The 117,812-nt window shown below is 48.0% G+C and overlaps 2 protein-coding genes, 3 non-coding genes and 1 pseudogene across 5 annotated transcripts; 4 read left to right on the forward strand and 2 right to left on the reverse strand.

Moving 5' to 3' along the window:
* Nucleotides 1-35,065: 35,065 nt before the first annotated feature.
* Nucleotides 35,066-61,173, reverse strand: fabp (fatty acid binding protein). The gene is made up of 4 exons (XM_084597935.1): nucleotides 60,985-61,173; nucleotides 45,556-45,728; nucleotides 36,509-36,607; nucleotides 35,066-35,685 (listed from the first exon to the last, which is right to left on the reverse strand). The coding sequence occupies exons 1-4, from the start codon at nucleotides 61,055-61,057 to the stop codon at nucleotides 35,635-35,637; spliced, it is 396 nt and encodes a 131-aa protein (XP_084454061.1). The 5' UTR covers nucleotides 61,058-61,173; the 3' UTR covers nucleotides 35,066-35,634.
* Nucleotides 61,174-62,501: 1,328 nt separating this feature from the next.
* On the forward strand, nucleotides 62,502-107,808 carry LOC146195843 (uncharacterized; the record flags this gene model as incomplete). Its single annotated transcript, XM_084597936.1, has 6 exons — nucleotides 62,502-62,557; nucleotides 63,112-63,184; nucleotides 65,576-65,948; nucleotides 76,489-76,672; nucleotides 89,848-89,968; nucleotides 106,096-107,808. Coding segments are annotated over 6 exons (1,110 nt in total), but the record flags the coding sequence as incomplete, so codon positions are not given.
* Nucleotides 95,876-97,380, reverse strand: LOC146195844 (uncharacterized; annotated as a pseudogene).
* A 1,496-nt stretch (nucleotides 107,809-109,304) lies between the features above and the next one.
* On the forward strand, nucleotides 109,305-109,429 carry LOC146195845 (U5 spliceosomal RNA). Its single transcript, XR_014706239.1, has one exon. It is a non-coding gene; the product is annotated as a U5 spliceosomal RNA (small nuclear RNA).
* A 6,143-nt stretch (nucleotides 109,430-115,572) lies between these two features.
* On the forward strand, nucleotides 115,573-115,698 carry LOC146195846 (U5 spliceosomal RNA). The gene has a single exon (XR_014706293.1). It is a non-coding gene; the product is annotated as a U5 spliceosomal RNA (small nuclear RNA).
* A 1,590-nt stretch (nucleotides 115,699-117,288) lies between these two features.
* On the forward strand, nucleotides 117,289-117,414 carry LOC146195847 (U5 spliceosomal RNA). The gene has a single exon (XR_014706260.1). It is a non-coding gene; the product is annotated as a U5 spliceosomal RNA (small nuclear RNA).
* The last annotated feature ends 398 nt before the right edge of the window (nucleotides 117,415-117,812 follow it).

Consider the following 117,812-nt stretch of genomic DNA (forward strand, 5'->3'; position numbering starts at 1 on the left):
TATGCGAGAGACATGGGGAAAGTCTGGGTAAAGGAGTGAGGTCTTCAGTATTGTCGACTGGACACATACAAGTTTATGCCACAGGACGCATAAACTCGTATGTGTCCAGTCGACAATACTGAAGACCTCACTCCTTTACCCAGACTTTCCACATGTCTCTTCCCGGCCTGACTATAGCCATCGGTCGTCACAGAAGCATCCATTGACCTTGGTTATTGAAACCAGTATTGACTAAAAGAGCTATGATCCAAACAATCCGCAAGCTCCCGCTCTCGGCGGGTTCTATTCTTTCCCGGCAGATGCCGCCGCAAGTCCGTTTTGATGAAAGAGCTCGATCCTCTAAACTCTGATACACTAAAGAAGAGCGGTTTTCAATTTCCATTTCCATTCTCTCCCATAAATCAAGTCCTCTGGAAAGAACTCTTTAACAACAATATTCACGGCAGTTTTTGCAAAGAAAACAAAACACGTTAGTACCTAAAAGTTTAAAATATATCGTGATCTATTTGTGACCCGCTCTTGGGGCAGATAATATACTGCCTGTCGTTATTGTACAATGTTTAAGGAAGTCTTTTAGATATTATTGCAATCTCTTCACATATTTTCCTACAGTTTTGAAGCGCACGTTGAAAACCATTAACTCGGCCTCCAAAACATGTTAACTTTAAATTAAAGTGGCCTCTAACTGCGCAAGGCATGTATGCCGCGGTTTAATTGATTCACGGGAAGGGAAAGGCGCAATATCTGTCACACTTGTCTCTGTGGACACCTGAACCGCGCCATAAGGGGAAGCTGATTGATATGTACGAATGGAAAGACGCAGTAACTGACTCACTTGGAAAGGGTAACTGACTCAAGTGGAAAGGGAGAAACAGGAGCCGTAGTGGAGGGCTGCGGAGTAATTTCGACCACCTGGGGATCTTTAACGTGCGCTGAGATCACACAGCCACGGACGCCTCTTCGTTTCGCCTCCATCGAAACGGAGCCGCCGAGGTCGGGTTCGAACCCGGGTGCTCTGGCACAGTAGTCGGGCGTCTTACCACTGCACCAACCCGGCGGGGCGCGCCGTAAGGGAAGAAAAGAAGGGGGGGGGGGGGGGGTGAAGGTGGAAAGAGAGAAAGAGGAGCCGTAGTTAGAGGGCTACGGAGTAATTTCGACCACCTGGGGATCTTTAACGTGCGCTGACATCGCACAGCACACGGACGCCTCTTCTTTTCACCTCCATCGAAACGCAGCCGCCCAGGTCGGGTTCGAACCCGGGTACTCCGGCACAATAGTCGGGCGTCTTACCACTTCGCCACACAGGCGGGGCCCATCACTCCGTGAACTTGTAGAGGAGGAAGGGAAAGTGGCAACGCCCGCATAACGCAACGTAACACTGAGGGGGCTGAGCGGCCGCATAGAACTGGTTGATTTATAGGAAGGGAAAGGCACGGTAACTGTCTCACTTGTTTCCTGTGGACACCTCAACCACGCCGTAAGGGAAGGGAGGAAGGTGGGAGGGAAAGTGGAAAGAGAAAAAGAGGAGCCGTAGTGAAGGGCTATGGAGAATCTCGACCACCTGGGGACCTTTAACGTGCGCTGACATCGCACAGCACACGGACGCTTCTTCCTTTCGCCTCCATCGAAACGCAACCGCCGAGGTCGGGTTCGAACCCGGGTACTCCGGCACAGTGGTCGGGCGCCTTACGACTGCACCACCCCGGTGGGGCAAATGCACCCAGTGAGAGGGTAAGATAGTGAGAGAGGGGCGCGTCAGTTGCAGACGTGGCGGCCATCACTGGGCAGTGTTTCCCAAGCGTGTATTACTCCGGAGTGAGCAGTAGTGTGCAGCTAGCACGTCGTCAATTTCGGCATCTCTGCCCTCGCGTCAGTCACTCCTCAGCCTTCACGGACTGCAGACGTGCACGCGCGGTGCTCCCTGGACCTCGGCTCCGAGCCGCTCGCCGCATCGTGAAGCTGCGTATGCTTACCTCCGCACCTTAACTGGCGCTCCCCTTCAAGCGCATTTCCCTCTCTCTTCTTTCTTTCTCTCCCCCTATGATCTCACCCCAGACCTTTCGGCCGAATGCAGTGCATTGTAAAGAGGAACATTATGCCTGTTTTCGTTCACTTCTGAATATGGTGTAAGGAAAGCCGAGGACGCGGCTGCGCCGCGCGTTTACTTCAACTCGCAATGGATGAAGCCGGGCAGTCAGGCACTGCAGCGGTGCAGGTTCGCCGTGCTTAGCGTGCTGAAGTACAAGAGTTAAGCAGGGCTACGTACCTACTTCGGATTTGATTAACTATGCAAATGGGCCGTAATTTTGAATATTCACCTTTCATTTTAATTAGTGATAATTTCAAACAAAAATACGGATAATTTGTTGAGAGAATTTTTTTTACAGCTCGACAAACCAGTATGGTTCAAGCGCAAAACACTGCAAGCCCCGTGGTAGTATACGAATGAAATACTTTATTTCAGAACTTTCAAGTGCTGCGAATGGGCCTCAAGTTCACTGGCATATTTATCAACCGCACTTTGTACGACTTCTCTTGCTGTACTTCTCCAAGGGTGGTTCTGATGCGTGACACTAAAATATGTTAGCCAGCTGAGCACCTATAGATTCTGTGTGAGTGATTTTTTTCCCCTACTTGAGCAATAAACATTGCACCAGACCTCTTATATCGCCCAAAGACATGCGCTTAACCTTTACCGTTGCCTTCGCTTTCCGTAGTAGGAAGCCTTGACAGCAACAGCTTAGTATATATAGTCCTGAATGGTAGAGGGGACGCAAGGCGAAACGTAGGTGCTCCAATATCAGTCCTGATAGCAGTGTTCCCTTGAGAGGCATGTGCTCATTATAGGATGCCAGCTCATTGCCAAACTTGCACGCTTTCTGACATTTCGTTTCTTTTTCGTTATCTCTGAATATAAACACGTGCAAACCGATGAGCAGCGTCCACGATTCGCTTCCTCTTCTGTAGCGTCTTGAACAACACTTAGCTCAGGAAGTGGGTCGACACCTTCCTTCCTTGTTCCCTTCGTTCCCACATTCGACACAGTTCAGTTCAGTCGTTCAGTTGTGTCCGACTCTTCGTGACTCTATGGACCATATCACGCCACGCTTTCCGGTCTCTAACTTCATCGGCAGCGCCTCAAGGATGCCATCTAAGCATCGCGTTCGCTGCCTACCCCTTCTTCGGCGACCCTCAACCCTTCCCAACATCAAATCTTTCTCCAGCGACTCCTCTCTTCTCATCAGAGGACCAAAGTAGCTGAGCTTTAACTTTAGAATTTGACCCTCCAATGAACAGTCAGGGTTTATGGTCGACAATATCGACTGATTTGATCTTCTGGCAGATGGAACTCTCAAGAGTCTTCGCCAGCACCACAATTAAAACGCGTCAATTCTTCGGCGGTCAGCCTTTTTCACAGTCCAACTCTCGCATCCATACATCACAACTGGAAAGACCAAAGCACGAGTTATACAGATATTGGTTGGCTGTGTGATGTCTCTGCTCTTTACTAGGCGGTCAAGGCTAGCCATGGCTCTCTTTCCCAGAAGCAGGCGTGGCTCTCTTTCCCAGAAGCAGGCGTCTCCTAATTTCATGGCTTCAGTCCCCTTCCAGGGTAATCTTGGAGCCCAAGAAGAGAAAATCTGTCACAGCTTCCACTTCTTGTCCTTTGATGCTCCAGCACTTGATAGAGCAAGACGCCATGACGTCTTTTTAATGTTCAGTTTAAGCCCAAACTTCTCACTCTCGTCTTTACGCGCATCAGAAGTCTCTTGAGTTCCATTTCACTTTCTTCGACATAGTTGCCGCGAATAATTTGCAGGTCAGAGGAGGACTTGCAAAGACCACATGAGGCTACGGTGAGCAAAAAATAATAGATGTAACATATCCTGCTTCATCGACTATGAAGCGCCGTATTGGATGGCTCTGGAAATCTCTAACACAGGAGTGTGCAGTGCGTGCGCATCTTGCGTTTAACTAATCGATCTCAGGGTAAATTAAGGTGACATTTAAAATGGCCTAGATCCACTTTAAAGCACGTGACTTAAGAGTCGACACAATTTTTTTTTTCTTTTGAGGGAGGGGGAGGGGGGGGCGGGGTGTCGGTTGGTTCTGTCGTTCCTTTTTATTGATTTCTGTTGCCAAAATCTGTCGGCACCTCCCTCGTACAGTTTGTAATGCATACTCCAGTTCTGGTGAAGCGAAGGAGACTTGAGGCACGCGCAAAAACTCCATATTAGAGAAGAATTCCATCTCTTGGAGATGCAATGCTCACTTTCATGGTATGTAAAACTGTCGGCCAGCTAAGAAATTCCGCTACTTAAGCGCTTTCGGCGTTATCGAATACAAAGAATTTCAGGAGAGCTGCGCTCAGGCACGTGTTAAACCACTGGAGAACATCGCAGGCTCGCCTGTACAGTGTCACGTTTATGGAAGAAAGTGCCTGGAGGTTTTCTGGCAGAACTATAATCTCTTCCTTGAATCCAAAGAGAAAAAGATAGGGCAGCCTCCATTTACAAGGTGTGAGCGCAGCATTTTCGAAAGCGTTGCCTTCTAGGCTTAGTCGAGTGTTGTAACGGCCGGAAACATCGTTGATAAGACCCAAGAACGATGAAAGGAACCGCTGCAAGATTGGCTACGTGCGAAGTCCGCGCTTTTGCGTGTCTCATGCACTGTGTAGGTGCTGTGACAGCATTTATATAAGTGCATTATCGTTTGCTGTCTCGTTCGCAACGACAAACGTTAATAGATAATGCCGACACTCGGCAGCCTACCACGTAGACGAGTGGCAAATATATGGAATGCTTGATAACTTCGACAAAGAGCGTTATCGCCTGATGCCAGGAGCCTAGACACGTCAAAAGCATACACTAGTTGCCTTCCATGACCGCATAAAGAAAAAAAGATAAATCCCCTAAATCCTGTGCTATGCTTCAACATTCTTATTACTTTTGCAGCTTGGCTGGACAACGAATTTCAAACTAACATGAACATAACACCTCCGTTCGATGCGGCAGCTGACGTTAATCTGCACTTTGATAGGCGTATGGTCCCTTCTTCGCCTCCTTTCACTCTTTATCTGTCTGCCCTTCTACCCGCACACGGCAGTGACGGTGGCCCTGTCGGTGCCACACAGTGAATTGTGAACCTCTCGCCAGGCAAGCATCCACTGTCTGCTCGAATAAATGTTTCACTTCCATGCACATCATCTCTTCAATGTAACCTCACCTGTAAGCACAGCTGCACAGGTTTGATCAAGCCAGCCAAAATGGTGGCGGAAACCAAGAAACTTTGCACAGCTATGCTGAGAAATTCTTATACACGATTTTACAAAGGGGTGAAGGGTGCTGCCATATTGGGGAGCTGGGTTTGTTATCGTAGCACAGGAAAGTGTTGACGACTTCCCCCCTTAACAGCCCAATCAAACCGGTTTCACCAAGGGTCGTAAAATGGTCTATAGATTTAAGCTCCAAGGACTTTTGCTGTCGTTGAAGGTGCTTGAAATTCGTGACGAAATTATCTCCGGTTCGAGGAGCTTCTGAATCAGGACACGCAAAGAGCAGTGCAGAAAGTTTGACAGCCCTCCTCCGATAGTCCTTAGGAGCAGGATGCCGCATGCGCTCTCTGGGTTAGAGCTCTATAGCTTTATTTGGAGGGCGAGCATGTTCAATAGCACAGTTCCAAGGTTGCTAGTTACTTGCCTCGCGCCAGCCCCGCTCATGTACGGGACAGCGGAGAGAACGCTGAGTCACAAAAACCTAATAGATTTCTCATACCAAGCTCACACAAATCTTATAAAACTTATACACTTCTCATACGTTGATGATATTTGTACGAGATGATATGACATTTGTACGAGTTATATATGAGAAACCCTGTACGAGTTTATTCACATCTCATGGCTTTTTCTATAGAGCAACCATGCTTTTTTTCTGGTTCTCAACTTGCATAGTGCAACGTTCGACATATCTGCGCCCAATAATCAAGGATAATGTCGCACTCCGTGGCGCCAAACTCTAATCGTGGTAGCCTGTTTAAACTAGTGATTAAAACTTGCAAGCAGCAACGACCATTCAAATCAACGTTACGCTAATTAATCATTTTGATGTCTCCATTATCCTAGGCTGATGTAAAGGTTACAGTACCTCAAAAGGCCGTGGTTGGGATCTAAGGCCACAGGCTCCTTTCCCAAGTCTGCAGAAGGACGCTGCTGGGTTATCATCTGTGTGGATTATTTGGCAAGACATGTGGAGACCGCAGCGCTCGTATCCGCCAAGGCCAGTGATGCATCGTAGTTTATGCTGCACTCGATTATTCTCCGTCATGGCGCTCCCCGTGTTATTATCTGTGACCGCGGATGGCAGTCCACTACTCACATAGTACAATTATTTCGGCTGTGCGGCTCCGACTTCCGCCACTCCGCATTTTACCACTTACAGACTAACGGTCTTATTCAGCGCACTAACCGCACCCTCACCAACATGCTGTCCATGCATGTCGCATCGGACCACCGGAACTCGGACACCGTGTTACCATGAAACCACCGGGTATTCTCCGTTCTATTTGCTCTACGTCATCCCGCACTTTTTTAGATACCACGTTCCCCTTCTCGCCTCACGACGACCCTTCTATCAAGTGGTGTCTCGTAATGAGGAAGCTCGTCGCCTAGCCCGCCTGCGCATATTGTCTCACAGCTCCACTTCAAAGAACGCTATGACAAGCGCCACATTGAGGCCACATATGCGTCTGAAGATTTCGTGTGGCTTTTGACACCTTCACGGAAGAGAGGCTTGTACCGGAAGTTTTTGTTTAGGTACACTGGCTCCTTCATCGTGGTCACTAGGTTAAGCGAAGTCAGCTATGTGATCGCCAAAGTTTCCAGCCACAATCGCCGCTCCCCGCCGTACCACACAAGTAGTCCATGTGGCTCATCTTAAGCGCTGTGTCCGTCGTCCAACTTGACTTGCTCGAGGACGAGCATCGTCTGCAAGAGGGAATCGTCACGCGCTGCGCAGCGACTGGTGTGAACGAAGTGGAAGTGATTGTATTTAGAAGAGGAGGCGGACAAAGTGCGAAGAACCTGGCTACCTGCTCTGCCCCAAGTTCATCCCTTCTCAAGTGAACAAACCCATCACATCCGCAACAATATGTTATTTTCTTAGGAATTTTAACTTCAACAACTCGTTTTTTGGGCATTCTGTAACTTAAAAAATGAGTTGCTACGTTTATGTTTTGTCTTATAATCTGCTCAGTCACCTGACCTTCATGGAGAAAAATATTAAAATTGCACTCCTTCACATTCACGTGCGTCCGATTTGGTGGTTACAGCGCGCGGATGAGGAGACGAGAAAACAACCTGTCTCTCATTCACCCAGAGAGCTTAAATCGTGCCAATTAGAAAACTCCGCTGCAAAAAATGACTAGCTCTAATTGCCAGGCATTATGCCTTGTAAATTAACCCTGTAAATTGTTTCCTTTTTTTCTCTTAATTCATTCGGATTATCATATCTTAAAAATTTTTGTTACTACATTGTGTCATATATCTGTTTCAAGGTGGTTGTCTCCGAACTAGCAACTGCCACACAGTTCAGTTCAGTCGTTCAGTCGTGTCCGACTCTTGGTGACCCTATGGACCATATCACGCCACGCTTTCCGGTCTCTCACTATTTTCCTAACATCACATAACTTCATCTGTAGCGCCTCGAGGATGCCATCTAACCATCGCGTTCGCTGCCTACCCCTTTTCCGGCGACCCTCAACCTTTCCCAACATCAAATCTTTCTCCAGCGACTCCGGGGTGGTGCAGTGGTAAGACGCCCGACTACTGTGCCGGAGTTCCCGGGTTCGAACCCGACCGCGGCGGCTGCGTTTCGATGGAGGCGAAACGAAGTTGCGTCCGTGTGCTGTGCGATGTCAGCGCACGTTAAAGATCCCCAGGTGGTCGAAATTACTCCGTAGCCCTCCACTACGGCTCCTCTTTCTCTCTTTCCACTTTCATTCCCACCTTCCTCCCTTCCCTTACGGCGCGGTTCGGGTGTCCACAGAGCAAGTGTGACAGTTACTGCGCCTTTCCCTTCCTGTGAACCAATTTATTATTATTATTATTATTCTCCAGCGACTCCTCTCTTCTCATCAGATGACCAAAGTAGCTGAGCTTTAACTTTAGAATTTGACCCTCCAATGAGCAGTCAGGGTTTATGGTCGACAATATCGACTGATTTGATCTTCTGGTAGTCCAAGGAAATCTCAAGAGTCTCCGCCAGCAAGCGCTAATACCCATGGGCGCCGCGACAGCTTCTGTATCACCGAATATTGGCCCCAGCGGACCACCGTCATTTAATGCATTGACTCTGTTATGGCCTTTATAAGCTCATGAGCGTACGTCCGTCCGTTCGCAGAAAGTGTCACACTCAACCTATCAAATGTACACCAACAATCAAACACCTACCCCTCCACCACCAGCCAAGCGCGTTAACTGACTAAGCCACGCCGGACAAATGAGAAACATATTTTAGTTATTATTTTAGAGAAACATATTTTAGACTGATGCATTGCCAGGGTGGTTGCTATGGAGACCACCGCCGCTGACGTCATGGTGCATCCTAACAACAGCGTGTCGTCGTGGGAGGGGGCGCGGCGCGATGGCTTCGTTGAAGGAGAACAGTGGCATTATGGGAAAAAAACCTAGAAGCTAGTGCGCGTCGTCTTGCCCCGCCGCGGTGGAGCAGTGGTTAACAAGCTCGACTGCTGTGCCGGAGTACTCGGGTTCGATCCCAACCACTGGCGGCTGCATTTCGATGGAGGCGAAACGAAGAGGCGTCTGTGTGCTGTGCAATGTGCAGTGCTGTTGTTATTGTTGTTGTAACTGTATGAAGAAGGAAAAGAAAATGCACGGGGCTGCTACTGGCATTGTAGCTGAGCCACCTCTGCTGCCTCGTGCTGACACAGGAAAAATTAAAAAAAAGAAAGAAAAAGAAGCGGGAGAGAGAATGAATGAATGAAAGGATGGCTCTCGGTCGCTGTTAAGGGAGTTAGGAGGGATGGGAGTGTAGCTTTGTCTTCATGGTTCTTCAAGCTGTTGCTTGTTGTTTGCCGTGCGGCCGATCTTCGCGCTGTAAGTCGACCTCTCTCACACTACTCGAAGCAGGCCGCTCTCACTGCCGTATGTAACATTGGAATGTTGTATTTCGGTGCTTGATAGAATCTGATCTGCTAGGGAGGACAGGTCGTCGTGTAGAATATGCGTAATTTTGTTTCTTCCTCGTAAAAACAATGGACATTGTCATATAAGGTGTTTAGGTCTGATGTGCACTGTTCCTGACAGTGGGTGCAGATGTTGTGTTTAAGTGCTTCGTGTCTTCTGAGAAACCACTTGTCAAGTATGTGTGGTGTGTAAGCTGTGTTTCTAATTATTTTGTTGAGAAATATATCTTGTGGTCGAGTGAGCCCTTTCGTGTTATCAAACACCGGCGTTGGTGTCGCTTCATATAATCTAAGCTTGCTGTCGTGTTTTATTTTGGTGTGTACATAGTACATCATCGATCTGCCAGGGGAGCCTTTAGTGAGCGTAAAGACGCGCGTCACAACAGCCGTCGTCCGCCACCGAAACGGCGGCGGGTGCAATGACGGCTTAAAATAGCTACAACCACAAATGGCAGGCCAGCGCACTTGAGGGCACCCCATTTCCAGCCCCGTAGGGCCAAGAGCAGCCCCCCTCCCCCTATCAGTGCACTTTAATGATCCACAGGTGGTATTGCTCCGGAGCCTTCCACTACGGCACTACTTTCTCTTCTTGCTTTAACTCCCACTTTCCTCCCTTCCCTTACGGCACGGTTCAGGTACCTACAGAACAAGCGTGACAGATAATTATTATTAATTGGTTAACAGGAAGGGAAAGGCGCAGTATCTGTCACACTTGCTCTGTGGACACCTGAACCGCGCCGTAAGGGAAGGAAGGGAGCCGGGAGTGAAAGTGGAGAGAAAGGGGAGCTGTAGTGGAGGGCTACAGAGTAATTTCGACCACCTGGGGATTTTAACGTGCGCTGACATCGCACAGCACACGGAGGCCACTTCGTTTCGCCTCCATCGAAACGCAGCCGCCGAGGTCGGGTTCGAACCCGGGTACTCCGGCACAGTAGTCGGGCGTCTTACCACTGCACCACTCCGGCGGGGAACCGCCGCTTCCTCGTGCGGGCAGAAGAGAAAATAGAGAAGAAAGGAAAAAGAAGAGGGAGAGAAAGACGCGCGCCGCAACAACAGCCGTCGTTCACCACCGAAACAGTGGCGGGTGCAATGACGTCCTACAACAGATAAAATTCGGTAGCTGGCTAGCCCCCGCCGCAAGCGGCGTTGACCTACCGTCCCAGCCCCGTAGGGCCAGGAACTGCCACACTTTACCTCCTCCCCTCCACTCCTCCCCGTGTGCAGTGCCTAGTCTAGAGGGTGTTGTATAAGTCTGATGCTGAGACGCACGGCCTGGAAAACGCATTGGTCACACGGAGCAGCGCACGCTCATGTATACTGCAGACGATAATGGGGCATCTGACGAGGACGACGAAGGGCACCGCATGTGACAGGAAAGACTGGTTCGCGACCAAAACCAAGTGAGCGCCCACGACATGAAGGCTCCCACTGCGTCGACAAAAGCAATCACAAACGGCTACTGAGGTGGAAAAAGCGCAGCAACCGCAGCAGCGCCGACAAGGCAGCTAACGCTACCGCCACATTACCTCCGTTTTGGGTCTCGGTAAACATCGTACTCCTGTAAAGGGGACTTGGTTCCAGTCTCTTGGAGCGCAGTCAGATCGGGGGGTGTAAGCTGTGCGTTTATATGTTGTTTTATGAGGCCCTGCATTTTGCGGTAGCCTCTGCAGTTTCATTGCCAAATTTCTAGTCAGCAAAGCCATCACCGCCATCAGGCACGATACCATCGCCGACACAGACATCGAGCACGCGCTTGTCGAAATCATTCCGGAAATGCGAAAGGGAGGGAGCAGCACATTCGCACTGAACGTGTACAGCCCGCCAACACAAAGAAAAGCCAAATTCTTCGAACTCTTCCACGGAGCGCACAAACTGGCCAAAAAAAGCACTCATTATCGTAGGAGATTTCAACGCCATGGACACGAGTTGGGGATACCGGAAACAAGATATCAAGGGAACAACATTAGCGGAGGCAGCCGAATATTTTGGCTGAAATCTAATCACAGATCCCGCGACCCCCACAAGAATCGGTATTAGTGTGAGCACGGACACTTGATCGTACCTCACGTTCGTAAGGAAGAGCAGGGAGTCACAGTGGGAAAACATGATGGAAAACCTAGGCAGCGATCACTTTATCCTCCGGACGCGAATAGCATCGGACAGGGTAAGACGCCAGATGGGACAAGCAAAACTCACAGACTGGAACGCTTTACGCGGGGCTTGCAAAAAATCTGAATGCGGCATCCAATCACTGGAAGAATGGAGCAGCATATAGACAGAAACGCGAGACAAATGCACAAAAAGTGTAAGGCGAACAACAACAACGCTGAAGTAGACGGGCACCTTCTGCGACTATGGGAAGCCAGACACAATCTCGCCAAAAGATGACGGAAGCAGTAGCACAGACATTTGAGCTAGTTGGTTCATCTTCGATACTTTACCGGCGCTTGTCTTGTCGTCTCCTTGTTCCTCGTCCCCTGCCGCAGCGCCGGTAAAATCAAAACCACAACAGGAAACTAAAACTAAAGATACTAGCAGAAGTTACGGCAAAATCTCAAGAATACGCAGCGCAACTCACGAGACAAAATTGGGAACAATTCAGCGACTCGCTTAAGGGAACCTTGGGCACTGCCAGAACCTGGAATCTCTAAGAGCACTAATCGATTCGATCAAACTCAAATCAGAAAACAATAAAAGGATTCTCAGATTCATCTACTACTTCGAGGGTTCGGACACCGAACTTTTAGAGAAGGCACGAAAAAATGTTTCGGGGATCACAACCCCTCACGATACCAAGGAACCTATCGCGGAGCCGAAAACGAGAGACTCAGCCGCCCGATAACTGTTGCAGAAGTTTACGCAGCCATAAGGAATACGACCAGAAAGACGGCAGCAGAAGCAGACAGAATTGACAACACCCTGATCCGCAACCGAGGGACGACCTCATACAAGACCTTGTAAGCTTTCTAAACAAACACTGGGAGGCGGAGAAGGTTTCCGAAAACTGGAAACACGCCGAAGTAATTATGAATCCTAAACCTGGCAAACAGCTCCAAATTGAGAATCTCAGGCCCATCTCACTCACGTCCTGCCTTGGCAACCTATACGAGCGGGTGGTGATGCTCAGACTGCAAAACTACATGGAAGATAATGACCGTGTACCCCGTACCATGTTCGGCTTCCGAGCAAAACTCTCGACGCAGGACGTGCTCCTACAAATACAAGATGTGCTCCGCAACGTACTCCGAAGAGGTGAAAATCTCATAATGGCCCTCGACATCAAGGGAGCATTCGATAACGTCAGTCACGGTGCGATCCTTACAGACCTAGACGACCTGGACTGCGGATGCAGAATCTACGGGTGCGTCAAAGCCTTCCTGTCAGAATTTCCACCATCGCCATGGGAGACCTTCGATCGAATAAACTTCACGCGCCAAACAAAGAAACACCACAAGGGTCAGTCATCTCACCTATCCTCTTCAATATACCTATGATAGGTCTAGCACGAAAACTAGAGAATTAAGGTCGAAGGCATCAGGCACGTCATGTATGAAGACGTCATAACAATCTGGATGAACACCGGTTCCCTCGGGAAGAAGGAAGAAAAACTACAGGAAGCGGCCTCCTGTGTAGAGAAATATTCGGAGGAATAGGGCTCGCATACTTGACAGAGAAATCGGAACTGCTTCGTGTATGGATAGACAAACAAAACCGGAGAGGACTTGAAACTCAACATCTACCTGGAAGGAATGCCCATCCCGGGAAAGACAATAAGAATATTGGGTATGTGGATTGAATCCAACCAGCGCAGTACTCACACTTTTACCTTGCTCAAAGCAACAACGCTACAAGTAACACGCATGATCACCCGAATCACCAACAGGCGGCATGGCATGCGCGAAGAGGACACACTAGAACTAGTCAGAAACCTGGTAGCGAGCCGGATTATGTACAACCTACCCTACCAGTGCCTCAACAAAAGCGGAATACAACAAGCGGATGCCCTGCTACGCAGAGTGTATAAGACAGTTTTCCTACTACCGCACAACAAGTCGGCATAAAAACTCACGGCTCTTGAGTTGCAAAACACCTTCGAAGAGCTACACGAGGCGCAGCTTGAGTCGCAAAAACTCAGTCTGCTGCAGACAACGACTGGAAGAGCGCTCTTACAGAGACTCGGATACCGCGAGCAGATGCGAGAAATAGCGAGGACGGAAACAATCCCCAACGAACTTCGCAAGTCCCCAACCTCCACCGAGGCAGAAGAGAAGCAAGGGCCGAATTCATTCACAATACACTCCTCAAGACACGACCGTGTATGCAGGTGTGTCTTCGAGAGGAGGACACAACAAAATTGCAGTGGCCACGGTGGTCGATTCGTCTACACGAAGTGCGCCTCTATGCAACACTACACGGCAGCAGAGGCCGAGGAAGTAGCCATTGCTCTAGCGGTGGCGGAGGGCTATAGAAGCGGGCGGTCTCTAACGATACTCACGGACTCTCAAACATCCTGTCAAAATTACATGAATGGTAGGATAGATCGTCACACGCTCCGTATACTCCTCGGAGTGAGCGACAAAATTAAAAATCACGAAGAAAAGAAGACCACACACAAAATTATGTGGCTACCGGGGCACATGGGGGTGGCAGGGAACCAAGAGGTCGACAGCATAGCTCGAGCATACACTACTTTCCGAGCATCCGACGAGTCCACGGAACTTTTGCCAGCACCCAAGGTATACTCGGCCATACTAGAAAACTATAGAGGCCGAAGAATGCGATATCCCCCACCGCACAATTCTCTCAGCAGAGAGGAGGCTGTCATTTGGAGACAATTACAGACAGGTTCATACCCAAGTCTACACATACTAAACAAAATGCACCCTACCATATACGCGGACAGATGTCCATGGTGCGACAAAAAACCCACACTATATCACATCACATGGGCCTGTCAAAACATAGACGTGGTCCCCAAAATTCGAAACCCGAGTGCGGAGCAATGGGAGACTCTGCTGCCCAGCGACTGCTGCAAAGACCAGCAAGATCTGGTACAGCGTGCTCAACGGGCGGCAGTGTGCAGCGGAGCCCTCGACCGAGGGCAGCGGACCATTGGGTAGAAGTGGACGAGGTCGGCAGAGAAGACTCCTGTAGATTCAACAAGGAGACACCTCTCAAGGCACCCCAAAAACCGCCAAAATAATATAGATAGGGCTAAATAAAGTTTTTCCTTCCTTCCTTTCTATCGCCACTTCCAACAGGTGGTCTCAAACAAATTGTGATCACACCCCGACACAGACTGAAGCTGAGAATCTAGACGACTCATCAAGCGTCAAATCGCCCAGTCGTGGGTACCGCTGCACAACTCCAGGCGGAAATCCGACACGAGTTGGCAATCCGCGTAAAGCCTAAACAAAATTTGCTCATCAGCACTGCGAAAGAGCTAGGAGCTAACGGACGGACTGCGCATCGGCTGGATACATCTCGGCCACACGCAATACAAACTCGTCGCGTATTTGGAAATGCCGGGAGTATCGTGCTAGGGGTTCATATCAGGCGTGGACAAAGAAAGTTCTACAGATAATAAAGAAACATTGAGGAACTGCGAGCAAAATCACTACAATCATTCACGCCAGAGTTATGGCACGAATACATCACTACTCATCACTTTTGAGGGCTTCTGTGTCCTTTGTTATGTTAAACAATGTGGCGCCAAGTGCTGATGCCAATCCCTCAAGCTAAGATGTCAGCAGAGTAAAGTAGGCCTTGGCGTGGGACCCAGGGCATATGCAGTTCCCAATCTGCACAAGACCAAATGTGCCAAGTGGGGCCGCGGACCTCAGCTGCCCAATCTGACCGAGCAGACACTTCACCAAGATTTTGGCGACTAAGCACCAACAATAGGAAGATAGAATGAGGGAACCGGGCGAGCCGGCATCATTACAGCTACACCGTCTGCAGCCACACCCGTAGTATGGCAAAGCCGGTGACGACGACGACTATGGCAGCCGGAGGAGGTCCAGGAACCGCAGCCAACACTGTGGACCTCTCCGAACAAAACAATTCCTGGAAGCGGATTCGGGCGCGCAACCACAGCAAATATCGAATCCGCCTGCTTGGAATCAGCAGCCGAGAGCCCTAACTACTGAGTCATTGCGGCCTCTCGATGATAGAATTCTAACAATGGAGGGATAGGGAGCTACCCTGCCTGTCCCTAACCTTGGGAAGCAACAGGCCCTGGTGGCCCGGGTCGGATGACCTCGTTAGCCAACGGGGTCCTGGACTCGCCTAACAAGCTCTCATTATTTGCAGTAGTAAATAATTTCTTTCTCATCCTCAAATTTTACTTGTCTCTAAAGCGGTGTTCCTCAAGCTAGATTTCTCGTGCCACTGTTGATTATTATGAAATATTCATCATTGACAAAGACGCTACATTGATCGCAAACGCTGACGACACAAATATATTGTTACGGGGCGGAAAGCCAGTGAAGAGGCAGAAGATGACTGATGACTATTAGATGAGATTAGTGAATGTCGGCTGACGTGGCGCGAGCGCTCCTGCTAACGCCACTCTTTCTCGTTCTTAACAATATTCGTTCTCGAACCTAAGCCTGAACTCGAACCTAAAACCTAATAATGCACTCTCGCATTTATGAACTAGCTTGAACGATGATATACTCTCTACTCATAAATGAGTGCTAAACACAAGCAGTTATGTATCTTCCTCAAAACAAGCCAATGATCGTGATCTTTTTCTAAGCTGGCACGAGCGTAAAAATGGTATTCCACGTAAAGGACTCGCTGTTCGTTCCCATGCGAATACGTTACGGGACGCTCAAGTAGAGGTGACTGAGTTCGAAATGTCTCTAAGAGTTGGGTGAACACGCCTGCGGTTGCTTTTGCGCGAACCAAAAATTAATTTTCATTGTTTTCGTTTTGTTTTTCAATCCAAGATGCTGCTACAAAATACCGCTGCTGCTAGCAACTCAACTAAAATACAGAAGTCACAAATGAGTGCAGTGCGCATAATTTCTCATATTCGAAATGATGCTCATACCGAGTCAGTTTTCTAGAAAGTGATTCTAAAACCGCTATCTAATCCCAGCAGTCGAATACCTGTCTGATGTAATCAGAACTTGGTGAAAAAAAATGATAGTTATCTCAAAGAACCTGCAGCTTTGAAATTACGTCAAAGAGGCCCACACCACTGCGACACTTAATAATGGCATTACCACACACGTGAACCAAGCATTGTTGTAGATCAAGTTACATCTTACTGACTGCATTCAAGCCTGAAGGTCTTGCACATTCCTAAACTGGGAAAAATGTTTAGATCACCTGACATGATTTTGACATTTACATTATTGCTATTTCTCAATGTTGCACCCTTCTAAATTACATAGAAACCTTCCCTGTAGCCACCATTCTCATATTTTTTCACTTTAATACGTTTTTTGGTATAGCTGCAGGGTTCTCTCTCTCCTTTATTATTTTTTTTTTCTGTGTATGGAGTAAAAACGTACTTACTTATTCTGAATTTTTTTTAAATGTGCATTTTTCTCGTCATTTTGCAACTCGTACACACCTTCACGTGCGGTCGCCGTCTCTCTGCCATCGATACGGTCGGAGTCCTGTTACGGTATATAATCCTTGCCAAACCCTTTTTAGGCATTTTGCTTGTCTTCCCACATCACAGCTGCACAGTGGACACTGGGTGCCGACTAAATGAATTTGACTTTAGCTTCTGTTGTGACACGGTCTTTCTTCCTCTTTCCGGGAGAACAAAGTCTGCAGCCTTCCTGCATATACCTACCTGCTTAGCCGTGCCTGTAGGCTACAAGTGTAACGGCGCACACGGCTTTTAGAGCCGATGAGCTCCTTATGCACCCTCTTAAAATATAAATAGGTGCCTTACCTCTTAATTATTACTAACAAGCGGGAAAATAAAGGTCACCGCGTAACCTCTGAAGCGCACAGACGACGACGGAAATGGAGGTTGCGGAGTGACCTATAGAGGGTATGCATAAATGCTCACGAGGATTAGTCCCGACCACGGAAGCAGCATTTTGATGGAGACTAATGAGAAAATGCCGAGAGCTATGTGATGTCCGTGCAAGTGGAAAATCGCAGGTTGTCGACATTAATCCTGAGGAAGCACACTAAAAGCGAAATAAAGGTCATATAAAAGACAAAGAACAGGCGCACATGTTCATAATCATTCATACCCACTCAAGAGCAGATAAAATGTGCAAGCAGTGCCGATTGAAAGATAGGATATTCAGGTATTGACGCGATATAGTGGAGTAGGTGGTTCTAGTTTTTTGCTGCCATTTATTTATTCATGCAAGTTTTCATTCAGCAAACAATTCCAAAACAACGTTTGCAACTTAACAGCGCCGAAGGGGACAAGGACAAAAGACGAGCGCTTGTCTCGAAAACATGTACAGACAAGGAGAACTCTTGGTTCCTGCTCTTGTCCAATCGTTCTGCCCTCTTAAGTTCTAAATGGATAACCAACACGCCCGAGCTGATATTCTGACCAACGTGCTAACAGCCGATGCTCGCTGCCCGCCTAGATCAGTATCTTATTTATTTTTGGACTCATTCATCTTAAAGGGCCTCGAAATAAAATAAGACGTCCCAAAATGTGCAATATCTTTTTAGTACGATACAAACTGAACACCAGGGCAATACCGACTGGTTTGGGCTATTTCACGCATTGTGAACCACCTCCGCGTCCAAGCTTGCACACGCGTTTTCAATGCTGCGACGACGCCCTGAGCTAGGCGATTGGTTTCAAGACAGGAATCCACGTGCATAGCTTGAAACGTCTACTTTAGGCTGTCAATGTTACATGAGCACCTCTGTTTTTTGGAACAAGTGGAAGAAGTCATGCCAAATCTAGCTAACGCGTAATCCAGCAAAATGTAACCAAGCTTTTTTTTTTAAGCGCTACTGAAACTAAACTGATAGTTGAGGCAGTCGCATGACCTAGTCTGTCTGCGCACTTTAAAGCGCAGCTCTTTGGCGACCTTTCCTGCGTTTCGCGCCGTCGCCGTTGGTGTTGTCCCTCGTAACCAGGTTCGGCACTGCGCATGCGCACGCCGCTGCGGAGGGCTGGCCGAGTAGAGCAGGAAATCGTATGTCTGCCGGCATCACATTCTCCCGGCATAAAAGTGTATTCTGCCAAGAACAGCGGTGAACTTTGATGCGTTCAACAGAACGCTGGTGTTTGTTCCATGCAACGCTCGGTAGCCCGCACCGCCGCCGTTCGCCACTGTGAACCGCCTCCCTATATAAATAGTTCATTATCTGCCATGTGAGCGAGGCGGCCGGTAGAAGTCCTTCATCTGCCGCTGCATGCACACTTACTCCGCCTAGGGCCACCGCCGCCTTTCCTGTTGTAGCGCAGGCCACATATGTTTTTAGATCAAGAACTGTTACTGGAGTGTTTCTTGAAGAAAGAATATGTTTGAAAAATAAAAAGTTGTCTCTAATTGTACATAAATGTCTTCCTCAAATTCTTAACCGCACTCTAACGAAAAGCAGAAAAAGCTGATGAACTGCGCTCAAATTTCGCATTAATAAGTAAAGTAATCGTCGGTATTTATTTTTCATTGGCCAAATTAAAGACTAATAAGCCAACTTTTTTCATTTCTAGTTAGACAACAAGGTGCGAACTAAAACATTTACGTCGTACAATTTATGTACCTTTATTCAATAGCCTTCAAAGAAAATGGCACCGCTGTGACGTGACCGCTTCTTTTTTTTTTTTTTTTTTAGATTACGGATTAGGAGCGTAAAAAAGTTCATCCACGCAAACAGTAGCTTCATGCAAAAGTTTCAGTCAGCGGTTCTTCGAGACGACCTACAACCTCCGCATTTTACATCTTGCTCCTGAAGCCAATAGTTCAAGAGCTGTGTGATTAGTATTAGTTATTAGTGTTATAAGCAGGGAGAGCACACAAAAAATGTACATAGCAGACTGGGACACGCGACTCTCAACAGGTCTCAGTGGCGTTGACCGGACGAGCAGACATCTTGTTTAAAATATTGTTTACATTTAGCTAGGACATACGGTATATATTTTTGTTCTAGATAAATATCGCTGCTTTATGACAAAGACCAGTAATTTGAAAGTGGTCCAGATGGCTCTCACTATACGTGGCCGACTTTCCTGTCTTTCTTTTGAACGGCCACGAAAGCCAGTGAGCTGTACTCTTTCGCTCTCTGTCTTCCACGTAAGGCATCTGTGCTTTTTCCGCCGATTTCGCTAGCCTCGGCAGCATCCGGTGCAGCGGTCATCAATCTTGCTCTAGATGACGTGTCCGTAGCCGCCTTCACAATGAGCTGCGAATGCCTGCTATCTATCGGAGGTTGCGGAGCGTAACAGCATAATGATTGGCCTGTCAGGCCTGAAAAGTTATTGGATAATAATGGCACCATTAAAAACGATGTTATCGAGAACTTCTAAGACTCAAACAGTTTACGATGTAGCTAGGATGTTAAAATTCATCGGTCAACTCTCGAAAGTGCCAGTCCAATCTCAGTAAAAAAAAAAAAAAAAAAAAAAAAAGAAAAGATTTGTCGCTTTTTATTATTTTCTTTGCGACGAAGATTTACGGCCCGTGTGTTCATTCGCATGCTCGAGTTTCGTGAAACAAAAAATGTCAGCGGTCAAATGTGCTCACTTCCTTTATAGACGAATTTTGTGCATATAAGATATAAAATTATTTTTCTGTATTCAGCATTAATAAATTGCACAAAATGCACTAACAGTTACTAAATGGTCCTATCCATCCTCTAACGTAGGCACAGTTAGTACAATTTTGTTCCGAACATCCAATGCAGCATATGCATTCCCGCTGAATGTCACGCTGAGATGCATGTGATCCTCGTCAGTGAGAGAAAGAATATTCATAAAGAACGACCGTAATTGTTATCATCCGGTCATGTCCACAAAGGACGAAGGCGTAGCTCCATTGGCTGCCTTGACCTGTGCTAACCGCTACTAATCCTATCCCAGGAGAATTTATTATCTTATTTCAACAGCTGACCCGTCGTCAGTGTATCTTCAGTATCTGCTGCCTCACCACAGCAAACGACAAGTAATATGGTTCGACAGGGTAAAGCTTTGGGCCAGTTGACCAGGCATACTTGAGGGGGAAAATGAACTCCAAATATACACAAACGTAGGGTATAGAAGGCAAACCACCATGTCAGCCAGGTATGGCCAGAGGCAGACATAAATGTGGACTACGAAACTCTGAGGCTTTTCTTATAAAGGAGAAAAGTGACTGCTCCACCCCTCCTACCACTCTTCGATCTGAGTGCACACTCATAGGCTCACCATTATCATATGACCATGACGAACTGTCCATGCCGCGCGCTTCCTGGCTTACACAGCTGGCACCGACTCGAGCCATGCAGGCCAGTCAATAACGCATTAGGGAGGATGCAGGGGCTCAGTGGACTGCCAGCAAAAAGCCTGTCCAATACGTTACATTAGGCTAGACGCTGGAGGAACACGAGTCGCAGTAAATGAACTGACGACGTTTGCACTCGCTGCTCATGCGCGAAACACAGCGACAGCACTGCGCGTCAGGCGCGAACGATGTTACTTCGTTAATAAACCACTTAATATAACGTCGTCATCGCTTGCTGCGGTTGCCGCTGGGATGGACTCCTTGCGCTTTTGTCGACGTCGTTCGGAAACGTTTGCACCAGCGTCCTGAGTGACTGGTCGTGCGGCGAGGCGGATGTCCATGAACTCTCGCGTCTCTCGCCCACGTGTAGCGTGCTGAGAACGAGCAGTGCATATTGCAGCGTTTGGCCCCTATTTGCCGCATTGGCTCTACGCTGTATACTCTCTCTTGTGTACTTATCATATTTTAGCGCGACAGGGATGAATGCCCTGCACTGCAGAAATTTCGGAGTTGGCTTTTTGAACGAGAAACCAGGGGCATGCCTCAGAAAGGGGGTAGCTGGCAGGTTACATGTTCAGGCACATATTAGTTGTCGGGTTGTGTGACGTCACCGGAGCACGTGACATGGTCGCTATAGCAGGAGCTGCCAACTTGGACAGCTCCCTTGAATGGGAGGAGGAGATGAAAATCAAGCCCTCCGGGTTCCTTAAATCCTGAGTTAGATAAGCTACTCAAATGCCATATCTCAAAAATTAAACAACGCACCCTTAAGACACGGACAGAGGAAGACTGGGCATTCCTTCTCGACGTACTAGCCGGAGAAAAACTGGATTTCAGCTGATTTTTCTAGAACTACTACATAATATGTAAGGAAGCGTGCGCGGGGAGTGCAAGGGGAACAGCTGCTCAGTTTGCATGTGACAGTAAGATAACGATGGTAAAAAAATACACGAGATAGCAATGCTCGAGCCTGCGCAAAAACAAAAATGCGAGGGCGAAGCAAAAATGTGGAAACGATACGCAGTACAATTAAGACAGCAAATGAAACAGGAGAACAAATAACACTATGCGATGAGAACAAGAAAACAAGGAGCGACAAAAAAAAAAAAAAAAAAAAGAGGCGTTAAGAAGATGAGGGGTGAAAAAAGAAACAAGGCTAAAAGGGGCGAATGAAAGCTTAAAACAGAATTCAAGATTCCGAAACATTAAAGCTTGAAAAGTAGAGCACCAGGACCAAATTACTGTAACTGCAACTGAATCAAAAAGTCTATTTCGTGTTTTGTAAGAAATATCGATCGAGGGCGTGTTTACACACTCTTCTATCAGGGAGCTTCTATGATTTAACGAATGATCTGATCCGCGTCTCTCCTGAGGACAGTGCATTCATGAAGGACGGGCTCGCAAGCACGGGAGAGGAACTTCAAGAAATGCGATCCCAGGTTGTCTTTACAGTGTCGTAAACATTATTGGAATGCTACCTAATACACTCACTGAGGCAACGCCTGGTTTGCGCCTAGGCCTTCATACAGCTCAAAGGAATTTTACAAATCACAACCAATTCGCATGGCACGAAAGGTACGTGGCACTTAACTGTGCAGGATGACTAAAGCGCTGCTTTGGCGTTCACTCTGTGACTTACAGAAAGGTTAGCTTTCAGGCATTTTTAAGCACAGCATCAGCTGAGCCGTACAGCCATATTTACAAAAACTATGGACTTGAGCATTCTATAGCTTACGTTCGTGAAGCTGCATTAAGAATTGAACTGTGCTCCAGATTACCTTAAACTCAGATGGATTGCTTAATTTGTGTCTAAAGCTTTGTAAGGAAACGGTTTTGCATTTCGATTGCATAACACTGAGCGTTCGCAGCGACTGACTACTTCACCACAGCACTTCGCCCGACCGCAACGTGCTATATGAACTCATCCACTATCCTAAATAAGCGTGCTACTCAGGGGCCAGGGCCGACTTCACACGTGCATTTGTACGACCTCGCAGGCGTGGGTTGGTGAACTTTATCTTGCGAACCGGACTTCTCGACGATAAAGTGGCCGCTGCGTTCTAGAGCCTCTGCATGTGCAAGAAATGATCCGGGGATGAAAACTATCGACACTCTTTTTTCGAGAAGACAATGGTGTCAGGAGCTACGCCCGCAACTCTTATTCCGCTCACCTCTGCACTTTCTTTTACCAGTTATCGAGAAGTTTATGCAGAGAGCGGCGTTAGCTCAAGTTCTTCGGATTCTTCAGATAGACGTCAAGATATTCGGACAAACGCGTATACTTTACCCTTGCTTGAGTACCTCCGTATCAAAGGTCAAGTGCACTTGTTCCAGGTGAAGAACAGTGGCTAAATCGCAGCCATAAAACACCCTTTTTTTATCACTTAGCAACCCTTCGCTCAGCGCTGGATAGAGCATAACAGGATATCTCTTCACCAAGTGCCTCCCCTTGGCTCCACAATTGTACAAAAGCGCATGCATTTCGGCGTTCACTTCATATTCGCATAAATATCGCTGAAAAGGGCGGCAGCTAGAAAAATTACCCTAACCTTTATCACGCGTCATTCACAAGCTATTCTCTCATAGCTACTGAGAATTTTCCACAGTGTACTCCCCCTCAAAAAGCCATATATTCATTTTTGTTATCTTTTTTCTTATATGAAAGAACAATGGAGACAAGCCTGATAAAATGTCGCAACTGTCGGGCCGCAGTATGATACCCGATCACAATGGTTGCGCCAATTGACTAAATAGTTGTCCTCTCACTAGTCGCGGCGCTGGGTGCCGTCTCAGAAAATCTTGCCGTAACTTCGTTCGATTAGAAAACGGCTCACAAGCCATCAAACTTTCAATGTATCACAAGTTCGGTGGAAATGTTCCTGATAAGACTGCTCAACTTTTTTTTGCGATACGACCGCAAAGCTGCCCCTTACAAAAATGCATGTAGGGTTTCTATAGAAATTCGAAAGCGTTGTGTCAATACACGCTGTTGAAAGTCTGTCGATAATCGGCAACATCTTGGATGATGCAGTGTTGACCTCTTGTTGAGCGCTTATGAAATAGTGGCCCATGTGTTTCTTAAGAGCGCTTTTGGAATTCGCGCAACTGAAATTCTGTTGATTTCAGGCTCAAATGCTTCAGAAACTCTGCAAGTGACGCTTTTTGATTTTCTGCTACCTTTCCACTCCTGAACAACAGAAAATAGTACACGACCATCGGTTTGCCAGGAGCAGACACGGGGTGATTTTCATTAATGCAAAAGTAGTACAGTACATCTCCTAGCTGCGATAAGTCACCACATTCTATGTTCTGCCCGACCAATCAACAATCCTGTCTGATCAGTGCTGGTTAATGATAAGCATAGTGAGGCATAAAAGAACAAAACAGATCTTGATCTTTTAAGCCCCATTATACTTACTCACTCATTAACCTACACAAAACTGACTAAATTGTTGATTGGTCGAGCAGAACATAGAATTTGTTGACTGACCGCAGCAAGGATATGTGCTGTGCTACTTTTGCATTAATGTAAACCACCTCGTGCCTGCTCCTGGCTAATCCGTTGATCACGCAGCATTTTCTGTTAATCCGCAGAGGAAAGGGAACACAGAATAAAAAATGCGCGTTAATGAGAAAGAAAAAATATGCATCTTTGGTGAACCCATAACATGAGCTGGGTTGTTTATTTGCTTTATTTCAATTCATGTGCAAGGTATGACGCCAGGCTGTTCTTTGCGTAAAACGCTGATACGTCCGGGAACTCCTCGCATGTGATGCTGAAATAAAAAATATAAATCATAATTAAGCTGCGGTATATACTAACCTAAAAATAGAGCAAAGGCATTTGTGCGCTGCTCCACGTCATACCTCAAGAAATTTCTTGTCTAAAATGAGTTGTCACTGTCTTTCACTGCTTAGACGGCATCGACCGCCACCTCCACAGCTCGGCAGCACTACCACATCGTTCATTTCTCCCTGATAAACAATATATGCTGCCGTCAAAGATCCCATTGTGAATATAAATAGCAAAGCGCAGGTCACAAGCATTACTACTCAGAAAACTTGAAGCAAAATTACCAACTATAGGCACTAAAATGAGTGGAAACAAAAACAAACACTGAAAAAATGGCGGAGCTGCACAGATTCAATAATCCACAATGTGTGACAGAGGCATATTATGATCTCGATAATGTGTCCGTCTCAGCGCGAGTAGCGTATCGAAAGAGTACAGCACTGTGCCGAACAATCCGTCAAAAACGGTCACCGGTTAAAAAAAAGAAAGAAAATGTCGCCACCCCAACTGGCGTTCCGTCGGCCCCAGCGTCCGCATAGAGACAAGCCTCGTTCTCTCTCTCTCTCTCCCCATCCTTTTTTTTCCGACGAGGCTGGTTTGCCTGCTAGAAATATTTACATGCGTGCTTCACCTTGTAGCACACACTGTACAAGACTGGCACAAACCCGAATAGGAAAATGTAAAACACTCACCAAAGTGCAGACGCTCCATCCGCCCGCGCCGGCTTTTCGCCTAGAATCCAAAACGCCTGCGAGTGTTGAACTTCTTAAACATGTCCTCCTTGCGCAGAAGCTGCCGCCCAAGAGCGGATTCCTCCGAAGACTTAAATTTGAACAAAACGATCTTCGTGATCATCACCAGCGAAAAACCTACATACGGTGCTTCGCTCACAGTGCAAGATGCGACCACGGTGGCGGGAAAACGCCAACTCAACTGGCACATCGCCGCACTCAGCGTACCCGCGTCTGCGTGCAAAGAAAACGGGGCGCAGAAGAACAGCTTCGGTGAAAAGGGGGAGCCGCCGCCCCCGCTGCGCGACTCCAGCTATGCTGCAGCCAAGGTCATCTCCGTGAAGACAAACCACGGAGAAGGCAGAGAGCACAGACCCAGCGGGAGCAACCCCTCCCCCCGCCCTTTTTTTCCCCCCAGCCGACAGGAAGTAAACCTCGACCCCTCCGGACATGCTGGCGCCGTTCGCGGGCACAGGGGGAGCAAGGCAGTGGCCGAATGCTTCTTTGAAAAGAAGAGTCGCCGATAGAAGACGCGTGCAATCCTGTTTTTTTTTTTCTTTTTATTTCATACGCGAATGTTTTTGCTATGCGTGTTAACTCTATAGTATGCGTGGGATCAATCCGTGATTATTAGAACCCCTCAATGTTTAAAGTGACTTCATTTTAGCATGGTGTCCACTTTAAGAAAGGAAGGAAAAGAAAAAAATAACAGTAAAATTCTCCAAAGACATACAGCGGTGGAGGATTCCAATACAGACTGCACCTCCTTTTGCGGCAAAAGCTACGGGCAAAAATACCTAGGCTTGGGCAGAATGTCAGTCCCTGAAGCATATATATAGTGAACTTTGCAACTGGTTTAAAAAGCTCTGTCCTGCCCTACATGGTAGGTTCAATCTAGGATCCTGTTTGTTAGTAATGATGACTCACTGAACTTGTTTTATGATAAATATAAAATATGTCCTACCACTAAAGTTACCTTCTGCGACATACAGAAGCTGATCCATTACGGATTCTGATTGACATTCAACGATGCATTTGCATTATTAGTGGAGGCTTTGCCATCATGAAGTTTTTAGGGCATATTTTCACTGTGTTGCGAAGCTTGAGCTAAGTGTGCACCGTTAATATGTACTTTTATATAACATGAACGAGCACGCAACTGTATGCTGCTCTTATATTTCCCTTTGCAGAATGGGGCCAATAGTTGATTACAAGTGAGACCAAAAATTCATAACGAAATTGTCACATCATGTTCTTATCATTGGTGCCTAAAACTACTTAAAAACATGGGTCAGCATGAACAGTACACGCTAATTGTTCGTGAACATTGAAAACTGACAACAAAAAGCACATAGAAAAAATTGCACAAAAAGTCTATGGGTAGAACACAATGAAAATTCTGTTGGCCCTATAAAGATTGCACTCAGCTGGGGTTGAATGTCTATCGAAATTCAATAAATTCAAAAGGTGGTCAATAGTCCAACAATAGAGTTTCAAAACTCATTTTTGTAAGGGGCGCTGTCTTATTAACACCTGATAAAGACGTGTATGCACTTGCCTAAGCCCCTGGGGCTGTGCATATTGTCAATTATTCTTTAATTTATTTTTTAATTCAGCGTCGTATCTGTCTCACTAAGTTATCCGCTTGGAGCTTTTTTTTTTCGGCATCTGCAACGAGAAAGACCACATGCCGACTGCGTTAAAACGCTTGCTTCATAAAAGGTGCCCTATGTTTTGAGCAGAGCAAGCAGAACAATTACATGCAAAAGTTTAACTCGTGTGTCATCTGTTCCTCGTCCGTCCTCGTCCAGGTGCACGCTTCCCTTTTTTTTCATGTCATGTGGTACCAAAAAGCGCAAACTTTCCTACTAAAGAAATTAAAAGCTTCTTGGGAAGAAAGGATGCAACGATTACTGTGCGCTCTTCCGATTTCTCGGGGCATGCTGCGAACAGCAGCCAGCAAGTAATTAACCGAAGGTGTCAAGTGGTCCACGGGCTTAAATGCGCAGCGCAAGCAGGAACCAGCAGGAGTTTAATGACGAAACGTGCCTCATCAACAAATAGCAAAACCGGACCATGAAAAAAAAATCTAGACACCAGCTGTCGCGAACGAGAACGCGACGACTGCAAATTGCCGCCACTGGTCGGGCCGGCCTGCTGGGCAAGTCGGCATGCAGCAGAAGCAACAAGTCCCACGGTGTGTGAGAACCACCGCAGCAGAGCGTTTTCCAGAGCGGTCAGCGCATCAGCTGCCTATTATATAGTATTACTCAATGTCAGTAACGGCGCAGAAGCGGGACATCCAAACGTGCCAGTAGGTTTCGTTCCTCCACTTAAACTGAGGTGTACTTTTTTTATCACTTTCGTGATTTTGTTATGAAACAGGCACATAATGGAGATCTTATTGACTAAGTTAAATGGATAAGGGAGCAGATAAAGACGCGCGTTCAGAAGCAATGCGAAAGGAAGCTTGAAAGCTTGCGGGAAAACGAGCCACGACCCACCACAGGCAAAACGAAGGCTGCCGCGACAAGAATAATGTGCAGCCGTGAACACTTAACTTTTCCTGTAACCCTGAACACATATTTTGCAGATGATGTAGGGAAGTAATCTGGGCCTAACAAAGGGATTTCGTTGCTGAATCTGCTAATTTATAAATATCTCATCATTTTACTTGCACATATATGTCGGAAAAATGTGAGGACAAAGCAGCATTCAAAACAGAGTGACTGATTTTGTTTGCATCGCTCCGATTCTGGCTGGTTTGGTTATGCCACAAAAAGATTAGAAAGTATTTCTCGGTTCATAAAAACACTGCGTAGATGGTTATTTTGAACATGTATACGTTCAGTTTCTAAGCATCACCTGTTGTTACAGCAGTGAGCGCGTATGAGCTGGCAGCGTAGAACAAGCAATTCTTTTTGCTGCAGCCAATTTCTCTGCTCTGGAGGCTCAAGAATACGACCGTTGTCATTTCTTTCTTCAGAAATGTCATTCGGGAATTGCGCAAGACTCAGGACAGCATTGATGAGCAAGTGAGCAAAAAACAGGTATGTGAATACCCGGTCAACTGCCATCAGCGTGTGAACGCGAACAGAGCCTGCGGAGAAAATATCTGCAACAAACTTTATTTATCTCGCGCCTTGGAATCCTGCCACCGTCATGTTAAATAACGGCTGCGAATACACTTACCTCTTTTAAGGTTAGGAAAGTCTCAGTTAATGACGTAACCATCGATATGCCAACTATGGGCTACCAAAGGTGGTGACTCCACGATTGGGCTGTCGCAGCTGAGCGCCGTCTGCAATGTTTATCGGTGATTTAGTCGATGGCTGATCAACGGTACAGACAGTCGCTTCCCTCTCGGTTGGGACATGCCCGTCGAACGCCCTGCGCCGTCAAGGTTTCGCAACGTGTCTCCAGAGGCCATTACCCCGGCGCCTAAGCTTGCGGCGGCGGCACGCGCCCAGCTCGCGCACCGTTCCAGTGTGACGTGACGCCAGGCCGTGTCAAGGCTCACCGATACTTATGAAACGACCGTTAGTTCCACTCAGGCATGGCGTAGACAGCGACGCAAAAGCGATGTCCTACCCCTTCACCACACTTGACAGTGTCAAACAGACATTTTCACTGACCGCGCTTATGCGACACCTTGACGATGAGAGACTGCATCAGTGGTGCCCAAGGAGATGCGCAAAAACACAGTAGTGGAAGCTCAAGACAACACGGCGGGAGACTGCGTCCTAGCGTGTACCTTTTAAAAGTTGGATACCGAGACGCTTGGCGATTTTTTTTTGTGTGTGTGTTTTTGTTTTTTTTTTCTCCTAAACTACACATCCTTTCGAGCCCCTCGCTTGCCGCACTAGGATTTATTTGGAAAACGTCTAGGGTTATGGCGGAGACATCTATGAGTGTGCAGAGAGCGTTCTGTTCATCGCGTTGAAAAATGCACGTATTGGTAGATCGGCTAGGCCAGTTGTAACAATTTTTCACGCTCGGCCAAGATGGGCTCCATGACAGGTTTTTCTTGTGGACCCTAACCATTACGGCCACAGCGAGAACGATAGAGATCACTGCGGTATCCGCATTGGAGAAATGCGTAAGCTCCTCAGGTTTGATTTTGTGGTGTCTCTAGATCGAATGTAAACATGTCGTCATACTCTGTAGTGTACAGTGCTTCATGCCTCTCATCGTACTTTGAACTCAGACGTCAACGTTCTTCTCCTTCTTCGGTTACTACTGTCGCTAGCCGCTTTGTCAGGCTGCGCCATGATGACACTACTGATATTGTGATAGCAGCTGCGTTGCTGACGACATTGTGCAGCAAGCTAGGCATGTTCTTATATCTTATTTTTATTTTTCTTCGATGCTTTACGCGTTTTGCGTTAATTTTACTCATTTTATTTCTAGCGTTTTTCTCAAACGCACAACCTCCGGTAACGTGACACACAAGCAGACGTTACACTTACTGTCATATGACACTTGCCATACGTCACGTGGCCCTACAACACATCACGTGACCGGAAGTGTAACGTCCCATCCCGAGGTCGCCATTACTCTGCCTAGCTGTTTCGACGTCTGATTGACTTTTTTTGGCTATAATTACTCGGTTTTACCCATGCGATTTCCCAGACGAGATTTTTTTCATCATCTGGAACAGTTATTCGTTTTTTGGTAACTCGTTCGGTTACGACGGAACATTGTACACATCTTTTGGGGACGCCAAAGCTCAACGTAGACAATTAATGCTTACACATTAAACAGGATCATGACCGGCGCCTTGCTCTATTAATCTGTACTGAGATGACTGCAATGCATGTAGCACATTTTGCACAGTATGTTTTTGGGGTTTAACGTCCCAAAGCAACTCAGACTATTAGAGGCGTAGTAGAGGAGGTCTCCGGAAATTTTTGACCACCCGGGTTTCTTTCACTTGCACTGACATAGCACAGCACACGGACGCCTTGCTTTTCGCCTGCATCAAAAACCGGCCGCCGCGGCCGGGATTCGATCCCGCATCCTTGGGAACAGTAGTCGAGCGCCCTAACCAACGCGGCGGGGCATTCTTTTTTTGCCAAAGTATAGGCGAGTTCCTCGCTTGGATGCGCATGCGATTTTGGATAGAGCGTGGGTAGCATATCTGCGCTTGTAGTCAGCTCACTGACTTAAAATCTGTTTTCAGTAGTGTATTTCTGAGTTTCCGCAAGCCCCGACAAACTGTTTTTTTTTTTTCCCCTCTTTACCAGTGCCCTTTCTTTGTACCGTACAAGTTCTGTCTCACTACTTTCCATCCGTAATATATTTCTATTTGTGATTTACTTCGAACAGGATTTCTATTAGGTAGACCCACGCTTATGCAGTGTGGAGTGGGGTGGTAGTCAAGTCGTCACTAAGCCAGACGTGCCCAAACATGTTGCGAGAGTGCGTCTGAGACGCCTTGGAGTTTGTGTTCAAAGCGTGGAAAACGTTGCTATAGTTTAATGTTCCTACATGAAATTAAACGTCTGAAACAACTGTACGAAGCAGTTCCTGCATGCTTCGTCGTATATAAAAATGGTGACGACAGTGAAATCCAGCCTTCGGGCGCATTCATAACGACCAGCCGCAGCAGGATGTCGACGACGAGACAACAATGAGCGCACGGGTATAGTGCTCTAGAAGATTAGCCATCGGCAAGCCATGGGGACGCTTGGCGAACATTCTAACGCGATGTGGAAGTGATTAGTACAGGGCTAACCTGCTGGAAGGAAACTGCTCTAACGGTTGTTGATTTTTTTTTTTTTCGCAAGAACGCTGCAGGGAATCGCTTAGCTATCTGAATAATTTCTCACCCTGCCTGCGCTTTCGTATTTGTTGCTGGTTAAGAGACTAACTAGTCAAACTAGGAAAACATTATTGGGTCGTTTCGCTGCAGCAAACTCTATTACCTTGAAACCACGCTGTAACGGATGTGTATTTTCCGCCGCTGCAAAGACAATGCAGGGACTGGCGGTAGTGACCAAAGACATGGCTGGCAGTCCTAAGCTATAGTTTTAAACGGCGGTGCCGCTGAATGATGGCCTCAAGTTGCAAGTGCTATACACAAACCTGCGCTCATTATTGGTTTTGTTGCATTTGTCTGTTTATCTCGAGTGTTGTGGCCCTATAGGGTCGTCTAATAGGCTAAGCAAACAAGAGTAAATATCTTGTACACCAGGTCTCCGGCCACAGCTTTACACGCGTGGCTTTCAAATTAACCAGGGATGCTATGCTTTCGACAGCATGGGGGCGCTCTGGCAATGCTTACCCTGCTATTATTCGTATACATATCAAGCATGTCCACACAATTTATCGTGATAGACAGGCGCAAAAGTCCTGACGTCCCACGATTGTTTAAGGATCCCCACAGTTGTAACGGACACCGAAAATGGAGAAGACACTCCATGTATGTAGTACAATGCACGATCAATTTAGATCGAATTCATCGCACACATGCAGCATACGGATTCCTGCCTTCAAAAGCGTGCGCCAAGTCTACCCACTGCCGTTCCAGCACGCAGCTATAGCTGACAGCCAAATGACGTTACTTAATTGTTGTTTGGCCTCGTACGATTCAAGAATCACTGTGTACAGCACGACGAATCATTGCTCCCAAAAAAATGAAAACGCCATGCTTGTTTCAGCGAGGCACTTATCAACACTTTACCATTTCCTAACCTCCCCTTCCCCCCCCCCCCCCTCCACACACACACAAGGAATTTTCGTTCTGGCGTCCGTTGCTCCTGTCGGACGGAGGCCGTGCACGCTCCACAGCTAAAAATGAATTAATTAGGGAGATTTGAAGTTCAAAATATCGTGGACCAGTATTGTGTCACCGAGTGAAAATTGGACTATACTTAAGAAAAAAAGAAGAGAGAACATAGCTATAAGAGACATTCCATCGGCAGATCAGAGGTGACTAAATAAGAGCACAAGAGGTCAAGAACATATTCTAATGTAAAGGCCGTTCCAAACGGCACGCCTCAAGCGTGTGGTACGAAGATTTCAGCTGCTCAAACATACGCCAAACTAGCAGTTTCCCAAGTGTCTTTGAAACTCGGGTGGGCAGCAGCGCTACCTGGCGGTTTGAGTGTCGCCGCACGATGGTACGCAGATGCTTCCTGCCCGCTTCTCAAGATCGTGCATAGGGATACGTGTTTTGAGGATACAGTACGCAAAGTAGCCAGAAAGAAACAATATGAGAAAACAGCTCAGGTAAGCGCTCCTAAAGATTGAGGAAATCAGCATTCATGACGAGTGCGAGCCACGCCCTAACACATTACGTACATACCTTTCTCCCATTGTTTCGTCGACGACATAGAACTGCGTACTACGCGGCCACTTTCGTCTAGAACGGTTTCATTGCACGTGCTATGCTCTGTGTCGGCGTCACGTTCCGGCTACGGCGAAGACAGCATGTGTAGGCTCGCGAGTTGAGGCTTTGATTTAGAGAAAAACTTTGTTCAGAATGAGTGCAAGCTGTTTTCTTTGATGAGACCCTTGGTCCAGAGATTCACGGGCTTTTGCGATTTCCTCCGGGGAGAAACAGTGGAGTCGAGAGCAAGGCTGTGAAGTATGGTCATTCACGCGAGTCGCATATGGTGGGCTTGGCGTAGCACGAGGTACCCAACCTTCGCTTAGTTTCATAAATAAAAGCCTGTTTTCCCTGTGAACTCTAGCCGATGCGAGCCTCCCACGCCAAGGATTGCATTCACCCAACCAAAGGCGCTTCATTCCTCCAAACAGACGTGGCTAACACTTTCAAGGCTGGACGTCGCAGCCGTAGCCACCAACCGGGAGCATCCCATAGGCGGGTAGCGCACTGAAGACACATTATTCGACACTGCACTCGGGTCCCGCCAGCACCTTGCCAACATGCCTGTTGTGATGTCAGGTGTATACAGTCATGAATAAAAGTGTGCTGGATGCCGGCTTCAACGGACTCCATGATTCTGTATTGACGTGCAAAGAAGTTAAAGTGCGTGGCTTGGACCACAACAGGGCATCACACCTTGATCGTCTCTGAGTATGCTAAAGACAGCCCTCAGAGTAGCGCAAGCGGCTGTGAAGTTCACCAGTGACTATCGCTACTGCATAGGTTTTCGGCTTCAGAAAATGCAACATGGTCGCTAAACGTCAGCTGGGCGAGCTATCCATCTTCGAAAAAGGTCCGAGTACCGGACTTGCTGGGTACTCAACATTCGAAATGACCTGGTTTTAAAGTTTCGACGACAGAGCGAATAGTAAACGCGCCTGAGTCATTTGAAGGGCAACTTGCATTCACCATTCCTAACGTTCGCGCTAAGAGGGGAACTTGCTTAGCTGCAAAGCAGACATTCGCTCTCGAGCATGTTAAGGATATGACATCAGTGTTCGCCGACCGTTCCGCGAGCAAGGTCAGCAAAGTTAGCGCAGCAGCATGCATACCTTTAAATAGTCTTGTCTGAACTTATTAATCGAGTCGTGGCCTCCACGAAAGCCAGAAGGGTTGCAATTGAGCAGACATTACAGATGCTCAACTATATTAAGGCTCAACCTTTTGTCACTGACTCCTCATCTATTCTTAGAAGGTGGTTTTCGATGTTCAAGACAGAGCCTGTCTCGTAATATTTATCAAACGAACCGCATGGGCTTCTCTACATTTCCTGTGGGCAAGTTCGAACCTGTGCTCTTTCCTTGGGGCACGAGATGGCACACAGCCTCGCCCATGAAGTAGCGTCTGTTGACTCAAGAAATATTTTGAGATGCCAAAAAGTTGGTCTTAGAAACAATTCTCAGCCATTTCAGACAACTGCGACATCCACCCGACGCGACGAACAGTGCGTGACCAAAAAATTCAACGCTTACAAGAGCGCGGCAACACCGATAAACAGAGTAAACACAAAACAGGCACTCTTGTCTCTTCTGTTTGGCCATGTTCCTGCGCTCTTCAATTCCTGCCCACTTGTTCAAAAGACGAGATACCTCTTGCCACTGCCCTGTAGACCGCTTTCTCCCTGGTTCTGCTCACGATCAAACTGATTCCTAGAGTGGTGTGGCACAGTCACCTTTGCGCATGGGGGCGGATTTGCAAGGGAGAAGGGCAGAGGGGCTTTAATCTCACTAGCGAAATATTTTAAATTGAAAAATCATGTGGGACCTTGCTTTTTCGGTTAAGCAGACGCCAAGGAAATGCATTCTTGAAAGGGAAGCGAAACGCGAAGCTCCAGCATATAGTGCAGTGCCAGCCCACGTCAAAAAATTCTGGGTGGTCGAAATTATCCACAGCCCCTCACCACGGCACCTCTTACAACCCGAGTCGCTTTGGAGAGTAGTCTCAACCTAAACCCAAAACACATTCCCCCAGACTGAAGCTGCCCTACAAGGTTTGCAAGCTGCTCGTTGTAGCAGATGGTATTATTAGGTTAGCAATAAAAAAAATTAGTCACAATAATACGAAACTCATCCATCATCCACTACCCACCCTAGTAGGTACGCGACAATTCTGCAACACCTGATCGCTGATCAGTCGTTACTTGAAACTCGGCTGCTGTAGTTGACGCTAAAGCGAACTTTCCCTAAATACATGTTGCTCAAAACGTTCAGGAAGCCTTGCTCATATGAACATAAATTCGAAAGAAATCCCCAATGATTTGACATGACGGCAACAGATTTCCTCACATCTTGCTGTCCCTTAATTGAGTTTTCAAACCACACATAAAACCTACGTACCCCTGGCTACTTCTATGAGAGTGCACCAAAAGGCAAACAGTGCGTTCGTCAGTTACAAGCATTTACCAATCAGTTAACTCGCTAACTTAACCGTTCACCCGATTTCAATAACTGCGTGGAAAGAGTCAATTCAAATTTACACTTGCTAGCTGATGCACTCTCGCAAAGAAATAAAAAATGCCACGAACGTCAAAAAAGACACTTTATTTGATCTTGGTAAAAATACCGTACACAAATCTCTTCGGGTACAAAAGGAGGAATGAATGGCAACGTGACCAACAAGATGTCTGTAGGCCAACGACAGAACAATCCAAACGGTGGAAAACAAATTCCCGAGAGACTAAACAAGAAATCTCCACTGAAATTCTAAATATTTAAATCGCATGCCGCATTTTATTTTTGGGCCTTCGTAATGAGATTGTCAAAGACGAAGCGACAAAAACGCAACCCCTCTGCAACCTCAGTTCAAGGATATTAAACTGTGGAACAGAAAAAAATACACACGGCGGGAAGCACACACGGACAGTCTTTGGGCACAGAAAAAAAAAAAAAAAAAGAAATCGGAGCTTGCGAGAGAGAGCGTGCCGGGAAACCACAGGACTCGAAGAGACTTCGGCCGTGGGCCCAACTGGAATCCTCGCCGGTGGAAGCACACCGCGGAGCGCACGGGAGTCTGAGAAACGGTGCGTAGTCTAGGAACAGTGGCCCAGACCTCCGCGTCCCGGACCCGCGGCTCAAAGATCGAGGTCCATGCTTACTCCTTCAGGTACTTGCGGAGGGCGGTGACTCCTTCCAGGGAGCATGTCTAAACACACGGGTGAGGAAGGAAGGAAAGAAAAGCCATGAGCAGGGAGGCAAAATGAGTGCGCTGAAAGAGTGCATGTTAGGGCGCTGGGCTGCTCCAGTAGCACAGGAGTTGAAAACTCTTAACAGCCCATGTGAAACCGGTTTCTGCGAGAGTCGTGAAATGTTCTGTAGTCTTTGAATTGTCTCAATTGATGGACAAAATTTCCAGCTAATCATCAGCCGGACTAGACCCACTGCAGGGCGAAGGCCTCTCTCACATATTGTCCAATTAACCCGGTACTGTGCTAGCTGCATCCACTTGACTCCTGTGAACTTCCTAACCTTATCCTCCGACCTAGTTTTTTTTTGCCGGCCCCTTCTAAGCTTTCCTTTCCTTGGAATCTGATAGTACCCAGCAAATAGTGTGGTGAAACTTGCGCGAATCTTACTTTAGAACGACCACATCAGTAAGCTCAGTAACTGATTACAACATCGCAAGTTCCCAGCGAAACACACACACTATACACACGTTATTACGTTATGTGAGGAGTGCACACACACACACACACGCACACGCACAGTAATCGAAACATACCCGTTGGTTTCTTTCGGTTTTGCCCACCTGCGTTTACTTTGGTACGATAGTTTTGCCTGGCAATTTGCTGCGCTTTTAAAAGTATTCCATTAACTTGCAATTACCGTGCAAAAATATGTATGTAAAAGTATTACATTTGACCACATCAAGCTCAAAATCGTAACGTGCGGCTTGCTTTCGGAGCACCGCACTTGCACGACCACCGCAATGGATATATACTCCAGTGGCGTAAGACTGAAGCGCTTACCACATGGAGCTGGCCGTCCTTGACCTCCCGGACAATGGTGACCTCCTTGTCGCCGAACTGCTTCTGGACAAGCTTGCCGTCATCCAGGGTCACTAGAGACTGCAAGACGAGAGAGAATAAAGAACTGCGTTAGTTCCGCGACGCAATCGTCCGAGTAATTTTAATGTCAGGCACAACGTTCCTCAACAGTGGTATGCTTGGGACACGTCGTCAAGGCCGACTGCAGTTGGTCTTAGGAATGGGCACTATTATTTATATTAGGTCTTATGGCACATTAACAACTACGGCTATCATGAGCTAAACATAGGGTCGGATATCAGGATTACTATAGTTGCAGAAAAAATTGATTTCTTGAAAAACGTTTTGAGAAAAATAAACAAGTGCGCGTTCTCCTAAAAGCAGTGCTGGTTGAAATGGGATGAGTTGAGTAAAATAAGGTAAAATGTTTTTTTTTCCTCTTGTCTTCGAGTTTTGTGCATGTGATTAAAATGTGATTGGCAGTGAGCTCATCAGCACAGAATTCCCACACAGGTTTGTCTTTCTTTGTTAGTAAAAAATTGTGCGCAAGATATGTGTGCTTATTCGTAGACGACATAAGACTACAGAGATGAAGCGTTCCAGACGTTGACATGATCTGCATTTCTCTATTGGTTCATGGAATGCAGATTGTTTCGTTTCCCCCAAATAGCCTGCCACTTCACTTAGTTTGCGGCACGCTAATTTCATGCAATCCCTGTGTGGCATGCTCACCTGTTTTATTTCCATGGTTCTAGCCATTGCAGCGTATCCGATCTGCTCTGTCATTATCCCTAATAACTGACTGGAGACCCAGTAAACCTTTACTGGTTGCTTTTGTGTCGCGACTTTTACTATTTTAGGTATTATGTTTCCTGTCAGTGGCTCGACAGCATTCCTAGAGGTTATTGCAATGAGCATTGCTATTACAGGTTATTGCAATTAAAGAGTGTAAATAATGCTGTTTTTGATGTTTTCATGATTCGTTGGCTCCACAGCGACATATATTGCATAACATTCCGCTGTAGAAACTGATATACGCTGTGGCAGTCGTACCGATTTCAGTATCGGAAACGATCGGCAGGAGGCATAGGTTTGCAAGATCCCTCCCGAAGCAATGCGCGCTTGGCGATCGCCTGCTCGAGCAGTCAAGAGGTCGAAAGTTCGACACCGGTTTGTTCTGAAGTTCCTAAAATTTCCGTTGCCTTCCACTACTTGGCCCACAACACTTCGTGCGGTTTGTACAAAAAAGTTAGTCTTTCTCAGCCTGAAGGAAAGAGGGAAGCACTACCTCGCAAAGAGAGGAAGCAGGCGATGCTCCATTATCGGGAAAGAAGTAGTGAAGGCCGCGAGAAGCGTTTTTACGAGGTGAAAACCGGCGCGGACATCACAAGGCGGTGGCTTTACGACCGAACTAAGCACACTGTAGATAAAAGCTCCGCCGCGCATGCTCGCGAAGGAAAAAAAAAAAAAAAGCAAGCAAGCAGGTCGAAACAGACGTTATCAGCGTACATTGCCTCGACTAAATGTTCGAGGCGCTGCAGTGGATTCCCGCATAAACGCCATAATCGACGACAAGGGGCGATTAACCACAAAAGTGCACGCAGAGGCGGCAAAACAATCCGAAAGGAGTGAGAGAGAGAAAGCAAAGACAATAGCCACGACGACGACGACAGATTAAGGGCGCCCTCGCGAGAGGGGCGTCACACGCACTCCACGCGGGGGCGCCCGATTGAGTGCGCAATTAACAATGGCCATTGTGCCAACGCCGGATACTGAGTGGAAACGCTATTATCGTGTACTACCTGTCCGCCTCCCGGGGTTCACCTTCATTTTGGCACAGACTGGCGCTTCCGTTCGCTCCACGCCTGACGGGGCGCTGCGCGGTGGCAGAAGGCCGAGCGGCATCTTTATCGGCGTGTGCGAAGGAAGCGCCGTCCATTATCGAGGGGAGAACGAACTGCCCACTCGAGTTCAAGAGCCACCGCGTGCACCTCACTGCAAACAGTGAACGGAGTCCCGCCGATAAGGCTGCGGCAGCCCGAGTGGAACCCGGAGGCCTAAACATGCAGCCTACCAGGAAATTCAGCCTGCTATAGAGAACGGGAAACGACAATGCGATGAGGAGACGGAGAAGCGCGCAACAATAACCGGCGCCGCCAGGCGTACACCACGTGAGATGCAGACCCGAAACAAGGTAATCAGCAGAGCTGCGGAATGATGGCCAAGCAAGGAAACAAAACAGGCGGTAGCCGGGGACGAGGAAAACAATGCCAAGCTGCCGGCCGCTAAAGACCGCTCGCCGTCCGATGCGTATGCGATGAGACACGCGCCGACGAGAACAACGTTTGGATAGGAAAACGTTTCTCACACCGTCGGCGCCGTGCCTTTGTGCGCACCGACACGAGGCGGGCGTACGCACCGAAATGAAGATGCCGCGCCCAGAGTGCGCCGGGAGCTGCAACTCGACCCGGAGCCAAACTTCGCGAAGAGTGCCTAATACCCAGCCAGGGCGTCACCGACACGCTCGCTGCTCCTTGCTGCTTGTTGCAGCACTACTCCTGCGCCAGATCGCCCCTCGCTGTTTTGCAACGAAATGCAAACATACTCTATACTAGTACAACCGCCAACATAACGGATGAATGAAAGCCGGCAGCAACACACCAGTCGTTCGGCAGACGGGGGGATCGAAGGAACGCTCCAGCAGAAACATGACGTCCCTGCTAAAGCCCCCTCTTTTTTTTTTTCTCATAGACTGTCCATAATGTAGTCATTTAAATGTGAAGGATAGAAAGGTGCTTTTCGGCAGGCGAATCGATATGGCCGCGTTGAAACACTTTGCCAAAGGTGGCAGGCTGCGAGGCGCTGGCATGTTTTAACGCTTCCTCCAGGCAGGCACAGAGTAGTATACCAGCGGCACAATTACGTTACATAAGCGCTATGCGCGACGCCCTAAAAACTAAGCCAGGATAAAATTTCGACCGCTATACTTAGTTTCACAATAGCGCGTTCACTGCCGAGCTCCTTTCTGCTTGTCCTTTCCTCGACAGCTGCGATAATAACGCGTTCAATCTCGGAATAGAGAGCAGACGAAGCAGATGTTCAGAGCAGCAATTATAGTATTAAAGGAAAAAGAATGAAAAGACGCGGTCAAAAGCCCTTCTACATCGCGCGATCGCAGTACCCTGCAGCTAACGCAGACAGCCGCGCACCTGTATTTAATGCCCGGCCGATTCCCCAATAGCGTATATGTGACATGCGCAGAAAAAAACTGCGGTGCATTGCCCGGTAGTTGCATCAGAATCACCGCACGTGAAGGAGGCAAGTATACGCCCACGTCACCGGTATACGTGTATACGTTAGTACGTCTACGGCAAGCTCAATCTGTTAGCAATTGACTAACCGTACGAAAGAACCTTACGCAAGAGGACGACGCGACTGGGAAATAGCTCTGGGAGAAAAACAATCCGCGAAATTCCCCCCAGAGTCAAGATCGGCGGACAAGGAGAGCGCTTTGAAATCAAACGCAGCGCAGTTAGAAGTAATGAGCAATTTAGAAATAAAAAAAAAAAGAGGAGTCCCAGAATTCAGTGCGGGAAGCTTATTGTCTTGCGTAAGCAACGAACGCCATGCATCAAAGGTAACGAGTGACAGCTTCTACTACGCTTTCCAGCAGCAAACAAGATCAAGTAAAGACACTCTTGCTGCACTGGACCACCATCACAGCCAGTACGTGGTAAGGCCACCACAAATATACTGTCCTCGGAGCGGTTATAACAGGCGCTCTTTTTTTTTTTTTTTTGTAAAGAAAACGCCGAAGTGCGCAGGACTGTCAAGCGCCTGTGCTTTGGACTCCGCGAGCACTCTGCGCGTATACCAGAAATTCATTTCAGAAGGCTATATTGTCGGATGAGTCATTTCAACGAGTGACTCATTAGGTTCCAGAGCTATACACTGGGGTCTCTGATAGCGGGGGACTCGAATTAGACCGTATATAACACCTCGAGTTCTTCGGTGCATGAGGCTTATCGCACCCGACTTCCAATTATCACCGTGGCAATTATGCCGCGCCGAGGGAATCGTACTTCGGAACCGGATAAATCGATTTATCAGGGGGTGAGATCTAGTTGAAGCCGCCCTAACAAAGTAAAGCTGGGCTTCCTTCCGGACTGTTCGTAGAGCAACTTGGCAGTTGAGAATAAGAGGGCACAGGCCGAATTGTAAATGCCCGCCTCAATCGCACTCATACCTGTCATAGACGCATGCTTGTCATGGACAAAGTGGCATTTCTTTTTGCGCTAGAGGCAATGTCACGTGGTACGTCGGAGACCTTCCATGCTCAAGTGCAGTATTGATCGCATACTCCTCTCGAAGAAAGCACTCTCAGCGACAGAACTAGGACAACCGAGCCATGATGATAAGGAGGCAGGGGGCCGTCACGTATGTGCAAACCTCGCCCTTTCACCGTTGGGCCCCTCCAGTGTCGAGAGATATCGGCAGTGGCACGGTTATCGCTACGCAACTAACCCGCGCATCCTAAAAACGGACACTCGCGCCCCTTCGAGAACTGCAGTATCGGTGCTTCGCAAAAAGCGCAAAGTAGTCGCCCACGCAACAAACTCACTTTTTGCGGACGTGAAGAACAGACTCTAGAGCAAACAAACATGGAGAGAAAAGGGAGAAAAAAAAGCAAGACGAGGCACGTGAACTTATCCCCCGCGCCCCGTTCAACATCGTCCAGGAGCACTGGCGGCGACCCCAGATCGCCGAGTGCACTGTCTCCCGGAGCAAGATAGAGCTGGGGCCGCGACAAAGCGAACGAAACCGCCCACCGATGCGATTTTTAGCCACCTTTCATTATCGGTCGCGCACGCACCGCTCGCTGCCCGGGTAGCCTTCCAGTGGCGCGCCTTCTTTCATCGAGCTGCAGCTGTAGGCCTCGTGGTGTGCTTGAGAAAAGGAAGGCGCCCAGTGCACACAAAGAAAAGGGGGGCGCGGGGGCGAGGCATTCCGGGACAAAGTTGCCACCGAGTACACGCCGGCTGAGGAAAAAGATCGTGCGCGACGAGCCATACCACAGATTGAGGTTCAAAGAGCGCGTCGAGGAGAATATAGGGTGGGCCCATTGTGTTCGCCGCCGGCCCAGTCGCGGCGCCGACAGCAGTCGCAAGGGGGGACAAGAGCGTCGATGAGTAATGGCGCCGAACACGTGGTTCCCGTTAAAGGGACGACGAAGAGCAGAGACCGCGGCGGTGCGGAAACAGAGGGTTCAACGGCGGCGGCGGCGGCGGGAACAGCTCATGGAATTGGTATCAGCGCTCGATAAAAAGAGGCGCGGGTCATTAGAGGCGCTTGTTCATCGCCCCCGTGTGCGCGTGGCTTCATTGAATCCTATTTCCGGCCATAAAATTTAACCGGAGACTAGTTATACGCAGGGGTTTTTTCCAGCCCCATAACGGTGCAAGGAACGAGAGCATGACGCAACGGTGCTGGCAGCCGATAGCAGCAGCACTTGCACCGATTATACTTTCTCCGAGGGCTGCAGCCGGAGGGCATGAAACGGTGGGAGGCTGAAGTCCATCTCGAAGGCAAAGTGATCGGGTGAAAGCCGGTATACTTCCCCCAAATGTGCCCTGTCTCACCCAACAGAAACGACACCAAGGTTACCAAGCAACACTGCTTTCGCAGCGGAAGTAAACGTACATGGAGTTCAGTAGGTCTGGATTTTCTTTTCCTTTTCAAAATGCGATATTTCCCGCCACATAGAATCGCCGCCAAGAAAGAGCGTCCGTAATTACTGCGGTGCGATAACTCGGTCCCCGACAAACACCAACACACGGGAAGCTGCCAAGCGGCGAAAAGTGCGAACGTAACGAGGAGCAAGACAAGCGGAGGAAAGCTCCGACCATCGGCATTCGCTCGCGCATCCGAAGTCATCGAGGCCACGGACGATTGCGCCGCCCTTGGAGAACGCCGCCGGCCGGTTTCAGTAATCGCAGTAATCGTCGACATTAGAGAGTTTTAGCTTACCGTGATCCGCGATCCGCTACCGTGATCCGCCACCGCGCGTTCCATTGCGCATGCCCAGATCCCTTGACGCCGATAGATGGCGCCACATACTGGATGTCTGCACATAAACCTACCGCGTCGGGACCAATCGGATTGAGCGCCCCGCCCACGCTCGGTAGAGAGTCACGGTGGCGGATCGCGGATCACGGCAAGCTAAATCAATTACATAGACGCGATGCGGCCAGTCGGTACGGAAGTCGCTAAAGTTTCAACCGAACGCTCACGCGAGAGGATTGCGGCGGATGCCAATGACCACTTTCGTCTCGGGCCACGCCACGCACGAGATGCGAGGTGGACGACGAAGGGTACCGCGCTGCCGAGCTCGCAGTGACGGAGCCCAGAAGAGCAGCCATCAGCACCCGTGGTGCCGCTGGGCGGTGAGACTGACGGGGAGACGGTAGAGAAACCGAGAAAGAGTTCGCTGAAGCATGCATACGGTGGGGCAGTGCACGCACGCTTGCAGCTGCGCTTTCGTTTCGCGCCACGGTTGCCCGGAAATTTAAGTGACGACGTGGTTTTAACGCCGCTCTAGTGTGACTCTCTGCGACTTAACGCCATCAAACGTTCCATGAGCTCTCCCTGCAAAAGTGGCCGACCTTGCAAGGGTAAGAGAAGCACACGCAAGACACGCAGTCATTAACAGTAACTGATTAGACGTGCGCACTGAAGCGGTAACTGATCCTAACGAAGAACGCGGTTCTTTTACTGGCCCCAAGACCTCCTACCTCCGTGGTCGGCCCTTGTTCTAAGAGTCTGCAACAACGGGGTCCGCTAAACGTTACTACCGTTATGGAATCAAGGACGCGACCAATATCGTAGTTCCTCGAACCAGCCGAAAGCTATGCATAATTAAACCGCAATAACACGCCTAATCACAAAATAACCACCTACTACACCGCAACAACCTGGAGCTCTAAACACCGGGAACAGTCATCCCGGTGATTGATTAGCGCAGCAGTTCCAAAAAAAAAAAAAAATCTACGATTCTAAGAATTTGCAGAAACAATACGAAGATGACATTTTCTTGGCGCACGAACGAGCGCTGTCCATTCCTTGGAGGAGTAATCTCAGCCGTACCTGCTGTAAAGTCTGGCAGGACTCAAAAGGGAGGTTGGCTTTCTGAGCATTCTCTCCTCGTCCTTTCTTGCTATTCTACTTCTCGCTATTCTCTCCCTAACTACCGGGTGTTATGATATGATCCAGTAGTTCCACGGCCGGCAACATTCTTTTCAAACCACTACCAACGTTTTGGGCATGTGCACTAGCGCCTATGTCCCTATCCCGCTAAGCGATACGGCCATTCTCCGCTAAGCGATACAGCCGCTATTATCGCAGGATTTTCCAAGAGCTCTGCGTTATTGACAACCGAGAGGTCACCAAGTGCTGAATCTTGCATCATACGTTTTCATTATCCCCGCTTTCGGCCTTATGAAAGCAAAACTTATACTAAATGTGAGAGAGTTAATCTTTCGTTTCACGTTTCAGCCGAAGCGGCGCTGCTAGCGGCTAACGTAACCCAGAAGCGACCGGGCCCTTATATATATATATATATATATATATATATATATATATATATATATATATATATATATATATATATATATATATATATATATGCAGAGCTCTGGCGAGTACACACCGGAAGGCCGGCCTGCGACGAACCAATACGGGACCACTACGCTAGCTACTCCAGATAACGGTTACCCGTCGTTTCACGCGTTTCAGCGCAATTTCCGTTAACAGAAGACGCACCATTCTAACTGCTATTTGGAGACGGCCGCGCCACACTGACCCCCTGCCGTCTCTGTTCAAAGAGACGTGGAAGCGGTGGAGAGGAGGGGGTATTCAAATTTCCGCCGACAGGCCACCACAGCGCCGCGGAAGGAGCCTCGCACCTGAGCAACTTTTCGCGGGAAGCGCTATAAATACAACGCCGGACGGCCGGGGACTCTAGGAGCAGCCAGAAATACTGGCATCTGCGAGTGAAGCAGAACCGCAGTGTAAGCCTTTCGCGGAACCCACGCTTCACCTGAATGCGATGCCGCTGCATTTCAATGTCTGGCGAGAACCTACAGCCCCCTCCAATGCGCCACCAGGAAGAACCAGCATGGATAAGATGCGGCTACCGTCTACCGCTACCGCACGCGCCGTCAGCAGCACAGACGCTGACTGGCTCTTGCGTGCCAAATCTGCCGTCACTTGACGGGACCCGTCGCCCTCGGGGTGATCTGCACATGCGTATTGACGAACGCACAGTAGCGGCAGACTACAGCGGCAAGTTAAAACCAAGAGCTGCTAGAAAGACAATGCGGCCCTTCGAGAGCAGCCCGCCTAGCCGGAAGACGCTGTAAGAAGGTATCAAGCAGACGTATCTATGAAAATAAAAAAAAAAAGGGGGGGGGGGGGGGGGGTGCACAGTTTCCTCGAGCGCATTGATTTTGAGCGCACTGAAGTGGTGGTTCCTTTGATCTGGTTTCGGCAATAAAAGGCATCCCACTGTAATTTGCGAGTATCTTCGTAAGCTGTGAACAGCTTGAGAAGTTCTGGCTAATGCGAAGGAATCGTCGGGAGTTGAATCACACCCTGCTGAACAGGATCGAAGGCTCGCGAGGACTCTGCCGTGCCTTGCGTCCATGCTGTCTATAAAAGTTAGAGGGCACTTCAATGTTGTATACGTGTCGCGAACAAGAGGGCCTGAGATGTATTAAAATGTGGAGGTAGTCACACGTGTACACTGCAATTACTATGGTACCGCTTGCCACATGGACTGTCCCGACGACGTCACGGCCATTTTTCGGGGCCACATTTTCTAGACACATTCGCCGCAGCCATGGCTCCGTTGGTAATGTGGACGAGCAAGGCCTTCGCCACCAAAATACACGGTTAGGCTCGCGAAAGCAGTCTCGCAGCTGCATTTTGGCATTGGACACGTGGTCGACTACAGCCCCAAGGGCGTCGCGTACCTTGACCTTGGTGCCGTCCATGCGGTCCTCCTCGAACTCCTTGCCGAGCGTGAACTTGAGCTCGGTCGTCTTGAGCATGGTGTGGGTCTTGATGGACCAGTCGTCGCCCTCAGCCTTGATCTCGACGGTGGGCTTGGACGTCTGGCCCAGCTTGCGCCACGCCAACCCCACGCCTGCCGAGAAGGAGGTAGAAGGAAAGCAGTTGTGATCATTGATGCTTGGCTCCCCACTTGCAAAAAAGCCAAGAAGCCGCACGAAACACTTGCGCGAAAGTTTTTTTTTTTTTCCGCTGTAACTCGTCAATACGAATTTCTCTTCAACGGATTGGTGGCATTGCAACAGCGGAGGGAACCTTCTTGCCGAAAACTGAGCAAGAGCCAAGAAATATACACAGGTATAACCACTGGCGACCGGTTTCGCAAGAGAATATATAAGGATTTCTCAGCGTGGTTGTCTGAAGCTACGCTGATCCGCATTCACTTCCAATGGCAGCGAGCAACCCTGGGCGCGGACGTCACAATTTTCAGGTGAAAGCTGAAAATTAAGCTCTGTTTATTACGTCATAACGCTTTGCGTGTTTATAGGGACGCCGTATTCAAGGAAAAATATAAGACGACGACAGGATCACGACAGCGAAGTGTCTAGCTAAGTTGTACTGGATGCCTAAACAACAGTGCTATAGAAATACGAAAATATCACAAAGAGTAGGACACTGTAGAGAGACTGTAGAGAGAAAATAAAGAACTGGCCACGTTTTACGACTCCTAAGCAGCCGAGGCTATCATGCACCGCACTGCTGTGCTGACGGACTATATTTTTTGAAATACCTTAAAGGCCGAGTAGGGCATTACAAAAGGGAAGGGAGGAAGTGGAAGCAAATCAAGGTAGAATAAAAACAGGATAACAGTGGTATGTGAGGTATGTGATTACTAGTCATAGTTATCTTTATACAAAACTAAGAAAAAACAGTCGGGCAAGCAACATTTCAACATAATCAGAGAACTGTAAAAAGAGAAACATGTGCAGAGATTTCAGCAAAAGGGAAAAACATGCACATCGCGCATGACAGACACTACAAAGCTGACCATGAATACAAGAACTAAAACCAGAAAAAAAGATGATAAAAGAAACATTTGAGATCTCACCGACTCAAACACAAATGATACCGAAAGAATCAAGGAAAGAAAACTCTACACAGGGAACGACAAAACTACTTTATTGGAGCATTTGTCGATGACGTTCCTCGGCTATCATGCGCCACACAAGTCTCACTGCTGCATTTGCCGTTTTAATAAAGCGTTCCTTCATGACATTTCGCTATTTTAGGAATATAACAAACTCCTGGTAAGACTACAGCATTCTCCTCTGGGAGCAAGTTGGACGAAAAACAATACAGCAAAATAGTGCGAAATGCTTTTTTCTTTCTCTCATTTTCTGGAAAAAAAGTAAGACACGGCGTATTGAGAGTTTCTCAATGTTCCCTAAACGGAAGGCGAATGGCGTGTCAACTAATTCACCAGGCGGAGGCGCAGGAATGGAGGAATGCCGCGAAGGCGAGATTTCGTATGTGGTGTTGTGCCCGGCCAAAGCCGCCCAGAAATTCAGCCGGACGCCAAACTTATCCGGCGAACGCCTCCTTCACAAAATCCGGATACTTCCGTGCAAAGCACCGGTGCACTGGAGGTGAGCCGTGCCAAGGGGAGAGAAGCGACGTGTTTGAACATGAGCTGAGCATCCAGACAGCTCGGCGCCGTGGCCCTGGCGGTGGACCCCTTCTCGCCCCGCGGTATATTTGAAGCAAGAGCGCAGCAAGTTCTCCCATTGGCCCTGCGAAAGTGCTGCCGTCGGATTGGACGATTTGAGCGTCAATGGTTTCTCGGTTTACGGAGGCTCAAGTGTTTCCATCGGGACTCCGGGAGCAGTTCGCCCCACGAGAGAGCGGGCGCGGCGGAATCTCCCCAGCCGTCGCTGCGCGAAAACAGTCGCGTATGGCTATGTTAGCTTTCGGCCCCAGAGCCAAACTCGTTTAAAAATGCCTGTAAATAGTGTATAAAGCTTTTTCTTCATCTCACCAACGCCGACTCTGATTCATCGCTACCGCCCAGGGAGCTGACAGCCCTCGTTCACGAAACGGGTGACGAGCGTTACGCAACTAACTCCTTGGCACAACCCTGTTAACGGTGGGCTACTGTGTGATAACCCCACCGGCACAACAGTGGCCGCCGCTCAAGTGCGGCCATGGCTGCACTTGGGCACCGCACTTGGGCAGAAATCGCGGATTCAGGCGCGACTCTTTTCGAACCGGAGTTACCATACCAGCCTAACCTGCGAATGTGACCACTTCCTATCAGAAAGAGGTTGTCCCCGTTTCATGCGTGCATGAGGTTATGTGTAAGGAGCCCACGCCCAATGCGAGAGCTTCCAGTAATCGTTATGCGGAATGTTCATACTCCCTAGTGTACTTTGGTGCTCAGCACGAGCGTCAGCGCTTTCTTTTACCGACTACACAGATATAGATAAAAGATCCAGCATACTTTCTCTAAATGTACGTGTGCTTTGAATGGTTCTATAATATTGACGCGTTCCTTCGGAAATATGCACCGCCACAAAGAAAAATATACCCAGAGAGTCACTGAACCGACTTACATAAGATCTACCGCGAACCTTACTGGGGAACAATGGTTAGGACGTCTATGAGGCCGACGTGAAAAAAAAAAAAAAATGGACATCAGAAGCGGTTTAAAGAAATTGCCAGTGAGAAAGACGTGGATTATTTAAGTAACCGATCCACACTAAAGCGCGAACGGAGTACCGCAGCTAAAATGCAGCCTCCCCCACACTGCAGATGTTTGCTAAGGAAACTAGCCAGGGTTGCCAGGCCATTGGCCACGTCTGTACACTGAGCAAGGGATCAGCGCGGGCCTCAGTAAAAACACGGCAACCATCGCTAATCTCCGTGGCCAAAGATAGAGCGCCTCGCGAAGCAGGGTATAAGAGTGGCGACAGCCACCATGGAAGTGGCTCCTTATCAGCTCGTGCTGTGTACATCCCCTCCCTCCGTCTAGCGACAAGACAAAAAAGCTCGTGCCGAAGCTCATCAGCATGCGGTGCGAAGGCCACGGAGGCGACAAGACAAGGAACCTCCTCCCTGATAAGAGGACGCCACCGTTGTCACCGACGGGGCCCACCACGGAGGGAGGCGTCGTCGCACGGAAACTCGCGCTCTTTGGAACGGCCTCCCTTCTCGCCACCGTAACCGAATATCTCGCCAGCCACCGGATTGTGCGCGCGTAGCACGTGCTCGCAGCGGTGACGACTGCAGCCACCGAGCACGCAGCAGAGCTCACGTATGCGCTTCCAGAAAAGGAAAGGGAGGAGTGCAGAGGAAGGATGACTACTGGAGACCGAGTGCAGCGGAACGTCTCGCGTAGCGTGCGCGCGTGACCAGAAAGGCACTCGAAGGGCGAACGGAAGGCGTCCGCAGTACGCGTGTACCGCTTGTCCGACCGCGTCCGTTCGCACGTCGCAGCAGACGGGTAGTGGGACACTTCACGGGGCCTCCCGCGAGACGACAGCTGGTGATGAGCGAGGCAGAACTTACGCCAACCGTTGTGGTTAGTGAGACGGGATGCACACTTCGCACAGTGCCGGGCGAGGCGACGACCTGCCCGAGCACGATGCTCGAGAGGGCACGACGTACGGTCATTTTGAGAAGACACGGTGCAACAGCACAGGTTGCTGCTACAGAAGGGACACTGTTGCGGTACGCAAGAGACTGACGCCGCGTGAACAAAAAAAAAATGAACATAGGCAGCATAAATCTAGTACATGGTAACGGTTTCGTAACGGTAAAACAGGCTGGAAGGTCTTCTGCTCGGTATAGTATCATGGGGCACTTATGCCACCCTCAAGCTGAAGGTTTTGGGCGGCGCCCTTATCCCGGTAGGGCTCCCACATCGAATCCCAAAAGCCCCCCCCCCCCCCCCCCCTTCCACACACACACACGCTACATTCTCTGGGGAGTAGGGGGGGGGGGGGGTTCTGCCGGAGGTGCTGTACGGATGATTGGATGACCAGTTAAGTGCGACTCTCGGGCATGGCACTTTTTTGTACTGAAGGGGCTTTATTGTGTACCAAGTCCCCCTTCCTCTAAGACAATGGCAGGGTATACAACGAGAGGACGATGCCTACACAGTATGAAAGAGAACTAATGCTCTCTCCCGCTCCCCTCCCAACACTTGTCCAGTTCTTTGTCATAAAGGACTTCCTGACCTAGGAAGGCTGAAATCTCCATAATACGAGCCAGAAGCAAAGCCTGCAAGCCCGGTTACTTTTAGCAAAGACGGTACGTTATCTCCACTGGCGATGTTCTTCGAGCATTGTCGCGAACCGTTTCAAGGCCTTTTGAGTTGCACACACAAAACACTGAGGACGAAAGAACGTAAGCACCGCAACAAACAAGGCGACGGGAAATCAGGGCACGGCCGGCTGATTACCAAATTCAACTTTCCTGTTTTGCAATTTTCGCACCGCCGCCACAAAAATGGCGTCCCTGACTCGTTAAGAGAAAAGGGGAAAGGCTAGGTCGTTGATCACGCAACACAAATGGCACACACACTCCAACATCTGAACACGCGGATGAGAGCAGGCCAACGTGTGCCACATCCGGCACAGAAGACGCGCGAAAACATGAAAAGAGAGCGAAGAAAAAAAATGAAGCAAGCAAGCAAAGAGCCGACAGCGCGCAGCTGCACAAAGCCGAGCGCAGCTGCTTCGGCTCCGGCATAATTAACGAATGCTGGCAAACAGCCCCGACCGAGTGAACTAGAACTATACGGACGAAGGGCGCGCAAGTAGAAGCGGCAAAACTCCGATCGGGAATGGTGCTCGCATCGTGCGTCCACCGTGGCGCCTCGTCAAGATAAATCGACAGGGAGTCCTATGGCTAGCGAGTATACTGCAGCGTATTTGCCACCGTGCAAAAATTTGCGAAAATGAACTACGCGAGCGCGCTGCGTCCTATTTTATTTTTGGAGGAATTAGTCACAGGGTGCAGACGTGATCCGAAAATCTGCTGCGTCGGTTCTATGTATGAGTGGTTAGGAGCCTCTGTCAACACATGGCCACACGTACAGTGTAAAAGGAGGAGGTTATAGAGTACTTGTAAACGCCCGACCCCGCACATCGCACACCGCGGCAGGCAAGCGCGTAATTAAACTGACAGCTGCAAGTCTTTTCGACTTGCACTGCGTCTTGACACGGAGGCCGTAAATTCTTGCAGCCTCAGGAGAGCTCTGAGCAATGTTTATATGCGTTACAGAGGACCAAAAGGAAAAAAAAAATTGCGCGCAAAGTGGGCAGCTCTTTCTCAACAGTTATCGGGTGACAACATGCTGTGACGCAAGCGTAGCAGAAAGAGTTGCGGGCCTTAGGGGAAAAAAAGAAAAGGAAAAAGGCGCCGGAACGTCCACAACATCGCCGAGACAAGCAGTCGCGAGGCATGCTTGCGCGACGCAGACTGGGGAAGCCTATATTTTCCACCCCGCTGAGCGTTCCAATTCGCACGCGTCGTTGACGAAACCTACGTACTCTAAGTTCCACGTCAAAGATCGGCGCACGAGCATTTCTTCGCGTCAGCCGAACGCGGGGGTGTTTACAGCTCGCAACTTCACCAGCCAGTCCAGACTGACGGGGGAGAGTCGAGTGCCGCCCACGAGCGGACACTGCGACACTGCAGAGACCGGAGACAATGGACCATTGTACGGCGCAGACAGCCGCTCATGCAGTGCTGCTGACGCTAACAGTGCTGCAAATAAGCAGCCGTGTCGGGCTTTGCCTACGCGAGTGTGCGTATGGCGCGTAGCTATACACTACTACGACGGAACGTGCGCAGTGACAACGCTTGATGCATGCCCGACGACGTGTTCAGTTGAAACGAGAGTCCGACGTTTAGCCAACGATATTTCAATGGCGCAAAGTCACACTGGATCAAACAGCTCTCTGTATAACATATGTACACGAAGCAATGAAAGTTATGTTTGTCAAATGCCACTAGCTGATGGGCAAATGGTCGACATGCCAGCAAATCTCAGAACGATAAAAGGAATTAAGGGAAGGCGACCAAGGGAAAAAATCGCAAGCACCCGGCGGTGTGATATGCACACCGGCACTTTAAGCAAGGGCTTTGGTGCGTTGTGCAAAAGTAAGGGCTACGCCGCATTTATGCCCTTGGCCCTCGACGACAGGGCTAACGCTAAACGGGAAATTGGGAGAGAAAAAAAGCGGTGATAACAGGTAAAAGGGTATAAAATGGCCTTACTTAGGAGGGATAAAGACTAGGCTAAACATAGGATGATGACCTGAAAAGCGAGGTTGACGTTGCAAGACAGTTTTATGTTCGCCGTTCTGCGGCGGTTCTAAAGAGAGCAAAATCGACACAACGAGCTGGTCGTATACACGTCAGCAAGAATTCTCAGAACGGAACAATGCTGACAACGTGAAGCAACAGTGGTTACAAATAACCCAGAACGGAACAGTGCGAGGTTACAACGGTTACAAAGGACGCTGCGCACGCGATCAGTCACGGTGTCCAAGTGCTGAACGATTAGCCAGAGCGGCAAGCGCGCTGCTGAGCAGCCCGCTGTCATGCAACTGGACGATGATGCTGAAGGCTAAATTGCAGGAGAGACATGGCATGCAGCGTGAACCACTTTGCTCAAGTTGGTCGGAATAAACGCCCACATGGTACGAGACGCAAAATTAGCTAAGAAATTGTGGGAGAGACCTGCAGAAAACAAGAGGGCAGCAACAGGAATAAATTTAAAGACCGCAGTACTACATACAGTTGCGTTAAGCAGCTGTGCGGGATGCGTGGTAGCAGTGGGCGGCCTTAATATGCATTAATAAAGCGAGGGAGGGAGGGAGAGAGAATGTGTATAGACCGCACGTTTAATGAAAGGACTTGAGAGTAATGGAGCCGCATCAATATACTATCCGGGATATATTCGCCAGCGAAGCACGTGCTGGATTTAACGGATTTAGCACGAACGGCCAACTCATCTGACAACGGTTACCCCTTTACGAAGGCACGCTCTCCACTTTTAGCTCCCAATACCGCTGACGACGGGTTCGGTGTAAAACATGAGTCTTGATGCTAGCGCGATTAAATAAAACGCCAATTTGTCGCTCTTTCTGAGGTAGACGGGAACTACACAGCTTCGTACGAGCCCCATATTTCCCTAACTCATAACGAGCAAGTTCACGCGACTAGGTGACGTAGCCTCTTGACGTCACGCTGGCAGGCTGCGGAAGGCAACGCGAAAAGCGGACGACAGGAAATGCAAATGGTTGTGCGCGTGTTCCGAAGTGCAAGCGCGATTTAAAACAAAGGCTGGTGCAGGCGTAATCAGCGTGACATAGCGATGCAGATTCTCATCAATGTCGCCCTGCACGAACCACCAGTCCGGCGGAAAGAACCTCCGCTTCCGATGACGCTGGATAAGTGTTCCCGCGCGGCACTTGTGACACTGCAGACACGCTGCAGACGTGCACGAGTAATGCCGGTTAAAATACCAGCGAGAGAGGGCAACAATCGACGGAATGGCCAGACAGGAGGAGGGACGCCGCGTGCATATTCGTACGATTGCATAGCTGCTCCCGCCGCAATGTCAAATGCTGCCGTTGAAGCGGCAGCTAAAACAGCTGCGGAAACCGGCGAAGACGACGCCGGGCTTCAGCGTCGCCTTCGGCCTTACTGGAGGGGCAAGCGGTGTGCACGACGCTGGGGGCAGCGTCCTGCCTAAGTAATTGTGGCGATATTAAAGTCTCTTCGTAGATGCATCTACAAAAGGGAAATGATGAAACTCATCCTGATCCCGCGCAATACAGGCCGCCAGCCATGGGCGTCGGGAGGATTTTAAGGCGAAAGCCTGTCGTTAGAAAATGTGTCCGCGTTCCGGGTGCATGCCTTGTATGGGCATATGCAAATCACCATTAAATCGATAATTAATCAATAGCAATCGAATGATATCGGAACACGATTTAAGGCATTTAAGATAATTTCATAATTTACGACTAATAATGAAATAGTTAAGCAGATGCCGATAGGAACCCATGCATTTGGAGGTCATTGTAACTATCACTAAACATCAATTACTAGTTAAGAGGTCTTTAACTAACATTAACCATACATTAACCAGTACTCAGAAAGTGCAACACTAACCAATAGTAATGGTTAGACATTTCGAGACTTCCATAGCAGTTTCGCACACATTGCTTCGAACCTTCGAGAGATTCACCACCACTTGACAGGTGAGCGACAGGACATGATGTATGAGAGAATTCAGGCTTTCGCCTTTCACCACTTTAGTCACCAAAGTGTTTCGTAATTTGTGTCTTCGGGGGCGGGGGAAGGGGACTGAACAAAGGGATACGAAGTTACATGGTGGTATGGGAAGGCAAAAGATACATGGCTGATACCGCGGTATATTGTAAACATGTAGGAGTGCATTCTACATTTAAAAAGCTCTGCGTCTCGAGATTCGAAAATTGGACTACAGATTACCGCCCGAAGTACAGCACGCGACCGTTTATAATTATTATAAACGTATATAGAAAGAAATTGGCAACCGGCCGCTGACTCTCTGCTTGCATTGGACATGCAATAACGCGTGCTCCACGGTCAACTAGAAGGAGCAGAACCTGGGGTTCTGGCGCACCAGGCAGCGCACGGATATCGACGAAGTGCGATATTCCACGTGGCAGCAAGAATGCTTGCGTTGACGACCGCCGTGCATCCACAGACAGTCGAATAAATTGGGGCGCACGCTGCCCGGACAATAATGAAACGGCGAGTTATGAATGGCCGGAAACCGTGGAAGGGCGAGGCATCACATGATCGCCACTGACAGGCGTCTGCAATCCCCGAGGTACAGGTCAAGTGGTAAGAGAACGTGGCATTGCGAAACACTGTCACTCGCCATAGGGACGATAAGCACGTACGTGTGTGTGTGCGTGTGTGTGTGTGTGTGCGCGTGTGTGTGTGTGTGTGCGCGTGTGTGTGTGTGTGTGCGCGTGTGCGCGTGCGTGTGCGCGTGCGTGTGTGTGTGTAGGGGGGGGGGGACAAAATGACACCTGAAGTAGTGCATTCAATCTAACTTCAGTGTAACACTTGTGATTGCACCTGGGAATACAGGTGTCCTGCGCCGGCAACCACAGCTACGGGGGGGGGGGGGGGCGGTTATCCCCTGCACGCGAGAGCTACAGCTTCGAAAAGAAATTGTCAATACGATTGAAACACTCTGTCGAACTCCATATCTAGACAAGCTCGCCAGAAGAATATCGACACGGCGACACTGAACTCATACAGAACCTCGAGATATCCGATGCAAGGACCTATACTTTTTCTCCACTCCTAATAATATCTTATTTGCAGCGTTGAGCTAGGCGGTGCTGCGACAGGATTTGCCTCTTACGCTACTACGTCTACATAAATGCGTGCTTTCCACATTTCCCGATTTCGGCCAAAACAGTGATACTTTTACCCTCAAGCTTTTTTTAAGAACTCATACTACAGGCGCCTGATACTGAATGGAAAACATGTGAGAATTTATACTGTGTGCTGACTGCTAGGCGCTTTCCTTTTCACCTTTGTTAACTTCTCACACAGCAGCAACCGATGAACGCCTAGGGACTGTATTCGCTGCCAAAGAGTCAGGCAGCGAACTATTTAGACATCCAAGTACTGGAACAAGGTCTTTCAACACACCGAAAGACCAGACAAAAAAGGCTTGAAATGCGCCGATGACGAGCAGGAAAAATGACATGATAATTAGAAGGGAATCACAAGATGTTGCAACACCGTATAAAAACCGGTCTCATTATCGAACGTCTCCAACCCAACAGACGGCGGCCGCAAATGTCCTGTTCAAGGTCTGCGCGGAGGCCGCAGATCAGTATGAACACTCCGCGAGCCGGATTTCATAACGCTGTTTTATAACAGCTCATCCTTGACTGCAGTAAGTCCAATCGTCTTTGGGATTACCTACCCTAATGAATACACTGTAGACACGTGCACAGTCCACGAGGACGACACTGATTAGTCAAAAGGAAGAAGGCATGTAAATGCGCCAACGCTATGCACGGATGAATCCTTCATTAATCGTGCCAGTCCTTTAACTCCCCGTATCAAAACCCAGCATTCAGGCGGACTTTTCGTTGAGTTTAAATAGGCAGAATTAGAAAAAGAACGACTGCTCCGCGTGCAAGTTCAGTTGTCAAATTCCTCCTCTCCCCACTCGTAGCGTCCAACGAGAAGGAACCATAACAGAGGAAGAGGAGGGCAGATCCTGAGCAGGCACTCAGCGCCACGCTGTCTGCATACAGGCCGCCGCCGCCTTGTCAGCCAAAGTAAAAAGAGGGGGGGTAGCGTTCACGAGCCCCCGCCACACGCCGTTGGTGTAATTCGCGTTTCCGCCTCGGCTCAATTAGACGGCGGCGGCCTGTGGTGCCCGGTTGCACAAGGGGACCCCGTTGGTGCCTCGCCAGCCGCAAAGGCAACTGCCCGGCTCCAGACGCACGAAGAAAAAGAACTGGGACACGTCAGCGGGCGCTGCATGCTGCGACTCGGCGCGAGGAAAGAATGTGGGCAACCACGCGGCCGTGCCCGAGCGAAAGCACGAGCGGGGAAATGAGACGAAACCACACGGATTTTTGGCGCTGGGAAGCAGTACTGGTAGTTGACTGCCGGTCGAAGAACTTTTGATGTAGCAAGAGCACGGACACTGTCGCAAGAACGCGGAGAGAGAGGGGAAGAATACGCAACCCTTGCGCGGGATCGTCGACGAGCGTGTATTCAAAATTTTGCGGCAGCTCCATTCATGACCCGACACCTCCAACGGAGAGATTGCGTCGCAGCAGTCAAAACGGATGGAGAGGGCACGGGGCAGATAGGAGGGCACGCCCACTACCGCCACCGCAGATGGTGAAGGGGGTCGTGCGGCGCGGAAAAAGCGCTTCCTGTCCATAGATCCAACGAGAGCGGAAAGTCGGCTGATGGATGAAGCGCCGGTTGACTCCGCTGCTGCGGCACTCATTCGCGTGGCGCCCAACGTCGAAACAGGTGGAGGTCGCGGGCTACCTTAGCGCGCTTAGGCTACACCTGTGCCCCCCCATTACCGTGTAAGTCGTGGACTGCAAACGGCAAGTGCGAAGGGGGCGATGACCTCGTCGATTTTCAAAGGGAGAGGTCAGGGGGCGAAACAGCGCGCTGCCGACGCGACGGATGGGAAAAGCGAGCTATGATGGTCGCGTCTGCGCAATCGGGTCTTCATGAGGTGGCGAGACGACGGCGCTGTACCCTTCCGAGGAGGTCAATGTCGTAACCGCACTATTTTGTAACGGCTGTGGCGAACGTAAGTATATACAGTTGCAGGTGGTGCAAGCGTAGCTATGGATCGAGCAAACCGGGAATCGGAGGCCCTTGACAGTCTTTTTACAGTTATATCCGGTCGCGCAAGCAGCCAGCATCAGCACTGCACGGAAAAAGCGCGACTGTATAGGTTAAGTGTACGAACGCAATGATGTACTAAGGTGCCCGTTGGCGGACGAATAGGTTCGTTCTCAAATGCTGCACTGCGAATACAATGTAGTTACATTCGGTTTGTTATATCCGACATTTCTTATAACGAGGTTCTGCCGCAGGAGCTTTCACTGGGCCCGAGAGCCAACTCCTTCGCTCGGGCGCTCCTGGTCCATTTTCAAAGATGTTTTCTGGGCAGGGGCTGAGTGGTTTTTAAAGGCAGCTCCAAGCGCAGTGTCGCGCTAATAGTATCCACTACTACAATGAATGACTCGCATATAAGACATCTTGCTCACCAAGAGGAATGAGTGTTCAAAAGAAATAACTGCAGTGGTAATTTGTGCAGCAAATAGTAGCTAGCTGAACTGAGCACCGCGGGACACTTTATCCTAAATACCATTAAACTTTCAAGAGGCGAGAAAAACGAAAGCATCAGAATGTCCGTCAGGAAATATAATCCCAGTTCTCATACTTCTCGACCTCCTATCAACCCTGTCACGCCAACCGCGACAGATGCGGCCACGTTCTCACCGAACTCCTGTGGTAGGCATATAACTCAAACGAAGGGCAGACGCCCGACCGATCCTCCTGAAGCGGCCAATAACCCGACAAAGGAGTTAGTGCTTCTCTTTTGCTACACCCTTCAATGTCAAACTAAAGCAGGCTCAAGATTCACAACGTCATGAGAATCACCCTGCGCCACTGGCTCGAGGGCCTCCTTTGAAGGGAAGCTTATGCTATAACCGACTATAATACACAGACCTAAGCTATGGAAAAAATTACAATCCTTCCTTCCTTCGCCCGACATGCATTATACACAAGTACATGCTCAATGCTTATTACGCACCTAAATGGCGGAAGTCGTTAAACCTTAGCAGAGCAAACCCCCGTGCTACAAGTGCGCCACCTAGGAGTGAAAGGTGTCTCATGTTGCACAGATTGCCAAAAAACGAAGTCATATTCCATGAACTGTGAATCGGGGAGTTGCAGTCCCACCCGCGACGGATGCGCAATGCCACTACCGTGCATAACGGTGCTACCCGACTCGTTGGGAATGTGAAGGCACGTAGGAAAGCGTTGCACAAACTACGTGGCGCCGAACATGTCGACCCTTCGGCAACGACTCGTTAGGTTTCATAACCCGCTCCGACCGGCGCCCCGTCGAACCGTTGCTCATCCCTCACGCAACGTATGGCGCGCGCTGCCGTGGCGTACTGAATCGAGGGCATTTGCAAGCCTGTCACGCGAGCCGGTTTACCGAAACCTGCTCAAAATTCCTCAAAGCAATTAATTCATGGCGCGACATTTTTCCTCTTTGGCGTGCACGTAACTCAGCCTTTTCCCCGATCAGCGTACGTTTATAGTCCAGCTGACGCGGTGCCGCGTTTTATGGAAATAGACACAGCGACCGCTATGCAAATGTGCAGTCATGTAATAGATATGCGATCCTATTTCGCGTATATCGCGCAACGCTTTCCGAAAAGCAACAGCGCAGTTTCAAGTTCTTACCGCAACGCACTGCTATAATTTGTTGCAGCTCTCGAGAGAAACTTAGCGGAAACCGGCGCACGACAGTTGCGTAGCGTACGGACACTCACGAAAGCTGGTATGTCTTCTGAGCGAATATTTCGTGGACGACGATGTTAGGTGCGGAGTACGCAATTCTGCGAGGGCATTTTTTTCTTTTTTTGCTCTCTCGCTACACGTTGTGGTTATCCGCATAGTCAAGAACCCTCTGTTCTACTTTGCTCCTGAAATCCGTACCGATTGTTATACTAAGGGAGAAAAAAAAAGGAACGCCACAAACCGCAATTGTGACAAAGACAGGGCGACGGTACATAGCAGAAAGCTGACAGCGTTGCAGTCAGTAGCAGCGGGACTCGGGCAAAAGCCCATAACCGCCCCGGGGGATAGACTGCACGTGCTTGATGTTGACGCAAAGGGAGGTAAACTAACGGACATTCTGCTGAAGTGAACAGATTGCAAAAACAACGCGCTCTTCAATGACGTCCCCCACCATGGAAAAGAACTTCGGCAGCCGATTTTCGCGCTTTAGATGAAGCGATTTCTGTGACAACTTTCTCTACGAGCTGCAAGATGTGCACGTATGTAGTACGTTCGAAATGGCACTGCGGCATAGCAATGCACCTTAAAAAAAAAAAAAAAAAAAAAAAAAAAAGATGGTGGGTGGGGGGGCTGAAATTACAATATAGCCAATGCCGTCTGGTGAGCTCATTGCATGGGAGCAGAGAAGAGTCAATCAACGCAAGTCCGTTTCACCGTTTCCTCGAGCCACTCGACCTGCTGGGGCGCGAGTTGATTTAGAACTTGTTGAAAAAAGCCCACGAGAGGGCGTCACATACAAAAAAAAAAAAAAAAAGAAAAACGGATGCAGTCATGTTTCGCCTTACATCTCGCGCGCTTTGTGTCAAGAAATCAACGTACATAAACGGGGCAGAAACGAGCGAGCTTTCATGGACGATTCTCGGAGTGACGTAAGTGGTGGATCCAAGATGGAGGGACAGTTTGATAGCTCCAGGTACCACCCCCTTTCGCAACGGTAAAAAAAATAAAAAATATATGGGGCGTGTTTGGAACGATATCATAGCTTGTTGTCTTCATCAAGGCTCGTGTAACGTGCAGACAAAAGCAGATGAGAAAAAGTTCGGACGAGTGGCCCATATACAACACCGTGGAAAGTTTTGCGCGGCTTAGCAAATAAGGGAACTTCAGAAACATGCGAAAATAAGGCATGAACATTACGTTGGAGAGTTGTGCTTAGCTGCACAATTCCCCACTCTGCACTCAGTAAGCTGTTCCCCTCCGCCTCAGCGAATGACATATCTGAACACACCCTTCAGTGACGTCATGCCCTTTAAAAGCCCCATTAAAATCGACGACTGCTAATTTTAAGGAAAAAAAGGGATCCCATCAAAAAGCGCTTGCAACAATAACCGGGTGGTCGGGGAGCTAGGGTAGCGTGGTGGGGAGCGAATAGCCGGTTCCCAATAATAGGTGCTTTTTAAAAACTCGTGGTCAACGGCAGTCACGGGTGGTCGCATTAAAGGCGTGGTGAGAGAAAGTGCCGGGAAAACTGACGGCGTGCGTGCTCGAGATGACCGAGAGAACCGGTATATAAAAGAACGGTTCGGCTGGGCGAGCGGAACAGGTTCGCGCCGTAATTTCGTTGCGCTGCTTGCTCTCGAGACTGAGAACAATAAGGCAGGCAGCTCTCCAGCGTTCCGGACGGCGCACCACGCAATCGCCGGCAAACGAGCAAGCCGAGCGACCTAACTGCCTAGAACGTCAATACGATGGATGCGGCAGCGTGGCGAGATCGCGTGACACGCCTTCCAACGCCGGCTGTCGCGACGCCGACGAATTGCAAAGATCGAAAGGTGCAGCGCACAGAATGCCGGCCAGAATGCCGGCAACCCGATTAAAAGACGGACGAAATTTCATTAACGTAATTTCACCCGGAGCGACGGGAAGTAGAAGCACCTGAAAAGAAGCCATACGCGAACGATTGGAGCGAGATGCCCGAAATTCGGCTTCCCAACAGAGCACGGCATCACGGCATGGCCCGGCCGGACCACCGGCAACCACGAGCTAGGGTATAGTGCTCTATAGCTAGGGCCACGAGACGTCGGTTTGTACAGGGTGGCGTGATTTTGGGAAGAGCACTGCCGTTCGAAATGTGGCCAATGTGGCGGCGTCGGTGATCAAAGGAGCCGGCATAATAAATAAAAAAATCGCGCTACAAGTCGCCGGTCGTAATTTTTCCAAGTTCGCTTGGAATGTAGCCAAACGCGGTAAATTAATCGGAGGGGGAAAAAAAAAAAAAATCTCACCGAGCTGCTTGAGGAACTCATCGAAGTTCTCGCTCTCGCTGAGCTTCCACTTGCCGAGGAATGCTGCTGCCATGGCTTCGATGAAAGTTCGGCTGGAGGAAGAGGCGTGGGACGCTGGCGGGTGACGAGCTACTAACTGCCGGCTCTCGACACTGCTTATGACGACGGTCCTCACCGCTTACACTTGCTCACCACTAGACGGCGGAAGCAGGGGAAGAGGGGGGAAGTGGAGAGCACAACCACGCTGCGTCGAGCCGGGGGAGAAAGAGACAAGACAAATCATGTACTCACACAAAGCGAAAGAGATAGTGCAAAATGTGCAAAGCGTGCAAAAGGTGCTTTCCCTCCTCTTTTTATGCCTATATATTCTCGCCTTAACTCCGCTTCAAAACGTTACAGTGCAATTTGTGGTGCCACCTTTCGGCAATAAAAAGCACCACTTATTTCAAAAACTAAGTTTAAGATGCCCAAAAGATTGATACCTTACTGTCCCCAGAGGGCCAGGCAAAGACGCTTCATTTTGTTACGTAGTAATCAGGTAGAGGAATTTAAATGCATAATTAGGATTTTATGGGAAATGTAGCCCGCAGGTCAGACGAAATAAACATTTAAGATTCACTAATACTGAATAATTTGAACGTGTCTGACCGGTCTGCTCCGATAAAGATAACCTATGCATGCTCAAAAGCAGGGACAGCAGATTTGACGGTGTGACCAAGGCCAACAGTGTGACTGCCTGATAAAATATGTAGTTAGCCGCGAGAAAGATCGGAAGACACTCCAGTCAGTAATAGCAATCTAGCACATGAAAAAACTCCCGTATCTGTGCAATGAGTACTATATCATGTACGCTTAAAACTGTAAAACTATGTGCCAGGTTGGATCCTTGACAGCGGCTTTTTGGTGTGCAACACAACCACGATGATCATAACGCACTAATAAAAACATTCTACACTAAATTCTACTCTGCACCGCCGCGTCGCATTTACTACAATCGATTTTGTTTTGAATAAAATGACTTCATAATGTTTGCTTGTATTTTGCTATTACCTGCATTGTTTTTAGGAATGTAGTCTTTTTTTTTTTTTTTTTTTTTTTTTGGTGGTTGCATTTATGGGAGGTTGGTTGACTGACTGACTGGTGGCTCCACTCTTGGACGCTTGGACTTTGTGCTCGCTTGTTGATTTTTCGGTTTTTAGGTGCTGTCCGGTAGTAGGAACGTAGATTTTGACGAGCTTGTTTTTGGTGTCAAGCGGAAAGATCGCCAGTGGTAAGCGCAGATTTTTCCGCGTTAACCATCGCAGCATTCGTAGATTTCTTCATTTTGCAATGTGCTTTCTAGTTTAAATGCTACCGTTTGGCAGTGACGAGCGAGTCCATGGCGCACTAGGCCTAAGTTCGGATCTTGGGAATCGGGCTCGAGATGCTCTTGCAGAGTTTCTTTTGCATGAAGCTTACACGTTTGCGCGGTTAGCGTAGCTAATCTCGTACACTGGGTTTCTCTTTTCTAGTGATGACACGCAACTCGCCGTCGAAGGCTGACAGATCGCCTCCCAGCGCTTACAGCAGGACGGTAGGCCTCTCCTAATGCAGCTGTTTCCTGCGATTTTTGTTCGTACTGCTTGCCTGTCGTGACTTTTTGTGAGTGACACGCTGCATGTTGTGATAGGCGACCCTCTTTACCTTCCGAGAAGCGCTCTTATTTACCATTGCCAGCTAGCAAAGCAATCGTGCCAAAAGCATAGTTTTAATTAGTCAATTGTTGATCCTATTTACCTGATCTAGCGAAAAGTTATGGTGTAAACAGAAGACGAGACTTGATAGTTTGCTTTTCTTAATTGAAGGTTTCTTGAGTTTATGGTGAGACACAGGAGTTCTGTTAACAAAGGAATCGATCTCGATGTTATTGCTCAATAGGTGCAATTAGCACCGTTTAGCGTTCTTGAGACGAGGTTACGGCCCATACTCTTTTTCAGCGCTGATTGCTTTCAACTGTTGTTATTTTGCACGAAAGATTAGCAGGCGGGATGTTTGTAAACTGCAAAAAAAAAAAAGAAAAACAAAAAAAAACATCACATTCTTCTTTCCGCGGTATTAACACGTGTTGTATGACCATTGCTACCCAAGAAACATCTTGAGATTGGCACCGTCATACTGTCGACCACAGGCGGATGACTCCTCCCAGCCTAGCGGGGCGAAGGTACGTAGTGCTGCTCACAGTAAACAGTATCATGTCATTCATATATAGATTGCCTTTTGCAGATTCTCGTGTAGCTCTAGTTAAGGTCTGTTATCTTTCAACCTTCTCACATGCACCATTTGCATCCCCTAAACTCTCATCTTGCAGAGTAAGCAGTACGTGCAGATTAGATATGTCGGAAGGTTTGCTTGGGATATGCCAACCCAGCAACCACATTTCAAAAGGGACATAGACACAGCCAGAATGAATTAACAAAGCAGTGTTGTGTACGGGACAGGTTTGTTGCTCTATCCACAAATGCCAAATGCTTCCATCCCAGGGAGATGTGTGATGATGCCTGCCAGCTCCGAAAATTTCAGCCTTCGTCCTTGAAGTCAGTATGTCCTTTACCAGCAGGCTCGTTTTTTAACTAAATTTTAACTAAAGGGCCTTGTCCCCAGATGGCACATGTTCTTTGCACCTCTTAATTTGCACGAAATGCGGACAGACATAAGGTGCCTTCAATAGCAAGGTGCCTGACAAGCCACTCTCTTTTCCTTCATACTGCATATATCATGCATTTGAGGATAGTAACTCTCGTTAACCAGGGTAGAACAAGGGGAAGAAGATGGCTACACAGCATGAAAGAGAACCCGAACAAGTATCAAGGGGAAGTATGAGAAGCAACTTAACTCGGAAGACAAGTCTCCTTGTTGAAACATTTGCTTGCAAAAACCCTCGTTGTGTTCTGTCTCATTAACCATCAAACCAGTAGGCCCTCCAAACCATCCTGAAGTGGCGACCGTTGGCGTCGAGGTAGAAAGGAACACTCAGTGGTTTTTTTTATATATATATATAGATATACAGAATGAGAGAGTGGTTCGGGATAAAGACGTTTCGGTCGACTTTCTTATTTAGTTTTTATTGGTTAATAAAATTTGCTTGTTTTTATTTGTTTATTGTTCTTTTTAGGCCCAGCAGGGACACAGTAATTTTCTCAATGTGACCCACAGAACAACAGAGTTTGAGACCCCTTCTATATTCATAGACAACTCCGGAACGAAGGGGCAGTTGCCCCTCAAAGGAGGCCCTAAAGCCAGTGGTGACGACTGACTCTCGTGATGTAGAAGGTAATCCCCTTGGATCTGCTAGCTTATGGTGGACGAAAGGGGGCTAACAGCCTTGTTGGATTAGTAGCACCATTATGTGAGTCGGGAAACTCCATTGGCTGACGGGCCTGCTTGGAGGGCCGCCTGCAACTTTGTCTACAGTTGAAGCGGACCATAGAGTGTGGCTTCGTCAAAGAAATTGTGCACACTAACTCTAACTAGAGCAAAGCAAAGAAAAGAGAGCTATGTACATTGACGTATATATTTCTTGAAATCTAACGTTTCGTATCTACAAACATCTGGCAATAGGCCCTATCTAGATACTATTGTTGGGGGCCCTACTGATTGTTTTACGTGGGGCTAATTGTCGTGATTATCGTTCAGGTTGCAGAAAATGGTGAAAGCAGGCTTGCTTACTGCTTTATGCATTGAATTTTTGTGATGTTAGCTACCTTGGTGGCCTAAGTATAGCATAATGTGATAACATTGCCGCTGTTTGTCACACAGGTTCTTTTCCGGTCACTCTTAGCTTATAAGTGGAACTCTTTGTTTATAAACGGAACCATTGATGCGGAAGTTCCTTTCTTACTGTAAAGGCATTCTGAAAGAAATTGGGCCAATTCTAGCAGGACATTAGTTGTTATCCTTTTTTTTTGTGTATGCAGCCGTTTTCAGCAATTTGTCTTAGTATCTTTTCAGCGATTTATGATGGACCATGTTTTAGGCACAAGTGAGATGGGAAGGCGCATGTTCAGGAACCTAAGTGTTGTTGGAGTCATTTGAAAGTCTGCGCATTCAAGAGGCAGTGATTGGCCCTTTAAACCAAGGGCAGTAGTGGCGATTTATGCGCTACTTTCTGGACAGGGAACAGGTTACTGGCCCTTGTGTTAGCATTGTTGGCAGTAGTGGCTGTGACCTTTTTTTGTTTGCTGCTGCTGTTGTACTCACATGGCATGGGTGCATTTGCTTCAGAGGGGCATATAGGAAACCATACATTTCAGGTCAAAGTGCTTTACTACATACTGCCAGGCCATAGGCTCCTCTTGACTTTACAACCCCGAGCTCAGTACCTACCTCATGATAGTATATTCTTTTATGTTCTGCGTCCGCAACTTTCTTCAGGTCAGAAATGAGGGAACTGTCTCCCATGCCTTAGATGTGGGCTTTTAAGGGTTGCCATTTGCCAGGCATAGCTCAGCTTGCACAGTATATTTCTACCCTTGTCACACATCATGCTAGCCAGGGGATCCATAGTGACACACGCCCGCCTTTATCCCCCATGTTAGATGTTTCTCTTTCTCAGGATGGCGACAGTTCCTCGCGGCGTGGTCGGAAGGGTGGCAGCAGCCGCCGAAGCAGCTCGAGGAGCCGCAGCCGATCCCGGAGCCCCAGTCGTAGCCGAGATCATCGTGGGGGCAGCAGCAGCTCGCGGAGCAGCCACAGCCACAAGTCCCACAGGCGCCATGACCGCAGCCGGGAGCGTTCGCGCCGGGACCGCAGCCGGTCGGGTTCGCGGAGCCACAGGAAGAGCCGGAGCCATAGTGGAAGCCGCGGAAACGGACGAGAGAGCCACAAGCGGCCCTCATCGACTGAGAGGAAGGCTTCAGCCGGAGTTGCAGCTCCCCGGGACTCTCTGGCAACAAGCCTCGCTTCTAAGACTCAAGCGGCAACAGCTGGTAAGGTTTGAACTGTGAAGAGCAGCCTGTTGTAAGCTTTGTGTTGGCACATGTAGCTGGCACCAACGGCGGTGATGTAGATGGCAATATGGCCTGGAGGCGTGCGCGTGCTCGTACCGCTCGGGGGCTCAGGTCGGTCCGAGTATTTCAGGGAGGGCCAGGGCGGACACATTAACTCCGACTGCACGAAACTTTGCGAAAGCGCGAATGTGGTAGACGTGTCGAATGCACAGCATTTGTGTTTTTCAACGTCCTTCCCACACCTGAGCGACTGAGTTCTCTCCGCATGTCTGTTTGCTTGAATTTCCTCTACGCGCCCTTGCTGTCAACTAATCTTTAACAGCCGGCAGCAACCGAGCAGCAGGGCCGTTTGTGGGTTACTGCATTTCAGCTTTCTCTTTAGATACACCGGCACACGATTCGGTATCCGTCTTTGGATTCGCACTGGGCTGTCGCTTCTCTCATGTCTGTTGTGGCTTGCTCCTACTTTCAACATAACCTCGATGGAATAAGGTCGTAGCACCTGGTCAAAGCATTCGCGGTCCTTGAGTTCTCACTCGTTTTTCAGTGCAAGCAGTGCAGTGGCGGCGCGTTGCCAAAGACGAGCTCGTAGAGTACTTGCTCATAGAATCAACCCCTTGCTCAGAGTTAAAGTCAGCGTGTCTTTGGAGAAGCAAGGGAACTGTGTACACAAACCTTGCTTTTCTTGCGAAGAACATATGGTCATTCCAGCCACCAGCTAGAGTAGTGAAAGTTAAGCACTACCAGATTTATGATCCAGGAGTGCCACAAATTCCTCAAGCATTCAACAATGCATAAATAACAACATAGAAAAATAATTCTGACATCTTGGGCATGATAACTTTCTTATACTGTCGCTTTAACGGCAATTATAGCGAGTCGGGCAGGACTTTGGCTTTTAATATTGGCCCGTGCACACCCTTACTTTGGCCGTACTCATTTCAACTGGCAAACACGGGCACCGTCCTAGTTAACGAGTGGAATAACTAGGGCCGCTTCACTGTTTATCACAACACGCAAGCCATCGCCGTGCAAGCTATTGACCGCTGAGGTGGTGCACAGTTTTGCTGAACTTTTCGTGAACTTGACCTGCACGTCTGCACTTTTTGAAACAAATGGCGTCGTGCAGAGGGTGCCACGTTGGATCACTGAAACGAACGGCGAAGTGCAGCACCACGTGTAGGTAAATCGAACGGACCTAAAGTATAAGCACAAGCAAGCTGAAGCCCTTGTACAACCGCCGCCGCTTGTTACGCCCCTGTTCACAAAAGCCCAAGGACTGGCATTGCTGCTAATACAGCAGAAACCCGTTGTTACGTTCCTCACTGCTGCGTTTTCCCGGCTGTTACGTCGCTTTCATCCGGTCCCGGCATTGCTCCTGTAGGATCCAATGTATTGGGATCCTCGTTGTTACGTTGTAGCTGTGAAAACGTTCCCGCATTATACGTCACAACTGGTCACCGCGAACCCGCCTAAGGCAACGCGCGCCGACCACCATTTTGACTTTTGAAGAGTCTTGGCTAGGCTTGGCTATGGAACTAACTTTAAGAAGCCGCACGCGAGTTGGAGAGGCCGCCACTAGATGGCCATCTGCCTCGTGAACGTCGGCTAGGTGGCGTGCACCGCCACGGCCCGATTCAAAGGGTTCAGCTTCATCCATCCATCCATCCATCCATCCGTTGAACCAGTCCACGGCAAAGCCAGTCGTGAACCAGTCGAACTAACCCTTGTCCTTTGTATCTGACGTTCTTCAGTGTCATCGCGCAAGCGGAAGGCGCTTTCCCTCCAGGAAAAGTTGGACGCACTCAACGCTGTCGACAGGCAGCCAGCGCGGAAAAGAATTGATATTGCCGAAGACCTTGGTCTGCCACCATCGACGCTTAACGGCATCGTCTCAAAAGCTTGCAGAGATTGAAGGCAATGCAGCGCTTTTCGGCCCGAAAGCTAAGCAGGCTCGTGGGGCCAAGTATGGAAGACTAGGCTCTTCTGACATGGTTCAAGCAAGCTCGCGCTGCCAGCGTCAACTTTGATGGCAGCATTTTGCGCGAGAAGGCAGTGGACATCGCCAACAGACTGGGCGTCACGGACTTTGCGGCATTGAATGGCTGGATTGACCGTTTCCGGAAGAGGCACAGCATCGCGTACAAGACAGTAAGCAGTGAATCAGCAAGTGTGAACTTGGCAACAGTCGACGATTGAAAGGCCACACTATCTGCTATACTAATTAAGGGCTATGCGCCTCGTGACATCTACAACGCCGATGAAACGGGCCTTTTTTTTTTTTTTCAGGTGCAGCCGTCGAAATCCCTAAGCCTGAAAGGAGAAGCGTGTCATGAAGGCAAAAACAGCAAAGAGCGATTGACGGTGCTCCTTTGCTGCAGCATGGATGGTTCCGATAAGTTAAAGCCATGGGTAATCGGAAAATATCGGAACCCGCGGTGCTTGGAAGAACACTCGCCTGCTGCCATGTCACTACAGAAGTAACAGTCGTGCGTGGATGATGTGTTCGTTGTTCGAAGATTTTCTTCGCTACTTCGACAACAAGATGTGATCCCAGTGTAGGAGTGTTCTCCTTTTTGTAAACAATTGTGCTGCCCACCCAAGAGACCCGCAGTTTCTTCGGAACGTCAAGCTTGTGCTCTTCCCACCGAACACTACAAGCCATCTGCAGCAGCTGGATGCCGGCGTCATAAAGAACCTGAAGCATTCCTACCGGAAGTGTGTTGTGAAGCGCTGTCTCGCGCGTATTGGTCGTGGAGAGCAGCCTACGACCATTTCGATGCTTGACGCTATGCACTATGTCGCTTCAGCGTGGGCTGCAGTGGCCGCATCAACTGCACAGCACTGCTTCGCGCAGTGTGGCTTTCGCACGGACGGCGAAGGGGAATTTCCTGGCACAGACGCTGGGGAGTCGTAAGCAGCCTCTTGTGATCAAGAGCTCACTGAGGCGATGGATGCGCTGGGTGCCACGGGACTCGCATACGACGACTATGTCGCAGTGGATGCTGGCGTCGTGACATCGGAGTGCCAGAGTATCGGGGATATTGTTGCGAGCTCGGTTGCGAGTGAAGCCGCAGATTGTGATGACGAGCTCGAGCCACACGATTCCGAGGATTTGTCAGATCCGAGCTTTGGAGAAGCAGTCACGGCTCTAGACCTCCTCCGTAGGTATGTCGCACCTCAAAGCGACACGGACAGCAATGCGGCTTTCCGGGCTATTGAGAAGCGCCTGGTGTTTTCTAGCGAGCAAGAAACGGCAGTCCACTATTCTTGATTTTTTAAGTCCTAACGTCACTTCGCGGAAATAAATTGTTTGAAGTGAAAGCTGCACCGTTCTCGTTCCTTTTCGGAGGCTTCCTCACTGTTGCGTTTTCCCGGCTGTTACGTTTTGTTTTTTTTCTCGCACCGGTGAAAAACGTATGAACAGGGTTCTACTGTATATATTAAAAGTGGCTTACAGGTGACAAGCTGCTGGCTCATTGCGTTTGAGGCAAGACGCGAAATTCTGCAGAATCGCTGAAAAGCAAAAATTGGTGGCTGTGTCCGAAGGAAAGGTATGAGTCAAGTCTCTGGCTGCTGTTGAAATGGCCACAGCCAACGGGGGACATAAAGCTTCGAGTATGTACTGCAAGAGCTTGGCATTTTTCCATCCAAGGGGCACCTTGTGCTCAGTGACTCCAGTGACAGGACTTGAATCCAATAAATGTCAACACGGCAGACTGCTGAAGCACGCTTTTGCCGCCGCAGCATGATCAAGGCTCGAATGGAGGACACTGCTCACAGTGACCTTGAAGGGCTAACGCATGTTGCCGGGGCGTTTCTAGTGATGGGAGACTATTGTTGTGCAGCCCATAAATCTCCATGCCTAATTTCATGCAGTTTCGGTCGCATCATTTTTTAATACAGAACTTTCAAACTTTGAAATGCATTTTTCTCCTTTCGCAGTTTTGAGAAAGGTTGTGCTCAGGGCCTTTTTGTACTTCTGTTTGTCATTTTACAATGCAAGTTGGCACAATGTGTAGCTTGCAAGTATCTATTCAGAATTTCTGTACCTCTAATATTTATTTATAGATGTTTGACACAACAGTACTGAGCCTCTGGAACAAAAGAGCAATAACTTTTTTTTTTATCATACTAGACATCTTCTGGACTAAATTCTTCCTAGTTATCTGCATTCTACAGCTAGTAAGCTACAAAATAAGCTATTACTTCCCAGCGAAAATGTTTTTTGCGAAAGCACGTGCACTAAAGGCCCTTGTTTTTTGTTTTATGCTTGTTTAGCAGCGATGAGCAAACACTATAGCACACAAAATTTCATGGTTCTGGGTGGCTCATTGTTATTATTATTATATATATATGGTGTGTGTATATATGTGTATGCATGTATATTTTAATACCGTTCCCCTTAAGCGCTAACCGCATGAGGCGACAATTTGCGGCAACATGCCGCACAACGGGCTGAGAGCCGTCAAAGCATTGCTGCTCATTGCTGTCGCTCAATTTCGGGGTTTGTAGAAAATTCCATGTGTCGCCCGGAAGCAGCTCACGAGGCAGCCAATCGCAGAAGGCTTTGGGGTGCCCAACTTCCGTTCTGGATTTGTGTGTGTGTGTGTGTGTGTGTGTGTGTGTGTGTGTGTGTGTGTGTGTGTGTGTGTGTGTGTGTGTGTGTGTGTGTGAAGTTTGTTTTCCTAGTGCGGTTTGGGCGAAAAACCTGGTGCCTGTACGCGCTCACTTCTTCTGATCCGTGTATATATGAGTGCATCGAGACAATTCAGGAAAAGCTTGGAAGGGTGGTAAAAAAAAAAAAAGGCTAGTGTGGCTAGATATTGTTAATTTCCGAAAGGAGCAGGAGAAAGTCGCTGCTTGCAATGCAAGTCGGCATTGCAGTGCAGTAGCGCACCGCTGCACTGTGACCCTTTAAAATGTGATGCGTTACAAGAAATTTTATCAGTGTTTTATTGTACTTCATGCTGTTTAGTGTTTAAGATGGGATATAGCGTGATTGCACTCCCCTTGACCGAATGACGAGGCAGCGTTAACAGAGCAATGCTGAAAACGTGCCTCTCTATCGCTGAGCCCCATCGCTCCGTGCGTAATGCACCAGTGACAACGACAGGCATAGGCGGCGGCGGCGCACGACGGATCGCTAGGGGCTGTCACCTCATGCGGTTACCGCTTTAAAACAGAAGCTTGGACAATTTGGTAATCTATTTCATAGAAGCAGCATTATTTCCGTGGGTCAAGCAATAGACTTCAGTTGTTAGTGCTTGATCTCTTGTTCCAGCTTCGTCCTGGTTGTTCTGCGCTGTTTCTGCAACATGGAGTATACTGTAATACTGCTTGCAGCTTTGCATACGTCGGTGCGTGCCAGGGATCAGGTCACGTCAGCAGCAGTAGGAAGCCAATTCCAGTACTGTTTCTTGGCTGATGAAGGCCCAGTGATGGAAGCTGCTTTACGAGCCTAGTGAGCACAAGGTCATCCCCACAGGATCGTGTGATGCCTTGGAACATGTCGACTTCAACAACTACATTCATGCAGACAAAAATGCTTCATCTGTTTCATGGGTAAAAGCAATTGCCATCATGCGTCGTTGTTCAGCTCCGGGGAGGACATTTCTCTATTACTCTCAGCAAAAAACATGTATTTTAGAAGTGTTGTGGGGTCTGGTGTCAACCTGCCAGAAAAAGAAGCTGATGGCATCCACATACGCCAATGCCGACAAAATGGTATCGACTTGGTCTATGCGCATTGACAGCATGAAGTGTTCCAATCAACGATGCCCTCTTGCATCAAAAGCATAGGGATGCTTGTACTTCGCGTGGGGGAACTTAAAGGCGAGCAATGGATGGCTTCAAGGTTTTCTGATCAAGTCTGCTGTCATTGTAAAAATAAGCGGAGAGTCCCCTTATATCGACACGTCCAAGGTCTGCCGCTGTGATAAGATTGCCCTGCAAAACTGTGGATAACTTGGGCCATAGTTGGTGACTAGGTGAAAAAGGTCAGTGGAGATGTCAGAGAAAAGTTTCACAGTTTGCTGCTCATCCTTAGACATATGTGCTGCACACCGTGTTGAATGCCTCTAGCTTTGGAATGTCAAACTTCGGTGTTTACCCGTGAACTGCACTTCATTCAGCCCACCTTCACGGAGGAATTTATCTGTGTGAAGTGCAGCTGCAAGTGCAGACTAATCCAAAAGCTGCTTCCAAACATTGACCTTCAGCGAGGAGGGAAGGTGAACACTTTCAAGCATTTGGTGTGCTAGAAGCATCCTGGCAGGGAATGAGTACAGACGTCGTTACGAAATGCTTCAGGAAAGGCCTCATAACAAAAGAAATTCAGGCTGCGAGAACTGGTGAGGAAGTGAAGCGGTTAGAAGGGGAGCCTTCAGGACTGCCCGATTCTCGCCGACGCTTGGGTTTTTCTCTGCGGGGTGGATGGAGCAGTTTCTCGTGACATGTCACTCTCGACTTTTTGCATGTGGGCGACTGTGCCTTGACTACCAAAGAGGTGTCGGACGAGGCGCTGTTGGAAAGTGCCCGATACCACAGTGGAAATGATAGGTCGTCAGAGGTCAAGGCGCTTGTGTTTTGTTGGGAGATGTTGGATGCCGTTGACATTTCATGCCACATCGTGGGCTTGTTGGACGACGATGGAGCAGATTTAGGATGCCTTGCTAGCAGCCATTGGTGCCATCCCTTGTCAACAAACAGTGTGGCAAAATCACCTTCTCTTTTTTTCCAAATCATTCAGCGCACAGTGGGTGTGTTCCCTGGCCTTTATTTTGCCCTCAGATCCTGTTGTTTGTTTTTTACACCGTTGGCTTTAGTGCACACGTTCAGTGAGTTTGAGTGATACTGCAATCCAGCGTTGGAATCTATCACGTAGCCTCATGCATACGTGATAGTCATAAGATGAAAATAGAAACGATTTCCAGTCGCTAAACTTGCTACCAGTGCTACTATCAAGGTATGCCCTCAACAGTGGTGTTTCATGAGCTAATGCTCGATATCCATGTTTTTGCAGCATCCAATGGCTTCAATTTTTTCTTCTTCAGCTTCGTTATATCCAGGCTCATGGTTTTGATTCTATGCTTGTAAACCTTTCACCTTAAGGGGGGACGCGGAGATCAGATCGCGAAAATCGCGTAAAAAAATCAAATTTTGGAAACCACGCGTTTCGGTATCTACAACACCTAATCTACGTTGTATCAAAATGATTTGGCTGAAAACGCAATAAAAGTGGCTGAAAAAAAAAATAATTTGTCAGTGCACAGCGCGAAAAAGCAGCTTTAAATCGCGCAAAATCACCGAAGTTCGCGGAGCCATATCTCGTCTTTCCGGCCACCGAGCGCCGCCATCTTGGTATCGTTCGAAAGCTCAGCGTCTCGCCGTGCCGTTTGTAAATTCTTCGGTCGTCGCCATCTTGTAACAATCGCACAAACACGAAAGAAGCGTGGGTCTGCCGGGGGTGGATCACGCGGGCCCTTCGATGAAACCGCGCCTCTGATTGGCTGCCGTGTTGAAAGACGCCTTCCCATTGGCTGCTGCTGTGGCAGTGGGCAAGTTGGCAACCGCAGTGGAACGCTGTTGTCTGCTTCACGAACCACGCCGGCGTCTTCATTTCTCGCAGCTCCCATGATAGAGATTGATCGTCGCTCGTTTGAGAAGAAATTTTTGACGAAGCACGCCTTCGGAAAACTGAAGCGCTAGCCTCCTACGGCAAGAAAAATATGGCGGCCAGCACGAGACGCAGAGCCGGTGAGCACCCGACTGAACATGCCGATAGCGTGGCGTGCTATCTTGCACCGTTCGACAGCAGCAGCGAAGCTGGTAATCGCCCTATGCCATCAAGGCCGATCACCCAGACGACGAATGACGCACCAGCGGAGGCTCTCGCACCGTGGCGAGCGGCCGCAATGATGAGCAGTCAAGATCGCGTCGTTGCAAGCGACGCTGGTCGAAGGTCACCATTGCCAGCAGAGACTGTGTACTCTGTCTCGGGCGCATCGCTTGACTTGGACATCCAGCCTGCGGATGAGCCCCAACCGTCGACAAGCTACAGTGGGGTGCCTGAAAATTCACCGGATGATTCGTCACCCGACTGTCTCACCATTCAGGCGCGCCACGAGCCACGTTTCGTGTGTGCGATGACGGCAGAAGCGCAGCCATGCGGCTTTCGCGACTCCCTTCGCGCAGTGTCCGCAACTCAACGGAAATTGAGCTCGATGAAACAGCAAGGCGAGGAACAACTTCTGGCTCCTTCTGACAGTGAGTTTATTCTTGTTCAAGTTTCAATAGTCAACTCTTTGCTCGCGAAAACTTTGTGCCCAAGCTGTCAACAGTGTTCTGTGAGTGTACTCTGCAGTACAAGACTCGGTTTGGCCGTGAAAATGGTGCTGTCATGCACTGCTTGTGGCCCAATCGAGTCCCAGTGGTCATCTCAAAGGAAGGAAGGTGCACGGGTGTTTGATGTGAACATTCGTTCAATGCAAGCTGTTAAAACAATAGGGAAAGGGCAAACAGCTCTGAACGATTTCTGGGCCATCATAAATGTGTCCCATCGTGGATTACACCCATCGTGGATTACACCACAAGACTTTCCAAGGTCACTAGAAGGAGTTATTCAAGCCTGCTGCAGAGGAGGCTGCCGACAGCGTCTTTAGGATGCCGCAGCTGCTGTGATAAGTGTTTACGGAGAGATTAAGGTTGGCTTCACAAAAAATGTGACCGTTGTTTATGATGGCATGTGGTTGACGCGCGGTCATAGCTCCCATATTGGGGTAGGGTGCATTACAGAATTCTATACAGGGCTTGTGCTAAACAGCATTGTTCTTTCAAACTTCTGCCTTAAGTGCAGCTTAGGGCCAGCAGAGAGTGACCCAACACACCTTCAGTGGAAACAGCAACATCGGTGCCAAAAAAAACACGGAAGTTGGCTCTGGCAGAATGGAAGTGAAGGCCGCATTGCAGCTTTTTGGCCGTTCATTGGCCAAGAACGACCTGCGATATACGGCAGTTGTCTGTGATGGAGACAGCCGTGTTTTCCAGGCATTGCAAGATGAACAGCCCTATGGGTTTATACCAGTCACAAAAGAAGACTGCATAAATCATGTCAAAAAAAGAATGGGCACAGGCCTTCGCTCCATAGTGAGTAAGACCAAGAAAGGGGAACCACTCGGTGGCAGAGGTGGGCTCAAGCTACAGCTGATAAAAAAGCTCACCAACTACTACGGCCTGGCCATCAGCAGGAACACCAATGATGTTGCTGCAATGCAGAGAGCTGTCATGGCCACATACTGGCACGTAACATCTACTGACAGTGACCCCCACCATGAACTGTGCCCCCCGGTCCACTCGGCTGGTATGAGCTGAGAGCAGCAGAAGCAAAAAATGAAGCACAGCCTGCTCATAAATATAAGCTTATGAGCAGAGTTGCCCAAGCCATGCTGCCCTTTATCAGCGGCTTTCAGACTTCCGCTTGCTAGAGCGCTGCAAGGATAGAAGGACACAGAATGCAGCTGAGAGTTTGCATTCTGTTGTTTGGTCCACATTGTCAAAGGACGAGCATGCCTCACTTTTTGCAGTCGAGACAGCTGTAAATGAGGCAGTCATAAAGTACAATTCAGGGAACCAAAGAGCGTACTCTGAAATGTATGCCAAGTTGGGTGTACATCCTGGTGCCCTTGCCGTCCGGAGGGCTCAAGAAAAGGACTACGAACGCTCAAAGAAAGCTTCAAAAGCTCTCCAAACAAAAAGGCAAATGTGTAAGAAGATGCCTGACAGCAGTGATGTAAAATATTACAGCCCTGGTGCTTTTAATAAATGTGCAGTGCTTGCAAAACTTTGCAGGCCGTTTTCTCAATTTTGTTTTTTTTTGTCGATCACCTCGCTCGTGGAAAGCATAGCACTACAATGGATGAACCGATTTTGATCTAGATTGTTTTACTGTGATCCTTAAACTGTGCTGTATTTAAAGACAGTCTTGAGATGTTCCTTTATCTTTTCATTATTTTATTATTTCACTGTAAGTACATGGCTCTATGCAGTGACGCACAGTTGTGTGCATGTAATGTTTGATAAAAAATTATTAGCGCTTGAAAAAAAAACATCTAGCACTGTCTTGCTGTAGATTAGACATTTGGGCAAGCATGCAAAGTATTCTTGGCTCTCTACCATGTTTTGTTACTGTGCCAGGCTTCCCATGAGCAGCGAACATATAAATTGCTATAAAACAAAAACTAATGAAGATATCGTCATGAAACTTTATATTTGTCTTTTTATTGCAATCTGCAGTATGTGTGCCAAATTTCAGCCCATTCTGTCAAGAAATAGGAAAGTTAGTTTTGATCCCCTCCTCCCCCCTTAAATGATTGAAGAGGCAATAACAGCCATTAGAAGCTTCAGGAGTGATTAAACTTGTAAAGCACAGCTAGGAATCCAGTTTATGAACCTTTGACCCAACGGTGTAGGACTTGTCTGAATATTCATTTTTTTCTATTTTGCTTTCTTCTTGAACCAGCTGCTCCAGAAGTGTCCCAAGCGCCCTCCAGCATGAGCATGGCGGCACCATCGGCGGCTGGTGCGCCTCCACCTGGTGTGTCGGCTGCTCTAGCTGCAGCACGGGCTGCTGCAGTGCGCTCGGGCCTGATGCCTGTAGAGGCACTGAACGCCCCTCCACCACAGCTGCCCTCCTCACTGCCCAGGTATGCAGTGTTTTGTGAATGCTCACCTCTTGCTGCAAAGGTGCCACTTGTTCAGCACGGGGTGTCAGAGCTTTGCTTCGGTATGCATTGCTCCCACTTCACATTGTGACCACATTGTGGGGCACTGGTAAACATCTGCAGGGCCTGCATAGTAGACTGCAGACATACTGAGTGATTTAAGGATTGTTAGATAAAACTAGAGTGTTTTTGTTTCTCTCTCTCTCTCTCTCTCTCTTTTTTTTTTTTTTTTTTTTTTTTTTTTTTTTTTTTTGTTCTCTTCCAACCTGACAAGGCGCAGATTTTTCTTTTTTTTTCCCCACCCCCAACTGGTTCCTAAACCAATGCGCATTTGTGTTGAATTTTAGGGGGGGACATGACCTTTGAAATCCGAAAAATCGCGAAACATTCAATTTGTGGAAGATATATTCAGGTACAGTCGACGACCGATTTTTCGGACACCCAAGTTTTCGGACGTGCTTGATTATTCGGACTTTTTCCCGGCCCCAGGACATACCTTATAAAGTCGATGCATTACGCTGCTCAAAATTTCAGACACTCTAAGAAAGGCTATTCAATTTTTCGGACATTCCAAGCGTCAGCCGGGCCAACTACCCCACATTTTGAGCAGTGTCGCCGCCATCTTGTTTACTTTTTCCTTTGATAGCCTCGAAACCGGTGCCGGCCTTGCATGCCGTTCCGCATCTAAACTGACGCTGGATCGAGGCTATATTATTTTTCTAGCAGCTTCCGTTTTCAGTACAACGTCACTTCTGTCGCTCCTCGCCACCGGAGTGCTTTTTTTTTCCTTCTTTTAGCGTGATCGCTTCGACTGCCTGTTCCTCTGTGTTTGCCGTGCTTTTCACGTGCGTTGCAGAGCGTACCCAGTAGGTCTAGCCATGGTCGTGCTGATGCGAGAACTATGTTCTGTCGCTACTGTGGCTCGCATTTAATCGAATCGGCTTCAGTTCTTCAAGAAGCTATTCCCAAATTTTGCTTTTGTGTGTGTGTGTGGTGTGTGTGTGTGTGTGTGTGTGTGTGTGTGTGTGTGTCAGTGTTGTGATCCAGTGGTTGGTGGTTGTAATGTGCCTCGACAGTGGGAAAACCTACTTTGTCGATTTGCTCGGAGCACTTAGTACGCTCGCCGATGCGTGGAAGTCTGTAGCACCCACAACGCTGCGCAATTGCTTCCGCCACGCGGGATTTGTGCTGAATGATGAGTTGGCTGCCTTGGACAAGGAGTGTGTCGTCGAGCAGCTGTCAGGCAGTGAGCAGCTCATTCACGACCTTCGCACTGCTGGTGTCGAAATTTCATCGGCCGTCTCGTTTTCAGTTCACAGACGTAGACCACGAGTTGGAACTGTGCGAAATTATTATTAAAAGCCTGATAAGGATATATAAATCAGAGGAAAAGTGCTTTCAGTGAATGGATACATTGAGTTGAGGGTAATAGTGTCTGACACGTTTCTTGTGCATGATATATGCTTCCTTAATTCAAAAGAAAACATTTGACAAAGGTCTGTTGCAACTTAGCCACAATCACACCTCATGTAGGAACTAAGTAGGTTCTGAAACATTGTGTCTTTTCAATTAGAAATTATTCGACAAGTACTTGTGGAGTCTGAGAGTGACGTTGACGATGGCTCACCTGCAGCAGCGCAGCTGACGCAAGCTGAGCTGGTGCAAGCGAAATTCGGGAGGACCTGTTAGCACGGCAGCGGAGCGTGGTGCAGAAAAGCATTCATGACTTTTTCTGGCCTCAAAGTGGCAATAGGCAATAAATTGAGTTTTGGTGCACATTTGTTTTTTCAGACATTTTCGTGGTTCGTTGAGAGTCCAAAAAATCGGTCGTCGACTGTAGTATGTTTTATACAGTCAACGACCGATAATTCGGACTCCACGGGGAATGTAAACCAGTCCGAAATATCGAATGTCCGAAAAAACGAATGAAGCAAAAAATACCTGTTTATTTACATTTTAGGGTGCCTGTTTCGGGAAGAATTTGTCGATGCGTTGCTGCACGCACTTCCGCTTACGTCTGGCGAGTAGTGACTAAGCAGCGCTTCAAGTTTTTCACTGCGGTAGTTTGCGACCAGTGTGCTACTCACTGCACCACTTTCACCGCACATTTTTTTGAAGGCGAGGTCGAACCGCTTTTTAAAATTCCTGAGCCACCCGTCGCTGAACTGAAATCCTTCGATGCCAAGCTGCAGTGCGAGTGTCTCAGCCTTATGCTTCAAAAGGTGGCCAGAAACAGGAACACGCTGGGCGACAGTAGCGTTAAGCCAGATGTTCCCAACTTCGGGTAAAGGCCTTGTCGCAGCCTTTTCTGTTCAGCTGTTGTTGTCTTCTCCGTGGCCTCAAGAATCTTGGACCTATTCTTCATATAGTCCGATATCGTTTGCTTGGAGATGTTGAACTCACAGGCAACTTCGACTTGAGAACGGCCGCTCAGCACTTGCTGTATTATGGCTGCTTTCTTCGCCATTGTCAGCGTCGTGTATTTCCCACGTTTCGCCGCCGTCGGCACGGACCGCGAAGGCACCGTTGGCGCCATTTGCCGTGGCCTGTCGTTGTCAAACTCAAGAGAAACGTTGTCGTATGGTCACTTGAAAGAACCTAGCCTAACGCTACTCACGCACGAGGCACTGAACAAACGAGCACAAACTGGTGGCCGATGGCGAAGACGCGGGGAGGCCAAACATGCCCGAGGGCCAGTCATGCGGAGTGGAGCGCCGCCTGCTGTTCTCCCGTCGCAACTGTCCTGTCGCACCGCCGCCTCCGTGATCCGATGGCGCACCGTTCGCCGATCACGGAGGCAACAGTCGCTTATTGCGAGTAGGCACCAAAGGAAGGCGCTCGTCTCCTTTCTTTCTTTCTTTTTTTTTTTAACTAGGAACGGCGGCGGGGGAAGCGCGCGCATCGAGGCACCCTGTTTAGAGTCCGGATTATCGAATATAGAGCCGGAGGCTGTCCGAAATATCGGTCGTCCTTACACATCATGTTTATGGGGCCAGTGGCGGTGCCGCAGACCTGTCTGAATAAACGAGCATGTCCGAATTATGAGCGTCCGATTTATCGGTCGGCAACTGTAGACTACTTTTTCTGTTATTATCACTGCCGAACTCGTCGTAGAAATACTGAAAATTAATTACATAACGAACAAGCGCCGAAAATTACCGAACCGAGCGCTGCCATCTTGGGCTTGTTTTGTTTGTGAATTCTTGCGCTTTCTTTTCCCACCCTCGATGGCAGCGCAGTCGAAGCGTGGCTTGCTTATGATTGGGAGCCTCACGGCGGCTTTCGAATTTCCTGCTCTCGAATTCAAGGCTGCGATTGAGTAAAGCGTGCGAGAACGCAGTTGATCGGGCGACTGCTATTGGCTGCTGTACCTGCTGACGCGATGGTTTTGGCTGCCCCCGTGCATCGTCTGCTCCGGCCGGCTCTTTGCTCTCGTTGTTGGCTGTCTTTGTACTTCGTGGGTTCCCTTCGCTTTTCACCATTTTTACGATCGTCGTCTTTACAGTCTCTTGTCATGCTCTCTGAACGGTTTCATGCAACATGTCAAACGTCGCGTGGTCGCTCACAATGCCTCGAGATGCAACATGCGTTCAGTGCACGGAAGCGAAGGCTGTCCGCATGGCAAAGCGCACCGCCATCATCTGCATCGACGCCTGCAGCGTCCTAGCATCTGTTACAGGGGAACTTAGAATAGAAAAAGGGCCTTGTCTTGCCCTGTGATACCTGTCCAGAAATTACTGCAATGAATTTCACAATTCCAACGCATTCTGCAAATTCTCCAGGCCTGGACCCATGCGACCTATATGATATTGTAGCGTGTGCAACAGCAGCCGCTTGGCGGCTGCTCATCGAGAGTCTCGTGCGCGGACTCGAAGAAGTGCCCCGTGGCGTTCGAGAAGAAGCTGAAGTTAGCTGCCATCTCTCGGTGCTCCGAACCTGCTCTTCTGCGCCTGCTAGCTCAACCCCCCGTTAAAACCCAACCCTCTGGTTACGGGCCTAAACGGCTACGTTACAATATACTCCTGTAATTTTAGAAATAGCGTGCGCAGCTCTATGAAACTAGTTATTCAAATGTCCAACATTCGTGCCTGCCCTAAAGCTTTCATTGAGATATTTCGACAAACAAAAAAGTTAGCTTTTTCTCAACCTTCTAGGGCCGTTTTCTCAGAATCACTTTTTGCCTAGTATGGCTGCTCAGGATATCCGTATCTCAGGAACCGCTTATCAAATTTTCATGAGGTTTATTTCATTTCATACCGCAATAAATTTCTGAGGGCAAGACAATTTCATTTTTTTTAAGACATTGTGCCTGGAATTATGATGATTAAAATTTGGTTATTGCAGGTCAGATTAATAGCACTGATGTGGGGCTGTGCTAAAATTCTTCAGTGGTGAAATTTGGAAAAGGGGCATTGTCTTGCCCTAGATTAAGGGGGGACACCCCTCTTAAAACTTTTTTCCTTATTTATGGGTGGATCTGACTGAAACTTGCACCATTAATGTACTTTTGCATGCTGATTTCAAATATCTGATTAGTTTTCTTGTAGATGAAATAGCTTTCAAAATAATCCCTAATTCATGTTCTTCGTTTGGAGGTGAGTTAATTACTAAACACTTTATGGCATGAGGAGAATAGCCCTGCCAGAGTGATCTAGAAGGATCATAGAGTGCCGCTAGTCATGAATTAACGTGGTAGAAGAATTTGAACCAAAGTTACAAGAAGTCAAACTTTTATGAATAAAAGCCCAGGTTGGCACCTAAGATTGATAATTAATTCGGTAAATGTTGCCGCATAATAACTGTACATATTTTTGTCCTACGGCACTGTCGAAGGTTTTCTCTTTCTAACAAGACAAGAATGAGAGCTATAGCACAAATAGACTAAGAGATATCTCTCCTCCAAAATTGCAGCACCCTCAAAATTGCAGTTTTGAGAAAACGAGGAAAAACACTTCACAGCATGTAGGTGTAAATTATGTCAATGATTGATATGTCAACAAGATCAGAAACAGGTGGAAAGTGATCTGAAGCGAAAATTAATGGCCTATGCCAGTTTGAGCCAAAGTTACGCAATAGGAAACGCTTGAAAGGAAAATTCCATTTGGGTACCGAAGACAACATAACCTTCTCAGCAAATTTTCTTTTGTCGTCACTGCATTTATCTTGGTTTCATGAGACTCGCAGGATTCCCTTTCTAGAAAAAAAATTTTTAAAGCAATAGCAAGAACAGGACCAGAGATATTGATCTTTAAAAAATGCAACACTACCAAAATTGGGGGATTGTCGGAAGCACTCAAGCCTCACGGCATTTAATCAGGAAGGGCAACCCCAAAGACCTCATGCTATTAAAATGCACCAGGAGCATAGTCGGGGTGCATGCTGTCGCGGTGTTTTCTTTTTTCTGTTTTAGCAACGCCAAGCGAAGCCGCCCGCTTCTTTGCAGAACGTACGCTACGGTGCAAGTCCTTTTCTTCAGCTCTCCTGGACCCAGTTGCTGTCACATTTGTACTGCATTCTTGCAGAATTGCTGCTGCTGTATGCTTGCAGCCGGCATTGAAGCGCAGCACAGCTTCTGCTGTGGCTGCTTCCACAGCAAACAGTGATGAGTGCCGCTCTTTGTGGATCAAGGTCCAGATGACCGAGTGGAAGCTTTCGTTCGAGTTCTGGGTCTTCCCCCGAATGCACCTCTGCAGCAGGCTCTTCTCTGATAAACGACTATAAACAGGCAAAAGAGCATCAGCCACATCTCTTGGCAGACTGTAATTGTGCTTTGGTGCAGGCTCCTCTTTTGCCTTTGCAGCGTTGTGGCGGCACCATGACTTCTCACCGGTAGGACACAAACTGTGTTTGGGGCAGTCATCAGTAGATGTGATGTGGTAATATGTCGCCATCACAGCTCGCTGCATGGCATCCACATCACCTACATTTGATCGAAGCGCTCGGCCATAATATATTGCCAGCTTGTCAACTAGATCAGCTGTCAGCCTTCCTCTGCCGCCAAGACTTTGCTTCCCTGCACCCTTGTGTCTCTGCAAGAGGTTGCGCAAAGCTGCTCCCATACACTTGTGCACGTGATTTATGCAGTCCTCTTTGACTATTTCAATGTAGCCATAGATTGCAGCATCTTTAAGAGCACTGAACGTGCGACTGTCCCCATCGCATAGCATGGTTGTGTAGCGCATGTTGTGGCGCTGCAGAGATCTTTCAAACAGAATTTTGCCAGCCTCTACTTCCATTTGACCAGCCTTGGAGTTGGTGTTTTTTTGGCACTGGTGGCGTGATTTCCAAAGTTCGTAGCCGTCAGTGTTTGGCTTGGGACCAATTTCGCAGCCCAGACAAAAGTTTGACAACACCACATAATCAAGCACGTAACCAGTGAAGAGTTCCACCACGGCACCGACGCCTATATGTGATGAGTGTCCGCGCGTCATCCATGTGCCGTCGTAGCACACGGCAATGTTCCCCCTATGCCCAAAACACAAGTCATCGTAGACCTTCGCCACTGCCTGCGCGGCTTGTGCCATAGCGGTCGTGGCGGCTCGGGTAGCAGCGGGTTGCAGTGTGTTCTTCAGATGCCGTTGAAACGTCTTGTTGTGCATCCCGCGCCGCGACAACCCCATCGCCGAAAAGATATCGTTCATTGCTGTCTGGCCGTTACCGGTCGACAGCATTGCTCGACTAGCCAGAATATTCAGCTCAAAAGGATTGCACCTTTTCTCGCCGTCAACCCTCCGCGAGTTCCACTCGGCCGCAATCTCACCGCAGTTGTCGCACAGCACGATCAGTTTTACGGCGAGGCCATAGCTCCGGTCGCTGGTAATTAAACGCACGCATCCACGACACGTTTTGCACCGCACGGCATCCAGAAGGATATTCACAATGCTGAGGTCAATTACCGCATAGGAGGCTGTTCCGTCCGCATCTGACTCTGCGGACGCACCACTTGCATCGGCGAACAGCGCGGTCTTTCGTGCCGTCGCCGGCGTCGATACCAGTCTATCAAGGGTAGCCTGCTCACGGGCACTCACTTGAGTTATGTCACTGTTAGTGACAGGCGCGGTATCAATACGTACACGACTGCAGTCGGCACGAAGAACGGCGCCGTTGTCCAGCGGAATCGGAGAAGCGTCGCCTCCCGCAACGTGATCGTCACACAATCCTGCAGCACTGGCACTTGCTTCTTGCACAGTATGCAACGAAGTCGCATTCTTAACGCGTTTCTTTGGTTGCTTTCGCCCGAACTTGTGCAAAGAGCGGTACTTCTTCGCGCCTGGCATGACTCTCGCGTTGCACTAGCGTGGTCGGCAGAAAGACAAAATGGCGTCACCGGGAGTCCGCATTTCAGGGCTAGCTTGCCGGAACCAACCAAACGACGCCATTTTGATCACGTGCCTTAACCGGCCAATAGTAGCGCGCGCTGCATGCTATCTTTTTGTTTGTTTTTTATGGGGAAGGCGGAGCGCACAGGGTTGCTTTCCGAAAGAAAAAATAAGCCGAAAACGCGCGCTTTCGAACGAGACCAAAATCGCCGCGGTGGAGCGCGTAGTTCTCATGCGCCGGGCGATCGAAATTGGGTGTCGTTTGTCCACAATTTAAAGGGCAGTGGGTGTGGTACTGCATTTTTTAATCGCTATAACTTCATAAATACGCGGGGTATAAGGATGAAAATTTGCGTGCAGATGCGGAATAGTGCGAGGAATACGAAAATGAAAAAATTGAAAATCCGATTTTCAGGCCGATTTTCGGTGCCAAAGAGCCGTGTCCCCCCTTAACTATCCAGGAATGACCATAACGAATTTCACAGTGCCAGCAAGTTTTGCAAATTCTCCATGCCTGTCCTAAGGGACCTGTGTAAACAATGTTGATATACTCCTCTAATTTGAAAACCAATGAGCCCAGCTCCATGAAACTTGGTAGTTCTTCAAATGTTTGTACTATGAGCCTACCCTGAAAATGTCATTCAAATATCTCGAGAAATAAAAAAGTTGGTGTGAATGGGTAGCCTTCCCCTTAACCAATTATTAGGCACCAAGAAAAACATAACGCGACCAATTCTCTTTATTTTTGGTGCACGATGTCTAATTAGCGGAGAGAAACAATTGCTTGAGTAGCAAGAAAATAGCTTCATTCCTTCAAAAGTTAAAGAGGTGTACTTTTTATAGTACGCTGGGTTCTTCCCATTGCAAAACAAGCACTTGTTCCATGCTATTATTTAGGCGCATGAAACTTGTTGAACCATTCGTGTTTCAAACAAAGCGTTGCGTTGCGCTTCACACATGCCCATGTCGACCTCTTGTGGCAGTATTGGCACCGCACTTGCTTTTCTAATTTGTTTGGAAAGTGGCCTTCCTTGTCAGATACAATGTCACTTACAGTGGAGACTGGCCGCTTGGAGGTTGCCAGTCTGTATTATTACAGTCGAACCCGGATATATCGAACTCGGGGGGGATCGCGAAATAGTTCGATATATCGATAATTCGATATACAAAAATCTGCTTGTGACGGCACTTACGATGCCAAAAAACGATACCGCATGTGTCGCGTAATCAACCCACTCGCATAATGAACCCACCCTCCACTTTTGCACCCGAGAATTTGAAAAAAAAAAAAAAAATGCATTAAGACCAGCTCGCTCACATCCAATTGATTGAGCGATCTCTGCGACGAGGGGCAGCGACAGAGCGAAAAATTCCAAACTTGTTGGAGCTGCGTCCCTCTTTGCCGCTCGAGCCACCGCGACAGCTCTACAAGGTTTCTGTGTCGCTGCGGCAGAAATCGCGAGCGTTTTCGCTTGCATGTGGATGGCGCGCGTCACTCCGCTTCGGTCGTCGCATCCACAGCTCATTTCTCGGCAGCGTGCCAAAATGCTGCGCAGCGATAACATCAGGGCGCGTTTATCTTTTTATAGCTCCTCCAGTGGCCGGGAGTGAACTTGGCAGAGTGCCCGTGATGGCTTGATTACACAAGCCTGGTTCGATTTATCACGCCGCGCTTGGGGCGGGCGTCATAATCGCAGCAGGTGACCGCGTGTTTCCGTTGATTCATACATGCAAAGAGGCTCCCACCAAAAAAAAAAAAAAAAAAAAGCCTGCCACTTCTTAACGTCCGCAGCCACCATATCTTACGCTACGTTGCAGTTGCGCGTACAGCACGATAAGAAAGGATGACTCTCGCAAAATAAAAGAAAAGAAAAAGAAAAACAGAGAGAGCTGCCGCTTCTTAACTTCCGCAGGCGCCATAGCCACGTCAGCCGCCGCGCGCAGAGGGTTCGCAACACACGCTGGAGAAAGCATCCGACTTCTGTTTGAAAACGGGCGGAGCTGGCTTGGCGCATGCGTAGCGCGTGCTGAAGGAGAGAGATAGCTCGGCAAAAGAATGGGCACACCCACGCATATGGCTTGCAAACATCATGTGTTGGCGCGCGGGAAACGATAACTGCAGATGCGCGCGCCTTTGGGGAATGGGCGCGGCGCTGTCCAGAACTGTCCCCTTTCATTCCTTCCGCACGTGGCTTGAAAACGTCACGCGGCAAACGGCCAAGGGTGATGCGATCGTCTTTGGGGAAGGCACACTTTCCAGTGCATGGTGCAGAGTTCGATATATCGAACGACCGGTGAAATTGAGTTCGATATATGACGCGGCTTTCCTGTACTTTTACATGGGATTTTCAAGGGGATATTCCGTGAGTTCGATATAACCAAAATTCGATATATCCGGGTTCGATATAACCGGGTTCGACTGTATATAAGTGAGTATTTGGTCATCTAGAATGGTGCTGAATATTTGACTCGCCGCTGTAGAGAGATCTCAACATCGCCTTACGCTCCGCTGCCCCGTCAGTTGAATTCTCCCAGGTACACTCAGGTTGATCTTTGGTCCAGTTCATCTTTGCGCGCTTCAGCCCAAGGGCGCACTCATATTCTTCATTTGCGACACTAGTGAACTTCGAGTTTGCCTGCAAAAAAAAAAAAAAATGGATGGATGAATGGATGCAAAGGACTTCCACGGTTTCGAAGACTATGCCTAATAGTCATTTTCGCTCAAAACAGGAAGCAATAACAGCGGTAAATCCGCTCAAAAGATCTGCTTCCGCTCAGGGTGAACTGCACCTCGAAGGTGGATCGTAGAACACTCGGACACGTCCGCACAAACTGATGCAAATATTCACAGTGCATACTGCCTCCCCTTCCCCACTGAAATACCTACCTAAGTGCATTCAAAGCCCGGTCCGATTCTCACCGCTTCAGCCCCACTAGATACCGTAGAGGCTAATACGGATGAAAATAACGAAGAGAAAAAGTGTTTTTTTGGTGTCGCGGTCATTGAAACCGAACATTGGGAATACGCAAAGTGCCTAAATAAATGCTACCACACAAACAGAAAAGCAGTTCTTAACAGAAACACTGGCATAGCACCCACGCAGTCGTTGTCGCCTTCCTCTTCACCTGTTTCTACTGATGTGTCAGGAGGAATTATAACCACATTGTCATCTGCAGCATTCTGTGAATGTCTGCTGCAGCCTCGAGTGCTTCACTGAGCCGACAGAATGGTTTCTTGCTGAAGAAAACACCTGGATCCATAGCATCGGCTGCCTGGAAGAGCGACCGCCATTTTGCACACACGAAGTTCCGGCATACTATAGATAGTACAGCAAGGTTTACTCTTATATTACACAAAAAGCGTGAAAGGTTTGAAACTTTCAGTGAACCCAGTGATTATGTACCCTCTTCTTGAAGCTATATACAAAGAATTTTCACGAAATATTGATTATTCTAACCATGATGCGCTCACCTGAGCAGTTGGTGGGAACGAAGTTTGGCAGATCGTAGACGTATACTCCTTGGAGCGCTGTGAATGCGCTTGTTTTAGGAGTGTTGGCTGCCCCCCAGCTGACAAAATTTAGAACTACTAAAAACAATATACTCATTTTTTTATTAAAATGAACTTTAATTGTAGCTGTACTTTTTCAAGTACAGTGGTCCCAAATGGGTTAAACGGAGTTGGTTGGACAGACTGATTTGCATTGGTTCCGTCTTGTTCCCACATGGCTCTCGCCACTCAAGGAGCAGTGCAAGTCTCGAAATTGCGAAAAATGGTCAAAGGTGGCAATTTTCAAAATTGCCTCTACAAAATATTGTTCAATTCCCACTCAAAGTATTAAAGAACGGCCATTTGGAAATTTGCATTTGGGCCGCATTTTTGACTCGGTGATTGTGATTCCACTCTCACACCTGCCAGCCCTTCAGACTTTCAACCAGTTTCCGGTATGATCACTGCCCTAAATCTCTTAGTGGCCTTTGCCCGCATAAGAGCAGTTTTAGGGAAGTCTGCACTTAAGAATCTGAATCTGTCGCCGCAGTGGCACCATTGGCATCATTGGCCAAGCAGCCACAGGAGGCCAATTTAAGGTAAGCCAAAATAGCTATTATAGCTGGCTGCATAAGAAAAATGCCACGACCGGTGGCTTCATGGTGTTCGTTCCTTGTAATGGCAGTAAATTTAGGCACAGCCGGTGAAGCCACAGTAGATGTAGAAGCTTAGCTGGCTTCACTTTTGATCTTGGCTAAAGGGAGGCCTCTGAACTGCTTGGTGAAGTTGGCGTTAAGGGGGGGACACTGGACTTAAAACTATTTTCCTTATTTATCAATCAAAATTGATACAACTTGGTGTGTTTGTGCAGTTTTCTGTGCAGATTCCCAAACTGCAATTATTTCCTTTGTGATCTAATTATTTCATAAGATAATTACTTCATTAGTCTAATTCTTACAAGAACAATTAAAAATGACACTGAAGAAAAGCTTCACAGGAACACATTCTGGACACTAGAAAGAATAAGCAACACAATGTTGCAAGCAGTTTTCTGATTGAGCAATATTTTTTTTTATTTTCTTAAAGTTCAAAATATAGCACTATAGTGGTCACTAGAAAAAGCAAATTTAAAAATTTTGAAAGAGAAATTAAAAAATTACTTGCAACATTGTGTGCTCCACGTATGTGGCTTCATGCTGAAAAAGAAATTATTACTGAGGTTTAAAGGGGGGACACGGCTCTTTGAAACGACGAAAAAAATCGATTTTTTTGAAACTGACATTTTTAGAATCTGTAGCTATTATTCCTTTAATTCGCTAGGTTTTATATCTCGCGGTGCAGTATTTGGGCCACAGAATCAATATATAGCATCACTGTCAGCTGAAATCCGCGCAAAAACGTTTTTTCCGAGGCGCGTAGGTCGCTTTCTACACGCGTAATCGCAGCCATCTTGGTCTCGTTGGAAAGAGCGGCTTTTCTTTTCCCATTTCCCGCCACAAGTGCCTCTGCCGGCTTACTGGTGACATTGAAATCCGAGCATAAAAAAAGTCCAAACGCGCGGTTCTATTCGTCGAGCTAGCACACGTGATTGAAAAGCGCAACAAAGTTTCCATTGTCTGCTCCTCTGCAGGAGACACGTCTCTCCTTGCTCAGTCGTAGAGTTGACGAGTGCAGCACGATGTTGGAAGCAACATCGAAGTTTGCCACGAGTCAGAAGTTTGGCAAAAGGAAGAAACGATCGGCCTACAACTTCAAGAAGCGCTCAGTTCCTTCGGCCGGCGTCGAGAATAGTCCGCCGCCAATGGCAAGTGATGCCGAAGCCGCAGAGAGTACCGAAGTGGACTTAGGCCTAACCGGATTGTCGACGAGTGAATGCATTCCGGACCGCAGCCGCATTCGGTTGCAGAGAAAAATGTGGATGTGGCCTACACTGAATGCGCAATACTGAGAACAAGCAGGGAGGAGAAAATCTAACACTTTGAAATTAGTTCGAGCAAACCATGCGCTGTGTCCGGGCTGCTTGCCGGGGTCGGGGGGGTAAAGTCTAGTGGGAGGTTGTGAAACCCAGTTCGAGAACCCCTCACTACGGTTTAACCGTGTGCAGGCCATTCGAGGTCTTTCATCGTTCTCTTTTATTGTTCTAAGCAATGTAGAGGCCTAACTATTTTGAGAACTGACATAAGAAAATGTAATTACGTTTCTGAAGCCCACATTGTTATTTGTTTAAAAATATGCATTAAACGGAATATTTTTCTCTGAATGCAGTTCTTTTTAGGGAGTTCCTGATTGGTAGTGCTCTGTACTGTAAGCTTTCTCTGGCGTCATTGTGTTTGTCTCTCTGACTGCAGCTACTACAACCCGACAGCCGTGAATCCGCTCAAATACTCTGAGCAGATGCAGAAGCGCAAGCTCCTTTGGAAGAAGCCCCAGGAGGAGGCTGCCACCACAGATGCTGAGCCAGCCAGCAAGGTAACTGCAAAGCACCATTGTCGTACGACTTCATAGTCTGTAAAAATTGCTTGTTCAATTTCTTGTGGCTGTGAGTACTTTGCAGGAAGGCCATCATTTTCATTTATTGCTGAGAAATGGATTTACAGATTGAAGGTTCTTGTCTTCCTTCCACACAGTTCAACCTCGAGACGTCATTATAACAAACCCATCGATTGCCATTCGGAAATTACCATTAAACCTCGATGTAATGAAGCCAGTAAAATTGACATTTCCCAGCATGCAGAGAACGCCGCAAAGCATTTCACAGACTGGGGAAAGGCTTTAACACTTTCCTGTCCGCGCCTATTCCCATCGATAGCCCGCCATCGATGGTTCCAAGATTCAAATTTTCCCGCTTTCAAAGCGCTCCTTGACAAGTGGCGTCATCTAATGGCAAATAGAGGAACCCTTCTTTCAGTTTTGCTTTCGATTTCTTTTGATTTAATTTTTTGGCCGTGCTGCGCCTGTCCAGATGGTCTCCGGGGTCAGGTGATCGGCTTTCTTGTTTACATCATGGCGCTGATGTCGGGTGCTCCTCCTGCGCAGAAATGGGTGTTTCCGCAGAATTTGACGCATCAGAAAGCTCGTTTTTGGATGCGAACAGAAGCAGTGATAACTCGGCAACGAATTCAGCTCTTCAGACTTTAGCACTGACAGCGAAACTGCAGCAAACCGCCTCAGAACGCCGAAAGCCATACCCCAATAAGTGTTGCCCGCTATCGATGGTTGAATTTCCCTGCTTTCGAAGCGCTTCTTGATGAGTGGCGTCATTCAGTGGCAAATAGAAAAAGCCGCGCCTCAATAAGTTTCGTGTTCACTCCCCAAAAATTTCACCTTTTGCTGCGCTTTTGGTTTTATTTTTTTCGCCGTACCTTGCCCATCCAGATGGTCTCCGGAGTCAGGTGATCGGCGCTCTTGTTATATCATGGCATTGACGTCTCTCGCTCCTGTTTCCGCGCAGTTCTGCGGAAGTTGACGCATCGGAGAGCTCGTTTTTAGATGCGAACAGCAGCAGTGATGACTTGGAAGATGAATTCAGCTCTTCAGACTTGCACTGACAGCAAAACTGCGTCAAACTGACCCGGAACGTGGACAGCCGCGCCTCAATAAGTTTCGTGTTCACTCCCCAAAAATTTCACCTTTTGCTGCGCGCTGATCGGAAGATATCACTGTTCTGAAGGTCACAACTAGTATCTACAGGGTGACAACGTCATTTGGGCAATACAGTCAAACCCGGTTATAACGAACTGCGTAATTCAACGCGATTTGTTCGCTTTATAAAGTATTCCGCTATAACCGAACCCGTTTATAACGAACTTCAGTACCAAATTCGTTATACACGATGTCCAGAACAGCGCAGCGAAAACGCACTAACTAAAGAAAAACCGTGCCGCTCACCATGAATCTACAAAAGAAATTTATTGCAGATAAATGCTCACTTATTTGCAGTAGGCAGGGATCTTCGCCTGAACACTGCGTTTAACTCCATCAGCGAGAATCGCACTTTCCACAAGCAACATCATTTCCACAAACTCCAGTCCGCTTCCCTGTATTCCGGAACAGTATCGGCGCAGCAAATCGGTAGCAGCGAGGGCTTCGTGCAACGTCGGGCGAGGGCGATCGTCTTCTGGCGGCAGTTGCCAAAACAAGGCAGTCTCGTCGGTGTTAAAAATATTGCACGGTTCGTATCTCTCCGTGACAGCACGCCACACGTCTTGCACCCACTTCTCAGCACTCTCAGCATCCACTGCTTGGCTTTCACCTGCCACCTTTCCGGTGATGGAGTAGCGGTCTTTAATTCGTTGGAGCCAACCACTGCTCACTGTAAACCCCTCGACTCCAGGACGATGGCAAAATCTTTTGCCTTCAATTGCAGCATGGGGCCTTCAATTGCAGCATGCCTTCAATTGCAGATTTCGCGCACGAACCTCCAAGAACCATTGGTACAGCGCTTTCTCTACTTGGTCGTAAGCCGGCTTGCGGTGGCGAAAGCCGTCACCATTTGGTCATTCCTGTGCATTGCCTCTGATGGCCGACTGGTTTTTCAAAATGGTGCTTAAGAGGGGACGAGGGTCTTAAAACTAACTTTTTTAGTTATGGCTAGAATCTCACGAAACTTTGCACACAGATGTGGTTTTCTCTCCTGATTTCAAAAATGTAATTATAATTGAGCTGGTGGTATTAGATCAAAAGTTATCTAACAAAGTCTAGAGCATAATTAGTGAATTTCTTACGCAGCTTTAATGAACTTTCTCATTGCATTTCGTTGCTTTTAATTACATAGATTGATAGCCAAAGTCTTCCCATACCCGATGACATCCTTCGTTTTCATCAAAAAGGCATGTCATTTTCACATACAGTACAACCTCGTTAATTCGAAGTCATCGGGACCGCGAGAAATCTTCGAATTAAGCGGGTTTTCGAATTAACCGAACACACCAAGAAATAAGACTTAGGCAAAAAAATTTGTTGCAGGAACGTGTTACCTTTATTCGGCATATTTTGAATTACTACTGAAAGTAATCAGAGATCTGGTTTGCCGCGTCCGGTAGTTTGCGGCTCCTAAGGTCATGCTCTCGAGTTGGTCAAATAGACGAAACATCTCTGAACTTCCACCGCGGCACTCAACAAAACTGCGGATAACGTTCAGCGATCCGATAACTTCGCCAAGAGCAAGTGCTCGGGGAGGCTCGTCGGTGTCGCTGTCATCGCGCATGTTCGTACCAGCAGTGATCTCACTCTCCAAGTCAGAGTAGCCAGTCTGCTCTTCGCTCTCAATGTTGATATACTCGGCGAAGCCGAATGCGTTGGACTCATCCTCTGCGCAGAGCGCATTGATGCAGTCGCAATACTCTGCTCCTTCTTCGTCAAGAGTAGTAGTACATGGGTGGTCTGCATCGGCATCAACAGTGCTTTCACTGGAAAAACCAGCGTGTTCAAAACACCGCCTGATCAATGTGGGCTCCACTTGTTTCCAAGCGTACACTTGCTTCCAAGGCATATGGCTCCGAGGAGGTCGATGGAGTACTCCTTGCCATTGTCTTCTGAACTTCTGCTGCAGCGTTAAAGTCTTGTACTTTGGCATTTCTGCACTGCTACGGTCACAAAGCTAGCACTTCTGCACAGTCCCGCCCAAAAAAACGGCACAGTAGCCGACTCCTAACCACAGCGCACAACACAAAGAAATGGCGCAGGCGAGACCGGCGCGGCGGTGGTGGTGGCGTACTTGCAGCGTCGGAGGCACGGGGGAAGAGTGGGCGAAGCACACCAAGGGATGGAGTGGGGGCGAGGTCACGTGATAAAAACCGGTATGCCCGCCGTGTTGCAGTGAAGCACGTCTTCTCCTCTGCAGGCGCGTGTTTCGGCGGTGCGCGAGGCGCACTGTGGACCGATTTTTGTGCAGAGAGTGCTCCGGCTGGGGCGCTTCGCCTATAAATCATCACCATTACTATGTGGCTTTGCCTCGCGGCTCCGTAGGGCCGTCGTTTTGCCGGGTTTGCGGCGAAACATGGATCAGGCATTGCCGCATGGCAGTCCAAATTTTCGAATTAAGGGGGGACACTGGTCTTAAATCCATTTTCTTTAATTTTTGAACTAAAGTGATGAAACTTGGCACACGTGTGCTGTTCCTAGTGCTGATTCCAAAAATATAATTAGTTTTTCTCTGAACCAATTAGGCCTTGAGATAATTAAGAACAATGGTGCACTTGCTGTGAAAACAATAGGAAAAAAAACCACTTCACAAAAACTTCTTATTAGCATATAGCTATATACTAGAATGAATAAGGAACACAATGTTGCAAGCAGATTTTTGATTTAATGATTATTTTTCATTTTATTGCACATTGAAGTTTAGTGGTCGTAACATGGAAACACAGTGGTCACAAAAAGTGCCATTTTAAAAAATTTTAAAGCAATAATTTAGAAATCTGCTTGCAACATTGTGTGCTCCACATATTTGGCTTAATGCTGAAACAAAAATCATTGCTGTATCTGCAATGGGTGTTGAGATATCGCATTCACCAACTTGACAGGAGACCAAAATTCACATCTTGAGAAAATGAGAAAAACAAACGGAAGTCATTTTTAATCACTAAAAGTAAAAAATATGTACCGTATTTACTCGAATCTAACGCGCACCTTTTTTCCGATATATCGTGTCCAAAAATTGGGTGCGCGCTAGAATCGAGTACGACCCTAAATCTCCGATATCATATCGCCATCGGCATTTCAAAATGGCCGCCTGGTATGCACTTCGAGCCTACTAGCTGGTCTAGCTGTCTATGCCTAGCTGCAGTAGCGTCCTTCGTGTGCTCTGGTACATGTGCTTTGGTTAGCCTACCCGTTTTCTGCGATTGACCGACCAGTATGGACGTGCCGAAGATTCGTCGAGTTCATCATGATGCCGCATTTAAACGGAAAGTCATCGTGTGTGCAGAGACGGACGGAAATCGGGCCGCATCACGCGCATTCGGAGTTCCGGAAACATGCGTGCGGGACTGGCGCAAGCAGAAGGAAAAGATTTTCGGCAGCAAGGCTACACGAAAAGGTTTCAGTGGACCGAAGCAGGGCCGGTTCACCGAAATAGAAGAGCGGCTCGCAGAATATGTTCTAGAGCAGCGAGTGGCGCAGCGGCCAGTGACGACGGACCTGCTCAAAGTCCGGGCGATGCAGCTAGCCCTACAAACAGGGCTAACGCGGAGCGACTTTAAAGCGAGCAGGTGCTGGCTGTCTAATTTTATGAAGAGAAAAGGCTTTTCTCTTCGAAGGCGGACAGGGATATGCCAGAAGTTGCCTGAAGAGTACGAAGAAAAGCTGCACAGTTTTCAGCGGTTCGTTCTAAGTTTGCGCCGCAAGTACGGCTACCACCTCGGCCAGATTGGAAATGCCGATCAGACACCACTGTACTTTGACATGCCTGCCACCACAACCGTTGAAAAGAAGGGGGCGAAGCAAGTGCGCGTGTTGTCTTCCGGCCACGAAAAAACACGCGTCACCGCAATGCTTTGTTGCACCGCGGATGGACACAAGCTGCCCCCGTATCTCATATTCAGGCGCAAGACGCTCCCGAAAGGAATCGTGTTTCCGAGTGGCGTGATTGTGCGCGCCAATGAAAAAGGTTGGATGACAACGGACTTGGTCGCCAACTGGATCGATAATGTCTGGCGCAAGAGACCCGGCGGCAGTTTGGGCCTGCGTGCGATGCTTGTGCTCGACGCTTTCAAGTGCCATCTCGACCAACGCATCAAGGACAAGCTCGCTGCGTGCAACACCGACCTTGTCGTGATACCAGGTGGCATGACATCGCAGCTCCAGCCGCTCGATGTTTGCTTGAACAAGCCAGTGAAAGATAGGATTCGGGCGCTGTACACCGAATGGCTTGTGAGTGGCTGCCATGAATTCACTCCCAGCAACAGAATGAAGCGTGTCTCGCTGCAAGAATTCACTGGATGGGCGAAAGATGCGTGGTGCACGATACCGTCTGCCATGGTCATCAAGGCCTTTAAAAAATGTGGCATATCGAATGCCATGGACGGCACCGAGGATGAGATGCTTTGGTCCGTCAGCAGTGACAAGGAGTTGTCTGACAGCGACGACGAGTGAACCTTGTGCCGGCATAGTGACAATCTTGGCAAGATAAGCCGTTTCCTTTTGTGTGTGTGTTTTTTAGTGCACCGAGATTAAATCTTTGCTTTTCCAAACGAGACAAAGTTGTATTGCTGTATGAAAGCGTTAGGTGCGTGGTACTCTTTTTCGCGGAGAATGGGTGCGCGTTACAATCGGAGCTTTTTTTTTTTTTTTTTTTCGGGGGTGGGGGTCACGAAAAACGGGTGCGCGTTACAATCGAGGGCGCGTTAGATTCGAGTAAATACGGTACATGTCAACTACCAGACATTGTTAATATGCCCCAGGGGCATAGTCATTTTGAGCACTACCACCTTTGTGGCGCTTGTTCAGAGCACGCTGCAAATTTTCTGCCGATGCACGCTTGCTTGTAGATGCAACGGACCGAAGCTTGTCCTTTTCTACCATACGCCGCACACTTCTCTGGCCAGGATTCAAACACAGCTCGTTCAAAATTCCTACCGAAGTCCTTTGGTGCCCTATATTAAACTTCAAAACTGCTTCTGCAACTGCGGCCTCAACACTGAAGAGGGATGTGTGCCTTTCTTTTGGTGCCAGTGCCCATATGAGAGAATGCAGGCTCTCATTATTATTTTCGGTTTTTCCCCTTGCACATCGCTCAAGGCGCTTCTTGTCAGAGAGGCGCTCATAAATTGGTCGCAATGCCTTGCATACATGACTAGGAAGGCTGTAGCGGTGCCTTGGGGCTGGCTCTCCTTTGGCACTGGCAGCATTTCGCCGGCACCAGGAACTTGAACCTGTTGGGCAAAGGCTGTGATCCGACTCCTGATCATTTGATGTCACATGATAATAGGTAGCCATCACCGCTTTTGCCATTTCTTCTATGTTGCCACTGTGGGACTTGAGTGCCCAGCCATAGTAAGAACTTAGCTTGTTGACTAGATCACCAGTTAGTCTGCCTTTACCACCAAGTGGTTCCGAGCCTGACCCTTTTTGTTTTGACAGCAGATTGCGGAGAGATGTCCCCATCCGCTTTTGAACATGGTTAATGCAATCTTCTTTGGTGACCTCAACGTAGCCATACACTTGGTCATCTTTCAGTGCGAGGAAGGACCGGCTGTCGCCGTCTGACAGCACCGTTGTATATCTGAGGTTGTGCTTCTAGAGCGATCTTCTAAATAGGATTAGGGCTGCTTCTACTTCCATCTCACCAGCCTTTTTATCAGTATTTTTCTGGCAGACGTGGCTTGCTCTCCATTCTTGGTACGTGGGGTCGTCCACTTTCGGTCCCCGCTCACAACCTGCGCAAGAATTGCTCAGGACAACGTAGTCTAGGACAAGCCCCGTAAAAAGGTCGATGACAGTGCCGACTCCGATGTGGGAAGAATGCCCACGAGTCATCCAAGTCCCATCGTAGGACACGGCTACGTTGCCAGGATTGTCAACGTTCAGTTCATCGTACAGCTTCCGGACTGACTCCGCGCATTCAACAGTCACTTTCTCGGCTGCACGCGTCGCGGCAGGCGTCAGCTTTTCTTTTACGTAGCTCTGCCACGTTTTCGTGTGCAGTCCACGATGGGAAATATTCATCGCGGCAAAGATGTCGTTGAATGCAGTCCGCCGGTACTTTGCATCGCGCGCGCAGCCAGAATGTTCACAGCGAAAGGATTTACACTTTGCTTTCCGTCCACACGCGGCGAACTCCACGCCGATGCCTTGTCGCCGCAGTTGACACATGTCAAGAAAAGCTTGACAGCGAGGCCGTATTCGCGATCACCTCGGCCGATTTTAACACTCCCTCCACACGTTTTTTATGTAGAACGCTATCGAACGCTCCTTTCAAATCAAGTGCCAGGATGGCCCTTGTCTGTGACTTGGGAGGTGTCTCAAGGAGGTCTTTGTACAAGTACAACAGGGCGTCCTGTGTTGATAGGTGTGGGCGAAAGCCGAATTGAGTGTTAGGTAGAAGGTTGTTATCTTCTAAGTATCTACTCAGTCTCGTGTTGATGACCCTCTCTATGAGTTTCCCCAAACACGAGGTCAGCGATATCGGTCTTCCTGCAAAGCCTCGCCGATACCAACTGTGGCGCAAGAACCTACAACTATATCAAAAACTTCTTATCAGCCAGGCAAGCCACTATAAACTTCGGTGGAATAAAATCAGATCTCATCACTCTAGGCCCGAGGGGAACTCCGCAAGGGGCGGTACTGTCACCCCTCTTGTTCAACTTAGCTATGAAAGATCTACCAGGCCTTCTTTCCGAAATTCCCGGCATCAAACACACATTGTATGCGGATGATATCGCTGTCTGGTGCAACTCGGGGAGTGACGCCGAGATCGAGGAGCGTCTTCAAGCAGCAGCGGACACGGTGGCCCGGTACGCCAGGGAGAGAGGCCTCCAGTGTGCGCCGGAAAAGTCCGAGTTGCTAATTCTGAAGAACCCGAGGACACCCCTAGCACAGAACATCTCGGTGTATATAGAGAGCCACCCAGTACAGAAACCCACGGAGATCAAGATCCTAGGGCAGTATATCTCGCAGGGGCGACAGAACACCACCACAATGAAGAAGCTTACAACATCCACCGAGCAAATCCTCCGGATGATACATCGTATCCGAAATAAACACCATGGCATGAAGGAAAGGGACACCATTCGCTTGGTGAAAGCTTTCGTGATCTCGCGGATAATGTACGGGACGGCATTCCTTAACCTCTCCAGGTCGGAAATTGAAAAGTTGGAGACACTCATCAGGAAAGCCTACAAGACGGCCCTGGGGCTACCGAACTCCACGCCAACGGCCAAGCTCATGGCTCTAGGAGTACATAATACCCTCGAAGAGATGTGGGAAGCACAATGGCTCTCACAACTCAATAGGCTCGCACTTACAACACCCGGCAGAGAACTGCTCGAGAAGATCCATGTTAATCAGCCCTATACAATTGACCAAAGGGAAGAGGTCCCACGCGATGTGAGAAGACGCATCAACGTGTACCCCATTCCGCGGAATATGCATCCCGCATATAACATCGAGAGGAGGATAGCAAGAGGGGAAGCCCTGCAGAAGAAATGGGACAAGCAGACTAACACCCTTTACGTGGACGCAGCAGGACCACACAATGGAGTCATGACTATCGTAGTCTCAACGCCTGCGGGGTCAATGGTGAACTGCGCCTCGGTGAAAACATCTAACCCCACTCACGCAGAGGAGGCAGCTATTGCATTAGCTGTAGCATCTAACCCCAACGCCGTTGTGCTCACTGATTCCCAAAATGCCTGTCGCAACTTCAATTACGGATTAATTCATAAGTCAGGGTTGTCATTGCTAACTAAGCACCCACCCAACCAAGCATCAATCATCTGGTTTCCCGGTCACCTGGAACTACCTGGAGGAAACGAAGCCGCTCACAGGCATGCCCGAGCTCTTCTATACCGGGCGTCTCCCCCTGATGACCATAAAGGGTGCCGTGACCTGATAGGTTTAGCAGTGTATGCTGACAATCTCGCGCCATACAGAACAGCCAGAAAGGAGTACCCAACACCACACAAATCCCTCAATAAGTTAGAAGAGAACATCCTTAGGAGACTACAAACCAACACATACCCAACACCAGCTAAATTACACCTGTGGTACCCTACACTATACTCTCCGCAGTGCCCACACTGTGGAGAGGTAGCTAACCTCTACCATATGGTGTGGGCATGCCAATTTAATCCCTTAGTTGACCCCATTCCCAACCCCTCGGAGGAGCAGTGGGAGGCTATTCTGCTCAGCGATGATCCTGACCGTCAGCACTGGCTGGTGGGGAGGGCCAGCGCAGCAGCAGCAGCCAATGTACTACCGGACTAGGCGGCCCACCCACATGTTCTGAGAATACTGAATAAATAAAGATGTTTTCAATCCACACGTTTTACACTTTGCACCGTCAAGAAGGCTGTTGATCGACTCGATGCAAATCATGGCGAAGCTCGTCTCATCAAGCGGGCAGATCGCGGCATCGCTGGCGACAAAGTCTGTCTTACGTTTCGTTGCTGGCGTTGAATCCAACTCCCGCAGTTTGGCGTCGGCTTTTCTCTTTTCACTTGCCAGATCGGAAGGTGTCAGAAGCGTTGTATCGTGACGAACGCGGCTGACGACGTCTGAAGTGTGCTCGCTTGACAGGCCCGCTAGGCCTAGCTGATCCGTAGGTTCGTCGACACGGTCACTGGACGCAGGAATCTGCTCGTTTTCGGCGTCTCGCAACACCAAAGCACCTTTCTTAGCATTGCCGATCGACGACTTTTTCTTTTTTTTGCCATATTTATGACGCATCGCAAATTTTCTCGTTGGCGTAGACATCGCTGCGAGATCTCCGAGGCGTTCGAGGCTGACAGCACTAGGCAAGATGGCGTCTAAGGGCACGGCTCCGACTGCCCTGACGCGCGCAGCAGACGACGCGAGACGCGAACGGCCAATCACAGGGTCCCTTTTTGTCACATGCACCGAAGCAATGAATAGGAACGTGTGCTGTGGCTTTTTTTCTTTTCTTTGTTTGTATCGAACCAATGAGCGACACGACGCGCAGAAGCGCGAAATTTGAAGTCGAAAAGCCACTCTTTCGAAAGAGACCAAGATCGCCGTGAGCGTGGCCGTGGAACGGAAGCTATACTTTTTTGAAAATGCGCTATTTTAGTGAAAACATCAGCTTGAAATGAGCCAGCCGACTTGTTATAAATTGATATTACGCCTCAAATATTGACACGAGAGGTGAGAAACTTGGTGGAATCAGAGAATAATAGTTGTAGATTCTAATACTTCAGTTTTCTAAAAATTAATTTTTGGGCGATTTTTCCGCCTTCAAGACCCGTGTCCCCCCTTAACCGGGCTGGCGCAGGCCGCCTGTTCGAATTATCCGGCCAAATTTACATTGGAAAATACGGGACCGCAGAAAACCTTCGAATTATCCGGGATTTCGAATTAACCGAGTTCGAATTATCGAGGTTGTACTGTATTATGGTGAGAGTAAAAGGCTGCATTATTTGAAACGAACTCATTAAGCTAATCTCAAATTGACATTTATCCATTGCCTAAACTAAAAAACTAAAAATGTCATCGGGTACTTCATTTCTCTCTGAAGAAAATGGTACCAAAGTTATTTGTGTGAACTAAAATGAAGTTATCAAAACCCTGCGTAAGACTGTAGAGTAGAGATCGACCAAAAATATGAAACTGAGAAAACGGCATTTGAAGTTTGACCACATATTATAACTTGAACAATCAGTAGCCTCACTGTGATATTTCTCACCAAAAATGTCATGCTCTTCCCATTTCCAAAACTGTCTTTGGATTTTGAATATGTCAACTAAAACTGAAACTATCACCATTACCCGTGGCCAAAGTAGTGTATGCCATTAGGAAATCAGGAAAATTTTTTGACATGCAATATTATTTTAATGGCAATTTGAAAAAATCTCGATAGAATGATGTAAGTGTTGGATCACCCCCTGATCTTTTCAATATGACTGCAGTGGTGCTAAATTTGTCATTGTCACTCGGCGACAATGTAGAGAAAAAGCACAGTAAGGCTGAGTGCAGTGTCCAGAAACAGCACTGAGAAAAACGTATTTGCATTTTGAGACAACCTTTAACTTTTGCTACACTGCAGCTATGGTAATATAAATGGAATCGTTGTGAGGCTTTGTTCTTTATGAGGAAGGCTATATACTAAACATATAACAGTACCCTCCCCAAATACTGGTAAAAGCTTGCCACAAAGTCTAAATATACTGCCACTAGAACCAGCGGGAGAAGCTTTATTTACAACTTCATATGCCTGTGCCAGTGCCCTTCAAGGCAAACAGATACTCAAAATTACGATAAAACGGTCTTGCAATATTAATAAACCTGCACAAAGTTTAAGGCTAAAGCACAGCGGCATACTGGAATGACCTAATAAATTGGCTAATGTTGCAGAATGAAACTTTGCTACTTTGCTGTACAGCGCATGCAGGGCCGCACGCGGAGTCCCTTGCTGGAGCTAAAGCTCGAACTCTCACACCCCTTGAGCGCAGCGACGAGACTACTTAGACAATCAGAAAAAAAAAATAAAAAAGAACGAAACGAAACCGTCCGCGGAAAAGGAACGCGGGCAACGGCGCGATGTCAGGCTCGCCTGTCGTCTGAAGCGACGCGAGAAAAAAGCAACGAAGTGGTAGCGTCGGTGAGGACCATGAGTGTCAGTTAAATCTATCGATGCTATCTTTGATGCCTCTGAACCGCTCGCAAACGATTATATGCCGCCGGACGTGCTGCAGCTAGGTCGAGAACACGCCGCGCGACCCTGGCAGCGCGCCGCCGCACTCCCTGATACGGCTACGTCTACCGAGCTACGTCTAAAGACCAGCACCGGCTGCGGGAACGACTGATAACGATCGCGAAAGCGCATCATAAACGAGCGAAGCAGCAGCCGCGACGAAGAACGTTAAAAACAAACAAACAAAAATGGCAGCGCGAGACGAGGGGCTCACTTCGTGAGCACGTGCTCCAGCCAATCAGCGGACCGGAAACGGCTTTCGGAAAACCCACGACGGTGGTCGTTCTGTTTGAGCGACGTCATTTGGAGATGTCGCAAAATGCGCACAAAGAAACAAGCTTCAAAGCAAGTCCAAGATGGCGGCGGCCAGCCGGCTGCTTCACCCGCGGCGCGCGCGGGAAGTTCGAACAATTTTCACCCCTTTTTTGGCCATTTCGAGGCTCCCGTGGCGTTTTAAAAGTCGATTTTACCGTATTTCCCGATCGAATTCAGTGTTGATATTTTGAAGGCTAGTGCTCAAAGGTACAGACATTCCGAAAATGCATTTTTCTCAAAATCAATTTTTCGCCCATTTTTGACCAGTTTAAGACCCGCCTCCCCCCTTAACGTGCTCCGCGGAATTTTGAAATGCGCAGCGGACTTTTTTTCACCGCGGCCAACACGGCGAATTATTTCCTGCTTGTTGGAAAGCGGTAGTGCACGCCGCTGCTTCGTCGTCATCTTGCAGGATGTAGCACCGGAATGCAAGTCAGCAGCAACATAGGCACGTCCGGAATCGTGAGGATAGCAGCAGCACAACTTGAAAACGCGAACAAAGAAAGCTCCGAGGATGCGGGAAAGTGCGCCACTGACGCGTTCGTTGTTCTGAGGCTGCTTTCCCTTCGAAGATTCTTCCCTTCCCTTCGCCCAAACTTGAAACCAGTTCTGGCCGGTGTTTCTTCTTTCTCGAAGCGCAACAGTTCCGGAGCTGCTCGCACGTCTTTGATCACATGGTAGGCAGCTGCCGAATAGGAGCGCTGCAAAGAGAGGCTGGCCAATGGCGCGGATTTTAAAGGCTACTCACACTATTCCGGGCGACGGCCGCGCATGCGTACAGGAGGGTCCCTCGTGGAAGCTGCTGTAGAGAGCCCCTCCTGCATTTTACGGAAGCGCGGCACGGGCCGAGGCCGCCTGGAAACAACGCGGAATTGGCGCAGAAGCACCGTAGCGGGCGCGTGACGACGTATGCGTTGTTTGAGACCTTGGGGAACGGAGCCGTCGCCAATCCCCCTCCCATCTAACAACGGCATGCGCTAGAAGTATTGCGGCCCGGCAGCGTGGGCTGCCCGGAGAGTACTCGGAGCCGGCACAAAGGCCCGCCCGTTGGCGGGTGTTTGGCGACCGATTGCGCGTGCTGAGTTCGCTATATCCGATGTGTAGTTCGTTATAAAAAATACATTTTATATGCATAATGCTAGCGGAAATTCGAGTGTTCGATATAAAACATAATTCGCTCTATCCGAGTTCGTTATTTTCGGGTTTGACTGTATTACTTGCCAACGGCAGCGCAGGGAGTTGTGTTTTCCGCTAGAGGACAGCCAGGGGTCGACCATGGCGTAGTCGACCTCGACTACTGTTTTCTTTTCAAACTCAGCGAATACTGTACACAGAAAGCTAGAATTTGCAATGTTGCATTGGTCCCTGTAGTAAAAATGTATATTTTGAAAAAAAAATTGTTTCATTTCTATCAAAAAACTTTGATACCTTTGTTTGCTTGTTTCTTTTAACTACAATTTTTGCTGATAGTTTTTTTTTTTTTCATCACTTATAAAATAAATATATGGATTGTCACTAATATCATTGTGAAGAAGGATTCCTCCTCTACAATTTGATACTAGACACTCCTGTACCAAGTAAGTTATGTTAAAGAAAAAAAATATTAATGAAATCGCCCAAAAAACCACCCCTTTTTTTGTGGACAGGAAAGTGTTAACTGGTTGAAGTGGGCATATTGTGAGTGGTATGACGACATGCCCATATGATTTTGGTTTCGCAGTCATTGCTGCCCTTCTGAAAATTTGTTGAGAGTCTCCGATCACAACACCGATTTGACAGCTCGTCTGTGTGATCGGGAAATGAAAGCTGATGGCGCCGGGCTATGCCACCTTTCCCACCTTGTCTGTGACAGCGCAAACGGTGCCCTACATTGTACCAGGTGGACTGAAACTCAAGCACGAGCTGTCGGGCACCGTCTGAGTGGAATTGGATGTCGAAGAGGCCAGGTGCCCCTTACCCTTCCTTCCAGTTCTTTCGTCAAGCTTATGGGAATGATGTAATAATTGTAGCGCGGCTCCCTTTGAGTGCAGGTGGCACGCCGCATTTGGCAAGTCTGAGCAAGATTGCTAGAGCTGCTTCTGATCTTGCTCGCTGCGCCGCCTGAGCAGTGCACAGATGCTTGTGCACCTAGAGGGGAGAAAACCTGGGCCAGGGGGCGCTGCGCCGCTCTGTGTGTCAGCGCCTTCCATGGAGACCCCGTCAAAACCTCCACGCAGCGCGGCCGCGTCTGCTCCCCGTCGCATCGAAAAGCATGCTGTCGTCTGCTCCGCTCTGCTTTCTAGCACGTGTTTGTGCGTGCGCGCTCGGTTGTTTCTCTCTTCGGCCGCGTTCTGGCCGCCGTCGCACTTGTAACAAACTGGGCAAAAAAAAAAAACTGGAATGGAAAAGGGACAGCGCTTTTTCGCAAAACTCGTGTTGAAACGGTAACGGGATGGTTGTCTGCTTTTTTTTTTTTAGGTATCTCGTACCGCTCGTATCTCGCACCTGTTTGTAACTGGCAGTGCCGCAGCAGCCATCGCGGAACTAAGTCGGCCTCAAGAAATATATGTCATTAATGCCATCACTTGGCGCTTGTAGAGGAAAAACACATACGTCAATCGTTCTATCCTCATACGCGATCCTGCTTCGGGAGCTCAAAACTGCGCATTCGCTAGAGGAGAAAACTGAACTAGGGATTGCACAGCGTAGCTGTGGAAATAAGAAGACAAAGGTTTCCATGGAGAGATGTCCCCGTCTGCTTGGAAAGTCTTTAGGCATCATTTCCTCGCTCTTGGTCTCGTGGAGAGAGGCAGCTGCCGCCAAAATGGCATGCCTCGGCTTCTCGTCAGTGATCCAGGTCGTTAACAACCCCTCATCGTTGAAGGTAGATAGGTCATTGATTTCGGATGGCAGCGCCGCAGCAGCGCACTCCCCCTGACTGCTGTCAGCAGGAACCAAAGGGTAAGGCGGCATGCTTAGTGCCTTTGTAGGCAATGCATCCTAAACGCGCCGAAAACAGGCCCCACGGCGCCGGTAGCATCGCTTAAAACGTCTGTCCCCAAACAGTTGAATAGGCCCCTTTCAAGTGAGCAGCCACAAATAGAAAGGAAGCTCTCCAACCTCTCGCTCCGTGTGCACGTGCGCAGCGCAGGTGCGGATGCGCGTAGGTTTTGTAGTTTCTCTCCACTCCGCTAAAAATCGAGCGCTGGTGTCGCGGAGCAAACTCCAGCTTTGGTTCCCTAGTGGCTTCCACCGACGCTACGTTCACAAACCTCACCTCTACTGCCCCAGATGGCAAAGTAGGCGGCGCATTCCACAACTCACCGCATTTATGACTGCCATGCGCTGTTCTTCTGCCTTCGGCATAGGCACTTTGGTGTGCGTCCCGCTCAGCCTTCAAGCTCATAGCACATTTTTTTTGTGCCAGCAGTGAAATTTTGTGACATTGAAAGCGCATTAAAATTGACTTCGTTATACTGAAGCTAAAATACCTGATGTTCTCTGGTTCGTTACAAGTTTGTTACATCGAGTTTTAATTGTAACGGTGGTTAGCCGCTGCCTCCCGCAAAGATATGCAACAACAGCTAACTTTGCATCACAGTTTGCTGTTGAAAACTGCCACCAGTAGCAGAGATACCTGTGCATTTGGGCCCCATAATATGCCCTCCAACACTGTTGGCTTGAATTAGTAAATTATTCTAAGTATTAGTGATGCGAACAGAATGTCGACTGCGTGATTGCAGTACACCAGTAAAAGACGCTTTGAAAGTTTAAAATGCCTGAGTTGTGGCCCTTTTGTGATGTTTGGGAGTTTCATGATTTGCTATTGCTTAATCGATGCTTCCTTATTATTATCTTTTTATTTCTTTTGTGTTCTTCCGCAGACAATTATAGTTTCTGTTTTATTGATTGCTCAATTCACTCTTGCTCACAGCCAAGCTCCACCTGTGCCAAGGTCTGGGAAGGGATGACCTTCGCCCAAGACGATGACGGCAAGGTCACTGCCAAGTTCCGGAAGCTCATGGGCATCCGGGGCGACCCACCACCACCAGCTGAGAAGCCTGGCCCTGCGGCCAGCTCGCTCCTCAAGCAGCAGGAGAAGCTCTTCCACGACCTGGACCAGCAGTACGAAGCAGCCCGCGTCTCAACACACACGCACCGCGGCGTCGGCCTCGGATACAGCTCTCAGATGGCCACCTTCTTTCAGCAGGCCAACCTGAACACCAGTGGCAAGTGAAAAAAGCAGCAAGAAAAGTGCAGTGTGGAAGGTGGTTTGACGGACCCGGCTGATAGTCATGAGTGATAAGCACCCTTTTCTGTTAAGTCAGGTGCTTGGTGTCCTCAGATACAGACAGCAGAACTTGTCATCACTGAAGTGCCACTTGTGTGCTGGTGTGCTGGTGTGCTGTGGTTTGCTAGCTACGCACAGCTTTGTGGCTTTGTTGTAAAAAGTCAAAAGACGGTGACTCGAATGGGCAGATCTTCAGTTGTTCGTGCAGTGAGCAGGTGTCTAGTATTTAGTAATCTGGAATGGATAAAAATTAGTGCAGCGCTGTATTTGGGCACCACGATTGTGACCAAAGAGGGATTTTATTTATGCCACTAAGGCATCATCTTCAGTTCATGTCGGCTTGTTGACATATCCATGAGAGGATGTAATTGGCAGGAGTTTGATGGCAGCAGAGCAGGGGGGAAATGTTGTCTTTTTCTTAGGTTGTGCTTTTTCTTAGAGCAGTTTGCCTACTCAATGGGTAGCTACTTGCGTGAGTTCATTTGTGAGACAAGTGACCACTAGCAGTAGCGCTCTGTTCAAGAGTAAGAGCTTTTAGCCAGATATGTGCCATATGCGGAGGGTAATATTTGCCTGACGTTGCCAAAATTTTTGGTTTATTCAATGACACAGCTGTTGGCTGACAGTGGGTTAAGATTTATAGCTTCCTCAAAGTCCTGGCAAAAAAAACTAAAAATTTCTAAGGGGGTGTATAGCCTCAGACATGCAGCGAATGCATAAGCATGCAAATTTTGGGGGAATTGCCCACCTAAATTTGGAGGTTGCCTTTCAGGTGGCTATACTCTGATTGGGTTGGACACCAATTCTGGTTAAATTAGGACAAGGTCCAATTTCGGGTGTCCAGGGAGGAACCAAACTTGAGGGTAGCCATTCAGTAGGCCAAACATGGTCGATGTCTTCGGGGACCCAGGGAGGCCAATTTTTGGAGGGGGCAAGCATTTTCTACGCACACTGTCTGGAGCATAAGCTTATTAATGCTCACGAGGCACCCATGACTTGCCTAGTGGGCATGCTAAGATGGGGGGCTACCTAAAATCTGGTATTTTTGCTAGAGTGTGCAATTGCTGATCCTATGCATGGACCTGGCACATTTTTTGTGCCTGATGTTGAATACGTTTGGATTCTGAAGGGAACAAAAGTATCTGCGACACCTGTCTGAACAATGGTACTCCAGTCGTGCGCACATTGTCCACATGTGGCTCTGCCATGGGAATGCACAGTCATCTTTTCAGCTGTAAATACAACATTGTGTGTGTGCATGTCAACGTTTTTCGTTTTCTTTTCCCTACTCTTTGTTTTCGTCATCCATAGAACAGCGTTTGAAAGGCACAATAAAGTTTTTCATTGAGTTTTGAACTGCAGCTCTACCACCCTTGTGTGGGATGTATGGCTGCAACAAGCATGCACTGTTGCATTGTGGTGCCCATGCCTTTTTCCATCAACATTAAAGGCAGATTCACGGAAGGACCATTGGCCCTTGGACCTGGCGTCACATAACGTCCAGCCTCCACTCCCTGAGGTTAGTGCCTTGCCCATAATTGTTGAAGTATCAGGGAAATCCTGTCTCAGCCAAATACTAATCCTATTCCCCCCTAGAAATTGAAAGTCAGAGGAATAGGAACAATAAGACTAGGCTTGAGCGCGGCTTCTCCCTATTGCGTGGACCAGTTGTGGACCTCGCAGAGCGGAAGAACATGTGATGCCTGGTCCGCGAACCAACAGTTAGGTAGTCATGTGAATCTGCCTTAATAGGTGAGCGTAGATGGACAGAGAAAGCCAGACCAGCGTCCAGCACATGGCTACCTCCTCCCATGGAGCAAGAAGGCATGATGGTGTGCAAAAAGGTTGGAATTGGAGCATGTTTGCCAACGCATTATACTTAGTGGCACGGGCAGAGGCGCATCAATGTATTTTTATTTCTGGGCAGCCAGGCCATACCATATGTCCCAGCTACTTGGGATACACTAGGCATTTGTTTAAGGTACAAGTGCATGGTTCTTGTTTGTGCAATTAGTCTGTAGGTATACACTGCAAGTTTGTCAGTAACCATCGTGATCTTGGCCAAACAGTGGATAAGCTTCTATTTCTAACAAATGCGCAATCATGGCAAGGCGTATGCCAACTCTATTTGGAGACGCGCTCGTGCACACTCCCTCTGCTTGAAATGCACAGGTCAAGGTTTCGAGCGCGTGATGATGGGCTAGTTGATGAGCCATTATACTGAAGACACAACTATGCACCAGACAGGTGTCCCGTCTCCTGTGTAGATTTGTCTTCAGTATAATAAGGTTTGGAGACTCCTAGCAGGTCTTGGGCTGCGAATTCAACTGAGGCTAGCGAACATCTATAATACAGTAAAGTTCCATAAGGCTTAACACCGAAGTTGACTATCATGCAATAATTTTGTCATTAACAACAAAGTGAATGCCTCTCCAGAAAGTTCAAACTATAGGCTTTTAAATATCGCATTCCTGAGTTGGATTCTCGGGAGAGGGGGGGGGGGGGGGGGGGGAGGGGAGAGAGATTTAAAGTTCAGGGTTATTTTCGAAGCAATAAAGTTAGATGAACAAGCCCAGGCTCCAGTCCATAGGCGTGACTACAATGGCAAGCACAGAACAATTCCTGTATGTGGAAATGCCTAATATGTGACAGCGTTTCCACATTCCACATACAATAATTTCAATATTTTACTAAAAAAACAACTTTAATGGGGTTATATAGTACTTATACGTGGCTAGAAACCCAGTTTGCGCAGTAACTATGCAATAATTTTATCATAGTTTCCGCCGTTAACGAGCACACATAGGCATAAAAGCTGCAATGGGGGGGGCGAGCGAAACGGTTTTGGAGTATCACTCAACTCTCTCCTCAAATCTACGTACTAATCTTTCGCCTTTTACTAAAGATTACCGTGAGGAGGGACACTCCAATGAGCCTATAGGCCAATTTTTGTGGGGCCTTGCCGTTTAGGCGGGGCCTAATCACTGAATCGAAAAAAAGACTATTTTGCCTTTGTTGAATGTTCTTGTCAACGGGGTCAGCTGCAGTTGCAGTACCAATTCACTGCACGTACGACTACATTATACACTGTAGCACTGCTCAGGGGCGCCAACGCGGATCGGGGTAGAGAGGGTTACTCCTGATGCCGCTCGGCCGCTTCCTAATAGTGATACCTCGATACGAATTCGGGCGAAATCCGGAATTGCGCGTGATATTGTTCCGTCCATTTTTCAAGTGTTCAAAATTTCCCTCTTCACATGTTCGTTTGTGTCAAAAGTTTGTACTTAAATACTACAATTCAGTTACTTTGCACCAAAATTAAATTTCGCAAACAGCGGTGAAGTCGGTCAGCTTCGTACTGCGGCCTGGCGCGTACGTGGTTCATTTTGAATGGTGCCACATCATCATCACAAACCCCTGCTTAGTAGCAAAAAAGGAAAACGTATTATAACTCGTGCTGCTTGAAATGTACATTAGGAATCCGAATAGACTCGCCGGAAGTAAACATACATTCTCTTGGCTAGCTCTTCTTGCCGGCATTGAAGCTACAAAACGCCCACACTCCTCAAATCTGACAGAAGCTCAGGCGGCTGCACGGTTCGACATTTTTCACGGATTTCAAGGAGGGTGCGATATTAAAACGGGAGCGTACAGAAAAGGCAGGATTTTGGGCGACAGTGGCTTTCCAGCCGGATAAATCCAGCGCCCTGATCACGTTCACAAAGTTGGTCTGGGTCGCTGAAACACTAAAACGTTTTTTTCAATCTTCATCGCGCCTACAACTTGTGACTGGAACCATATTGCTGCTTAAATTGTATGCATCAATGATAACGAACTCTTTCATAGCTGTTTAGCTAACATTGTATAATTAGGAGAAACTTACTTTTATAACGTCGTGATTCATTGTATGATCAGGAGATACTTGTTCTGTGCTATATGTTTAACTGCATTACTTGTTTTTTATTACATAATTTGACCACTCCCCTCCTTAATGCCTCTGGCATTTAGAGTAAGGAAGTATAGAATTGAGAGCTAAGAGTTCCGGGAACAAAAAAAAATGGGGGGGTAGGGGGGCGTATATTTTCTTCAAGAAATATGGCCTTTATATCGATCAATCAGTCTGTTTTCTCTCAAACAGAAAATGTGAGGCTAAGCTAATGTCAAAATGTTTCAGATTAGAAACATATTCGTTTGTAGAATGTGTGCACACTAATTGTTGTGTTCACATGCAACGTGAAAGACGTTAGCGCCGCTATGTGTTGTATGTTAGCGACACTAGATGGCGATGGCCGCGCCAAAAAGCACAAGAAGCAAAAGCAATGTGCCTAGACCACGAAGTTTTCCCGTTTACAAGAATACGTTGAGCCTAAGATCCGAATTCATACAATAATTTCATTATTTTTACTAAAAGAACAACTCTAATGGCGTTATATAGTACTTATACTTGGCTAGAAACGCAGTTTGCACTGTAACTATGCAATAATTTTGTCATAGTTTGCGCCGTTAACGAGCGCACATAGACATAACTGCTGCAATGGGGTGACGAGCGAAACGGTTTTGGAGTATCGCTCAGGTCTCTCCTCAAATCCACGTACTAATCTTTCGCCTTTTACTACAAGAATACGTTGAGCCTAAGATCCGAATTCATACAATAATTTCATTATTTTTACTAAAAGAACAACTCTAATGGCGTTATATAGTACTTATACTTGGCTAGAAACGCAGTTTGCACTGTAACTATGCAATAATTTTGTCATAGTTTGCGCCGTTAACGAGCGCACATAGACATAACTGCTGCAATGGGGTGACGAGCGAAACGGTTTTGGAGTATCGCTCAGGTCAGGTGTAGTCGCCTGTACTATGTGGAAGTTTGTTGGGAAGGTTTTCGGTGTGTTTCCTACACATGCCCCGAGACAGCGGAATAAATTTGATTACTTGGTGTACTATACAGTGATGTATGTACTGTGGCACTTCCGTAATGTGTCAGAGAGGTCGAGAAGACGAAACAGAGCAATGTTTCCCAGGTTGCGCAAATTGCGCACAATCATACATGCTCATTTAGAGGAACGGCTGTTTGTTTTGGGGGAACAAGAGTTCCTCCGCCAATGGTCAACACGGTATTTTCATGTATCTAAAAACAGAGTGCTTTTAACTGTTTGAAGATCTTTTGGATGTATCATAACGGCCAGCTCGGACCTACACTAGTAGTTGTGTAACCTATATGGCTAGGTCACTTTTGTTGTCTGTTGTAACTTCTGGGTATGTGCAAAGTGATCATATGCTCTTTTGAGTGTCATTGTTAACATTAATGCTTGCAGCCAATTTTTGATTTGGAGGGTGTTGTCCTCTTGTTGTCATCCAGCATCCTCTCATGTTTTTACATGATTGTATTGATCCCGTGCCATGGTATTGACGGGCCTGTTTTGTACTGCTGTACTTGACATGTCACCTTCGGGTGTAATAAAATTTTTTCTTTCGCCTTTTACTAAAGGTTACCGTGGGGAGGGACACTTCAATGAGCCTATAGGCCAATTTTTATGGGGCCTTGCCCGTTTGGGCGGGGCCTAAGCACTGAATCGAAAACAAGACTATATTGCCTTTGTTGAATGTTCTTGTCAACGGGGTCAGCTGCAGTTACAGTACCAATTCACTGCACGTACGACTACATTATACACTGTAGCACTGCTCAGGGGCGCCAACGCGGATCGGGGTAGAGAGGGTTACTCCTGATGCCGCTCGGCCGCTTCCTAATTGTGATACCTCGATACGAATTCGGGCGAAATCCGGAATTGCGCGTGAGATTGTTCCGTCCATTCTTCAAGTGTTCGAAATTTCCCTCTTCACATGTTCGTTTGTGTCAAAAGTTTGTACTTAAATACTACAATTCAGTTACTTTCCACCAAAATTAAATTTCGCAAACAGCGGTGAAGTCGGTCAGCTTCGTACTGCGGCCTGGCGCGTACGTGGTTCATTTTGAATGGTGCCACATCATCATCTCAAACCCCTGCTTAGTAGCAAAAAAGGAAAACGTATTATAACTCGTGCTGCTTGAAGTGTACATTAGGAATCCGAATAGACTCGCAGGAAGTAAACATACATTCTCTTGGCTAGCTCTTCTCGCCGGCATCGAAGCTACAAAACGCCCATACTCCTCAAATCTGACAGAAGCTCAGGTGGCTGCACGGTTCGACATTTTTAACGGATTTCAGGAGGGTGCGATATTAAAACGGGAGCATACAGAAAAGGCAGGATTTTGGGCGACAGTGGCTTTCCAGCCGGATAAATCCAGCGCCCTGATCACGTTCACAAAGTTGGTCTGGGTCGCCGAAACACTAAAACGTTTTTTTCAATCTTCATCGCGCCTACAACTTGTGATTGGAACCATATTGCTGCTTAAATTGTATGCATCAATGATAACGAACTCTTTCATAGCTGTTTGGCTAACATTGTATAATTAGGAGAAACTTACTTTTATAACGTCGTGATTCATTGTATGATCAGGAGATACTTGTTCTGTGCTATATGTTTAACTGCATTACTTGTTTTTTATTACATAATTTGACCACTCCCCTCCTTAATGCCTCTGGCATTTAGAGTAAGGAAGTATAGAATTGAGAGCTAAGAGTTCCGGGAACAAAAAAAAATGGGGGGGTAGGGGGGGCGTATATTTTCTTCAAGAAATATGGCCTTTATATCGATCAATCAGTCTGTTTTCTTTTAAACAGAAAATGTGAGGCTAAGCTAATGTCAAAATGTTTCAGATTAGAAACATATTCGTTTGTAGAATGTGTGCTCACTAATTGTTGTGTTCACATGCAACGTGAAAGACGTTAGCGCCGCTATGTGTTGAATGTTAGCGACACTAGATGGCGATGGCCGCGCCAAAAAGCACAAGAAGCAAAAGCAATGTTCCTAGACCACGAAGTTTTCCCGTTTACAAGAATACGTTGAGCCTAAGATCCGAATTCATACAATAATTTCATTATTTTTACTAAAAGAACAACTCTAATGGCGTTATATAGTACTTATACTTGGCTAGAAACCCAGTTTGCACTGTAACTACGCAATAATTTTGTCATAGTTTGCGCCGTTAACGAGCACACATAGACATAACTGCTGCAATGGGGTGACGAGCGAAACGGTCTTGGAGTATCGCTCAGGTCTCTCCTCAAATCCACGTACTAATATGGCTAGGTCACTTTTGTTGTCTGTTGTAACTTCTGGGTATGTGCAAAGTGATCATATGCTCTTTTGAGTGTCATTGTTAACATTCATGCTTGCAGCCAATTTTTGATTTGGAGGGTGTTGTCCTCTTGTTGTCATCCAGCATCCTCTCATGTTTTTACATGATTGTATTGATCCCGTGCCATGGTATTGACGGGCCTGTTTTGTACTGCTGTACTTGACATGTCACCTTCGGGTGTAATAAAATTTTTTTCTTTCGCCTTTTACTAAAGATTACCGTGGGGAGGGACACTTCAATGAGCCTATAGGCCAATTTTTGTGGGGCCTTGCCCGTTTGGGCGGGGCCTAAGCACTGAATCGAAAACAAGACTATATTGCCTTTGTTGAATGTTCTTGTCCACGGGGTCAGCTGCAGTTACAGTACCAATTCACTGCACGTACGACTACATTATACACTGTAGCACTGCTCAGGGGCGCCAACGCGGATCGGGGTAGAGAGGGTTACTCCTGATGCCGCTCGGCCGCTTCCTAATTGTGATACCTCGATACGAATTCGGGCGAAATCCGGAATTGCGCGTGAGATTGTTCCGTCCATTCTTCAAGTGTTCGAAATTTCCCTCTTCACATGTTCGTTTGTGTCAAAAGTTTGTGCCTAAATACTACAATTCAGTTACTTTCCACCAAAATTAAATTTCGCAAACAGTGGTGAAGTCGGTCAGCTTCGTACTGCGGCCTGGCGCGTACGTGGTTCATTTTGAATGATGCCACATCATCATCACAAACCCCTGCTTAGCAGCAAAAAAGGAAAACGTATTATAAGTCGTGCTGCTTGAAGTGTACATTAGGAATCCGAATAGACTCGCCGGAAGTAAACATACATTCTCTTGGCTAGCTCTTCTCGCCGGCATTGAAGCTACAAAACGCCCACACTCCTCAAATCTGACAGAAGCTCAGGCGGCTGCACGGTTCGACATTTTTCACGGATTTCAAGGAGGGTGCGATATTAAAACGGGAGCGTACAGAAAAGGCAGGATTTTGGGCGACAGTGGCTTTCCAGCCGGATAAATCCAGCGCCCTGATCACGTTCACAAAGTTGGTCTGGGTCGCTGAAACACTAAAACGTTTTTTTCAATCTTCATCGCGCCTACAACTTGTGACTGGAACCATATTGCTGCTTAAATTGTATGCATCAATGATAACGAACTCTTTCATAGCTGTTTAGCTAACATTGTATAATTAGGAGAAACTTACTTTTATAACGTCGTGATTCATTGTATGATCAGGAGATACTTGTTCTGTGCTATATGTTTAACTGCATTACTTGTTTTTTATTACATAATTTGACCACTCCCCTCCTTAATGCCTCTGGCATTTAGAGTAAGGAAGTATAGAATTGAGAGCTAAGAGTTCCGGGAACAAAAAAAAATGGGGGGGGGTAGGGGGGCGTATATTTTCTTCAAGAAATATGGCCTTTATATCGATCAATCAGTCTGTTTTCTCTCAAACAGAAAATGTGAGGCTAAGCTAATGTCAAAATGTTTCAGATTAGAAACATATTCGTTTGTAGAATGTGTGCACACTAATTGTTGTGTTCACATGCAACGTGAAAGACGTTAGCGCCGCTATGTGTTGTATGTTAGCGACACTAGATGGCGATGGCCGCGCCAAAAAGCACAAGAAGCAAAAGCAATGTGCCTAGACCACGAAGTTTTCCTGTTTACAAGAATACGTTGAGCCTAAGATCCGAATTCATACAATAATTTCATTATTTTTACTAAAAGAACAACTCTAATGGCGTTATATAGTACTTATACTTGGCTAGAAACCCAGTTTGCACTGTAACTATGCAATAATTTTGTCATAGTTTGCGCCGTTAACGAGCACACATAGACATAACTGCTGCAATGGGGTGACGAGCGAAACGGTTTTGGAGTATCGCTCAGGTCTCTCCTCAAATCCACGTACTAATCTTTCGCCTTTTACTAAAGGTTACCGTGGGGAGGGACACTTCAATGAGCCTATAGGCCAATTTTTATGGGGCCTTGCCCGTTTGGGCGGGGCCTAAGCACTGAATCGAAAACAAGACTATATTGCCTTTGTTGAATGTTCCTGTCAACGGGGTCAGCTGCAGTTACAGTACCAATTCACTGCACGTACGACTACATTATACACTGTAGCACTGCTCAGGGGCGCCAACGCGGATCGGGGTAGAGAGGGTTACTCCTGATGCCGCTCGGCCGCTTCCTAATTGTGATACCTCGATACGAATTCGGGCGAAATCCGGAATTGCGCGTGAGATTGTTCCGTCCATTCTTCAAGTGTTCGAAATTTCCCTCTTCACATGTTCGTTTGTGTCAAAAGTTTGTACTTAAATACTACAATTCAGTTACTTTCCACCAAAATTAAATTTCGCAAACAGCGGTGAAGTCGGTCAGCTTCGTACTGCGGCCTGGCGCGTACGTGGTTCATTTTGAATGGTGCCACATCATCATCTCAAACCCCTGCTTAGTAGCAAAAAAGGAAAACGTATTATAACTCGTGCTGCTTGAAGTGTACATTAGGAATCCGAATAGACTCGCAGGAAGTAAACATACATTCTCTTGGCTAGCTCTTCTCGCCGGCATCGAAGCTACAAAACGCCCATACTCCTCAAATCTGACAGAAGCTCAGGTGGCTGCACGGTTCGACATTTTTAACGGATTTCAGGAGGGTGCGATATTAAAACGGGAGCATACAGAAAAGGCAGGATTTTGGGCGACAGTGGCTTTCCAGCCGGATAAATCCAGCGCCCTGATCACGTTCACAAAGTTGGTCTGGGTCGCCGAAACACTAAAACGTTTTTTTCAATCTTCATCGCGCCTACAACTTGTGATTGGAACCATATTGCTGCTTAAATTGTATGCATCAATGATAACGAACTCTTTCATAGCTGTTTGGCTAACATTGTATAATTAGGAGAAACTTACTTTTATAACGTCGTGATTCATTGTATGATCAGGAGATACTTGTTCTGTGCTATATGTTTAACTGCATTACTTGTTTTTTATTACATAATTTGACCACTCCCCTCCTTAATGCCTCTGGCATTTAGAGTAAGGAAGTATAGAATTGAGAGCTAAGAGTTCCGGGAACAAAAAAAAAAATGGGGGGGTAGGGGGGGCGTATATTTTCTTCAAGAAATATGGCCTTTATATCGATCAATCAGTCTGTTTTCTCTCAAACAGAAAATGTGAGGCTAAGCTAATGTCAAAATGTTTCAGATTAGAAACATATTCGTTTGTAGAATGTGTGCACACTAATTGTTGTGTTCACATGCAACGTGAAAGACGTTAGCTCCGCTATGTGTTGTATGTTAGCGACACTAGATGGCGATGGCCGCGCCAAAAAGCACAAGAAGCAAAAGCAATGTGCCTAGACCACGAAGTTTTCCCGTTTACAAGAATACGTTGAGCCTAAGATCCGAATTCATACAATAATTTCATTATTTTTACTAAAAGAACAACTCTAATGGCGTTATATAGTACTTATACTTGGCTAGAAACCCAGTTTGCACTGTAACTACGCAATAATTTTGTCATAGTTTGCGCCGTTAACGAGCACACATAGACATAACTGCTGCAATGGGGTGACGAGCGAAACGGTTTTGGAGTATCGCTCAGGTCTCTCCTCAAATCCACGTACTAATCTTTCGCCTTTTACTAAAGATTACCGTGGGGAGGGACACTTCAATGAGCCTATAGGCCAATTTTTGTGGGGCCTTGCCCGTTTGGGCGGGGCCTAAGCACTGAATCGAAAACAAGACTATATTGCCTTTGTTGAATGTTCTTGTCCACGGGGTCAGCTGCAGTTACAGTACCAATTCACTGCACGTACGACTACATTATACACTGTAGCACTGCTCAGGGGCGCCAACGCGGATCGGGGTAGAGAGGGTTACTCCTGATGCCGCTCGGCCGCTTCCTAATTGTGATACCTCGATACGAATTCGGGCGAAATCCGGAATTGCGCGTGAGATTGTTCCGTCCATTTTTCAAGTGTTCGAAATTTCCCTCTTCACATGTTTGTTTGTGTCAAAAGTTTGTGCCTAAATACTACAATTCAGTTACTTTCCACCAAAATTAAATTTCGCAAACAGTGGTGAAGTCGGTCAGCTTCGTACTGCGGCCTGGCGCGTA

This window comes from Amblyomma maculatum, chromosome 3 (genome assembly GCF_055883805.1).
Source record: "Amblyomma maculatum isolate TAMU_Amacu chromosome 3, ASM5588380v1, whole genome shotgun sequence".
Taxonomy (NCBI): domain Eukaryota; kingdom Metazoa; phylum Arthropoda; class Arachnida; order Ixodida; family Ixodidae; genus Amblyomma; species Amblyomma maculatum.

What these genes read in the sequence shown, in the direction of transcription:
- fabp (XM_084597935.1), bottom strand. Translation starts at nt 61,057, where the DNA reads ATGGCAGCAGCATTCCTCGGCAAGTGGAAGCTCAGCGAGAGCGAGAAC. An exon ending in TGAGTTCCTCAAGCAGCTCG is followed by an intron (nt 45,729 to 60,984) that starts GTGAGATTTTTT and finishes CCTTCTCGGCAG; the next exon opens with GCGTGGGGTTGGCGTGGCGC. An exon ending in AGGACGGCCAGCTCCATGTG is followed by an intron (nt 35,686 to 36,508) that starts GTAAGCGCTTCA and finishes CCGTGTGTTTAG; the next exon opens with ACATGCTCCCTGGAAGGAGT.